This window comes from Rhizophagus irregularis, chromosome 27, assembly GCF_026210795.1.
Source record: "Rhizophagus irregularis chromosome 27, complete sequence".
Classification (NCBI taxonomy): domain Eukaryota; kingdom Fungi; phylum Glomeromycota; class Glomeromycetes; order Glomerales; family Glomeraceae; genus Rhizophagus; species Rhizophagus irregularis.
Window position 1 is genome coordinate 2,230,944 of NC_089455.1, and position 110,823 is coordinate 2,341,766.

Genomic DNA, 110,823 nt, shown 5'->3' on the forward strand with positions numbered 1-110,823 from the left:
CATGAGTTTGTACACCTCGAAATTTGTTAATAGCATTATATAAATTTTTATTACAAATACGATGTTGAGAAAATTCTTTAAGAAGGAGATCATATTGTTGATCAGCTATTAATTGACCATTAAGTGTATAGTGTTCAATTTTATCTAAAATTGATTGTGAAAGACGGAAATTCCTTAGTGCTAATTCTATAGTTTTGGTATCACATTGATGATTATGAATGTTAACAAACTTAGTAAGACGTATTTCTCCTGTTTGCTTTCCACGATAAAAGCTAACATGTCATGGGCAGCCCATTTTACCAGAAGTACTATCATGATGTAAACTAATATTTTCCACCTTTTTTGGTTTATTAACACCAAATTTCCAATATTTAAAAATACGACGCTGAACTATAGATTTATCAATAGTATTAAGGTCTAAACGATATTTACTTACAACAAAACTATGGTGTTTTACATACATGTTAACTCTATCTTGAACCATATTCCAATCATTAAAAGAATCACTAACACGAAATTCTGATGGGTCTGATGAATCAGAATATATATTGTCATCATCATTCGCTAGCTCATCATTTTCAGCAGACAATATTTGTTTCTCTGAGTTTTCGTTAACTTTATTAATGTGAGAAATGAGTGGCTCCATTAAATAATGTTGAATTTCGTCTATATCTAAAAAAAAAAATCCTAATATTAACATTTGAAACATAAAAATAATGGTTAACTTTCTTGGAAATATAACCTACCTTTAGAGAGAAATGTTGTTTTGTTAAGGTCCTTTCATTTACCGTAAGAAGAAAAAAAAGTCTAATTGTCCTGATTTCTAATTAATAATCAAATTAGTTACACGATCAGTATATACACAAATTACATGAACCAGCCACCAGTGAAAATCACCACCAGTTATACATAGTAATTTTCTTATTATAATTGTTTTATTTGCAATATAATTGGAAAATATAATCAATTATTACATTTAAAAAATTAAAATAAAATATTATAACTATTAAATATAATAGGTTGATTATAATTATACTAATTATACTTTTATATTATTACTAATTACATTATATTGTACTATATTAATTTACTATATATCCTATTTTTTCATTAATTATTTGATTTCTTAACTAATAAATTTGTATAAAAATCTGAAATATTCTGAGAAGACCATCCTTTTTTTAAAAGTTGGTATTCAATTATTTCTCTAACTTCTTTTTTACCTTCTTCTCTACCTTCTTCTATAGCAGTTATAATTTCATCATTACGATCTAAAATTGCCATCATAGTATTTTCATAATTTTTAACATCTGCTAAATTCCAATTATATATTTCTAGAATTTTATAAGCTGCTTGAATTTCATTAGGTGCATTTTTTGGAAGTTCATTTTTATTGCCAGCTTCTTTTAATAAATATATCCAATAATCCTCAGGAGTTTTAAGTTGTTTATTACATTTATCAAATTTTGGAAGTTCAATAAATGCATATGAAATATTTGGTAAAAAACATTTATTTGTTTTCTCTTCACAATTGGAATAATAGCTAATATATTTAATTTCTTTAGGAAAAATTTTATGATTTAAAATAGTTAATAGAATTTTTGGTTTTAGTTCTAAATAATCTACATTTTGAAGTTGATTAGAATAAGTACTATGTGAAATATAATGCTCCAACCTCTGAATAAATATGCTGAATCTTTTGTTTTGCATTTCAACAATATATCTATATCCACTTTTATCATAGCAAGAAACATTTAAAATAGATTTTGTAGAATTTTGAGGTAATAATTTAACTTCTTCAATTATATTATTACCTTTTCGTCTTAATATTGAGTTTAAAAAACTTAATAAAAGTGGTTTATTTTGTTCTATAGCAAAAATCTTTCTGAAAGCTACATCATTATTAGGATTAAAAAAACGTCTATAAACAAACATTAAATTTCTTAATTGATCAAATCTTGTTTTACAAATTTTTTGTTTAGTCAGTGGAAGTATTGCTATTTTGAATATTTTGTTTGAGAGAAAGAATTTTGTTAAAGTATTAAAAACAGACGTACTGCAGTTTAATGAAAAGATTAAATAAAAAAATAAAAAAAAAAGATGAAAAAAAAATTTACTATTTAATATTTAATAATACCTAAAAAGGAAAGTAATTATTATGCATATGATTAAAATATCTTATTTAGGGGTAAGGTAAATATTATTATTAAAGCAATATTAGCTAATATATGTCACAACCTTTATATAATGCTTTATTATACACTTATTTTCATATTTATATAACTGGATTAGATCAAATATACTTACTTTTAATAACAATATTTTCAGGATTTTTAAAATTTTTTTATTTATTTACTTTATAATTTCAGATATAAATGAAGTTTAAATAATGCTTATAAAATAGAATAAAAATAACTACTATATAGTTATTAGAATATTCTTTAAATATATTTAATGAATCAGTTTTTTATATAGTTGTATTTTATAAAATTTTTCTATATAATCATTATATAAAAAACCCTCTTTTTAATTACAGTATAATAATTATATTTTGGGGTTTTTATTAGGGATGTTAACAGTTTATGATTGGATGGTTCGAACCGCAGTTTGATCATAGGACCGGTTTCAGTTCAGTTCAAACGTCAAACCAAACCGAGACCGAACCGATAAACCCCAGGTTTAGTGAACCGGTTTTAGATCGGTTCGATTAACGGTTACGTGTATCTGCACGCGTAACTTTTTACAATAAAAGAATAACGGATTTTACATTCTTACATTTTTTTATATCACCTTGCATTATTACAACTATGTCGGAGTTTTTGAAAACGACGATAATAATTTATCAGATGATTCTTCAAGATTCGATGACGAAAGAATTATAAATAAGAAATTGTCGGCAGATGTTTGGGAGTTTTTTCAAAAAATTCAAGATGAGGAAAGTTGGTTAATTACAAACTATAAGTGTATTTTGTGTGCAAAACTTTATTCACCTGGTAATCCAACATCTACACTTCGACGTCATTTAACTAAAAAACATCCATCACATTATAAAAAACCTGAAACCCGCCAAACTACTTTACGTTTTAAACCTTACTCTCCATCAAAATCTAAACCTATCGCAGATTCTTTGGTTGATTTTGTTGCAACTGATTTGCAACCTTTTACCATTGTTGAAAATCCTGAATTCAAATTATTAATTAATAAATTGAATCCCCACTATATTTTACGCTTGCATGACAAACCTTCCAAAGGAAAAATTCATAGAAAATTATAAAATGAGAAAAAATGTGTTAATTAATGAAGTCTCACAAATTAACTCAAAAATCTCTCTTACTACTGATATTTGGACTTCAGAAATCTCAAAAGATTGTTATCTTGGAGTAATAATGCATTATATTAACAACAATTGGGAATTAAAAAATCTCTTACTTGATTTAATTCCTGTAAATGGTTCTCATACAGCTGGGTTAATTACTAGCAAGCTTTTACAAATTCTTGAAGAGTTTAGTATCAGTAATAATATTCTTGCATTAACTACAGACAATGGAAGCAACATGATAGCATGTGGTAATCAACTAGCAACTGAATTAGATCAGGAGTTTAATAATATGGCTTTTACTCATTACAGATGTGCTGCACATATTATAAATTTAGCAGTAAAAGCAGGAATGAGTCATGTTGGAAATGAAATCAAAAAACTTCGTCAATTTGTTGTTAAAATCAAGAATTCACCATTATTTTTGGATAAATTATCAGAAATTTGTACCCTTAAAAAAGTTAAATTTCTTAAACCAATTTTAGATATAGACATTCGCTGGAATTCCACATATTTTATGATTAATAGACAAATCTTAATGCAGGGTGTTTCAGAATTACTTGCAACAACAAATGTTGAAGAACTTGGAGATTTATTTCCAACAATATCTGAATGGCGACATATTAAGGTATTTTTTATTTTATAAATTATTATTTATTTTATTTTATAATTATATATTTATTAATTATTATTTTTTTTTTACAGGAATTAGCAAAGGTATTAGAACCTATGTATGAAGCAACCAATTTATTATCATCATCAAAAAATCCTACACAAGGTGATATAAGATTGGTTTTTAATGGAATGTTTAAAAAATTGGATCATTATCAAAGAGGAAATCACCATACACAAAAGGCAATAGCATCAGCAATTTGTAATAAATTGAAAGCCTATTGGGACAAATATTTGAATCAATCTTCCATTACTTCTTCAATATTAGATCCACGCTACAAAACCACATTATTTAGTCATAATGATATAACTGAAATTATTAGTAAATTACAAGAATTATATTTGTCATATTTACCCTTAAATAATCAAACCATACCATCAGCACCAGCACGATCATCTCGTGATTATTTTCTTAATTTACTTAATCCAAATAATATTCGTCAAGAAGTATCGCATGATGAATTAGATCGATACTTAAATTCTCCAGTAGATAGTAATACAGGTTCTTTAATTTGGTGGAAAACTTATGAAAAGGATTACCCAGTACTATCTCAAATAGCTAAGGATTATTTAACAATCCAAGCAACGTCGGTTCCATCAGAAAGGGCATTTTCAATTTCGGGATTAACTATTTCAAAAACTAGAAATAGGTTAGATCCTGAAACGGCAAGGGCAATTATATGCATGAAAAATTGGATATCAGAAAAAGAAAGAATGGAAAATTGAATCAATACTTGCAATATGTCTTTTTTTTTCCTTTTTTTTTACATTATGTGAAATTTTGTTGGTAATTTTTTTTCTTATAATAAAAAATTTTTTGACGATATACGATATATTTAAATTCATGATCTGCATTACACAATTTTGTATAAAATACTATAAATATCCGGTCTAAACTTCGGTCTAAACTTCAGTCCAAACTTCGGTTCAAACTCTGGTTCTAAACCTATAACGGTTCGGTTTTGTACTCAAACCACCAGTTTTTGGACCGAAAACCGGATGGACCGAACCGTTAACATCCCTAGTTTTTATTATATAATTATTTTTACTACAGTTCAGTTAAAATGATTTTGAATCAATTAAGTTCATTGTTTACTTATTTTGTATCATTAAAACTTACATAATGGTTTATAATAACGATAATGAACTAATCACATTATGCCATATATATATATATATCAGTCACCATGATAAAGAATATATTAAGAAATCAATTAATTTGACTTATCCCCAGGCCAAAATTTAATAATTGTTGTACCAATATTGTAAACAAATTAATTATTTATAATATATACTTTTAGTATTATATAGAATATTTTGTTTATTAAATATCCGATATCCGCGAGTACTGATTGTATCTCAAATTTACAATATTTTACAAAAATTACAATTGATATTTTTACCCAATGAATAATTTAATTCTAAAATTTCCCACCACTCTAAAAATTTAATTATTTAATAGTTCATGAGGTAATTTATTGGGAACAGGATGACCTTTTAATCGCTCATCAATTAAAAACATTCCTACACAAAATTCATTCCTTGACAATCGACCATCCTCATCATCGTCAAGAAGATTCCTGTAATAAAATTTAAAATTTAATTAAAAGAAATAACCAAAGCAGGAAAAACAATTAATAATCATTACCATATTTTAAATAGTGTCTTGTTATCTAAACGACTTCTTAAATAAATTTCTTTGACAACGGCACCTAATGTGTTTTTTAATAAAATAAATTTCTCAATGATATTTTACGAAATTACTAATTAATATAATATTATAAAAAAGTTACCATCAATATAACCATCATCATCTTTATTTGCATTATATATAATTTCATATCGTTTTTTTACGTCGGACGGAATACCTTTGGATAAATCATTTTCTATACCAACAGTACAGTAATAAACATATTAATTTTTTATATATTCGAAAAAAATTATTTCATTGTTAGTAAAAACTTCTTACCACCGAAAGGGTTATTATGTGATGTAGGTCTACGAGGAATTTTAATATCATTATTTCTTGTAGGCAAAGGTGGCCGCGCTTTAGGAGATATTTGATCATTTATAATGTTATTACTTCGAGATGGTGCTAGCGGTTTCGATGTTGATTTGTTTTGAATTTCATTCATATTCTTGTCAAAAGTTTCACCAACTTTCTTTTTTGCTTGATCGTTAGCAATATTTTGAGCCTCCTTTTCAACTTTGTTAAACAGTGCATTTTGACCAGGAATCTTTTTATTACCATATTTAGAACGATTCAAGTCATCTTCATAATTTGAAATAAAAAAAAATTTAATATTGACTTCATTGAAAATATTAATATATTATAATCTCAATTTACCTTTCAGTTGAGCAATACCAACTGATACACCTTGTTTAGCTGTTTCACCAGCAACATCTTGAACATCCGACCTTGCTTTTGTAGTAGCCTTAGTCAAATAAGAATTTGACTGTAAAAAAAAAAAGCTCTGATCAAAATGGTGTTATATGATAAAAAAGAACAGTCATAACCCAACAAGAATTTATAAATAAGGTGGATTATAATTCACTTACATTATTTGATGACGGTCTAGGAGGAGTTGGTGGAGGCGCATCGTTATTTGAATTCACACTTGAAATTGAAGGTACATTTGATTGCCTTCTTGGTGGTAAAGGAGGTTTCTTATCCGTTGCTTCAAAATTCGTACTTAAAGGCCTAGAAGGTAAAAGTGGAGCCAATTTTCCTGGTTTGGGAGCAATTGGAAGAATATTCGTGGGTTTTAATGGAGTTATTGGTTTTATTGAGTTTTGTGATGGTAAAGGAGTTGATTCTTTAGATTCTTTAGGTTCTTTAGCATTTCGTTCCAACATCGATTTCATTTTAACAACAGAAATTGATGGAGTTGACACTTCATGTTCTTGCTCAACCAAATTGGATCCGACAGATCTTGTTGATGTTTCAGTGTTTGCAGGATAAATTTTTGGTTTTGGTTTTATTATCGGGGGCGCTTTTTGAGGTTTTAAATTATTATTATTATTATTATTTGACTGTTCAAAGATAGCAAATTTAGCAGCCGAAAGTTTTTTTGGTTCAGGAAGTGTCTCAGTTATACCTAAAAAAATAATAATTATAATAATAAAAAAAAAAATGGTAAGAAATAAAGAAAAATTTAAAGGAATTATGTAAAGTACGTATGTATGTATTATTATATGTATGTACAATATGTATGTATATACCAGAATTGTTGACAGGATCATCTGAGGATTTTTTATTAAATGAGGGTGTACTATTTTCAATAACACCATTAGTATCGTTAGATAATTTTCGTGGAGGAAGTTTTGGAGGAGGTTTTAATTGTTTCTATAAAGAATTTCCATTCACAAATTATGATCACTTAAAAATTAAAACAGTAAATAAAGTTAGTATCAATTACATACCTCTTCCACTTCAAAAAATTCGACATAATTATCAGGGAATAAACCACGAATTTTTGAACCTTCTAAAGTACCTTCAAACCAGCCTTTGTCAGTCGATTCAACAACTGTAATAAAAATTTAAGTTGAATAATATATAAATAAAGTAAAAAAATCATTATAATGAACTTACTATCCACAATAATCGCATTCTCTTTAAAAGACAATTCTTGATCATCGTCCGCAGCACAATCAAAGATAGCTCTTGCTTTTAATACCATATTTTTATCAAAAGGGATGTTAAGAAAAGAAGGGAAAGTGTAAAAATTTTAAAATTTAAAAATTGGCAAATTGATCCTTTTTTATGTGGCTCTTTTTTATACCAATTTATTTTTAGTGTTATCTAACGTTTTACGGCATTAGGATGGGAGATAAAATTACCAAATCTAGATACATTTATCTTGGAAGGACTATTTATAAATTCTAACTGAGTTGTTCATTAATTCAATAAATATATAAATATATATAAATTCAAAAAAAAAAATTATCGTAATGAGTGCTTTGCATGGTAATTAATAAGTTAAACAAGTTAAAATTTAATTTAGTATAAATTTTTAGGAGTCTAAAATCTTCCAATAAATATACTTATATATCAACAATATATCGGGTAATTAAGGTATATTAAGATCAAGTCATAAAAATAATGTATTAAAAAAACAAATATATAAGCAGTAACATTATTAATTAATAATTAAAAAAGAGGTAATCCACTAACAGACTCAGACTCCTTTAAAAATAAGTAACACAACTTATTTTTTACGCGTTAGATCCAACCATTAGTTTTAATCGGATAATATCCGACGGAAAGCCACTTTTTTTTTCCCAAATGGATAAATTTGGTAAATTTAATATTTTCCCTCCTTTTCTCTCACAAGAATGATTTTCCAAATGAATAAATTTGGTAAATTTAATAATTTCCTTTTTCTCAAGGTTATACATAATTATTTCTTTCATTTCGATTTAAAATTTACAAATTCTTTCATATTCATATGCGTGTGTGTTATCAGTAAATAATTTTCTGCAAAAGAATCGGAAAATAGATATTTGATTGTAACTTCCGAAGGATTGTGGAGCAAACTTTAAGAAGTATCACTAATTATATATATAACATATTTACATATTCTCTCAGGTAAAAAGTTAAAGAACTTACATAATCGGGTGATACATAATTACATCCTAAAAAACCCGTGGTGAATATGATTCGACAAAAAAACTTTAAATCGCGTTATGTTACGAAGGGTTTAAATGCAAAATATATCGATAAGAAAAAGAAAAGTGGTAAATTGGCGTATTTATAAATATTCACGGAATAATATATGGTACGTTGATTTGACGCCGACTTTTTTTTTCGAACAGAAAATCGCGATTTATTATTAAATTTCATATAATTTTTTGCCAAATTACTAATTAGGGACATAAATATCAAACAATTATTTTTAAACGTATGAGATGATAGATAATCAAACAGATCATATGATATCCATATTGTCTTTACCAAATAAGGAAAATATTCTGACTCTGGAATTTAAAACTCAGAGAAATTTTTAATCAAGTTAGTTAACTTAAGTATGACAATATTCTAGATTATAAGATTATTTTAGATGTCAAAAAAAACCTAATTTCATCAACTGTAAGAATGACTCTGCCATTGCGGTAATTATTGTAATCATTTTTTTTTTCCGCAGTCTAAATCTTTTTTAACGAAGCCAACCCTTTTTACCATGATTCTACCAAAAATAGAATATTCGATTAGACGTAAATTAATAATACGATTAATTGTTGTGAAATGTGGTTTGTGCGTAAAAAAACTATTAATGATAAAGTTATTTCTTCTCTTTCACATTATTCCTTTAATGTACTAAGAATTAATGTACAAAGAATTAGTTTCAAAAAGATCTAGAAGTTTTTTTTTGTGTATGTTATAATATATATAATAATATAATTATGATAAAATATATTTAATATTGTAAATAATAAAAAATACATTTGAAATTTATAAATTATAAATGAAATATTAAAAAAATGTATTTTAATATATTTTAAATATTCTAATTTATCAGATATTTCTTCTTTTTTTGTTTAAGAAACCATTTTTCGATCTTTAATAATGATACCATCTTGTATCTATTAATTTGTTTACACAAGAAACTGGAAATGCCAACGAATTACCAAATAAAGTCAAAAAAAATATCTGCAATTTTTTCTTCCATATTGTTTCTTGTTTGATTCGCATGCTTTTTTCTTTTTTTAAAAAAAAGTTTGGTTCTGGTTCTTTTTTCTTTTTTAAAAAATAAAATAAAAAAAAATTTTTTTTAATATATTCAAAATGATTTTACTTTTTTAAGAAAAAAAATTTTTATGAATAACGGATAATAACAACAATAGATTCTTTAGATTGTTTCTGTGGAATATTTTTTTTTTTTCGAACAAAAAAGAAAAAAAATTCTAAACCCCAAATTTTTTTATTTTAAACTAAAAATGTTAATAAAATAAAAAATTTTTTACGCTATACCATTTGAATCAAGGGGGCTTTCGAGTTATCAGTAGTACCAGAACGGTCACAATGTACTTTTTTTTATATATATTATTATTATTATATTATCTTATTATTATTATTATCAGTTTATTTAATTTATTATTATTATTATTATTATTATTATAATATAAAAAAATTTTTTTTTTTTTTTTTTTACACTTTTTTTTTTTTTTAATCTCTTTATATACCCATTTCTGTTCATTTTTTTATTATTAGGGTTTTTTTTTTTAGTTGGGTCAATCAATTAATTCAAAGTAAACACACTAACTATTGCTTTCTCATTATAATAAAAAAAATTTTTTTTTTTTTTTTCCTAATTATTATATTATTATTATTATCCATGAAAAAAAAATTTTTCGTTGTTCGGTTGACAGATTATAAAAAAAAAAATTAATTTTAATATTTTCATATAAATGGAATCTCAAAATTTCGAATATGCTCGAATGTCACCGACAACGATGACAACTAATCCAAATATTACTCCTTCAACGAATAATAATACTTTAAGTGGTTTAAATCTTACTACTACTACACAACAATCATCTATAAATTCTACATTAGATTCATTGCAAAACCCTACTGCTCCTTTATTACTTATAGACACTTCACATCAACAGTCACAAGTTGTCATAGACACAACAACTACGACTTTACCTGCACAACCTCAATTAACAACCGAAAATACTACTCCTGTGTCTATAAATGATCCTACCGCTCAAGATTTGGCTACTATGCAACATGTTTTAGTTATGAACGCTGTTAACACTGTTACTTCCACTACAAATAATTTAGACACAACTGATTCATCTCAATTATCAATAAATCAAATAAATTCAATAGATCCTAATGTTTCAATACCTCCTTCTTTGATTGATCCTACAAAAGTTATAGATCATCAGGTACTAGTAACTCAACAAGATCAACGACCTCAATTAACTTTAACTGTTCCTACTACTCAAGTTATTATTCCTCCTCCTCCTAATCAAGTTGTGCTTCCTTCAAATCAGGTTATAATCACTAATCCTACTCAAGATCATATATTAAATCAGGCTATATTAGATCAAGTTAATAGAGAAATAATATCTACCATACCAATTCCTGTAACTTCTAATACTTCATTAATAGATTTAAATAGACAACAACAACAATTAGATCAAGCAAATGCTGTAAGTACTTTAGCAAATGCTCAAGCTGTTCAAGCTGCTCAAGTCGTTCAAGCTGCTCAAGTAGCTCAAGCTCAAGCTCAAGCTGCTCAAGTTCAAGCTCAGGTTCAAGCTCAAGTTCAAGCTCTTGAGATGCAAGCTATGATGCAAGTTATGGCCGAACAACAACAAAAACAACCTCAAGATCAACATAATCCTATTAATATGGATGTCCAACCAAATCATATTATTATAGAAAATGGTCCTGCTTCTACTGCTGCTGCTGTTCATGCTCAAGTAGAAGCTCAAGTACAAGCTGCTCAAGTTGCTGTTGCTGTAGCTGCTCAAGCTCAAGCTGAAGCTCAAGTTCAAGCTCAAGTTCAAGCTCAAGTTCAAGCTCAAGCTCAAGCTCAAGTTCAAGCTGCTAAGGCTGAAGCTGCCGCTGCTGCTGTAGCAGTAGCTCAAGCTCAAGCTCAAGCTCAAACTCAAACTCAAACTCAAACTGATTCCGAACATGCTCAAGCTCAAATACAAGCTGCTCAAGCTGCTCAAGTCGCGGCTGAAGTTGCTGTGGCTAAAGCTCAAGCAGATGCTGAGCAAGTTAATGCGCAGGTACAAGCTAAAGCTGTTCAAGCTGCTGCTATGGCCGCTGCCGTTCAACAAGTAGCTAATGCCGCTGTGGCTCAAGCTGCTGCTGCTGGTGCTCAAGCTCAAGTTCAAGTGGCTCAAGCTGCTCAAGTGGCTCAAGTGGCTCAAGTGATGACTAATCCTCAAATTCAATCTAGTTCCGCTGATCCTGAACAACCTTCCGTGGTCGTGATGATTGATAACCCTGGTACGACTAATCAAATTTCCCAAATTTCTACAACTGCTGTACAAGCCGTAGTCAGTAATGGCCCTATTCAACTTGTGGAATCTTTGGCTAATGCTCAAATTGTTGAATCAATGACTAATACTCGATTAGAAGAACAAAATAGGCGTTTACGTATGGAAATCGTAAATAATAATCAATTGGCCGCTGATATATCTAATGCTGCGATAAGCACTCAAGCTGATCCTACTAGCAATATACCGGTTTCTAGCAAATGTCAAACTCCTATAAATAATTTGTTGAGTTCAGCTCCAATTACTCCAGTTACTCCAATTACTCCAGTTACTCCAATAGCTGCTCCAATAGCTGCTCCAACAGCTCCAATAGTTACAATGGCTACAATGGCTTCAATGACTTCAATGACTTCAATGACTTCAATAGCTCCAATTACTCCAATTGTTCCATCCGTTGCCCCTAATTGGAATACTACTAATAGTCCCATAAGCATTAATCCCACAAACATTAATTCCACAAGTATTAATCCCACGACTATTAATCCCACTAGTATTGTGGTTCCAAATGTTACTCCAATACATTTAATTAATGTAGGTGGTGAACATAACACAGTAGTAGTAGATGCAAATCTTTTAAATAATAATAATGCACCACAACAGACACAAACATTAACTTTTGTTAGCGAAAATCCACAATTGGGTATGCAATCATCGCAAAAATCGGTTGTTGAAGTCGTGAAGTCTGAAATGCCTTTACAGCATCAACAATCTCAACAGTCTCAACAGGACCAACAATCACATAAACTTAATAATTCTTTAGATTCAGAAACACAAGATTCACAAATAAATGAACAGGCTTCTGGAAAATTGTCACACCTAAATTTGAGTGAGAAACAATCTGGTTCAAAAGATTCCGAGAAAAAAGATCATAATATTTCTCAAGAGTCAATTGATTTAGCGGCTCAGGAAAATGTTGATGCTATTAAAAATTATAATCAATCTAGAAAAAATTCTACAAATGGTTTATATTATTCTCAACTTATTAACGGAGATAATGATTTGGGTGGAGTTGAATCATCAAAATCTATTGATCCATTAAATTGGTCATCCATTTCTTTTGAAGATATGTCATTAGAGAAACTTTATGCTCAGTTAGCACAATATGAACATCCTAATATGACAAGAGATCAATTAATTGCAAGATTAAAATATTATGAGCAACGTGAAAGGAATCCAAAGAATCGTATTCCTGATTCAAAAGGTCATAATAAACGTGCACGTCCCTCTGATTCAAGAAGATCGAGTATGGATTCTGATGGTAGTGGTGTGTTAATAATATTTTTTTTAATGAAAAAGATTATTGAAATTGAGTGTGTATGGACATATTTGAATATGCATATTAATTAAACCTAATATAACTGTTGCAGTTTCGTCAGCAACTCCGGATGAAATGGAGGACGTGAAAAGAGACTCTAATCGGTCTGAAACTGCAGTGGCTGGTTATTCCACTCAAAGTTCTCCAACAATTTCATCATCAAACGTTAAACAAGAAGGTGAAGAGGATAAAAAGGATATACATAAATGTATGTGGAGAGGATGTACAAAAATACTTATTTCATTAGAATCACTTATTTCACACGTCGGTGAGACACATATTGGTAGTGGAAAAGTAAGTTTTATACTTCAATTAAAATTTATAAGATGTGAAACATTTTATTGATTTTTTTTTTAAAAAAAGAATTAAAAATATATATATTTATAATTATTTTACTCATTTAATATTTATTAAGGCTACATATTCTTGTGATTGGGAAGGATGTACGAGAGGTCAAAAACCGTTCACAAAACGTCACAAAATGTACAACCACTTACGAACACACACTGGAGAAAGACCATTTGTGTGTACAATAAATGGCTGCGGAAAAAGATTTTCAAGACCTGATTCCTTGACAACTCACATAAAGACGCATTCCAATCATCGTCCGTACATATGTCCCTATAAAGGATGTAATAAGGCGTATTATCATTCACGTTCTCTTCGTAAACACGAAAAGACGCATGATGTTAGAGCGCCCCATACGTCTTTACCTCCAGTTCATCCTTCTGGTATCGCCATATCGGCTAATAATGGGATGCATATAAATTTCCAAAATCGTATATTCTCTGCAACTCAACCGCAACCCCCTCCACCACATCAACCACATCAACCTCATCATATTTTCCCACAAAAACCTGCAGGAATTGACTCAACCTCAACAAGTACCTCGCATGATATTAGATCAGTTCCACAACCAATTCATCATTTACCGCCCGTCCATCAATTACATCCTCCGTCACCTGTAGGGTCAACACCGAATAGTACTTTTGCTTATCCCCATCCTCAACATCGTTTAATGCAGCCACCGCCAAATACATTACCTCCGCATAGTTATCATTACCATTCACATCCTCCAGTTCAACCACCACCATTAAATCATCGTCCCGAATTAATTCACCATCCCAGAGTCAATTTTTCCGAAGCTTCGCAGACATCAACTAGTTCAACATCAGCTCACTTTTATCCTCATACGACTCATTCATTCTCACAGCCTCCATCTACTAACATGCCACCACGTTCAAATAATAATAATAATAATCCGTCTGCAAATAATAATTAGAGGCTTGTTGAGTGCAATTCTTTCGGTTTTCGTATTACGGTAAAAATTTTCTCGAAAATTCGTTTCGTGTTTATATATATAAAAATAAGCAGTTTCAATAAAAAAAAGGAGCATGACTCCATAACTTTTCTTTTTTTTTTTCTAATCGAACTATAGATGTTTATAAGATATAATTATCATCTAACATATCATTTTCTTTGTTTTTTTTTCTTTTATCCAGTAAAAAATTTTCAATTACTGATTTGTAAGATTACATTTATTTTTTTCTTTTTTTGTGAGAAAGGTTTAAGGTGAAATTATTTCACCATATAAAAACTATATCTCGCGTTATATATAATATTTCCCCAAAAAATAACCCCACCTTTTGTGTACATAGTTTTTTAAAAAAATTTCCCTATATATTTTTATACACAGTTTTTTTTTTTTTGGATCATGAATTTAATTTTTTTTATTAAAAAAAAAATATTCTGAACTTTTATCAATTAATATATATATATATATATAATAAGGTTGATTTTATTTTGATTACAAAAGATAAATGAGAAATTTATTTGTATATTGAACGAAAAAATATTTCAAGCGATGACTATTTGTGTATTATTCCCTAGAATAATGAAAAAAATTTTTTTTTTTTTTTTTTTAATAATAATTTAGACGGATTTTTAATTAAAAAAAAATGAATAAAAACATTTACTTCGTTTTATATTTAGTAAATATTATATTATACATTTTTTTTAAAAATAAAAAAAGGTTTTATAACAAAACAAATGAATAATTAACAATACTTATTTGCTTTATACACTTTATATACTCTTTCCAATATTTTTAAAATATCTTCCAACATTTTGCTTTGGTGATTTAATTCCACATAGCGTGCAAAGTGTGAATCAGTGACATTTTATTAAACACCAAAATCAATTAACCAAAGAAAAAATATTTTAAAAAAAATAAAGTAGCATGAAAATTTTTTTTTTTAACTTTAATTACAAAGAACATTTTTTTTTCTATTATTATTTCAATTTTCAATTTTATTATTAATGTTTTTTTCCTGATATATTTTTTTTAAAAAAACAAAATGCAAAAATGGTATTATAATAGTAATCGAATACATTATATACTATATATCCGGCAGCGTATTATACATATTAAACAAGGGTGTTGGAGAAACCTTGTATGAAAAAAAGAAACTAAGTATTATTTCAAAAAAAATAAAAAATAAAAAATAAAAATACGGACACCTAAGATTATATAGTATAAAAGTTCATAGTTGTAAAAAAAAAAGAAAATGAATGCAGTTAAATGCAAAAAAAAATGAAGAATGTAATTTCGTAAAAATAAAAAAAATATATATATATAATATATATGAATCTCGTATATATTATATTTTTTTTTATTTTTTTTTTTTAATTAGCTAAATTATTATTTTATTGCTCAGAGACTGGTTGACCAGATGCCTGATCATCCGTATGTGAATGAGAAGGAACAGGGTTGAAATTTCGTTCTTGTTTCTTGTCATCGGCGATTTTTCTGGCCAAAGATTGAACGTCAGCGACTTGTTTTTGTGTGCAGAAAAGATACTCGCAAATCATTTTGCCAGCAGATGTTTCAAGTAAGTTATTAACTCTATCTTGAGCTTGGTCGATAACAAATTTAGCATTATTTAAAACCGAATATTTCTTGTCAATATCGGTTGCGCGGGTAGTTACGGTCTCTGTAACTTTGTAATGTTGATCTAAATTTTTGACTAGAAAAATAAAGAAAAAAAGAAAAGGAAACAAAGAAAAAAAGAAGGTTAGAACAAAATTCATTAGACATTTTGTAATATAAGAAATCGACCAAAATAGTACCAAAATCAAACGTACGATTGGCCTGAATCTGAGCCAAGTACTGTTTAAAGTAGTTGCTAAAACCAAATTTAGAATCAAACTCAATTCCTTTCTCAAGGATTGCGTCTTGTAATGTATATCCAGCAGCTAAAATTTCTGCAAAGATTGCAGCTTTCGGTTTAGATGCTTGTATATCACAATCATCTGAATCATCATTATAAGATTGATCGTCGTCAGCAGGTCTTACTGTAATTTGACTATCACCAATTACAGCATTTGTAAGCATTAGAGCTGTTTTAGCAGCTGTATCGCGCTCAAATGTTACGTAAGCGAGTTGTTTATCGTTGCTCTCTTCTCTATAGAATTGGAAAGGAAGGTAAAGGAGTTATAAAAAAAAATAAGAATTTTGGAGAATTTAAAAAGCTATCATGTAAGTCTAACTTACTTTATGAGTTCAAATTCTTTGATTTTACCACAGAATAAGAAGAAGTCTTTGACTATAGTTGCACAAAAGAATCAATGTTACACTGATTAGTATATATATTTATTTATTTCCCTTCTTTTAACGTTTCCTTCTTTTAACGTACCAGTTTTTTCTGAAGCTTTATCAGAGATGTCGGTTACAATAACTTTCTTGCACATTTTTATTTGTATGAAGTTTTTTATTGGGGAGTTTTTTTTTTTTAAGAAAAAAGAAATGGTTTAATAAAAATTGTACTCTTCAAAAAAACAAATTCTTTTTTTGTTGGAACTTGATATTTTTTTTTTGTGGAGAAAAGGAAAAATAATTTTGGGAAGAAACAAAAAAAATTATTCCTTTTATATACTTTTTAGAAAATTTCTCATGATTTAAAATTTTTTCTATTTGATTGAAAGCGCCACAAGCTAGGAGGCGGGAAAAAAGTGTAATGATTACAAAATTCTATTGTCTTGTCATAAGATAACTGACGTACATTTGTTTGTTGTATATTGTAAAAAAATATACATATATATATAATAAAATGATAAAATGCAATAAAAAAATGAACTCGTGAAAATAGTGTGAAAATGAATGCAAAGAGGTTTTACATATTTAATCTGCGGGGAAATTAAATTTCTCAAATAATATAATTTTTTTTTTATAATTGACATTTGACATTCAAAATATTGTGCATTCATTCTTAGTAAAATATAGTCTTCAACTGAAATATCTCATGCAATCAACCTTTGCATCCATGAATGTACTGTGAAAGTAATTGTGGCAAGCCTATGTGGCAATATTCGGTTACTTTCGATTGTGGCAGTAGCTTTTATTTTATTTGTTTTTCAAGAATAAATTAAAAAGTATATTAAAATTAATTAATTTGAAGTCTTTCGTACGTTCCCACGTTCTCCGATTTAAGTAAAATCTTTTTACCTAATCTTTTACCGGACAATCAGTTGTGTGCATCGAATAAAAATGTATAAAATGTCAAGAGAAACATAAAGTTGACAGCCACAAAATTATTTTTTTGGTGGCGGGACAGTTAACACATGTTTCTCCTTTACTAAAATTTTTTCATTTAATGAACCAATCATTGATGAGAAAAAATGGATTCCCCACGATTTGCATATTATCATATGAAAAATGAGATCGTCACCTGAAAAAAGTGATGGCTACATAATTAATAAAGTTTACACTACACATTAATAAAATAAAATGGACAAAAAAAATACTAAAGCTTTAAAATGAAGAATAATTTACTATTGCGCCCGCGTGTATTTGTGGAGTACTTTGTTACATCAATGCGTGGTATGCGCGTGAGATACACTTCATAAAAATCGTATTAGACATGCTATATGGATCTATTCCCCTTTTTTATGTTATAAGGATACTCATGGGTTACCGTTTTCTAAATAAATTCATGCAAAAAAAAAATGTATACTCGTTCATATCTTTATATCGCATATAAGGGTCTAAATTCATTTATTTGCTTAGATAATATAATCTTTGACATTTTTCACTAATTATGCTATCATTTAAATACAATGCATTTGCAAACCGAATTTCTCGTGAATCCTTCATTTGACAGAAACATTTTTTTTTTTTAGGACGCGTAGTAATAGAAAGTACTAGAAAATTACTGTCATTCACTTGTAATTCATGCATGAATTAAATAAACGTATTTTTATATGTTATGCATATTATAATAATATAAATAAAAAATAAATTCTGGAATGTCCCATAATAATTATAATTATTCCTTTCTCGTGGATACAAAAAAAAATATTTTTTTTGTTCTTATAAACTAAAATATATCTTTGTCTTTCAAGTTAAAATGTAAAGTTGTTACCGATGAGGGATTATGTATGATACATACTTTGTGCTGAAGAATTTCCGCCTATTTTAAAGCCCATCCAAACATGCTCGAGGCCGTTATTGAATTGGAGGACGAATTAATAGCAGGCGCAGACTCTCTACGCGCTGATAATAGAGGGTTATTAACTGATGATATTGGGGGAATAGTTGATTCCGCAGAAATTTCTCTATTTTGTTGTTGAGGATGTGGTAGAAACGCTAATTGGGGTACTTCAATATTATCAGAACTGCCACTAAAATTCATTCGATCTGCATTTAATTTGTTAGGACCTGTTGAAGTTGCATGTAAAATTGTGGTAGTAGGCGGAGCGGAATGTCGTTGCGGAGTTGAAAATACATTGTTATTTTTCGAATTTGATGAAACGTCTAATATTCCGCCTACACCAGGACGCTGTTGTGGTTTTTGGAGAGCAAAAGGAAGTATTGTTCCTGACGATGATGGAGATTGAGCTGAAACCTCATTTACTGTAGTGGTTGTAGTATTTGTCGTAGGTGAAATTGGCAGAACGAGTTGAGATTGTTTAGAAAATGTTGAAGATGTAGGTGAAGTATTATTTTGATGTTCAGATTGTTGGATATTTTCAGAGTTAGATTTAGTCGAAGAAGAATTTTCATTTTGAGATAATGGCGATGCTTCAGCCTGCTTGTTAACTCGTTTCTTTTTAGCAGATTCCTTTAATTTTTCCCATCGATCTTTGTATTTTGCCACAAGTTCTTGCTGTAAGTTGGTAAGGTTATACAATTAATTTAATTTTAAGTCAAATTTGAAATAATAAATAAAATTCACAAATATTTACCTGTTTGTCTCTTTCAGATCTTAATAGCCGATTTTCTTCCTCTAGCTCTTTTATGCGCCTTTGAAGATAAGCATTACCAACTATTATACAACGAATTTTAGAATAAAATTAGATAAATTTTATAAAATTGGGTTATATAAACATTTATTTATTTACCAGTTGAACTTTCAGGAGAAGGTTGCTTTACTATAGATGATGACCGTAATATTTCCTGGCTTGCTTTTATTCGTTTAGCCTATGATAAAAAAATAAACAAAAAATAGCATATTAAAGCGAAGCAAATTAAGAATTCTTATTAAAACAAATATTCATACCTGTTTCTGAACATCATTTTTGAATTGTAAAATACTGCTTTTCAGCATATTGTTCTCTTCTGCAGCCTAGTAAAATGGAATTTTAGTTTTTTTATTACATTTTGAATAAATTAATTAAAATATTCACCTTTTCATAAGTTAACATTCGCTTTGACATATTATCTATTATAGCTTTGAGTTGTTTATTTTCGATAGAATATTCTTCTAAAGATTTTGTATTCGAACTTAGACTGCCCAACGGAGTTTTAGGAGTTGATGCGGATGATGCTGACGAAGATTGCGGAAGCCCCAAAGTTCGTGAACCAGAGTTAGGCCTCTGGTCCTTGGGTATAATATAAAATGATTCCATCATTGCTGCGTTGAGCTCTTCAACTTTAGAATCATCTACTATAATTTAAAAAAACCTCAATATAATTTAGTAAAATGAAACTAAAATTCACCATAAATTATAGTCTGATACCGATAAAAAGCGACTAACCAATATTTTCATTCGCTGTATTATATCGAAATGGTAAAGGAGATTGAATAGTATTCGGATCAAATTTTGTTTGAGAGTCAGCACCGTTAAGAGGCACCGTAGCAAAGGCAACCGGATTAGATATTTTTTGAACCAATCCTTCAACAATATCCCAGAATTTATTGAATGGATCCGAGTCATCATCCTGTTTCGAAAAAAATTAATAATACATAATAACACTTATAGATTTCTTAAATTTATAACCTTACATCTGTCGAATCATTATTTCCTTTTAGCATCATATATGATTCTTCAATCGTCTTTTCTGAATCTGAAGAACCGTCCATCATACTTTGTGTAGTCGATGATGTCATCGTGTTGGTTCTTGATACTCCCATTGATGTAGCAGCTAGATTAAGATAAATTATTAATTGTCGTAATTTCTAAGAATTAATCAAGAAGGAAAAAAAAAAGCTCACAATCAGATAATACTGGATTTCGTCTTGAGCTGGTCAAACTGTTTATCCCAAGGGTATCATTATTGCCGGTTCTCAAATTGTCAGATGATAACCTCTCACATGAATTGGGTGTTACTTGTGAATTTGGACGAGTTGTTTGTTGGGTAGATAATGTTGAACTTTGTTTAGATTGATTTGGTTGTATCCGTTCAGAGTTATTCTTCGCTTGTGAATTACTAGCATTAGACTTTGAACTCGTAGATGAAGATGTTCTTCTAGTACGATGTGATGATTGTGGATTTAATTGTTCTTGTGGCTTTGGGGATTGTTGTGCTTGTTTGGCTACGCGACGTTGTATTTCTTTCCCTTGCCGAGTATGATTGGTATATAGCAATCTCAATGTTCGAATCGCCTAAAAGATGAAATATTTTAGTAATCAAATCTGTTAAAGTTAAATTAAATGATGAGTTACAAAACCTCTGGATCAGACGTATAATTCATCGCCAAAGCAAATTGTTCTAAAAGAAAAATTAATAATTATACGATATTCAACAAAAAAAAAATCGACATTTCAAACATTCGTACCAGCAGCACGAAAATGAGCTTCCATTGCTTTTCCCCACTGCTCTTTCTCTCCTAACTCCTCTGCTGCATTTGCGAAAGCATGTGCCTTTACGAAGATGAAGCCAATGTACCATAAATAAACTTTTTATACTAAAAACAAATATATTTACGATGTTTATATATAGAACACAAACCGCATTAACAGGTGTATTTTCCATATTTTTTTTTTAATCTAGATATATTGAAAATAAAAGAAAAATTGCGTTTTATTCGAAAAATTTATGATAATATTTAAAGTAAAATCTAGTAAAGAGTCGATTACCATTGTGATGTAATGAGTAACGAACGGGATAACAATCCCGAGATCACCGTCTCACCAAACATTATTATGGCATAATTACATTTCAATTATTAATATCCAATCAACTAGTATTTTTAAAATGTAAAATTTTTTTTTTGGAAATTTTATCATGTAAAATTAAAATAATGGAAGATAAAAAAAAAAATAACGATGAAAAAATTACAATCCTAATATACATTACTGGAATTCAAATTACATAATATTCTGCACTTCACAATAAATTATAAATTTGGATCATTTATACATAAATAGTTGGGTTCATCAAAAAAGCCAATACGTAGTTAATTCGTACGTATATATTTGAACTAATGACAGATCCAAAATAAATCCCTTGGATATTTATTCCAAGTGGTTATAATAATTAAATAAGTATCCCTTATAAACTAAAAAACGATACTTGCAAATTTTGCAGATTTCTTAGTTTTCAGCTGATAGTTTTACAAAATTCTCTAGCGTACTCTAGAGAGTTAGGTATAGTAAATTCTAGTATATCTTTCCAATTTTTTTCTCTGACAAATTTTTCTTCCTCAGTTCCCGTTATTTGCATCTCTCCATTTTTAAAATTTTCATCATACTCATTATAATCATCTTGATTTGTTTGCGAATTTTCCATGCCAAACAAGTTATAATCATCATCCAAAATATGACTTTGATTCTTTAATTCATTATCATTATCAAGAATATGTCGTTCAATTTTCATTTGACTGTCATCATCAAGAATGTGTTTAATCTGATTAATTCCATTTGAATTATCATCTAATAAATGGACAGTCTTATTTGTGATATTTATGCTCAATAATGTTGGTAGTGGTTCATCATCAAAACTTATCAGGTCAAACTCTTCTGTAATTTTATTGGCTGCATTATGTGTATTTAATTCGTCCGATACTCGTTGTTCGTATGGTGTTGGAGGCGAAGATGAATGTATCGAAGAGGAAGAGCGTGATAAAGTAGAAAGAGGAGGCGAGGATAAATGTTGCGATGTAGGGAATTCCATAGTAGAATTTTTTAATGATCTTTTGTAAGATTGCGTTAAATATTTATTCATCGCAATCCAATCTAAATGTTTAATAATAACATTATTACCATAGGTTACTCTTGTACCATCGGAATCTTGTTTCGTAGGTACAATACTAATTCTATAATCTTTGTTACTATTTAATAAGAAATGCGTTATATCAGCAAAGTTGAAATAATGAAAAAAAGTAAAAAAACAACAGTCCAAAAACTTACTAGAATCGTCTCTTGTTAATAGTCTGTTCAACCCTAGTAACATTTAAAGTATCTGCAAAATCTTTTACACGAAAAGACATGTCGCTTTCATCTCTATTTACAGAATTTTGTAAATTTTCAATCAAATCTATCAGTTTTTGATCGATTGGTATACGAATTTGTGTTTTTAACAAAAAACGAATATCTGGTGAACATGAACCAGAAATTAAATCTATCAGAATGACGTGACGTAATATTTTTACAACTTTAGTTACCTTCCAAGTTCCTAATTATAAGAAAAGGCCGCGTCAAGAAATGAAAAAAATTTTCAAAAGATAAGCAACATGATAGATAAATTTAAAATACTTTTTTGATGATCCCAATTTAATTTTAATTTCTTGTCTTCACCATCATTAAAATAAATCGTGACGCTCCATTTATCTTTTTCGCTATCTCCAAAACTCTCAGCTTCTTGAAATCCTAGTTCAGCTTGAAGAATCCTTAATCCATCAACAAAAGGTGCATCATGCCGAAAAGAAGTTTTTATACCTTTTGGACCAGCCCTTCTTAATTTACACCATTCTGACAAACTATATGATTTTGGTTTACTTGGTACATTAAAAAACAATTGGCGTCCGAGATATAGAGAAGCCTTTATTTCTATTCCAGAATTGTTCACTGGAAAAAACTCGGATACATTTGATATAATTTTCGCCATACACATAGATAATTGAGAAAAAATACTGAATGGTTGTTGAAGTGTTGGAGCTGATACATTTGGCTCCCATTCAGATAGACTTGTGTCAAGATCTTTCGAGGTTCCATTAGCATCATTTTCATAATTAGAAATCCTTTTTATGTTCCACATAATTGGATTACTATCTTCGGACTTTCTTTCGGATGTCGTTCCACATAAGAAATCATAAATATTCGTGGTAGATGATTCACTATCATCATCAATTACTCTTTCTAATTCATTAAATTCTTCCTTGAAATTCTTACTAGTTTCTAAACCTAAAGCGTTAGAATCTTCATGATCAAACATAATATAAAATAATTCATTTCCTTTTGAATGGCTATTATGATTCTTTAAATCATACTTCCTGAAATGTATTTTTGGTGTAACTCTTGAAGAGATACCTTTATCCGCAGCAGAAAGCATTGCCCGAGAAGTATCAAGGATTATAAAACCTAATTCAAGATATATACTAGGTCTTGGTTTTTTTGCTTCATTGTCGAGAAAAACTTCTATTCTTGATTTTGCAACTTCACATTGACCATATGTCCCATTAATAGTTGCTTCTGTGGCATCATCATTAAGTATTATTCTTGCGCCCGTATTTTCTCTTATTTTTACAATTGGAGGTATATTGAAAAATTTAAACGGATCATTTCATATAATTAATATAATAAAGCAGAAATTTACATTTAACATTAATGCGAAAATTATAAATTAAATGTACAAAAGAAATAATTGAAATTATTTACTCTATTTTTTTTATATTTTTACAATTGTTATCAAATATAAGTCCAGACTTTTCTTCAGGTATTTTAAAAATAATTTTGGTCTTTTGTGACGCAAACATTGTGCTCATATCTTACGTCTGTATAATAGTCGAGAATTTACGATTTTAAATTTTCAAAAAATAGATCAGTCAGCAAAAAAAGCTCGAAAGAACAAAAAATTTAATATCTGGCGATTTTGTAGCATATCTTCTCATTTTGTCACATGTCATATATATATTTTTATGAAGGCTTGTTCTGAATCAAGCTATTTTTACAAGCCTCCGTAAAAAGTGTATTAAAAGGTGGGGCTTAGTGCTTAGTCAATTATAATAACTATTCCGGTATTTTAGACAATATTTCTTGTACAATACATGTTTTTCGTGTTCTTAGTTCAAAAGTTTGAAATTTCTGTAAGAGCGCATTTAGAATAACGTAAGCGAGCGAGTGTCAGAAAATAGGTTATTTTAATTTCGTTAATGGTAATGGATGTGACTATTCTTTCTCCAGTCACAGGGTGAGACAGTCGTACATTTTGGCGGCTTTATATTTAGCAAACAATTTATTTTTACTGTTAACGTAAGATTTGATAATTATTCTTTAGCGTGGGATGAAACTAAGCCGCAAAAGAATTTGTATACTGATATCGATATTCTTATAGAGAATTATACCTCTATTTGAAGCTGATATAATTAAAAACTCGTTTATACCTTCTTTAGACCAAAAAATTAGTTTAACTTCTTATGAATATAACCAATAATTTATATCCTTTGACCCCGGGTTTAATTGAACCGTCAAAAGTGTCGAAAAATCACGTGTCAATAAATGAAAGTCATATGATGATCATCAAGTTGAAATTTTTTTTTTTTTCCTTCTTACCACTATCCATCATCCATCTCGGATAAGATATATTTTCAAATTTATAATCAACGAAATGGTTAAATTTTTAAAACCAGGAAAAGTGGCAATCGTTTTATCAGGCCGATATGCCGGAAAAAAAGTAGTGATTGTTAAAAACCTGGATGAAGGTACTAAAGATCGTCAGTATGGCCATGCCATCGTTGTCGGTATTGAAAGATACCCGCTCAAAGTTACCAGAAAAATGGGACCAAAACGTATTGCTAAAAGATCAAGGATCAAGCCTTTCATCAAGATCATAAACTATAATCATTTGATGCCAACCCGGTATACCTTTGAATTGGAAGATATTAAGCAAACGGTCAACTTGGATTGTTTCAAAGAACCTTCTCAACGTAAGGATGCAAAGAAGGCCGTAAAGAAGCATTTACAAGATAGATACAAAAATGATAAAACTGGAAAAAGCAAATGGTTCTTTACTAAGCTTAGATTTTAATTTGGTGACGAAAAGATTTTGGTGTGTGTTTAAGTGATGGAAATTAGGAGGGAAAGGATTTAGAATATATAAAAGAAGTACGTAATTAAGTTATTTTCTTTGCTATCCTCTTGTAGTATCAATCAATCATTCTTTTTCTTCTTTTATATATTGAGCTTGTGATATTACAATTAAAAAAAATAACATAATATTCTTGTACTTTTTTGTTTTCAATTTAATAGTGTGTTGAGCACGTTAATTGTTATAAAAATTGTTTAACTAACATTGATTAATTGCAGGATTTTATTACTTATGATATCCAAATAATTGTAGGATATTAATTTTATAAAATTCTCTCGAAATTTTGTACAACATTATTATGATAGCTTACTACTGGTTTGATTATTACTTTTAATCTAAAACTAACAAAAGTAAATTATCTATTAAATAATTATTTTTGATTCATTTTATTTCACCGAACTGGAACTTGTTGAATATTCATTCAATCGTGAAAATCAAAAAAAAACCAAATACTCGACAACAAAATTTGATTACTAATCTTTATTACCCCAGACATCACTAGGATCAAATGTGGTAATATCTTGCCATGGTTCATATGTTTGCTCATTTTGCTCCCATCTCCCTTCTAAGTTTTCATTATCTGAATCACCTTCCTTCGAGGTTTCATTTTCCACACGTTCGTCTTCTACATCATGTGTTAATTTAAATTTCTCATATCCATCTTCTAATCCATTTACCCAATCAGGATGCAATAAAAGAGTATTGTTCTTTTGGCCCGACATTAAAGCTCCTTTGCGATTTAATTCGTTTAGTTTAGCTATAACAGCGTCTCGATTCTTCCGATCCAGAGAGGTAATTTTGCTATTATTAGCAATATTTTTTGCCAAAGATTCTTTCTTGATGGCCTTCAAACAATATGATGATATTTCTGTCATAAATTCGCTATCCTGTTGTGGAAGACCTTTCGACTCAAAAAACTCCTTACCAAAATCTTTAAGTATTTTATTAAATGGAACTCCAGGAAGGCGGATCATACTTATTGAAGAAATTTTCTTCTCATTTTGTTCATCAGAATTTGAATCTGTATTTCCAAGTACTTTAATTAATCGCCCATCTTCGATAAACCGACCAATAACATTAAGTGCTGCTTTATGGCGATCATCTGTTTTTGGTTTAGTTTTAAACCAGCGCTGATAATGATTCTCAATGGAGTTTGCTATCGTCTTTGTTCTAGTATTCTTTTGTTAATAAAGAGTTAAATCGTTGTTATATAATCTTAAGAATAAAATGACATAAATTGTAAATGTTTAACATGATTTCCTACCACGCCTTTCGGATGAGACTCCAATATTAATGAATAAATTTCGTCGTCTTCTTCTTTCATACTCATTGGATACCGCTTCTCATAGTTAAGATATTCCTCGTTTATCCTGTCTTTTAAAATACTCTCATAAACTTGAATTCCAGCAAAAGCATCAGAAGATGCATAACGAATTACTTCCAGATCTAATTTAACTGCATCGAAATTCCATTTCAATATCTTTCTAGATTTCTCCAGTACTAATCCAGGATCACCAAACATTCTAGTTAGTTCCCTTAATGACCTTGCTGCATATCCTTTTTGTTGAGCGATTTTTTCAAGATCAACCATTCCTCGCATTTCAAAGCCGTAGGATTTTTTGATCCAATTTGCATCACCTGAAGCATTTACTCCAACTTTCTTAATATCTTGATTTGTTAAAATTTCTTGAAGCAGAGGCGGAAACTTGGTATTATTTATTTTGGTAATTCGAAATACTTGAAATAGAAAACATAATTCTCTCGTGGCTATTTGAATCATTGAAACAACCTGAGGATCCTTTTGTCTGTAGACTGTAGTTTCTGTATCAAAGCCAACGAATCCTGTGTGCCAATCAGGAAATCTTCTGAGAATATCAAGACAACGATCAGCTAATACATTAAATGACAAGTCATTAATATTATACCATTGTATAAATATACTTTTTTTTGGCAATTATCACAGACCTGCAGCTTTAGTAGCTAATTGATACACAGGTGGATTTTCTTGAACTTTTTGTATTTTATTTTTTTCTTTGTCTAAACAATCAATCAGTAAACGTGATGTGGAAGAATATGTTTGTATATTATTATACATTTTTTTTATACTAGAAAGAATTAAATATTGCTGTAAGAAGGGATTGAGAATTAGTTAATTATAAGGTAGTTCGAGACACACTAATTTAAAAGAAATTGGCTAACATTCTTGTTGTACAATAATTTCATCGTACAATGGTGTAACTTTCGAGTGTTTGTGGCAAGATCTGCTAACGGAAAATCAATATCAGTAGGCTACAGAAAATTAGCCAAAAAAAAACATCGTTTAAAAAAAAAAATTTTGAATTTGCATAACGTTCATCAAACGTGACGGCAATATTTTACAGATCTTCAAACTGATTTTCCCTACCAAAATGCACCGGTAATTTGTACATGTGTGGGGAATTTATCTGGTGATACATTAATACGCCATCAAAAACTATCAAATTTGATATTGTTCCGGATCTCTTTTTTTTCCTTTATATTTGCAAACAATCGATAATCTCCTCTCCTATTTTCTGTTTTTCTAATTCCTCCTTTAGCCAATACTCCTTAAAATTTAAGTCATATATTCTCCAACTTAAATATGTCCTTTAACGATTTGGAAAGAGGTACGGGATCTCCTTCCAGCGGTCGAAAAGGAAGTTATTACGGAAGTTCGTCAGTTTCAGGTGGTAAGTATATCGCTACAGCTTTTCCTTTTAAACCTTAATACAAGTTTTAATTTCTCTTTTTCGATGATAACAGAGTTCAAAGAGTTTTATTTGTCCTTATATTTGCCCTGCAAAGAAATGCTACGTTGAAATTATATTGAAATCTAAAGAAAAAACAGTTAAATTGAAAGTTAAAGTTATTTATTATTTCTTTCCATTTATAGAAGATGACATACGATATAAGAACCTAAGCAAAAATATATCCCAACAGGTTTTTAATATTACGAGTAATGTGGCTAATATACAGAGGCTTGTTTCGCATCTGGGAACAACGAAAGATACACCAGAATTGAGAACAAAATTGTAAGTCATGCAAATTCTTACTTTTTATATCTTTTTGAAATAAATTTTATTGGTTTGTGTAACTATCAAGTTATATTAATTTTTTACAGACATACAATAACTGAGAGAACGCGTGAATTAGTAAAGGAGACAAGTGGTAATATTAAACAATTATCTCATTTTCAAAGTACAAGCGGGCAAAATGTAAGTTTATTTTCTTTTGCCGGAAGAATGCTTGATTAAGCTTAATTAATTTGATCATTTCTATTAGCGTAAACTTGAGCAGCAAAAACTCTCTAAGGACTTTCAAAAGACATTAGTAGAATTCCAAAGAGTCCAACGGCTCTCCGCAGAAAAACAACGAGAATATGTTGATAAAGCGAAAGCTCATAATGTCCGAAATGATATTTAGTAAGTGTTCTTAAATGAAAAATTTTTTGATTGGTTGATCATTGGCATTGTTTAATATTTCCTAATTTCTTTTTAGTGAGGAAGATTCCGGTGTTGCTGAAGAACAACCTTTAATTGATGACAGCCAAAGACACAAACTTCAAGTATTGGACAATGAAATTGAGTACAATGAATCTTTGATCGCTGAACGCGAGGGAGAGATCAGAGAAATCGAACAAGGAATTAACGAGTTGAATGAAATATTCAGAGATTTGGGAACTTTGGTAACGGAGCAACAGTCTATGTTAGGTAAGGATATTTAAATAATTTAAATCAAAATTTAGTTTTTTTTTTATTTTATTTTTCATAAATTGCTAAATTAATAAATTTATAATTAAAAGATAATATTGAAAGTAACGTAACAAACATTGCTGTTAATGTCCGAAATGCAACTGATGAATTGACTGTTGCAAGTCGTTATCAGAAGAAAGCTCGTAAGAACATGTGTTGTTTGTTGCTTATTTTTACAATCGTTGGTCTGGTAGTGGTATTGGCTGCCTTGGCTTAACAAAATTATTTAGGATTTCTTTTCGTTTATTAAAAGAAAAGTGAGTGAACATATACATTTATATGAATATCCATTTATTTGTTAATCTCCTTATATCTTGTATCAATATCATTAATAGGAATTTATTTTTTAAAAAGAACTATTTAATTTATCATTCTAATAGTATTCCAATTATTTGAAAATATATTTACCTTTGTTTCAGGGTGTATTGGATAAATACAACATGTATTTTATCATAGAAAGTAAATATGATGTTTTGTATCACTGTAATATTTATAAATTGTTTTAAATTAGTTGTCCTTAGAAATTCATACATGTCTTATTGGTTTATTTATTACCATTCAGTCCATTGTTAAAGTTATAAATTAAAAAAAAAAATTTGTTTATCGAAAGAATGTTTTAGCGAATCTATTTGATTTATTATTGATGTTCCAGAATATATCCTCAGAATTAATATAAATAAAAAAATTTAACATCACACCATTAATTTACGGTTTAGCTTATTTTCGCGTGATGTTTGATATCATGATAATGCATGGTATCATAACTTTCAATTTCATCGTCTGATCATTAATCCAATTATTTGATCATTCCTCATTTACTATTTGATTATTATCTTTGAAAAATCTCCTTCTCCATTCATTTTTCTCATCCTGTTTTATCATAAATTTAATTAAAAATTTCATTCTAAAAACATTTATATATCAATTAAAATAAAATAACAAACCTCATTTTTATATCTCAATAAACCTTTCCATGCTCCAGAAAATTCGTATAAACTCATTAAACCCCCGATACCCAGACATGCACCAACACCTAATTTATGTGAACGTGCTAAATAAATCATTAAAAATAAAAATTTGATTGATTCATTTTAAAAATAATACAATAAGAATGGGAAATTAAACAATAATTAAAACACACCTCTTATTCCAACAGTTAAACCGGTGGCACATCCACCCACAGCTCCATTAATCCAATCGTCGGTTTTTCTAATGTTCGCGGTTACAGTTTCGGTTGCTGTAAAGATACCTCCTAATAAAGCTGTAATAAATAAAATCATATAATCGAAAATTTATTTTACTTATTTAGTTTCTTAAAAAAGGCTTCATTAAGAACTCAAGAACATAAATTGTAAAATAACTTACCAAAACCTGTGATAGTCGAACCATATTTAGTGAAAATAGTAGCACGTGTATTAGAATCAATATAAGAATTTTGCACGGCAGCAATAAGAAGTCCAACACCAGCAAACCCCAAGGATGTTTTCAGGGTGTTTAAAATCAATTCTTTTTCGTGATATACATCGTCCTTATTTGTAGTAGAAGACATTTTATTTAAAGCTAAAAAGAATTTTTTTACATATCAAAAATCGATAAAATTTTAAGGATCTGTATTACCTTCTACATTTATATAGAATAAACGGCACGGTTTTTTCATGCATGTTGCCGCGTACAATGTTTTTTAATTGGCTCTTGCTTAATCTATGATTCTTACATGTTTTCGTCCAATGAATTTGTTTGGTTCTCATACGAAAAATTCTCGTTCTTGGCTATTTATTGATAGTTTATTTTGTTTATTAAAACTTGTATTAACTGGAAACATTCTTAATTTATCTTACTTAATAAAAAGGGTTCTGGCGTTTTTTTCTGTCACGAAACCAAGCCTAATAATTCGAAGGGAGGTGTTGTTACATAATGAAATTAGACAAAAAAAAAGTATATGAAATTTGCAATACAATTCTATCCTCTGCTGATTTAGAGTAAGTAAATATACGAAAAACGTATATAAATTTTTTTGCTGCTCTTATTTAAAGAAATAAAACAAAAATGACAACACACGGAGTTTTTGTATTTAACTCCGAACTTTAGTACAATAACAGAGAAAATAGTCCGACGTCAAGTTGAAGAAGAACTTGGCTTGGAGGACAAGATTCTAGACGGTGATCCTTATAAAAGTATTGTTAAAGAGTTCGTCAATAAAATATTAGTAAGTAAAGTTAATAATGTTTTTTCTTTTTAATATTTTTCAATTATTAACATCATATTATTTATTTAGAATGACTTGCAACAGAAAAGTGATTCTTCATGTTCACCGCCACCACAAGTTAGTCAACCAAAGAAAACCAGAGCCAAAACTACTACTAAATCGACTTCTATAAATAACAAGCCAAAAAAAACTAAGATTAAATCAAAGGACTCTAGCAAGGTTTTGGAAGATGATGATTTGCCATCAAAACCCTTAAATAGCAAAGCTCGAAGTAAGGTATCCAAACAAGAGTCGTCACCAACATCAAAGACTCAAGCTGACAAAGCTCAAAACAAAATATCCAAAACATATGGAGAATCAAAAATAGTATCTTCAAGCTCAAAACCTACCAATCGAGAAGAGGAATCGAGGACGACGGACGATAATAAATCATCATCTAGTTCAAGGCCTGCTAAAAGCAATGCTACGACCAAAAAAACTAGACAATCAAATAAGTTCAAGATAACGGGGTTAAATAAGGAGATACCTTCTGAAGAAGAGTCTGAATCGGGTTTGTCCATAAAAAACACTTCCAAAAGTGTCGATGCTAATAATAAAGAAAAGACCAACGTGTCACGAACTCGAGTTAAAAGAAAGATCAATGCTTCGAGTGATACTGATGATAAGAGCAATGTCAAAAGTGATTCTGTACCTGCTTCAACAACAAAAGGGAGCGATTTAGAAGAGTCTGCGTTGCCACCAGCAAAACGACCTAAGCAGATAAAGATCGATACATCGTCAGATAAGGATGAAGAACCTAGCAGAAAAATGCGCGTCAAAGAGAAGGTGGACAAGGAGGAACAATCTCGTCGAAAAATCGAACCTGTTGAGGATGGAGGGGTGGTGATGGCACTTGAGAATAAAGTTCTCGCTCAAGACTCGGATATGATTGGATCAAAGAGCGGCGATGATGTTGAATCTGATAATACCATCAAAGAAGATGATGATAAAGTGTTAAAAAGGACATCAGAACCAGAAGGAGATGGAGATAATTCCGAGTCGGTAGCCGAAGCTAAACAAGAATTAAATGGCTTGAAAGTTGAGTTAATGTCTACAAAAAGAACATTAGATTTTAAAGATGAGGACGACGACACTGATTTAAGCTCGCTTGAAGATGACAAACCGCGAAACAAGAAACGCAAGACTGAGAAAGCTCTAACTAAACCGGTAAATAATAAGCCGGTAAACGATAAATTAGTAAATGATAAGTCGGTAACGGTAAGTATAAGTACATTCATATACATATTTAATTGAGATTGAATTTTTTATTTTCTATTGCAGACAACTGAAAAGAATGAAAAAAGAATTAAATCTCTTAAAATGTCAATTAATAAGTGCGGAGTGCGTAAAAATTGGTATGTGAAATATTTAATTGATCTCAAAATAACATAATTCCTAATTAATTTGTCTGCTTGTTTAGGTCGAAAGAGCTGGCGGATTGCGACACAGATTCTAAGAAAATCAAAAAATTGAAAAAATTTCTCGAGGATTTAGGAGTTAAAGGTAACTTATCTCAATACTTAATTTTAATAATGTCAGAATTGATCGTTTATAAATTTTTAATAGGGCGTCCAACACTCGAAAAATGTAAAAAGGTAAAAAAGAACCGAGAACTTGAAGCTGAGTTAAGAGCAATGGATGTTGACAACATAATCTCCGATGATGTTAAAGAATCTCGAAAAGCACGTGCTTCTAGAGGCATTTTTAACCCTGTGCGTCGTAAAGCTTCACGCGTTACTCAGTCTTCGCCGGTATGTAGTAAATTACTCCCACTTCAATATTATATCGAGCTCACAATTATTAAAATTTATAGGAGTACGATGATTCCTCCTCAAAAGAAATACAATCAGATTCCGAATAAATAAAGTATGATATTAGGCATGGAAAATCTTTTCATGTTCTTTAATAGTCTTGAGCTTTGCTCAAAAATTGTAAACAAAAGCTTTATATATACTTCTATTGTACCTTATTAAATTTATATATTATACAAGTATTAAATGAAATGTTTTAAAGAAAAAAAGAATGGTAATTAAGGGGTGTTTGAATTTGAAGGTATACCGTGTTTCATTACTCAACTTTCAGTTGATTAATTGCTTTCATCCTATTCCTGTTGGCTAACATGGTAATAGCCATACAAGATATAACAAAGCCTACAAACTTAAAAAAGGCTGAGCGTGATATTTGTCTTTCTTCCTCCGGTGTTCGAAAGGAAGAAAAAATTCTTCGTAAATTTGGAAATGGCATCGTTCGTTTGAATAGTTACTCAAAACTTCACCAAAACGTAAAAAAAAAAGCTAAATATGTTTGATTGGCTCGATATTTTGTGATGACATCACCATTCTGATATAAAATCTCGATTGGTTCAAGCCAAACACGTTCCGTTCTTTCAAAAATAAATAATGAACGATTTTCGAGTTACTAAACCAAAGTTCTTTGCAACAACAAAGAAAGGTCGGCTTTAGTATAAAGTTTATTGAATGTTGAGGTTTTGTTGAAATCGGGTTTTGATCCATGAAATTCTTTTTCAAAAATGATGATACCACTTCTGGAATTCTCGAATTTCACGAATTTTAGCAGTTCTTCATCAAAACATGTTTATTATTATAGTCTTACTTAGAATATCCAGAAAACTTTTGTTGAAATCAACAAAATAATCTGAACCAAATTTTTTATTCATTTTAGGTGAAAATTATGAGCTTCGTGCTGACCTTAACAGTGAATATCGCGATCGTCGGAAAGATGCAATCAAAAAAGTCATAGCGAACATGACCGTTGGGAAGGATGTTTCGGGTTTATTCCCGGAAGTCTTGAAAAATATGCAAACCGAGGATTTGGAACAAAAGAAATTAGTGTATTTGTACTTGATGAATTATGCCAAAACTCAGCCAGAGCTGGTAATTTTAGCGGTTAATACGTTTGTAAAGGTAATTGACATTTAGTAAATTGTATGTTTATATAACCAATTTTTTTTTAAATAAACTAAATTAATATCACGAATATTAACTGATTTATTTTAAGGATACTGATGATATCAATCCATTGATAAGGGCATTAGCTATTCGTACAATGGGATGTATCCGTGTAGAAAAGATAATCGATTATCTCTGTGAGCCCTTAAGGAAATGCCTAAAAGTATATATAATTTATTGTATTATTTATATTTATTTTTTATTTATTTTTTTAAAAGATACAATTCGTAATTGTGTAGGATGATAATCCTTATGTCCGAAAAACTGCTGCGATATGTGTAGCAAAATTATATGATTTAAATCCAGAATTAGCCACTGAAAATGGATTTGTTGCTGTTTTACAAGACATGGTTTCGGACGCGAATCCTATGGTATTTTACTTGTTTAAAAAAAATTATATTATTATATTGTATGTATAAATTATAAAATTTTTCTTAAAAAAAGGTGGTAGCAAACGCCGTAACAGCACTTGCAGAAATAAATGAAGCATCTACAACTAAAGATATTTTTGTTATTAATACACCGACACTTACAAAACTTTTGGTAGCATTAAATGAATGCACAGAGTAAGGCATATAAAATAATTTAGCGATATTGTTATATTGTAGGAGAGGAATTTTCATATCAATTAAAATTGTTAAATTTTTTATTATGGAACAGATGGGGTCGTATAGCAATTTTAACAGCATTGGCAGATTATCGACCTTCGGATTCAAAAGAGGCTGAACATATTGTTGAACGTGTAATTCCACAATTTCAACATGTTAATGGAAGTGTAGTTTTATCCGCAATTAAGGTGATGATTTCAGATTTATTTAGAAAGTTATTTTCTCTAAATAATGAAATTATGAAATTTACGGACAGGATTATATTTCGTTTAGGTTGTAATGATTTATATGAGAATTATCAAAACTGATGAGATGTTACGTCAATTAGTTAGAAAGATGGCACCACCATTAGGTATGTAATATACATTATGTACGTTAGGATAGATATATTATTAAGTATTATTATGTTTTACAAAGAAATTAACATTGATTTTTAGTCACGTTGCTGGCATCTGCACCAGAAGTTCAATACGTTGCACTACGAAACATTAATCTTATTTTGCAAAAACGTTCTGATATTTTACAAAATGAAATAAGAGTTTTCTTTTGTAAATATAATGATCCACCATATGTGAAATTGGAAAAACTTGAAATTATGATCAAACTAGCTAATGATAAAAATGTCGATCAACTTTTATCAGAACTAAAAGAGTAAGTTATTTTAAGTGGCGCGTTCTACGTAATTATCTGCATTATCCAACAATAAAACTGCCAAAATTATTTTTAGATATGCATCCGAAGTTGATGTGGATTTCGTTAGAAAATCTGTTCGTGCAATTGGACAATGTGCAATAAAAATTGATGAAGCGTCTGAAAGATGTATTAATGTTTTATTGGACTTAATAAATACCAAAGTGAATTATGTGGTTCAGGAGGCTATTATTGTTATTAAGGTTTATGTCGACTCTTTACAATTCGTTATTATAATATTAATTTATGAACAGCAATTATTCTCTTTTCTATATATATAGGATATTTTCCGAAAATATCCAAACAATTACGAAGGAATTATTCCTACACTGTGTCAGAATTTAGAAGTTTTAGATGAACCAGAAGCCAAGGCATCACTTATTTGGATCATCGGAGAATATGCTGAGAGAATAGAAAATGCGGACGAATTACTTGTTACGTTTTTAGATACTTTTAGAGATGAAAATTCTCAGGTAATAATTTTAAGTCTAATTAAGAAATATTAAGTTAAAGAGATGTATGGATGGGACGTGGTCTGAAACTTGATTTATCAATATTTACAGGGTTTTTTATTTCTTTTTTTTGTTGACTGGACAGGTTCAATTACAGTTAGTTACTGCGACCGTTAAATTATTTCTTAAAAAGCCACAGGCAACACAAAATATTGTTTGGCGGTTACTACAAATTGCTACTTCAGAATGTGATAATCCAGATATCCGAGATCGTGCATATGTTTACTGGAGATTACTTTCTACAGACCCCCAAGCTGCCAAGGTAAACTTTTTTAAAAAAATTTTAATAAATTAAACCGTGCATTTTTTTTAAATTGTTTCTTTCTTATGTAGGCCGTTGTTTTATCAGACAGACCAGTAATATCTGTACAGGGTAACACTTTGAGTGGTCCACTGCTAGAAGAACTTATTAATAATATTTCGACTCTTGCAAGTGTGTACCATAAACCTCCAGAAACATTCCTTGGAAGAGGAAGATTTGGTGCAGACGCTGTACAACGGCGAGCTATTGAGTATGTTTATTTATTCCATTTTATTTTTTATCTGATCTCTTTTGAGTGCTTAACAAAATTTATTTTCCCTCTATCTTGTAGGGAGCAAGAAGAAGCTTCTCGAGAATCACCTATTCAAGCTCAAGTTAAAACTAATATTGAGAACTTATTGGATCTTGATTTTAACGATAATTCTGCAACGCCAACATCTAATACACCTCCTTCCTCATCTAAATCAACAAACGCTACTGCAAATGTAGATGATTTGTTGGATTTGTTTGGTGGTAGTAACATGAATAATGATCTATCTACTCCACTTCAATCATCCTCATCAAATAATCATCAAAATAATGGATTAACAAATGATTTGGTTAGTTTATTCTAATAAATAAATATTTAAAAGTCACATTTTAATATTGTAATTTAGTCAATAAATTAGATATTAATATTTCCATAAGAAATTATGGAATCGTTTTTATTTGATTACGCATATAGAATATTATTTGATATTATTTTACTACATATTTTGTGCGATCTGGAAAGTAGATTTTAAAATAAAGAATTATAATTATTTAAATTATTTTATTGTTAATATTTGAAATCCTACCAGAGAGGTCGAACTTAATAGATTATGTTTACTACTTTGCTAAACTAATTTAAGAAAAGAGTCTTCATGTTAGTGGGCATATTTACATATAAAATTCCATTATATACTTCACGATAAAGTAAAAATTAACTTACTTCATCTATCTACTTTAAGGCCGCTCCAAACCAATTCTTTAATATACATGGATAGTGTTCTGAGTTCTGACAATCTATGATCAGAATTTCACATTAATAAAAATTTAATATCTACTCAAGTTAACACAATCACAAGAATCGAGCTTAATTTACACCAGAATCCGGAGTAAGAACCGCTCCGGCCTCCGAATGTTAGTATTAGGTTAGGATTTTAGGATTTGGTATTTAGAAATTTTTTTAGTGGATAAATTACCATCCAATCAGAATTTTTGAGATTCATCTAGATCTGCTAGAATAGTAGATAAATTTATATCAAATATTTCGCAGATCGAAAATCGAAACCAACGAAGCTTTTGAGGAAAAAAAGTATGACCCAGCCGCCAACGAAGTACTCCGTTGAATTGCCTGATACTAGAAAGTCTGGCCAAACTGGAATATACAGAAATGCTCTTAACCCGGATAATTTAACTGTTACGATAAGGTTTGTAATACCTTTACTTACCTTTATTATTTGCATTATTCTTAATTTGCAGAGTGGTTTTATCGATTAATTTAATAGAAAAGAAGTAACAACGCTATATGAGAATTTCCAATACTGTATGTAACAATCAATAATGTGCTTTTGTTTAAAAGGTTTATTTAAAGACTAAATCTTTATTTATGTTATTTATTAGCTCTTAACGTTTCGAAAGACAGAAATTGTATTGGTTATCGTTCTTATAATAAATCGACGGGACAATATGGGTCATATTTATGGCAATCTTATAAGCAAATTGCTGAACGCATAGATAATTTTGGATCAGGGCTTTTGTATTTAAATGAAAATGTATGTTCAATCATTTTATGAGCATTCAATTGTATACTTATCGAAAATTTTCCTATAGACGGATAAGAATCTTAAAAATAAGAAGAATCCTAAGAATTTCAAGGATAAGCAATGGACAGTGGGAATTTATGCTAATAATAGACCTGGTACGAATTAATTAATTTTTTGTTTTTATCTTATGTATTGTCACTCACTATTAAACTTATGAAATAATCCAGAATGGTTTATTACTGATCAGGTAATTTAAATTATGTGAAAATTTTTGAAGATCAATATATAACATTGATTTTATCTTATTAGGCCAATTGCGCTTATAATCTTATCACCGTTGCATTGTATGATACTTTGGGACCAGGTAATAAAACAAGAAATGATCAAAAAAATCAATATTCTATTAATTAAATTATTTTATGATACCTTAGAAACTGTGGAATATGTTATAAATCATGCTGAGATTCCAATTGTTGTTACTGGTGCCAATCGAATTCCCGGATTAATTCAATTGGCTCCGAAGGTTCCAAATTTAAAAGTTATTATTTCAATGGATGAGTTAGAAGATGATTCTCCTGTACCTTTTGGGAGTACTACTACCGGAAAAGTATTAAAAGCTTGGGCGGAAGACAAGGGAATTGTATTGTTGAGTTTTAGTGAGGTAGAAAAGCTGGGAAAGCAATATCCCCGAAAGCATAATCCCCCTTCTCCAAAAGATCTCTCTTGTATTTGTTATACTTCTGGTACAACTGGAGTTCCAAAAGGTGTTATGCTTACACACAGGAATTTTGTAGCAGCAATTTCTTCAACATGCCAGCTTTGGGACGGAAATCAAGATGATGTATGTTATTTATATTATTTGATCGTCTTTTATTATTATATTCATTAAAAAGAAAATATTTCTATCAATTACGAAGGTTCTTATATCGTATTTGCCGGTTAGTAATTAATTGCTTTATTAATAATTAAGTTTTTTAAAGAAAAAATTCTTTGGCTAACCTTATTAATTGGAGTTTAATTTAATAGCTGGCTCATATTTTTGGTCGTATATTGGAATCAATGGCAATTTCATTTGGTTGCAGTATCGGATATTACCATGGAGACGTTCTTACGCTTATTGACGATGTTGCCGAACTTAGACCTACATTATTCCCATCGGTTCCAAGATTGCTTACACGTATTCATGCTAAGCTTCAACAAGCTACGGTTAACGCTCCAGGAATTAAGGGAGCATTATCAAGGAGAGCAGTGGCTGCTAAACTTGAAAAATTGGAGACGGGACAAGGATACACACATCCCCTATGGGACCGAATTATATTTAACAAGATTAAACAAATATTAGGGGGTCGTGTACGTGTGATGATAACAGGTTCTGCCCCTTTAGATCCTGAAGTATTGCAATTTTTAAGAATAGCCTTTTCAACCGAAATTGTAGAGGGTATGTTGAAATAAGAATTATATAAGATTTGTATAAAATATAATAGTAACCTATTGTTTCATTAGGTTATGGGCAGACTGAAGGTGTTGCAACTGCGACAGTTGGTCTTCGAGGCGAAAACAAAGCCGGTCATGTTGGAGGGCCACACTTATGGTAGTGTTCTTAATTTGTGTTTATTTACATTACAATAATTATTTAATATTATTACTTTAAATTTTAGTTGTGAAATGAAACTTGTGGATGTACCTGAAATGAATTATTTATCAACTGATAAACCATATCCTCGTGGTGAACTATGTTATCGTGGACCACATTGTTTTATTGGTTATTACAAAGATGAAGAAAAAACAAAAGAAGCCATTGATTCTGAAGGATGGGTTCATACTGGTGATATCGCTTATGTTGATGAGCGTGGTAAGTGGTTTTCACGTGAATTTACTAATCTCATAGTTCATATGTATAATTAATTTTTAATTTATCAAGGCGCATGGACTATAGTTGATCGCAAAAAAAACATATTCAAGCTTTCTCAAGGAGAATATGTTGCCCCTGAAAAAGTAATAACTTTTATAACAATGTTTTTAAATCTATCTGTAAATATTAAATTTGTGTGTTTTTTTTGTAGATCGAAAACGTTTATATTAATTCTCCTTTGATAGTACAAATATATGTACATGGAGATTCTCTTCGTAATTATCTTGTAGCAGTTGTTGTACCAGATCCCGAAACTTTTGTACCTTGGGCCAACGTGTTAGTTAAAAAAAATGTTTCATTGGGAGATGAAAAAGGAATGGAGAGTTTAATTAATGATCCGGAAGTTCGTAAAGAATTTTTAAAAGAAATGGATAAAGTTGGACAAAATGCCAAACTCAGAGGGTAAGTTGATGTTATACTTTATAATTTTTGTTAAATTCGATAATTATTAAATAATTTATTTTTATTTTATTTAATTAGATTTGAATTTGTAAAAGCTATTCATCTTACGAATGTACCATTCTCTGTTGAAAATAATCTTCTCACTCCTACGTATGTATTATTTATTTATGATTGATAAAAAAACTATCTGAGATACTTATTAATTATGAATTTCAGGTTAAAACTTAAACGTCATGAAGCTCGACAAACTTTCCATAAAGTGACTGATAAGTTATATTCCGAGATTGAATCTAGTGTTAAAGCAAAATTGTAAAAGATGATTTTCCATGTCAACTGAAAAGGACATTGATGATTTTTAAGAATATTTATTTTTCTATTATTTATTTATTTGGAGACTTTTGTTATTAAATTTAAATAAACATAATTTCTATTTCATGCAAACCCTAAAGCCTGGTCTTTTTGTTATATAATATTACGTAATTAGTAAATCATTCCAATTTCAATACGCACTCCAAAGTTTCATTTGCGATTTAAGCCGTAAGTACACTTACTTTACATTTTTACATTTTCATTTACAAACTTCGGCGAAAATAATAGCGGTTAGTTTTTTTTTAATGTCATGAATAAAACTTTATGAAATTTTTTTTTATTTTCTGAAAGAACAAGAAATACATATTAATATTTGATACGGTCGACATCTGTGTCAATAAATTGTGCGCTTCGTACTATTAACTAACATTCTTTAGTATAATTTTTTTTTAATATTTTCTCAATTTTCTTGCCATCCAGAGGTCAGATTGAGACAAAATTACTAATCCAATAGTTGTATTGTCATAATGGCAGTATTATAAATTTGGCCAGAATTTATTGCCAAAAAGGATATAAAATGATAATTTATCTTATAATTCCAGCTAGAATTAGATTAGGTTAAATGATCGAAAATTTTACACCCAATTCTCCCATTAATGCTATTAATGTATATTAGAGTGTACTTAATTTCCGTAAATTCCAGTTATTAAAACTTATAATCAAAGAAATACTGTACACAAGGTCATACATATATCAGTATAATACTGTCTGTAATAATAATATTCTGGCTAAACCAATATATAAACCGATTTAAAAATAAATTTAAATTATACTCATGTATGGTACATGGTCAAAATCAACCTAATTTACGGGTCTTTTAAAATGAACCCAGCTAAAAATATAACGCGCTCTTTAATATGTTTCATTATAATAATATCCTACAAATTGTAGTGATTCTAATAAAGATTTATCTGTACCAATCATAATTCAATGATAAAATAAATGCTTTTAGCCTTATTAGACATTAATTTAATAAATCGTTTATTTATTTTGAATCTTATATACTATATGTAGTATCATAAAAAAAAAAGATATCAGATATATATAAGGGAAGAAATTAAAGGGAGATATTTAAAACAGGCTTGTATTTTCAGTCGACTATTTCCCACAACTATGGCAAGTTTTATTAAAAACTCGTTCTAAACATTTAACTTTCCCACATTTAGAGCAATATCTATTAATTCAGATGAGGAAACCAACCTAGGAGGAAATTTTCTACTACTAGAAGAGTGAGTAATTAATCTTTTTAACATTAGTATTGTCTTAAGTCCATTGTATTGATATGTAAAGTGTAAACTTATTTTAGTTAGAAAATATTGAAACAAATTGTTACATTTGATAATAATTTCGAAATAATTTTGGTTTCATTTGAGGCCTCTTTGCTTTAATTAGATGGAATAAGATCCCATATTTGATATTTGATTTGAATTTATAAATGATTGCCATTTGGAGTAAATATACAATTTTAGAGCTTCATTTGTAAAAATTTTTATGGTAAAATATAATAGTCCTTGAAAACAAAGAAAAAATTTGCGCGACTAAACTATACGAAAAAAAGCTTGATTACAGATGATCCAAACGAAAGAATATTTTAATACGGAATTGCGGATTTGTCGGATTTCGGACGGACAAGTTTTTTTTTTATTTAAAGAAAAACAAAAAATTAAAATGATCGCTATAACTTAATTAGAGATTTAGTTACAAATATATCCAAATCAGGCGTTTGATTTAAAAAAGTTTAGTAACACACGCATCTTTTTTTTATTGTTTTATGCGTTACACACAATTTTGTGTGACTTTTGATCGTTTCTATTTGTAACACTACAGAAAGTTGATAAACAAACATTGCAAGATAAATTAATTAAACAAATGGTTTTCCAATAAAAAATCTGTTACCGAAATACCGAAAACGCCAAGTATCACTATTTTACGGAGTTCTATATCCTGATAATTTTCCATATTCCATGAGATAACAATTAAACAGTTTCATGTTTTTTCTCATTTAAATACCAATGAACTGTTATCATAATTTAAGTTATTCAACTTGATATTTGCAAAGATTTTAAGCGTAATGATGTCTAGACTACGACGTGTTAATTTATTTTTTTATGTTATAATTCTCTTGTCGTTCTACGCGATACAAGTTTTATCAAATCCAATAAGTGAGAAACCTACACCGACGCTACAAAAAAGACAAGAAGTCATTACATCTACTACTTTTGTCACGACTACCGATGATGCAAAAGTAGTTACAATCACAACGTATGGACCACAATCAATGAAAACATTTTCACCGTCAAAACCCAAGAACTGTATTGGACTGGTGAAATTTACAAACATTCAACTCGTTATCATGAAAAATACCAAATTAATAAATTTTATTGTCAAAGGAAAAACCTCAATGAATGACTTAAATAGTGCTACTGGTAATCTTTTATAATTTTTTATGTAACTTTTAATCGATTAAAATTTTTAATATTGAAAATATGATATTAAATACGATGCTCTAGTGAAAACATCTATTTATTGGGATAACAAACACACTGCAGAAAGTATTAGTCCATGTCCAATGAATAATACATGTGAAATTCAATACGAACAATCAACCATTATTTTCAACTACACCACTTCGTTGCCTGAAGAATTTTTAGGTATATTATCTTAATCCATATAACTTTTTACGTTTAAGTTTATTTATCGAAATTAACGATTTGTAAATATAGATAGTGAACTTTCGGGACGTAACGCTTATTTGACATTATCCGTAGTAGATGAGAATGGTAAAGTCCTAGGATGTGTTACCACCTCTTGTAACGGTATAGTTACAGATTTGATTCCATATTTATTCAATATTCCGTTAATTTGCGGATCGGTTGCTGCGGTGTTCTGTATTGCGGCGAAAAACCGCAAGAAAGAACATGATGAATGTGAGAAAAAACATGACGAACAACATGACGGACACGACAGTCATGATAGAGATGAAATACATAAAAAACATGACGGACACGACAGTCATGATAGAGATGAAATACATAAAAAACATGACGGACACGACAGTCATGATAGAGATGAGATACATAAAAATCACGAAAATCATTCCACTCAGAGAACTCATCCAAGCTCACAAGGTGAACTAGATCCTGAAAACCCACAAAGTACACCATATTCTGATCCTAATGGAAATTTGCAACCAACCTCACAAAGTACACCATATTCTGATCCCAGCGGGAACTTGCAGCCAACTTCTAGTGGGAATAAGGTATGTACTAAGAATATTATACTGCATGTCTCACATTCTCTAACCGAGATCTTGTTGTCCCATCACATTTTGCATTTATCCATAAAATCCTGTAATTTAAAGTTTCCTACTGGGGCATCGTATGATCCTACAAAATCTACAACTCCAGCACATACACCAATTACACAACATCCACCATCTTCGAATAATCCTCCATCCATATATGATATTATTCGGGTTGCTCAGTTTTTCGTGACTACTGCTCTAATTTCTTTACCTGGTATTCCATATGGTTACCGGGATGTAATATCCAAGCTCGGTTGGGCAATAGGTTTGCCGAGCAATAATGTTTTTAATATCTCATATCTGTCTAATATTGCAGATGAGCAAGTAAGAGGGGGAATATGCCGTATGGTTAATTTCTGTTCAAATTTAATCAAAAGTCCCGTTGCATATAATAGTGACAGCACGTGCGCAGATATTGGTCAGCCCACTCCTTCTTCAAAAGAGACTGGACTTACATCTTTTGGAAAACTATTGGATGCTCCAGATTATAATTTATTTTTCATTGCGTTTATTTCATTCTGTTTCACGTTAGGGGTCGCTCTTGTTATTGTATTGTTAATTTGGTTGTTTGCATGGTCGTGCAAAAAATTGCAGACAAGCTTATGGAAGAAATGGTCCTTCTTGAAAAAAGCAGTGGACAATCTTCACCTTTTGATACTTGGTAAGTCAAGATTTTCTAAACGCTTTACAATGTAGGAATAATAATATAAGCTGACTTATTTTATTCATTTCCATTCAAGGTGGATTCATACGTGCAGTAAGTGTTTAATAATGAATCAATGTTTTCATATTAACTACACAAACTTTTTATAACCATATTTTATTTTCTTACTATCCAGCTGATACTATTTTACTATCCCATAACCCTTTTTGCCTTCTATCAATTGGCGCTTATCAAAGATTGTTGGCTATTTATTTTTCTTGCCGTAATTTGTGTGACATTCTTGTCATTAGGTGCAATGGCCTTTTGCGGTTACAAAATCTTGCGACCATACTTTTTTGAAAATTGGGATGAATATAAAAAACCAACTTATACCATCTTTTATAGCTCGCTCTACTCTCAATATCATGAAGAAGAAGATAAAAGTTCAAATTGCGTTTGGTTCTTTGTTTTTACAACTACTTATGATTTTCTTCGAGCTATTATCATTGGATTGGGTCAACGAAGTGCAATTGCACAAATTATCGGTTTACTTGTCACGGAAGCGATTTTCTTTTTCTTAATAGTAAAATATAAACCGTATAAAAGTCGAATGATACAATGGTTGAAGACAGGTATATCGATTGTACAATTCGTAGTTGTTATTTTATTAATACCATTCTTTGGAAATACACCTCTTGTATATCGAATTGTAATTGATTATATTATGAAGTCGATGCAATTCATTCTTACAATATTGATATTCTCTATTACAATCGTAACTTTGTATATTGTAATCCGAAATCTCATAAATGGAGATAAAGGAAGTAAAAATGATGAAAAAGACGATGATGATGATAAACGCGAGATAATTGGAGATAAAAATTAATTAATTGATTATAAAATATTTGACATTTATCATTAGCGATTGTATTTAATTATATAAATATTTTTATTTTTGTTAATTAATTATGTATAATAAATAAATATATTTATTCTTAAAGAAAATAATTTAAATAGCTTAAATTCATATTCTTGCACACTCATTGGACTCTCTAATACTACATATTAAAATTTATGAATTCTTTGATGATAAATAGAATTCTAGCATAATTTAATACATTCTAAAAGAATATTATTTCTTTTATATTCAGGAATAAAACATTCACAAATACTCTGCAAAATTCATTCACTCTTTTGATAAGATTTATTGCATTTTGATACATGTAACATACAGTCGTTTGAAAATTCTAATTTAAAATTGTCATCGATCAGCAATTACACGAACAATGTCTTAATGCCGGCCAAGATATATTAATCTTGAATTCTTAATATTATTTTATTTATACGAAGTCGTTTAAAGAAACAAGAACCTCTAAACAGGGATCGTCACCAATATCGGCACGACTAATTACGCTGGAGTCATGTTCACATCTCACTAAAAACTTTTAAAATTCAATCAACGGTCAACTCTGTTGACACAACTCATTGATGAATCGTTTATTCTCTTCTCTTCTTTAAACAATTTATGTATCAGTTTTCGTCTTTTAATCTTTTTAATTTTTATCATATGATTTTGGAAGCTTCGTTTCTTTTTATTAGCCTCTGATAGTCTGATATCGATTTACATACGTTTTAAATTTTAAGAATAAAATCTTATTAAGGGAGAAAAATGAGAATCGAGAAATATGAATTTCAACGTGGACGAACGATGGATTATTATTGATTTTAAATTTAATATAAAAATATTTATCGTTTAAATAATTAAAAAAAAATTTAAAATTTTGCGATTACACAATTATATATTCTTGAATCTGTAATAGGAAGCTTTTAAGCAAAGCAAGATAATGTATTTATCTAATATTTTTTTACATTACAAATGAATTTATCTTGTCTAATTCATAGTATAATAATAAATATTCAAAAAAAAAGTCTCGCAAAAAAATTCTTTGGTCGTCATAATTTTAAACTATAACCTATATATATACATATATATAATATCCATAAACTAAATTATATCATCAAAAGTGACAGTAACGTAACAAACAGTCATTCCATATCCATGATTATGTGAATCAACATGAAAGTCTTTTACCCTGATCCCCTTTTCTTTAGCATAAGCATCAATAGCTGCCCTATGCTCATCACTACTGAAATAACAATGTAAAGACATAAATTTAAGTTTGGCATTACAATCCTTTAAGAAATTTTTCAAAGGACCTCCAGAAAAAGCCCATCTGGATAAATCTAAATGTTTAAGGCTTTCTGGAATTAAAGTACCAATTTGAGGTAACATATCATCAACGTGAAACAAATTACTCCAGTAAGCTCCACAAATAACTAAATTTTCAAGTTTTTTACAACATTCTAATAATTTTATTAGCTCCTCAAATCGGTCATCGCTACTTACATTTCCTGAAAATGTAATTAAATTTGGACAATTAATAGCTATGGTTTCAATTATTCCGGGATAATAATGCAATTCTAAATTTAATCTTATTTCTTGAAGATGTACACTTGTATTACGAATCAAACTCGCCAATTCCAAAGATGGCGGATCGATTTCTTCATCTTGATCATCCTCATAAGTATGTATATCATTAATTTCAATTGACTTAAGGCGAGGAAAATTTGCATTCTCCAACGCTCTCATGTGATGACTAGTAAGCTGACATTCCGAAATCTTCAATCTTTCCAAATTTTTACAAGTTGCTAAAGCTTCAAATGCCTCATGATCTCTGGTATAAGCCTTCATCAATTGAACACAAATGAGGTTCTCACTTTGACTTGCGAAGGACCATAAAATTGGTGAAGAATCTTCACCCCCACTGCACCAAGTAAATATTTCTAACCCATTTTGAGCGCTAATAAGACCCGCTAAAGAGTGAGATGCACTACGGTATGTATCCCAAACTACGAGAGAACGAATATTCTTACAGTATGTAGCCATCGTATTAAATATCTCACCTTTATCGAACTCTCCATTTAAAACAAATTCTGTAATATTTGATAAACACTCGGTCGCTCCAGGAAAACAAGGTAAAGAAATGTAATCTCGTGAAGCAATTGATAAATTTCTTGTCCATCCTCGAGTATCCAAAATTAGTTTCTCAAAATTACTGCAATTATTCATTAAATATAAACAAATTTTTTTGGCGATCATTAATTTTTTGCTTTCTGTAGAATTATCAAACGGTATCTCAATGCTCTCTAAATCATTATAATATTCTGGATCACTCCATAATCCATCCATTTCTTCCTCATAATAATCTTCTTGGTCATAGTCATCAAAATCACCATCATCATATTCAATAGGGACATCCTCTGAATCATCATCATCATCATCATCATAATCATCTTGTTCGTCGTCGATAATCGAATTATCCAATTCACGTGATCCCCAATTATCGTCAACGAGTTCCTGAACATTCTCTATAAATACTTCGGATTCTTTAAATGATAATCTCGCCAAATCAATATCAATATCCTCACTTTTAGTTTCAAAAATTTTATTTACAGACACCCATTCTGAAATAGTTTCATACAATTTTTTATAATCAAGCTCTTTCAAGTACGATGCGTAATTGAAGATTGTTGATCGTTTATAAACACATCGTTTAATATTCTGCATTTCAGGAATATCCAGAAAATCATCTGGTAAATATGAAAGATAAATTGGAATTATCTTTTCAAGTGATAATTGCTCTCTACTTTGTGAAAGCGTAAACGGTTTTTTCCAAAGAATTGGAACTGTATTTTTACACCAAGTTCTATTTAATAATAAGATTGAATGTAATGTTTGAATATCATCATCTTCAATAAATGAAAGAATGTATCGAAGACATTCTGTTGGAAGGTATGGAATAGTATTGTCAAGCACCGCTTTAGATGAAGATTCTGAAATTGTTTGATCCATTTAAAGAAATTTTTACAGAAAAAAAGAGAGGAACAAAAATTGTTACATTTATAAGCAAATTTTCACATAAATGTTTCACAAGTTTGCATATGATCAGTGATAGACATGTATTGTGGCGAGTGCAAAAACGAGACTAGTTAGACTAGTTCAAACTTGATTGCCGGGTTATTACATGGCTGATTTCATCGGAAAAATCCACTGATTAGACAATCAGTACAGCTAGTACAGCTTTTCACATGGTTTATACATTTTATTTATTCGCCCTCTTGCGTGATTTTGCAACATGAAATAATATCGATTTATATTATTCTTCAGTATTGTCAATTACGGTCTTCCATCTAAAAGTTATGGAGGAAAATAATCAGTCATACAAATTATACGAGAAGAAAAAAGAGAAAATATTAACAATTCAAGTATAATAACCAATAAAACAATTAGGTTCAAAAGAGTCATTAATATTTTCCAACACATTCTTCTCAAATAGTATAACAATTTATACATATAATTTGTGCGTTATTGACTTCTCGAAGAGAAATGAAAGGAGGATATGGTGACTAAATCGGGTGTGATTGATGCCAACAGAATCCTTCGTTTCATGTGACAACAGAAATTATTGCTCGAGGATTGATCAGCATTAAACAGATATATACAAAGATGCAGCTTATAAGAGGTATATAAACAAATTAGTTGATTTTACATTTACTATTTACTTTTCAAAACTTTTATAAACTTGACTTAATACCAATTTGTTTCAAACGGAATTATTTTAGATTAATATCAGAATATCAAAAATGGGACTTGATAAACATCCAATATTATTTAAATCATTAAGATTATTAACAATTGTAGTTACATTAGCTATTATAGCACTAGGTTAGTTAAGAGAATTCGATGATTTATTGTTCATATTATCTAATTTAATCTTTTCTTTAAAATAGAAATAACAGAGCATAAGAAATTATCATTATTTACGCAAAATTCCGGAATATCAATAGAAGATTATCAAAGTATAAAGTAATATGAAAAATTCGTGCAATTTTGTTGTTTTTTTAGACTGAAACATAAAATAATATAATGGTGATTGATAATAGGTCGAATTTATTTGGTATAAAAATATTTTTTTATATTGTAATAATAATTACAACCATTGTTAAAGGTAAGTACAATTTAAGTTTATTTTTTATCTCAGGTGTTAATATTTACCAATTTTAAATTAAAATATTAGGTATACAATTTTTTAAGTTTAATACTTTATGGAGAGAAGGGCCGTTTGTTAGAGATATTGTATTTGGAATGTTAGTAAAATCATAATATATTTAATTTTTTATTATTCAAATTCTTATTACATAATTTTTCTTACAATAGTGGTTTTTCACTTCTATGGATAGTTGCAGGTATACTCATTTTATTTTCAATTAATTGGCACCTAACTCTTTTCTTATCTTTTTTAATTCCATTCTTCCTAAGGTTTGACAAATATATATACATTCTATTATGCACCGGAAGTAATATGCCCTGGTTATTTTATGTCAAATCTTCAACCGTTTTCATCAAAATCAGAAATTCCATGGGAATTACAACTAAAATGTAAATCATATTTATCAATAACTGCTTTGGCTTGGTTTAATGTTCTGATATTTCTTTTATCTACTATATTGTATTGGAAATTATGGATTGATAAAAGAGATAATCAAATTTTAATTAATGAGTTATTTTAATTTTATATTTAAAATAAATTAATAATTCATATTTAATTATAATATTTACAATATTTCATAATTATTGTAATACCGTTTTTTGAAAAAACTGTTAATATTATTGTTTTTATAAACTGAAAACTGAATGGTAGTTTAATTTTTAATTAATTAGATTATAATAAAGGTAAATAAATATATTTTTATTTAAATTAATTATTAATTCTAAAATATATTATTATAACATTTACTTAAATTACAACTACCAATAAAATTTTATATTATTGGTAAAAATGATTTATTTATAAAATAATTCTAAATAATACAAAATACAAAAAAGTAAAGAACTATACAACTATTCTAATATTATTAATCCATAAACCACTTGTCATACTATTTAAGTATTGCATACACTGTCAAATGATCTATTATGCTAAACAGGTAAACTATATATGTAATAAGTTATTTTAGCCAAGGATTCTGTTATCTTAGCAAGAGTGATTATGGGTTTTTAAATATATAAAATTATATTAGATTTATTTTTTTATTTTTTTTTGCTAATTACAATACATTTACAAATTCATTAAATAAATCAAGTAATTATACAAAAAAAAATTATAAAAAACTATATAACTATTCTAATATATTAACTTGTAAACCATTTGAGTATTTGACATTTCTTTATAAAATTTCACATATTGACTAGTTTTTAAAGTTATATATAAAGTCAAATATTATATGTTAGCTAGAATAGTATTTGAAATTAGTCCTTTTATAAGTTTTAAATGGGTTTGCAATTTCAGTTTTATAAAGGTAATATCCTTATATTTAAAGATAGTTTTTTTCAAATTGAAAAAGAAATGTTAGTTTTTTTGTATATTTCTTTATATATTTTATAATTTTTTCTGTAATTTCTTGTTCTATCAGCTCAAAATCTTGTTTGGTCTCTTTGTATATATTTAAATATGAAAGTGACTCTTTTTTTTTATCAAATAAAATTATAAATACATTAAAAAAATAAAAAACATTTAATAAAATATTAATTAAATTTTAATAATTAATTAAAGGAGTTATCTGCGTGCCACCTGGGGTGGTATTTTGATTTTTGCCACCCCCCTTTTTTTCAAATTTTAATTGGACAAAATTTTCTTATAGTATACATAAAGCATTATAAAAAAAAAACTTTGAAAATGTATTTTTTCATCATTTCACATTATTTATCACTTTAAATTCTTTAATGTCTTAATTGCAAATTTAATACAATTTTATATGATAGATCTTTACAATAAATGTGTTTAAATTAACTCGCATTAACAGTTAAGAAATTCGTAATAAAATCACAGTCATTAGAAATTAAACACAATACTATCTACATGCAAATTCTTTAATTTTTCTAATCAGAATTACTACGTTCTACATTTTTCATCTTAAATAAGTATGACCTTTCTTTTTACATAATTTGCATGATGCTGTGCATCGTCTAATGTTATGATTAGGTGCATAACAATTACTGCATGTCTTTGATCCTTTACCTTGTAAACTGCCACCTTCATGTCCATTATTATCTTGAATAAAAGCATTTGAACCAGTACCTTTACTAGAATTTTTACATGTTTCAACAGAACTTTTAAACCTTTTATTTCGTGGCCTTCCTTTGGATTTAACCATATATGGATTAAGAATTTTTCTTGAATCTGATTCATCAATACTTTCATCCGTATCATACAATTCATCAGTAACCCGATTCAACACATTTAAGACATCAAATCGTCACTTTTCAGTGGCAATTTGTGCAATTTTACAACTCATCCCAAACAAATTGCTATACAAGTGCCGCGCTTGGATTTTCATATTAATGTCATCCATTGAGTCTTCGCCTCTAAGAACATCTAGAATTGTTGATGAATCTATATGTGAAAGATTTCCATTTACATCCATAAATGCGTGCTTTTGAATATTCAGATTACTGGAATTTTCTGAATCATTAAATGCGTTTCCATAAGTTTCTAACTTAAACCATCGCCTTTTAATTAACGAAATGCTAAATTGTGCTTGTTGACTGCGAATCATAACCTGAAAAAAATGGCGGCATACTAATCCACAGTTCAAAATCATTAAACATAAGGCAAATACGTCTCGATCATATAAAAAAGGATCAATCACGAAACGTGAGTTGAGTTTGATTTGGACGTATAAGGTAAGTAACATGCCAAATTTCCAGAATATCTTCCAAATTGACGCCCAAAGAGCTTTGCATATGACGATCCAGATTTTAACGAATATGAAATATACAATAGATGTGTTTTATATAAGGTAAAAGTGGTTTTACTTATTCTGTCAGCCTATATATGCATAGCTAATAATAATAGTTGGTGTGATTCCATTGTTTGCTTCTAAAAGTTGTTCTAAAACCCATGTATAAGACGCTGATATTTCATCGGATAATAATGCTTGTGCAAAAATACGGGTATAGTTTTGATTATGACGCAAACAAAGATGCAAAGAGCCATGTGGTACTTATTTGTTCTTGAAGTGTTATCTGTTACAATAACATTATGATAATACTGATATAACTCCTGTTGATTCGAATCCATCCAAAAAATATGAAATAACCTCCTTTGATTAAGGTTGCTTGCCGAAACCTAGAGGTTTAGGCAAGATGGCGTTTCGCCAAAAAGTGAAATTCTGCCGAAACTATATTAAAGTTATATTAAAAACTGGCGAAACTTTAGAGAAAGGTGAAACTGCTGAAACTTATTATAAATGCCGAAACTGCTGAAACTCTGCCGAAACTATAATAAATCTATAGTAAAATTTTGACGAAACTAATCGTAGGATTTTAAAGAGGTTTAGACAAGCAACCTTACCCTTGATGGATTTTTTTAGCAATAAACATTCTGGGATCTTCTTTTTGCTGATTTTCAAGCATTTCCAATAGCCAAAACGCATCATTGTCTGAATCATTAACTTCACTATGAGAATTATCCTATTTAAAGTATTGAATCGCATTTATTACATCTCTTTCTAGAAATGTTTGCTGTGGAAACTCAGCAATTAAAAGATTCTGAATCATAAAGCTGCCCATTCCAGGTGAATTATTGATATAAAACTTTATTCAATTCATTACTGACTCAGGCAAACTATGATATGATGGTGTGAATATTGCTGTTAAAGTATTAAGATTATGGTTTTTATGCCCTGGTTCAAAAGTAGTTACTCTTGGATTTGAGTCAGTTTTTGGCTAACAAATATTTATATAACATGTACATTCAACGCGAGATGATGTTGTATTTCGTGTTATATCTGGATTATTTCCTTTACCTTACCAGCATGATGGCATTCAAATACCTTTTTATTAACGCTTCCATCGACTCTATGATAAGTATTTTGCAATCTTCAGGAAAAACCTTTTGTTTTGGCATATGTATGTAGAACTTGGTCTACATGCTCCCAATTCTCAAATTTATAGCCAACCTTTAACTCAAGTGCTTGCTCCTTTAGATTGTCACTAGTCTGAAGCTCTTGAAGAACTCTTAAACGGTTTTGTCTTGAGACTATAGATTTTGGTAAAGTGTTTTCCTTATTTAAATTGATGTTATCCATATTTGTTTTAAATGTTACATTGGCAAATGTATCATTCTTGACGTGTTACGTTAATATTTAAAATATTTACACATGTTATATGACGTTATAGTATCACATGCAGTAGAAGTGGCAAAAATCATATTACCACCCCAGGTGGCAAAGCAGGACTTTTTTCTAATTAAAAATTAAAAATTTTTATAAATTATAAAAATTAAAAATTAAGAAATAATGTTTCTTTCGATATTTATTAGTAAAAGTTTTGTATAAACTTAAAAAAATAATAAAAAATAAAAAATTTATTTAATTTTCACTACTGGTGAAATTCGAATTTTAATTACCTCTGGTAATTTTATTAATTTTATATTTTATTTTCACTACTAGCCGTAATTTTCATAATGAATTTACCGGTGATAAAATTCAAATTTTAATCATCACTGGTGATTTTATTAATTTTTAATTTTTGTTTCATCACTGGTGATTTTTACCATAATGTTGTATAACATAATTATTGTACAAGCATATAAATTTTAACTAAATATATATTTACACCCATGCACATCATAAAAAATTTGTACTCTACATATATTAAATAAAGGAGTGATAATTAATGCAGTGATATTTATCCTAACAAATCCTTTATCACAATGGACATAGATTGGGATTTCTTTATGAATTTTTCTGAAAATACCATTTTACCTACAAATTTTTTTATTGAAAGTAATGAAAAAAGTGTGTTAGAAGATATTATTACACCTTCCAAGTCTCCTGAATACTTTTTTAACAAATTAGAAGAAAATGTATTAGAAAACATTATTACACCTCCTAAATCTTCTGAACACTTGTTTAATGAACTAGAAGAAGAACTTACAGAACTATTTGATGGTTTAAATGACAGCTTAAACTGTTTTTCATATCAATATAATCTCTGTATAGGAGATAGTTTTGATGACTAGACATTAGTTGATACATTTTTGCATAATTACTGTTTAAAAAAAGGCTTTGAATACCAGGTTTTTCATAATTAAGGTTGCTTATCTAAACCTCTTCAAAATCCTACGATTAGTTTCGTCAAAATTTTACTATAGATTTATTATAGTTTTGGCAGAGTTTCGGCAGTTTTGGCATTTATAATAAGTTTCAGCAGTTTCACCTTTCTTTAAAGTTTCGCCAGTTTTTTAATATAACTTTAATATAGTTTCAGCAGAATTTTGCTTTTCGGCGAAACGCAATCTTGCCTAAACTCTAGGTTTCGGCAAGCAACCTTATTCATAATGATAAAGATGCAAATAATCGTTTTATTACCTGATGCAAATCATTTTATTATTCTTCTAGTGGTAATAATTATGAAGCTCGTAAGATTATTAATTAAGATTTGCATCATTTACACAATTCTAACAAAAACAATTGTGAATGGCATTATAATTTTCCTTACTAAAGACAGAAAATAGGATAAAATGTACAACATTAGTAGATACACATAATCATGAATTAAATCCTATACAAATAGCACATCTCAATGCTAGATATCGACATTTTAATGATGAGATGATGCAAGATTTAAAGTTTTTTACAGACTGCAAGGTGGCACCCATTATACAGTTAGAAATTTTGAAAAAAAACACCTACAACATGTATTCCATAAACAGGATATTTATAACTTAATATACCGTTTATATAAAAATAAAAATGAAGAAAATTCTGATACAAGTTCGTTACTTAACAATTTTCTTGAAAAAATAATTCAAGATTCAGGTTGGAAGGTATTTATTCAACATTCAGGTAATGAATGTAAAGATCCCAGGCGAAACTGAAATATTTAGTCATTTAACTAAACCGAAATAGTTTAGACATTTAAAATTAAAAGATGAAATGCCAAAATTCAATATTCCATAGTATTTCCATATATTTTTTATAGATTTTCATGGATTTTTAATTATAATAATTACTTATAAAAAAAAATAATAATAAATTTAAATATAATATTTTTTAAAGAAATTTATAAAACTATTATATATATATTATAATTTCATATATTTTTATAATAAAACTATAATTTTATATAATTAAAATTTAAACTTAAAAATTATTACTATATAGTTTAGTTAATAATGAAACTGAAACTGGTTGGTGACAAAACTGAAATTTTTGGTAAAAAGAGTTTAGCCAGGTATCACTAAATGAACATCGTTTGTCTGGTATTTTCTGGATGTCTCCCTTCCAACAGGATTTATACCAACAATTTCATGATGTAGTGTTAAATGATAATATATGTAAAACAAATAAATATAACATGTATTTAAGTGTTTTTATAATTAAAGACAATTATGGAAAGTTTCAAAATGTAGCTAATGCTCTTGTTGAGAATGAAATGGTGTCTACATATACATGGATTTTACAATGTCTTATGAAAGCAACGAACAATACTGTGTTAAAAGCATTTTGGACAGATTCAGAACCAGGATTGATTAATGCAGCTACTTATATATTTCCAATGACATTACATTTTTATTGCCTTTTTCATATTTGGCAAAATATTACCAAACACCTTAAAGTAAAACTGAATACAAAATTTCGTTCATTTAGTAAATCATTTTACTTATGTAGAAATACATTAAGTATAAAGTTATTTAAACAACAGTAGAAATCTATGATGGATGAATTTCCAGAAAGTCATCAATATATGACTAAAGTATTATATCCTAATCGAAGTAGCTGGGTCAAAGCCTATACATCATTTCAATTCAATATAAGTATTCAATCCACACAAAGTGTAGAGTCATTTAATGCAATTATCAAAAAGACATTAAATAGTGCAAGCAATCTTTGTAAAATTGAAAATACTATTGATAAAAGACATGAAGACGAATTTCAGTATTGTAAATTAGCCAACCTTAAAGCTTATCAAATAACAGTTGGTCTTCCACATTTATCATCTCAAATTTTTTCCAGTATTGATATAGTTCTTAATTACTTTTTGACGTCTCTTGTATTATCATAGCAGAAATTTCAAATTTCTCAATCATTCATTTATGAAGGTTATTTGATTACTTTGATATCATCTTTAAATGAGATAATTATCATTTTATTAAAATTAATAGTAACTTCATAATATTTATATAAGTTGCGTTACTAATTAATAGATCGATCATATGATTCGTATCTTCATGTGATTCTTTTTTATATAAATCTTATAGAATTTAGATATTAAAACTGCCAGTGATAATTTTATTGAAGACATTATTGATGAACTACAAATAACTATAAAGTCTCTTTTAAGTGGTATTGAAATTTCAAATATTATTGAAATATGGAAAATAAGATGTATAGGTAGCCTTTCATGTAAATATAATATAGTAATACTTTTGGATGATGAAACCACCTTTGTATTTGTTTGGAAACAATTACAAAAGGTATAATTTGCCAACATTTCTGGAAAGTAATATTATATTCAAATTCAGCAAAGTTCCATATTATCATCATATCTGTTAGATGGTATAAGAACAGTATTTTAACTAATTTAAATATTAATCTTAAAAACTTTCTAATTCTTACAGCAATAGAAACAACTACTGATACTTCAACATTATCTCAAATTACATCATGTACATTTCAAAGTTTACATTATATTCAAAGGTCTGATAATAATGAAATTATTTGTCAAAATACTAATCAACGAAATAGATTTGGAATAGCATTTTCTATAGCAAAAACTGCTGTTAATATTGCATTAGAAACTAATAGTGATCGTGAATTAATTCAATTATTGAAAGATTTTATTGAAGCAAAACGAAAAAAAAATGTAGATAATAATGACAATGTTAATCATGATATAGTAGAAATTAATGGGTCTAATCAAGAAAATGATAATATAGTTCCATTACAAAAAAATTTAATTGAACAAATTACCAGTTCTTGTGTGACTAAAGTTAAAGGGGTTCTATAAAAAAAAAGATTAAGAAGTGCAATGAAAATATCAAAAAAAAGAGTTCTAATGCAAGAAATTGCTGACAAAAGTAACGTTCAGCCTATAAAATAACAGCGTAAATGCTTATTGTGTGGTAAATTTGGTTACTATCAGAAAAAATGCCCAAGGAATAAATAATAGGTATGTTTTTTATTAAAGTTTTATGATTTCAATTACTTTAATTGAAAATTGTAATAACAGAATTTTATAATGGAAAATTAAGTCAATTTCGCAATACTATAATAATTGACATGTAATGAAACTTTTATGAGGCAAAAAACTATATAAAAGACTTGTGTTCGCTGACTGGTGAGTGGAAAGTAGGAGTCTTTTTTTTGTGATTTTTCATGTAATTTGAGTATAAATTTCTTATAATAAAACTTCATCAATTTTAATTATATAATTACAATTAGAAAAGTTATAATCACACCACTTAATTCTAGTCAAAAATTATAATTTTGGCTAAAATTAAAAAACATATTATAAATTTTTTTCAAAAATTTTAATTTAAATAATAAATATATAAAACAAATTTGAGTAAATACTAATCACACTAAAATTTTGAAAACTTGACTAATAAAATCTTTTTTAAAACAAAAAATTATATTTTACTTATAAAATCAAACTTTCCTGTTTTCAAAAATTATCTAAACAACAGCTTTTATAATCTAAGGAAAATTTGCATTATTTTACTTATAAATTTATGATATTTATATGGTGGCTATCACCTATAAATCACACTAATATTATATAATTTCAAATTTTTATAAATTTTAAATTGAATAGTAAAAAGAAAAAACTAAACCAATAAAATGATAGAGCAACATGTATTGAACATTTCTATCAGGTTATTTTATTAATATTATAGGTTAAAGTTGGATGATTTTAATAAGTAGCAATAATAAAAACATAAAATTTCAAACTAGTTTTCATGTAATTTGTATGGATTTTACAAAAATTTTATAGAAATCCACAAAAATTCTATGTAATATGCCAAAAAAAATTTTGCCACTTATGCAGCAATTAATATTTTAACAAAGTACTTTAAAAATAAGTTGCACAATATAAATAAATAAAATTTCAAATTTTGGACTATTGTTATTTATAGGTGACAGCTACCACATTATAATTAAATGGAATAATATTTCAGTCAAAAATTTTGAAAATTCAAAAAATATTTTATATGTGATAATAATCACCACTGGTGATATTTAGCAATTACCTCAAAAAAATGTTTTTTTTTAAATTAAAAAGGTTTTTTTACTATTTTTTACCTAAAGTAAAAAATCTAAACTATATAACTTTTTATAAAAAAAGACATATATTTAAAAAAATACTACTATATATATTATTTAATTAATTTTTATATTATATTCCAAAGTATTATATTAAAAAGTATAATAATTATAATAATTATAGTAATAATTTAATTTTAAAAAATTTCATTTATATATGAATAGATATCAATATTTTTCTTTTAAATTTAAAATTTCAAATTTAATAATAAAATACTAATTAAAAGTAAATAAAAGCAAAATAAGTCTAATTATCTTAACTATCTAATTGTTATTATAAAAACTAATTTTTAGGAAATCATAATATCAAGATTATATTTTACTTTTAATTTTTATAGAATTTAACTTATAATTATAATAATATTTATAAGTTTTTCAAATATATATATCATTTTTTTTCCAATATAAAGTATGAATTACAAACTTTAATTTAAGTTAATTAGTAACATAATAATAAATTAATATACTATATAATAATATAAGTCTAGTAAGCATAATTTGGCCAGCACTATAATTGACCATATATGTCATGTGTTTTATGTGTTTTATAATTTTATTTCATGATTTTGGCTAAATTCATTTTCTTGGCCTAAATTATATTACCACTACCAAAATCAGGTGATTTTTGGCAGACATCCGTCAGAGGAGAGAATTTTAATGTGAATTTTATCCAACAAATCCCCGAAATTTCATGGTCAATTTTGCCACTGGTGATTGTCTCTCATTTGAGTATGAAGAAAAGTTAGACCGATCAAAAACTTCTTATGGTAATAAAATTAAAAATTTTGATATAAATTCACACAGTATTCACACACATCACTCGGATCGATCCGAACTTATCCGGATCATCAAAAGAATCGAATGATATCTCAATCAATTTCCGATCAGAAAGTATTTATATTAAGTAATGCATAAATGTTTCATTTATGCATATTCTTGAAACGAGAAAACAAAAGTTTATAACGAAATCCTTATTAATCTTTGTAGGGAAAGATTTCATTGTATATAACTTTCAAGGTAAAAATAAATAAAATAACAAAATAACCCAATTTTTTATTAAAAAAAAAAAAAATTTTTTTAGTTTATGAAAATTTCTAGATATTGTTCGATTAGTGGCTTTTATGTCTAAGCCAAACGGAACGAACCTTTAATAGTATACCAACCCAAATTAAGCAAAGGGGACTTTTTAAAGCGTTTTATTCAAAGTGATCGAATTTGGTAATTACGTAATCAAGTGTTGATCTATATTTAAAATAGTATTGCATCACTATAAACTAAAAACAATTGAAAAAAAAGTATAAATATATCTTACAACCGAGCTAAAAATCTTTTTATCTTTTCCAAAAATCCAATTTTTATGAAATTTAATAATATGAGATATAATAAAATTTTCACGATATTTCCTATATGTTTAATTTATTTTTTGGTAATTGCAAGTCCAATATCTTTACCTGAATTTGACCTTGAAAATATTGAAAAAGCTGCAACATCAGCTCCAACAACCTCGGCACCTTCCTCCTCATCCTCATCATCACCATCAGCAGCAATAGCAGTATTCACGAATCCATCAAATAGTTCAACGGCGGTAACAGGTCAAATAAAGTTTACTAAAACTTCACAGAATAAAACAAATGTTAGTGGTAAATTAGATTCAGGGATATTTGATAAAGTAGCTGCAAATTATCAATTTAAAATTGTTGATAGATCAAAAATATTAATATATGACTTAACAACCGATGGTTTAAATAAATGGAGTGTTAACTCAACTGGTACTACTCCTTTTCAACATGATTTTGATAAATTACTTATTAGTAAAATTGTTGACCAATTTTTTGAAATAAGTCATCATAAAAAAGGTATCGTTAGTATGACGATAGTAAAATCTATTTAAAGAAAGCAGAGGTTATGGTAACAAAGGGTATATTAACAGTTTAATGTATTTAATGTATTTAATGTTTTTTTTTGTATTTAATATTTATTTCTTCGATAACTCGATAATTGGATATTGTAAATAAATTATTTTAATAAAAAACGTGTATTTTTTTTCCGAGACTCCAAATTAGGAAATTTGATTTCAATTTTTTTTGACAATCATTTTTACTTATTTAGAATTCTATGACAACTCTATTAGGTGCCATGGCTGACCTACAGTCCCCTAAATTTAACGCCAAAGCCTGTGACAAGTATATTAATACAGTATTAATATGTATATCATATAAATTAAAAATAGTAAATGATAAATATAGTAGTCTGCTAGTCGCACGAACACGCCAACATAAAACCCTGCATTTCCAAAATCAAACTCGTTAATCATAGTATTTTTTTTTTTTCTTTATAATGTAATCACGGTGCATACAATCAAAAACTCATACATTTTGACTAATATGGCAATATTCATAATAAATGATTAAAATGATTTGCATTAAATCACATCACGAAAAAAAAATTCTCGTACTGTTGACCGTATTTGACTAATTTTGGCTTTGTGGTGGTAATTTACTCGTGAACTCGATATAAAAATTTCTCATTAAGCCTCGTTATTTAGAAGCTGATGTATTGGAAGTACTAGCGAAGAAATTATAATTGTTTTTCGGCTGTGGCTACGCATTTGCATTTTGCAAAAAGCGATTGCAAACAATATCCAATTTTTTCTATACAAAAATTTCAAGTACTTATTAGCATCATGGAAAGGAGAGCAACAAAAATTACAATAGTTTTACTACACGTAACTGTTAACCATATTTTATCCGAATATCGGCGGATCATGTAGTTAAATGTCGGCAATGGCGTGGTTCACACAGCCACATTAATAACTGAGGTCGAAGATTTCATAATACTGTTTAAAAAAAATTATTCAGAAAATTTTGCTACTGTTGTTATATTCATTTTTTATTGATTCTGCATTACAATTAAATTAATTGAAATTAAGTGTGTAATACAATAAAGTAATTTTGTATCACTTCCATTATATCAAATTTTATAAAATTGAAAATTTTATAAGAAAATATAGTAAAAATTATTTATTTCGCAGAATTCTCTAAATTAGCATCCGTCTTTGTTTATTATACAATACATACTTCAAATAATACTCTTGAATTTTATATTAAGCAAGAATTTTTCAACCTTATTAAAATTTAAATACACATTTAAAAGATATGTAGACAACAAAATAACTTCTTCGATAAGATCAAAGATATTACGATGATGCGGATTTATAAAAGCTTTAATCTTGGGGTAATATTCATCGACATAAGTTCTTGGAAAAGTAATTTACAAGCGTATGGAACATGTACTTGAGAAACCTATAAAAAACAGATAAAATATGAAAATATGATTTTTTTTTTAAAAAAAAAGACACCATATTTTGCGGTTAGTAAGCACCCCCCGAAAATAAACATCACTGGGCAGAATTATGAGGATCTTGGCCGGTATTAGGTGCAAAAAAGGGGTGCTTATATACCGCAAAATACAGTATATTATCATTATTTTTATTTTACTTACCCGAGTGGAATTTTTACAAATTTTACAACTATAAACATTTTTCGAAACTTGTGCTATGCATATTAGACCGCAAATATCACACACGTGAATCCTATAAGCATCCGCAACATCATTAAGTCGTTCCTATAATGAATGAAATATTATTAACCAAAAAAAGAAAATAAAAATTTTACTAATTATTAATAAAATAAAATACCTTTAAGAATAATGCTGCACCATGTGAGATCATACAATCTCGTTCCATTTCACCAAATCTTAATCCTCCTTCACGACTACGTCCTTCAACAGGTTGTCTAGTCATTATATTCACTGGACCTCTTCCGCGGGAGCTATTTTATTTATTCAATTTAATTTAGACAAAATTCACTATTTATTTTATATTTTGATGTCCAAATACTTACTGAATTTTATCTTGAACCATATGCTTTAAACGTTGATAATATGTTGGTCCGATGAAAATTTGTGCAACTAATTTACGTCCAGTATGACCATTATACATAACTTCTAATCCACGATGATGAAATCCCATGGACTTGAGATTTCGAGAAATCGATTCTACAGTAATTTCATTAAAGGCTGTTGCATCCCCTTCGTTACCAGTTAAACCCGATAGCTTTATATTTACAAATCGTATGTTAAAATTGTTAAAATCAGTAAAATCAGGCCAAATTATCATCCCTTTTTTTACTTTTCCTTTTACATACCTTGCCCATTAAACACTCAACCAAATGTCCAATTGTCATACGACTAGGAATAGCGTGTGGATTTATAATAATGTCAGGTGTAATACCATTAGCAGCAAATGGCATATCTTCTTGATGATAAGTGATTCCAATTGTTCCTTTCTGACCATGACGACTCGCGAATTTATCTCCAATTTCTGGAATTCTTGTGTTTCTAACTTTAACCTTTACCATTTTAACTCCATCTTGATTTGTGGTAACAATTACTTGGTCAATAATTCCATTTTCTGTAGATCTCAACGGTGTAGAAACATCTCGATATATATGTGACTCTTTTCGTTGGCCAAGCATTTCAACTTCTGACGAAAGTGTGGTTACTTTTCCTATAAGAATATCATTTCCAGTAACTCTAATTCCACAAGGTACAATTCCATCATTATCAAGTTTCTCATAACTTCCACGCTTTAATCCAACAGTTGTATAAGAATTTGGTTTCATTATTTCTTCCATATTCAAAATACCCTACGTTATTTTTTTGATTAAAAAAAAAAAAAAATTTTTTCTTAAATGAAAATCATCAATAAAATTAAATTAATTAATTGCTATACCTTTTTCTTCTCATAGTCAACATAACTTCTATAAACAAAGCTTCTAAACAATCCTCTATCGACACTACTTTGATTTATAATCAAAGAATCTTCTTGATTATATCCACCATAACACATAATAGCAACAATAGCATTGATTCCTGCGGGTAATTCTCTGAACTGAAGATATTTCATGACTTTTGTGGTTACAAGAGGTTTCTGAGGGTAATACAACACATTGGCCAATACATCCATTCGTAATTGATAATTAGTCGTATAGACTCCCATTGCTTGTTTACCCATAGCAGATTGATAGGTATTTCGAGGTGACTAGTTACAAAGTTATGATAAAATTAAAATTTAATAATTATTATTTTTTTTTTCTTTTACGTGAATTTGATATCAATTATCTTTATTTTACCTGATTATGATCAGGAAATGGAATTAAACTAGCAGAAACACCCAAAATCATACTTGGATGAATTTCACAATGAGTCCACTTATTTGGACAAGTTGGTAAATTAATTAAACGTTCATGAACTGATCTTCTTTTCTTTCTTGGTCTTAAACCTCCAAGTTTACGTAAATTATATAATCTTGACTCATATAATTCTGATGGAGACATACATATCATAGTAGTTTCTTCTTCTTCAGCATCAATATTTTCAATATAATGATTTGCTACTAATTCTTCCCATAAATTATACTTTTTATCTTGTTCAATTTCCTTTTATATGTGATAATAATGAATTATAATTTTGCATGTATATTATACATATATATTTATATATCATATTATGCATATTCTAAAAAAGATGAATTCATTATAACTTACCGATTTTAACTTGAATAAATCATAAGAAGTTAAGGCCAAATGTTGATCGTTCACGACGAATAATGGTCTACACATTCTTCCTGAATCACAATAAAATCTTATTTCATTTACATGGACATCATTAACAATTCCAATATCAGCTGGAAGGGAGTTTCCTTTATTGTCTCGAATTAATCGTATTAAATCTAAAGGTTCATCTGTAATACATGATAAATTTCCATTGACAAAAACTTTGGTTAATTTAGCAATATTATCAAATGTTGTTTCATTGATTTTTTTGCAAATTCCACTATTATTAATGTATTCATTTAATGAATCAGGTGGCATAGATACTGAGACATATGACATCAATGCTAAATTCTTCATTAAGCCGCATGCCTGTCCTTCAGGGGTCTCAGCAGGACATATATATCCCCATTGTGTATTATGAAGTTGACGTGGTTTAGTAATCTTTGCATCACGTCCAAGTGGGGCATTACATCTTCGAAGATGTGATATAGTTGACACATAAGTAAATCTGTTTAAAACTTGTGAAACGCCAGATCTGGACTGTTGGATAAAGAAATAAATTATTTATTATTATTATTATTATTATTATTATTATTTATAGAAAATTTTAACTATTTACCTGCATTGCTTTTTTGGAATCTCCCCAATTACCAGTACCAACTGAATATTTGAACCCATTAGTAATGTGATCTGATTTTATCGCTAAAGGTAATTTGAATACGCGATTACTTAAAATACACTATTCAAGGAAAAATAATTAATGAACATGGTTGATAGAATTATTATATCAAAAAAAAAATTTTTTTTTTATTTATTTACCTTTCTTAAGTACATAATCATTTCATTTACCATTTTCTTATATAAAATACTAAATAATGAAGTCATCAAAGGACCGGCCATATCAAGACGTTTTTTGCCAAAATGATCTCGATCATCAATTTCTCGATATCCAAGAGCAGAATATAAAAGTCTATGTGCAAGATATCCTAAAAAAATTCCTTTATTCGAATTGAAACCTATTCCCTCTCCAATATGAGGCAAAAATTCGGTATGGATAATATTTTTTGCGTACCTATAAATTAATATAATTATTATTATATTTATTTATTTATTTTAAAAATTAAATAAATATATACTCAATTCGTTTTTCACGAGCTGCATTAGCTACTGTTCCTCTGCGTCCAATATAATCTAGCGCAAGCTATAAAGTATTAAATAGAATTAAAGAATTTCAAATAAGTAAAACTTGTGGTAAACATATGTGGTTTTGTTAGTAAAATAAGTAAATATACATTTTGTGATCGAATTGTACATGATTCTTCAATACAAGATAATATAATATTGAACATTTCATTATCATTAGAATCAAAACACATGTAATCAATAACTTCTTCATCATTAAGAATTCCAAGAGCAACAAATAAAACTTTAATTGGAATATCTTTTTTAATAAAAGGTAAATTGACATGTATATATTGTCCAGATTTCTAATTAAAAAGAGATAATAATTATATAAATAAATATTTATATATTGACTTTTAAAAAAAATTATATAAATAAATGTATTACTAACTTCTCCTGCTGAAGTTTTTGTAACCAATTTCAAATTAACAGTTCTAATTTTTGACATATGCGCATTAGTACTACGAAATTCTACACTGTATGAGATAGCTGGTAAAGCATGCTTAAAAACATAAGCATAATTATTAGCCAGTCTTTCTTGAGCTATTAAAACTTTTTCGGAACCGTTAACGACAAAATAACCACCCTAAATATATTTTAAACTAAGTAAAATGTTATACAAATTAAAAAAGAATGATAATTTTTATCGAACCTGATCATATGGACATTCGTGATGATCTTTTAATTCCTCAAAAGTTAAATCAGCTAAAGAACAAAAATTAGAATGTACCATAACGGGGATCTATTTAAATAATAATCATGGTTAATAATAAATATATATATATATTTATAATTTGGATGATAAATTAGTCGACCTTTCCCAAAAATGCTCTTTCATCAATCAAAATTTCTTCACTTTCTTTAAAATCAATATCATTGTAATTAAAGTTATTTACGGTTAATTTGGATACAAAAAGTTTCACGTCTAAAATAAGTGGGGCTGAATACCTATATAAATAATAAAATTTATTGAAATTTTCTTTTAATGACACAATATAATGATTTTTCATGTAAATTAATTATTTTTATTATCAATAAGATAAAAATTAATTGATTACTAACGTTAAGCCCCTTAAGCGAGCTTCATTCGGAAATAATTGTGTTTTAACACCCTCTGATTCGGTAAATTGAGGTTTAGTAAATGATGGATTATCAAATTCGAAACGATATTGAGTCTAACGACAAAATTCGTTAGAAAGTAATTATTTATCAAAAAATCTTTTTTAAAAAAGTAAAAAAAAAAACAAAATTTCTTAAAATCATAAATTATTGAAACAAACAATAGTTTCTTGTTCATCTTCAATATCAGAATTTCTTATCACTTGTATTGGACTTTCAGTTATAACTTCAACAAGACCACGCTCAATAAAATCATCAAAAGAATCCAATTGTTGTCGGATAATACCCTTATTTTTGAAAAATGAAGAAATAACTTCCCAACATTCCTCTTGCGTGAGATCAATTTTATCATCATCATCTTCAAATGCAGAACCATATTCGGTTGCCATAGATTCTATAAAAGAAGTAAAAAGGGTAAATTATATCAAGGTTATATATGGTGTACAATTAAAATTAACATACCGTCAGTTTGATAACCTGAATAAACGTCTGAACATGCATCTTCATTATTTACGAACAAGAGATCTATAAATAATATGATTTATAAGTTTCGCAAATAAAGCACGAAAATATAATTAAAACGATTTAAAAATACCATCGTATTGATATTCGAAAAGTTTATCATTAAGAATTGTTTGTGAATCTAGTGAATCTAGCGAATCTTGTGAATCTTGATTCGTAAAAGTAGAATGGTTTAACATATAGTCAATATAATCCATTTTTATAACGTACAAATTTTGTATATTTTGTATGAATTAAGAAAGAATTGAAAGGATTAAAGAAAGAATTCATTAATTTTTATGTATAAAATGTTTCGATAATATCGTGAGATCATTATAATACAAATAATTACGTAAGACCTCAGCTTATTTTTATGCACTTACGAGTAATCAATTTAAAGATTTGTTAACTTCATTTAGAATTTCTGAATTCGCAGTTTAAACATGTTACTTACTTAAAGCTGTTACTTTAGCCAAATTTATACTACGTTCAAGTTTATTATAAGGATGAACCGATAATGTTTCATGTGACTTCGCTAATAAACATATCGCTTAATATAAATTGTTAAGTGTAAAGTGCGATATAGGTAAATTAGGTAAATTATTGTGGGTTTTATGAAACAATTGAAGTTTTAAATTTCTAATACGGCAACAGCATTTTAAAATATTTTTGTTTCTCAACATAAAATTAATATAGTACTAGGACTTCGTTCTAATTACGGTTCAATAACAAGGTTGAGTTTACTGAGAAAAAAAATATTTCAATTGAATAGATTTATTAAAGAAATTTATTAGTGGATATTAAATTGGTTTATTGAAAGTGCTTGGTTTGAGTATCATTTTCTCTTATTATAATATTAGTAAATCTCGTTTATAATAATCTTTTAATTTATGAAGCTAAGCCATTCAACTTGTCTATTAATATTTTTAGTTGTTAGGAATCGGGTTCGAAACCGGTTCGGTTCTAAAGTAGTTCGCAAATTGCATATTTTGATCATTTTTCCTTCATTGACAATTAATTAAATTTATTGACATCAATTTATTAGGTAAAGTTACTTATTGGAGTAAAGTAATTCGATTCATCTGTATTTAATAATTTCAAAAATTGTTCAAATCGCTTTCGAACTACTAAAAATTATGATGATGGCTAAAATAATTTAATGAGTACTTTATTCAAATAATTTATCGATTATTCACTATAATATATATTCTTTAGATGAGAAGTGTTTCTTGTTATTTTAGCGATTTTGATTGAAGCAATCTAATCATGCAGTAGTTTTCATAATCAAAGTACAGTATCAATATTAGAAGACAAATGGTAAATATTAAAATTCAATATTCTTACCAAAATTTGTAAAAAAATTTTGGTCAAAAATAAATACAGTAACTTCAAGTTAGAGACGTAACAGGTTTATTTTAATAATAGTTGAAGTCTTGATATCGGCATTACTGAGATTCAAATCTTCTAAAGATTTATCTAGTAGTATTCTAACATATAAATTTATTAATTTTTGAAAATGTTGACATACCTTATAACACGATGTGGGTGCCAAGTAAATCATGTGACTCTAATCTTTTTTCCAATCTCCCGATTATTAAAGATCACTTACATGAATATTAATTTAGTTTAATTAAACTTTAGAAATTTCTATTTAAAAAGAATAATATCATGAGAGGAAAACAACAATATTAAGGCATAAACATGAACTATTTTTAAATTTGCCATTTTTCTTGGCAGTATATTTTGCCAAGATCTAATTTATCCGGGTCCTACCGAATTAATAATTTGAAAGTAACTCAATATTCACACGAATTGATTCCATTTTCAGAAAGTGTCGAATTGAATGGATTAAAAAACTTTATTTACTTGGAGACATATTATAGTACTAATAAAAATTTTATAATACAACATTGTTAAAAAACATTAAAACAAAAACATTAAAAATAAATAAATATAAATAAATAAATATATATAATAGAATAGCTAATATTTCCTGCCCACCACATCACACGTAATCATGCTAAATTATGCTTCTTTAATTTCTTCCTCACCAATTACTTTATTACCACGTTTAACAGTAAACTTTTTACCAACAAGAGAATTACATTTGAAATTAGTAAAATCTTTTCTAAATGCTGCAATACCAGGAGGTTTAACAATAAAATTATTGGGGGTGATATCATGATTACCGGCTTTGAAAGTATAGATGTCATCATTAGATGAAGTGAATCCTGTATTAAATTGGACTGTAGCTCTACAAACTTTAGAGCTAAATTGAGTAAATGTTGCTACTCCTTTAATGTCATTTTCATTAAATAATACAGTAGCAACGAATCCAAGTTTCTCTCGTTTTTGAAGGTTAGGATGTGGAATAGAAGAAACGAGCGCAGCGAAAAGGAAAAGGATCAAAATGGCTCTTTTAGTGATCATTATTAATGAATTGTAAAAGGTAAAGAATTTTTTTTTTTAATCGATTAGAAATTGAATTTATCTCCTTTTTATAAGTATTTTTGAATTGGAATAATAGGTAACACTCGGAGTTCTAAAATGTTGTGTTGATGTTATTTTTAAATCAAATCCTATAAAAAGTCAATTTTTTTTACTTTAAATAAACTTCTTAAAATGTATTTTTAAAATATTACTTAGATTTTATTATCTTACGGACCGAATTTTGAAATAAATCTGTTATTTATTAGGAATATTTTTTCCAATAAAGTAAGGTAATGACTTATTTTTTCCTATTCAATAATGGAAAGTAAAAATCATTGGCATCATTTGTTTTGGTAAGACAATGATCATTTCATCTCCTCAATAAAACTTGTTTACTACCTGTTGTACTTACCATAATTTTGGTCGAATGTTTGTATAAATGGTTACATTTTAGTATATGCATGCAGTTTTATCGGTAATTCATTGATAAATATTTTCATGAGCAGGTAATACGTAATCATTTTTTAAACTGATAATATTAAATCATTAGTAATATTGTATAATATTGCCATGGGAATATGTGACGATTGTGACTTGTGTGACTTATATTCCTTTTACCGATATATTAAATATTCTTTAATTTAGATAATCTTTATCTTTTTTTTATCTTTTTTTTCTTTTACAATTCTTTTTTTAGCGATATTGCCAAGTCTACAAAAAGAAGTTATTTGGAATGAACGAGACCGTATAATTGATCGCTAAATACTATTTGTTATAAACACATATTTGTTTAATATAATTTTGCCGGTAATTTACCTTTGAATAATTTGATTTTTAAGGTATGTCATTCAAATATGTGTAATCCGTGTAACTTGTATAAAATTACTGATTTGTTTAGTGACTTTGGCGTCATCTTTCGTAATTACTTAATATATATATATATTAATGCTTATAAGGTTTATTGTATACAAAAAGTACGCAAATCTTTATTTAAAAAAAGTTGTGACGAAAAAGAAATCTTACTTTTGCTTCTATACTCATATATATTTACAGTCAAAAAAATAAATAAAATTAAATAAATAAATAAATAAAAAATTCTCTAATAATCTAAAGATTTCTATTAACAAATTTTACGTCACATCTTTATCCTAATTTAAACGCCCACAATTATTCCTTTGGAAAGAGTCGTTCCCTTATGTTTAACAACAAAACATAAACCTGTAACATCTTTAACGGATGTTAATGAGAAAGGGAAATCACATTGGAAAGGAGAAGCACCTGGTGGGTTAATATGGATTTGGGAAGCAATTTCTTCGGTAAGATCATGGACTTTAGTTTCTTTGTCATCTTCCAAGAAGAATGAATATTCATTGACGTCAGGACTTTCCAAACCAGTATTAAATTGTCCCATAACCCGACATTTGTTTCCAGGAATATTAGTCCAGGTAAATCGTCCAGTGACCTTATCACCGAAATCACAGTAAGCGACGGCTCCAGTTCCAGAGAATCGTTTTTCTAATGGAACCAATGGAGTGGATTGAGTTAATCCTACAAAGATCAAACTAACCAAAGCAAAAATAGCAATAATGAAGGAGGTTTTCGACATTTTGTAAGGTAAATTTGATTGTGTGATTTGAAGTTTATTTAGGTTTTAGAGTGAATTTTTTTCTTTTTTTCTTTTTTTGAAAAGAAAGTTGGAAAAATAGGAACGCAATTTGTTGTTTCTTTTATATTTGTTGAAAGGATATTAATAAACGTAAATAAATTAATACCCGTTAATTGATCAGTAGGCTGTGTTTAGCCTTAACGTTTAAAAAAAAAAATTCGCCACACTTAGATCTTTTGGCTTTGAAATAATAAATTTTTTCTTTTCTTTTCTTTTAATTTAAAATTAATTTTATGATATTTTTATCCCTATAAATGATTTTTAGGCTTTGAAATTTCAATTATTAACCCTTAAAAATTAATTTATCGATAATCTTTTAAAGCCACTCTTTTGATATTATTAATCAAATTATTATTCGTTTAATTGGGTTCATATTTTTTTTTTTTATTCCGGAAAATCAAATTAAGACTTTACCGTTTTTAATCAATTTAAATGAAATATTGAATACGCGTAATTTCAATAAAGTTGATATATATTATTATAATTATTTCATTATAATTATATTGTTATAAATATTTCGCGCTAATAGATTAAAGAATTTATTAAAATCAATTTTTTTTTTTAATGGCTTATAATAACCGAAATACGTTCCGTTTAATAATTTAATTATTTAACAAGCCAATTATGGCTTGTTGACAAAAATATATGATTGAAAAAGATCAATCGAACAAGGGCTTTGTTCAATTGATCCAGACCTAAATAGAAATTAGCCATGAATATCAAAAAAAAGTCAAATATCAAATTAGAAAATAAGCCTTTCCCGTTAATAAAATCGGATGTTTATATGTTGTGGCGTAAAACCTTTTGATCAAATAGAACGAATTTTTCTTTTAATGAGAAAAAGTATAAAAAAAGGCTTAGTATAAACAAATTTTGTGATCTGAAATTGACTAAATAAACTAAATAAGCAATTTAAGCCTCGTGTTGCACAGCCCAACATGTTAACGAATGACTTTAAAAAAAAAAACCAGGTATAATCGTAATCACCCTTCTCTAATGAGTCTTGAGATAAAAAAAACAATTGAAAAGAAAAATATTATTGTATGAATATCACGGTAAATGCGGTTGTGCGCTAACGTACGCGCAAATTAAGTGCAATTGTAAAGATCAGCCCATAACCGTTGCTAGTATAACGAAACATAGCATCAAAAGAAGGCATATTCCTTTTTTTAGAGGCTTTGCTTTACATCATTCGTTCGTCATAGTCATCGATAATTTTTATTTTATTTTTTTTTTCAATCAAGAAAATTAATCTGAATCGAATAAAAATTAATAAAAACAATAAAAATTAAAATACAATAAAACAAATTAATTTCGAATAAAACATTCGTCGTGAAATAAACTAATTTTTTTAGGGACATTTTATTGGGTGTTCCGGTAAACGTATTTTATTATTTACGTTCCCTTAGAAATTGGTGCATTTTCAACCGGGTACGACGGAAACATGTCATGTATAGAGGCCTATGTATGTCTGTATAGTGATCAACGTACGGTATGTATGGTCATTTTTACCATACTGTAGGGTGGGGTGGTGTATACTGTAGGTGATGTATACCGGACGTTGCCATACATTGACCACTATACGTTGGGGTGGTCAGTCAACTAAGTAAATCAAAACTATATGTGGTACCATATAAAAACTTATTATCGAATTTTTTTGTGAAACAAAAATGTCGATCCTTGATTATGTAATAATTAAGGTATCTTTATCGTAAATTGTAGCAATAATATACTAAATAAATATCTAAGCAGTAATATTATATTATCAATGCAATAAAATTAAAAACATTTGTAACAGTAATGTTAACATAATAATTTATTGAAAAGTTCTGAAGCAATCCCAGATCCAAATTGTTGTAATTGAATTTCTTGAAGGGGAATTTTCTTTGTTGCATTTCTCTTTGCTCTTATTTCGTTTAATCCATCTGAATAATTTTCTTTAGCAATTTTATTTGAGGATAATTGAAGTTTTGATTGCTTTAATGATAGTGTCATGTTTGGATGTGGTTTTAAGTCTAATTTGTTAAAAAGACCTTCTACCTGCTGTTGGTGAATTATAATAAAATAAATCCGAGTCTTAACAAAATCATATAAATCTGGAAAATTGTAAATAAATGATTTTTCATCAATACAGAATTGTTCAAACTCTCTGAGAAAATTACTATTTTCTAACAGCAATTCATTTAAACCAAAGTCATTGGTTATTCCATTTTTTAAATCATTTTCTAGTTCTTCTGCATACCACAGCTCTAAATCTGTTGGTGGTTTAATCCAAGGTTTTTCTAAAACCACATGATGAAAACTAGAAGCAAAGGATTTACCATTATCCCCACCAAGATGACAAATAACCAATGGCAGATGAAGCCAAGATAAAAACCATTTTTCAAAATGCTCTAATGCTTTGTTAATTCCTTTTTCTAAATTATCAAAGAATACACCAAATTCTTCACTAGATAAGGCATCCACTGCTCCTGATAGCTCATCAGCAAAAAACATTTCAAAATTCTCAACAAGATTTTGAAGAAATTTACGCCATTCATAAACTTTATCTGGCATTTCATGGGCACGCCGACCAGCAGGTAAAGTAACCAATTGACCATTTTGATAAATTCATAAAGTGTTATCTTTTCCAACTATGAATTGCATTAATGGCTCATAAAAATGTTCAGCAAATTTCACTAAGCATCTAATTTGGATATTTAGTTTTGAATCAAGAAGCCAAAATCGAAAAAGATACCAATCATTAAGATATGATTTTGGTGTATTATTGCGTTCAATTTCTCCAATAAACCAATTGGCAAATTCAGTATGTGCTATATGCCGATCTAGATATTGTTTTGCTGTCCATAATTCATAATTCCAGCGTGATCAAAGTGGTAACTGATATTGGTTATAATGAAATCCTAATAAACTATCATAAAGATCTTTGATTATTTGAGAATTTATATTGAGTGGCTTGTCTTTATCACTTGAATCATAACCATCATGCAACTTCCAAGCCAAATAAAGTAAATTATAAGGATGTGGTTGTCTTGAAAATCCAGTATTACTGGCAAGTTTTCCAAATGCAAATTGCTCAAAGTGATTCATTATAATTTGGATGATATGAAGTCCACATCCAATTCGTAATGAATTCAAGCTTGTTTTTTATTATAAAGAACAACTGCGCCTTTTTTTTCTCCTGACATATATGCCGTATTGTCAGTAACCCATAATACACATTTTTTGAATTCCAATCCACACTCTTGAATATTCTTTATTACAGTTTCTGAAACAGTATCAGCATTGCATTTTGGAATATGTTGTAGTTGGGCAAGTATTGCAACAGGTGATTGATCCTTTTCATTCCAGAATTGATAACAAAGAACGAAATTCTTTGTTTGTCCACGTGTTGATTCATCCACCATTATTCCAAATACTGATGCACTTGCGACTTGACGAATTTGTTCATTAAAATGTATTTCAAGAGATATCTTGATGCAGTATCGTGACTAGATTTTCTTAACTAATAGCAATGGATTCACCCATTAAAAACTCATAAATTAGTCTCATATATTCAACAGTAGAGCGTAATGATGTTTGACCTACTTCCAAAATACTTGTTGCAAGCCAAATTGTGTTTGATGTATATTCTCGGTTATTTATTTTAAAAAGGGATTTGACTTTTTTTTGAAATTCTGCATTAGTAATCTGATTTGAATGTCGAACTAGTGAACGGATTTCAGCAATATGTTTTGATTTCTGACTTTAGAGGTGTTGAGCTTTTGCTCCAAGTGACTGAGTTCGTTTAATAAGTGCTTGATTTTTTTGATTAAGTTTTTTATTTCTCTTTTCTAGTTTTGAATTAGAGTCTTTTAAAAATTGATGAGTAGAGTGATGTTTATAAAAACTCTGATCAAGATAATCACATGCTTTTTGTTGCAAATATGGTGAAATTATGCTTCCTTTATTTGGTCCTTTTGGATATCGCATAATGGAAATAAGATTTCTTGCTGGAGGTATATCTTTCTCAGGTAATTGTTGTATTGTTGAAATTAAATGTGTTCATTGTGGATTTGATACTTCTTTATTGGTAGCCTCCTCTTCATTGGTAGGTAATTCTTCATAAATAGACATCTCCTCATTGACAGCAGACGATTCTTCACTGATAGTTTTTTTATATGTATTTCATTTGCTTTTTTTAGTTGAAATCAGCGTTTATATGATTTATATATCCCCATTTTATCATTAAATTAGATGCATGCACAGCTCTAACTGTTTTGTATCTTGAGAAACAAATTATATAAAAATCATCAATACGACCTGGTAAACAAAGTTACAAAGCTATTTTTTACATTTAATATAAAAATACCTGCTATTTGGTAGGAAAAGTAAACTTTGATGTATAGATGAGATTTTAAATCTAAAATACTAGAAAAATTTACTAGTTATTGCAAAAAAATGCTTCGTAACTTTGTAGGTATAATTCATAAAAACTAATTTTTACCAAAATAATTGAGAAAGAAGTTGTTGTTCGATCTGGGCATCTAAAAAAAGATGAACTAACTTTATATGTGAATTTATATAATATAATGTTGATCAAATTTTTGATCAAAAAAATTTAACTATGATAAAAGTTAAATAGCCATATATAGTTTTGATTTACTTAGTTAACTGACCACCCCAACTATACGTACATACATAGCTCACCGTACGCTACATGTTTTCTATATAATCTTTTCAACCTAGCGGTAATTAATTTTACCATATTCGTTGACGTAATACATAAGCAGCTCTTTTTGTATGACCTTCTTAGATATCATTTATATTACTGTATTATTATCATAGCATGTTCAATTTATCAACCTAATCATATTATATGATAATATCTATTACAATTCTTGATAAACATCACTTTGGTATTTTAAACCAAAGTTAGTTAACTCCAAAATGGTTGAAATGAATACTTTAGCCCCTTAAAGTTAAAATGGTTAAATTGAATGTCAAATAAAATATTTAGAAAATATTTTAGCATATTTTAATCAAGATGAATTGAATTGTAGTAAAATCATATAAATGGCATTAATATTAAGTTATTAACTATACTATTTTTACATAAAGTTTTAACCATTTGTTTATTTTAATTATTACTAGTAATGGAATTAATAGAAGATTTGAAGAAACTTTCAATTTATTATATTATATTTTAGTGTTACATTTTTAATATAATTGATAAAATTAAACATTAAATTAATGATTAAATATAAATGAAAAATTTTCTGTTATTTTAGTATTTATTAATTAGATTTTTTAATATTCTTTGCATACCATTGTTTTATTTCCTTGATGTTCTATCTGATGTTCTAAATTTTTTCTAATTTCATAATATAATTATTTTATTCCTCCATTATTTCAAATGTATTTTTTAAAGTACTCCTAGTTTTCCAATTTTTTCTAAACATATATTTTTTAAATCATTGCATTTATACTGAATAGACATATTTAATAAAATAAATAAGATAAATCTAAAAAGATGTGTTTATATTTGTAATTTTATATTAATAAAATTATAGTTATAATTTGAAATTTTATATTATTTTATAATTGTTATTATGTTATAATATAATGTAATTCAAACTATTTTAACTTTAATTTCCTTTTAAATTAATATTTAACTTTTAATTAAAGATGATATCAGTTTGGTTCAGTCCATAAACTGGCAGTTTAAATAATAAATTGAGCTGACTGTAATTTATTGTTTAGTACAAACTGCAATACAAATCACAGTTGTTAATTTTATAAAATTTTTTACTTAAAATATTGTTAATTTAATAATTTTTATTTAATAATAATTTTACTTTATATAAAGATTAAAATTGACTTAAACTATGGTTTAAATTACAATTTGACAAACCATGATTTAAAATATTTAAACTGCCTAGTATCAGTTTAATTTCAAATTATAGTTAAACCAGTTTTATCTAACTGATTATTAAATAAAAAAAAAACTAATTTTTCTATATTTTATTTTATTTACAATATATATAAATATATAATAATCTATTAATCTTATTAGTAAATAGATCTTTTACATATTTTTACTTTTTAAAAATCCTATAAATTTTATTAATATTAATTTTATTAATATATATATATAATTTTTTAATTTAACAGTAAATTCATTATTGATTTTTTTTTAAAATTTTTTAAATTTATTTTAATAAAAGTCAATATATTATAACTTTAATTTGTAAAAAAAATTTATAAATTTTAAAAATTTAATTAATAAAAATACTATTTTAAATTTATAAAAATTTTAATATAATATTATATTTATATATAGTTTTTTATATTATTAAAGTATAACTATATATTTATTAAAATATCATTTATAATACTAAATACTATATAAAATAATTTATAATTAAAATAATTTATTTGATTTATTTTTATTATAAATTAAAAAGTTATATATTATTTTATATAAAATATAATATATAGTTAATATAAAAATAATGAGAATTTAATAAAAATTTAATTAATTAAAAAATATAGTTTAAATAAAATTTGTGATTTTTTTATTTATATTATTTATATCTTTTTTAATTTTAACCAAAGTTCTAGTTTCATATCTAGATTTGTAATTATTATTTATAATTTTTAAAAAAATAAAAATAAACTTAAAAATATATATAAAAAAAAAATTTGAAAATATTTAGAAATTTTTTTTAAATATAATTTGAACTTTTTATTTAAAATATATTAAAATTATATAATAACATTTATTATATAATATTTTAAAGAATAAGAAGAGTAAAGAAAGTATTAATATATATAATATTATAATATAAAATTTTATATATTATGTAAAGTAAAAGATTAAGACTTATAATAATTAAATATTATATGGCAAATATCATTTTTTGTATTTATCATTTAATTATTATATTTCAATAAAATTTTTAAAAATATAAATTAATTAAGTTTTTAGAAATAATTTTTAAAATTATTATTTTATTTAAAATAAATATATATTTTAAAATATATATTTATTAATCAAATAGGTGATTAATGAATGTAATTGAATTTATTAATAAATTATATTAAATGTATATTAAAAATATAAAATATTATATTTATATTATAAAAAATTTTTAGTTATTATATTATATAATATAATTGTATTATAAATATTTGTTATTATTAATATTATAAATAATTTATTTAGATTTTATACTAATTTCTATTTTTTAAATTTATTTTTTTTTAATATTATAAATTTATAAAATTATATATATTTTTATATACATCTTATTATTGAATTTTTTTTAATATTAATTTGTTATTAATTAATATTATATTATTAGTTTTATTTATTATACTTAAAATTATAAAGAAAAAATTAATTATAAAAATAAAAAAACATTGCATTTTAATAATATTTTTTAAAAAATATATAAAAATAAAAAGTATTTTAATAAGAAGAAATAAAAGTCATTATTTGATTTTTTTTTCTTTTTATATAAAGTATAAAAACAAAAAAATTATTAAATTTAAATAAAAAAAATTTATATAAATGATATATTTTTAAATAAAAAGATTTTTCTAATAATTTTTACAATATCAGATTAAATTTTATTATTATTATTATTAATTTGTTTTTTAATAATTTTTACTTTTTATAACTATTTGTAATTTCTAGTTTTTAATATATTGTATTTTTATTAATAATTAATAGTTTTTTTTTTATATCTCAACTCAACTTGAAATTTGACACAGTTTAACTTGATTTGTGTATTACTTTTATTAAATTATTTATGTAATCTATCACATCCTAATCGATTTTTTTGTTTACAGTAGACCTTTTTATTAATGTTAAATTTATTTTATATAAAGAAATTAATGTTTGCAATTTTTTTGAAAATAGATTTTTAAAAAATTATTTAATTTCTTTAAATATATATTAAATATAAATTACATTTTTTTAAAAAAATTATTTATAAATAAATTTTATAAAAAAAATTTAAAAAATTTTATTATTTTTCATTATTTTTTTACCTCCTATACCTAATTAAGTATTCTGTTACTGCATTGCTCCAGTTTACAGGCATTTTAGATAAAAGAATTATTAATTAAATTTTATAATAAATATCCAAATATATTATTGGTTCATTAATATTTTTATCAAAAAAAAAAATTAAAATTAAATATTTTAATATATATTATTCTTATTATAAATATTTGTTTAAATAGTTGCAAATATTATTTTTTTTTAAAAAAAAAATATTAATTTTAATAATTATAACTTAATTTTTTTTATTAATATTGATTTTTTATTAAACTAGTATATATTAATTGATCAAATATCTGATATAGAATTTTGTAAATATTTTTATTATTTTATTAAAATATAGATTTATAAAGTTGAATTTGTAATTATTTTCTAAAATTTTTAGATAATTTTATTTTAACTTTATAGTTAATTTATAAACTATATCTGATTGATTTGATATCTAATATAGAATTATAATCTATAAATATTTTATATTATTTTATTAAAATATGAATTGGTCTAGTTTGCAATTATTTTTCTAAAAATTTTTTAAATTTTTTAGATATTTTTTAATATTTTAACTTTATAAAATTTTTTAGATATCTTTCAATATTTTAACTTTATGATTAATTTATAAACTATATCTGATTGATCTGTATAAACATTTTATATTATTATTTTTATTTATAAATCTATAAAGTTGAATTCGTTTGTAAATTATTTTTTCTAAAAAAATTTTTTGACCAATACAGAAGTGGTTTAGATAATTTTTTAATATTTTTTTTTATAACTTTATGGTTAAAATGATTAAATTGCTTTAAAAATTAATTTATTTTGATAATATAGAGAATGATCCTGCTAGTTTCATTGTGTTTTTTTATGTTAATAAAATAATTTTATTTAATAAAATAATTTTGATATTTTTAATAATTTTTATAAATTAATTTTATCTAAAAATTTTATCGACTATAAAAAAGGATGTGCCTACATATGTCTACCTATTGTATATATCATGTTTAAAAAGTTTTTGAAAAAAAAAATGCATAGTATTTATATTAAAATGAATTTATTTATCTACTATATCAATAATATACCTTTTTTTCATATTGAAATATATACATAGAATACTATTTAATTCATCACTTACTAAAATGTCTGCATGATTAATTTATTAATGCCTAACTAAGAATCAAAATCGCAACTAAGGTACTGGGCGAAATTTTTATAATAAATTTGTATTATACCGTGAAATAATTGCGCTCAATCTGAATTGTTTTATTGGGAAAACCAAGTCAATAAATACCTTTTTTATTTTCCAATATACCAAACCATCGGCATTGTCTTTTCTTTTGGGAAACACGCTAGCTTTGCATGGAAGTAAACTAAAACCGCACATGTTCGAATGTTTGATAATGCACTCCAAAGTCCAAAATCTAAACAAATCATGACTTAATATAAACCAAGATATATACAATGACTTATTAAGATTAGATACATATACATATTTTTCAATCTAATACCATCACGCAATGAACAAATCGTTAAAAACTCAGGCACATGATTGTATGATTGTGAGCGTCAAAAGGCTAACAATAATAACAAAGTTCACAACAGCAGAACAATATGTAGGTAGTCCAAATTTTTGGCAGTAAATGTAATAAAATAAAATCTCTGTTTTATTTCGTTTTTATTTAGATAAGTATATATATTTACTTACCAGAAAAAAATGTGTTCGTCTAGAACAAATTATATTTTATAAAAATTAAAAAGTATTATACTGTACAATAAAAGGTGTATGTTACAAAATTAATTGAATAAAAAAAAATAATAATAATATTTATAAGAAAGTTATATAAACTACAAAAGGAGGAAAGAAAAAAAAAAATAGGAAATTGTATTGTATTCCATTTTTAATTGTATATATTATATATAAAAAAAAGTAAAAAAAAAAAGTCCGATTTTAAGAATTATGTTGATATCGTGTACTATTGGTAATTTTTGATGCTAGATCTGTTAGATCTGTTACTAGAAGTAACGGAAGTTTGCGATGATCGACGAGAGACTTGGTTTTCTAGAGTTTGCTCATGATAATTTTGCAGTGAAAGATTTCGATCAAAATCTTTCATACTTTGTATTTCGTTTCTCTCGGTCAGCGCGAGGCTATTACCGGGCTCAACTTCTAAAATTTTTTCTAAATCTTTTAGTGCATTACCATAGTCCTGGGTAATGCGGTATATTATAGATCTTTGATATAATGTAGGAACAAAATTTGGTTGGTTTATAAGAGAGATATTTAGGTCCTTAATCGCCTTATCACATTCCCATTGAAGCAAATATATATATGCTCTGGTTGTCAATACATATGCATTATTTGGCGAATCCTGAAGAACCCGTTCCAAATGAATGAAAATTTCATCCACTCCAATGGCTTCACTTAATTCTCCGTAAACTTTTGTTATCTCCTGAAAATATTGAATACTTTGTCGCGGCTTTAAATACAATATTTTCTCACAATCGGCTAAAGAACTAGGATATTGGCGTAATGCTGCATAAACGGCGGCTCTTTCTAAAAGAGCAACCTCATTTGTAGGTTGCTGTAAAAGCACTTTGTCCAAATCAAGAAGTGATTTGTTATTTTGATGGAACTTTCGCAGCACCATTCCTCTGATTCTTAGAGCAATCAAATTTGATGAATCATACTGTAAGATTGTGTTGCAATCCTCGATACAGTCTTTATACCTTCCGAGTTCATAAAAAATTTCTGACCTATAACAAAGAGCATCAATATCTTTCGCATCCAGATTTATCAACCTATCAAAATCCATCAACCCTTCCTCAAATTTGCCCATTCTGAGGTACGCAATACCCCGTTGACGGGTTGCAACAGAATTATTAGGATAACGATCCAAGACTAAATTTAAATCTTTTAAACTATTTTGGTAGTCCCCAAGTTTAAAATGGACCATTCCACGGTATGTTAAACCGTAATAGTTAGTTTTATTCAACCTGAGAGCCTCATTCAGTTCTACTAGAGCTGAATCGTATTTCTTCAGCTTGAAGAATACGTATCCTCTTCTAGACCTAGCAAAATCATGGTGTGGGTTTTGTGCCAATACATACTCCAAATCAATTAATGCTTCATAAAGCATATTTTGTCTACAGTATAACTCTCCCCTTTCGGCTGTTGCAAATAATTTATCATCATCATTTGCTGTTGTACTATTCAACACGTCTTCCAAATCTTTTAATGATTCAGCAAACTTATTAAGTTTACAATATACAGATCCGCGTTGCAATTTGGCGAACGGGAAACTTGGATTAAGTTGGATCGCCTTCGTCAAATCTTCCAGAGATTCCCTATATTTACGAATCTCTCTAAATAGCGAACCTCTGTTCGTCAACACCATAACGTTAAATTTATCATTTTCCACGACGATAGTGAAATCCGCTATCGCTTCTGTGAAGGATCCAATCTTCATAAAAATGTTTCCTCTGAGTTCATATGCTTCAAGATCAGATGAAGCATATGTATAATCTTCATCAATTTTATAGCTCTCAATCCTATTGAGAACGATTGTAATGTCCTGTAAAGCTTGTTCGTAGTTTTTCATATGAAAATGAAGACGAGAACGAAGTTTATATGCCTCTATATTATCATCATCATCTTGAAGACTTTGGAGGGAAAGGGAATTGTTAACATCATACAAAGCTTCACCATATCTCCGCAAATGGGTATAAATTTTTGCACGTTCTAAATAAGCCAGAGGAGCTTTTTCGTTGTTTTGCAACGTTTTATCCAATATTAGTAATGCCTTTTGGGGGTTCTGGGGGTTTTGTTTAAAACATTCCCTCGCGATTATCAAAGGATCTGGTGGATTAGTGGGGGTAATAAGTTGCTCTGTAACTTTTTTCGTTGTTTCATTTGTTTCATTTTGAGATTTATCATTTAGGGACTTTGATTTTTTAATATCGTCAGACATTATGGTATCGGGATTCGATATTTCATATTCAGAAATATTTGTCTGCGACAGGAGCCCTGCCGCAACAAATTTATCAGATAGTGCGTTTAAAGTTGAAGTTTGAGGGAGCAACGTTAACGATTCTTCATTGATAACTGTCCTACAAATAGAACAAATCAAATTTTTTCCTTTTCGGGATCGATAAGATTTGTAAATATTGAAAGCGCCCTTCGAAATGACATGACCACAACTTAGACCATAAAATTGATCAGTTATTTGGAGCATAACTGGACAAAGCATTTCCTGAGCCAATAGTGATAATATTGAAGGACCCGACCGATCAATATCGGTAGTTGTAAAGGCTGGAAAATCATCATCAAGGTTATTAGAGATTCCACAAGATTTCATAAGCTTTTCCCTTGAGACAAGCTTATATTTCACACCATCTACTAAACCAAAAAATTTTGATTTCTTTTGATCTTGAAATTTATTACCACACTCTTTAAGATCTGCATCAACTACAACAAACCAATCCTTTCGACGATGTTGCAAACTCAATAAGATTTCAATGGCTTTGAATCTCACAAAAGTATTTGGTGCATGATTTAAACTTTCCAATGCCAAATAATAACATAAAGAGAGCGTAATTGATCTCGTGGAAGATGCGCAGACACTTTCTGCTAGATCAAGAATTCCAAACCAAAACGTATGGGGGTAGGATAGGGGTTCCATTCCATAAAGTTCCGCAAACAACCTTTTTTTATTGTTCAGGATTTTTGAAAATTCAAAATCATCATCTTTTGAAGGAGTGAGTTCGGAAATGATTTTTTTTATATGGAACCAGAGGAATTCCAAAATCATTCTTTCGCCGAATTTTTTAAGGTTATGATTTCCAGCTTCTTGATATGAGGAATCAAGTGTTTGTTGCAGCATCAGGAGGAGGCGCCAGTCTTTATACCAACTTGAAACTGGAACTTTAAATCCAAATGCATCTCTCATCTTATTCCATGAAGTTAATATACTTGCACTATCAGCGGGGATGGGTGTAAGCACGGCAGGTGCCATACCTAAATAAATACACAAAAAGAATTTGTCATTAAAATCGGTCACATATTATCTTATTATTATTATTGTTGTTATTATTATTATTTTAATTACCTAAAATTCCCTTAAAGAAGTCTTTAAACCTTCGCCATCCTAATTATAAATTACAAAAAAAAAAAAAAAATTAATTTAAAATCAAAATTTTTTATAATATTTATATATAAACTAATTTTCTATTTTAAGTACCTTCTCGAAATCTTGTTTCATCATCACTTAGGCTGTGTAATGTATCCCTTAAATGAATTAAGAGAAAATCAATATTATAATTTCTTTTTATTCCACTAGTTTGCAATTCAACATCGGGTACATTTAAATTTCGTAATGTTCCTCTCCAAGTCTTATTTAATCCTTGTTCCATAACAGTTGATATGTTATTATGGATATTATTGAATTCAACCAACTGTTTATAAAGCTTTTCACGTAATTCTCGGCCTAGCACGGCTGGGCTTTGTATGAAGGCTTCTAATACAGAAGCAAAAGTCCGAAGGTGTAATTCTAGTATGATAGCCGTATCATTAGAAGTGTATGTATAACACTTTGTATCGCAAAGCTTTTCAAGGGCTCTAACTAAACTTCTAACAGTCCATTGATTTGGTTGTTCTGAAGCCAACTTGTTTAGTTTCAGGAGGCTTTTAGGATTGCTAATAAGGTCACCACTTAAAAGCTCATTTATAATATCATCACTTAAAGGAACTTTTAAAGATGAACTCGGTATAGGGGGATTGAATAATCTATCATTTGTAAGCGAGGATTCATTCAAAGTAATATTTTCAGAAAGAGAGCCACTAACGCTTATTTGATGTCGAGGATATGAATTTGGAAGATTATTATACATCACTAAAAAAAACAGTTATTATATTTAAAAAATTAAATAAGAAAGGAAGGAAGGAAGGAAGGAAGAAAAAATAAAATATAATAATTTTCTGCTTATATTAAACTTTTTAAAATGAGAGGAAAAAAAAAGGAATGAATGTTTTATTTATTGTAGAATTTTTGAATGTATGATGGTCACGAATAAAGATAATCTTTATGCATGTCTTATCTCATTGTTTTTTTTCTGTTTTTGAGTTAATCTAAAATTAGGCACCTCATTTGTTGTCATATGCAGGCAAGTTTTCATGTGATTCAAATTTGTGTGGTTCGTTAACCGAAATAGGAAAAAAGATTGAAATACGTTTTTTTTTCGCAATCATAATTGAAAAATCCCAATTCAATTCTTATATTTTTTAATAGAATTTTTCTTTCATTGGTTAGAGTTCATTCTTTTTTAAGAACCCAAAATGGTTTTTCAAAATTAACAATTGTGAATTAATTACAGATTTACAGTTAATTAATTAGTAGATTTCTTTGAACTAAAAAAATCATTAGTTTGACCAGTAATCAATCATATGGAATTTTTGAATAATGGAAGCCCTTTGTTGAGTTTGTCGTTACTCAATGTTCCATCAGGGTAGTCACAATAGGGATAAAATTATTAATATTATTTTGCAAGCTCCATGTGATCAGCCTTTGTGACAGGTTCTAGGTCTTTGGTCAATTTCATTATCTGTGTTAAATCTATCAAATATCAAACATTTCGTAATGTATACTTTTATACTTTTATATTTATGCACCAAATATAATAAAATCGCCGATCTCAATGAAAAGTATGTTGAAATTTTTGAAATATTTTTAGTTCTCAAAAACTAATTTTAGCAAAATGAATACAAAAGATTACTATTATAGGCGTACTTTATGTTTAATTTCTTTAATTTCTTTGATAATATTAAAAAATTAATATTAACTGTTAATATAATAGATACAGCAAGACCTCTATAATTGCACTCTTCATAATTGCACCCACTATGTATACTCTATCTAAATGCACCCTCTGGTCCGGTCCTGAGCTTATATGATCTCTAATTATTTAACCTCTATAAATGCACACCTCTCTAAATGCACTATTTTGAAAGATATGCATATGGTATGGGTCCCAAGGGGTGAGGTCTGACTGTAATATTTTCATATAAGGAAATGTGCAGCAGTTAATGATATAACAGTATGTTTGATCACGTGACGTTAATATATAGATATGCGAAACAGTCAACAGATTCCACACATATTTTAATCTTAATTCTTTCAAATTTATTAGGCGTAATTTTTTCTTTAAATATATGCGTACAAAGATTTTAATGTTTGATATGCACTTTGCTTCTTATTATTATTATAGATTTTTTACGGCATAATTCAAAAGAAATCCGTAAATATTTATTCCTATCACGCCAAATTTCCGATTATACAATTCATTCATTTTACTAAAAAAGCAATTATTTAACAAAATTATATTAGATTCCGGAAAAAACAAGTTGAATACAAGAATGTTCTCTATAAAAAAAAATAAAGGTTTCACAAACCCTTTTATGAAATGGTATTATATAAATCATATATGTAATATATGCACGGCGTATTTCATTGTTTCAATAAAAGAAAAAACTTTTGTAACAAATATTGGCGGACCGAAAACTTAACCGATAAAAGGTTTGATATCGATACAGTTGCAGGAAAAGTGATTATTAAACTTTCATATAAGAAACGTGATTATTTATGATCATGAAGGGATGCCTTAATTATAGTAGATAAAGAAATTATATTATATCACAAGAAAATTTTTATTTACATTTACATATAATTTGATACAGTAATATATAGAATAGAATAGAATAAATCATAAATTGTTCGATAAATTTTTTAAAGTTCTTTTTCTAATAATTTTTCTATTTGATGAAATTTGGCAGGACCAGCAGAAGATACAACCCCATCATGTAAATGATATAATTTCACCCAACCATTAACGTAACTATTGATTCCTTCTAAAGGGAAGATACTAGATTTCATTAAATTTAATGATAATTCAGCAGAATTTCCATCATTATTAATTATTAATCCACTTTGAAAAAGTTGAGATAAATCCCTTCGTAAAGTATTATCAGGATTCAATAAATAAAAATGATAATTTCTTTTATTTAAATCACCAGGTAAATTAGTGAACCTTCCTCTTATAACTGTTTGATGTTGTTTTGTATTAAAATAACATGATGATATATATCCGTTGATTCCTTCCGTTTCGTTATGTTGATTTAAGTTCATCGTATTTGATAAAAGATTTGCGTGAACGCATGTTGGATTTTGATTAAATATATGAAATTCAAACTGTTGAGTAAAATCCACTGGCGCCGAAGAAATTGTCCATAAAAGTGTTGAAAGCAATAAAAGAACTTTGATTATTTTTGTCATAATTTTAATTTTTTAATTTTTAGAGTTTTCTTTCTTTTTTTTTTTTTAATTATTTATTTGATTATTTGATATATTACTTAAAAAATTAAAAAAGTTTTATTGGTTTTTTTTTCGTAACAAGAGAAGAGAGGAAAGAAAAAAAATTTTTTTTTTTTTGTTTTTTTATTATTAATATTTTGACATGAAAAAAGAAAAAACAAGTAAAACGTTTTTAATTTTTTTTTTTAGAAAAACGACTTTTCATTAAATTTATAAATTTTTGAACCGAGCATAAAAGATACAAAGATACAATACAATCACTTGTTTCACACGAGATAAACCCAAAACAAACAAAAAAAAAAATCAGAGAAAAAAAAATTTTTTTTTTTTTTTTGACAACTGATTGGACTTACATTATTTACATTATTCGGGATTATTTCCAATATTTATCCTAAAAATAATTACCCGTCGGTGTTAGAGTTTTTTATCTAAATATAGAAAAAATAATATGGTGCTTTTTCCGAATTCCGACTAACAAAAAAGATAGTAATTGTATATCTCTCTCATGTATTACAAAAGATATTATAGTGAAGTTCTTCTTCGTTACCGAAATACCGAGAGATCAACAAATAAGTAACTTAGTTTGAGTTTGATAGATATCTAAAAGTTACTTAATTTGCCCAAAGTCCAAAAATTTCTTATGATTTACGCGTCGCAGCACTTCAATTACTATTCAATTACTATCTGTTATCTGTTATCGTCATTATCGTCAATTGCATCATTTGCTACGTCATGAAAATTATTTGAATATTTTATATTTACTCAATAAAATTCCAAATATAGAAATGTTAATTTAAATTTTATGCAGATTTAATTATAAAGAATATAAAGAGATAAACATGCGCGTCAATTTTTGTCAATAATACAATAAAATGCATACCAAGAAATCATTATAATTTTATTGATTGAATAAAATTTTTATTATTAATAATAAAATTTTACTATAAATAATGATTTCTAAGAATTATTTTTAGAACTTTAAATACAAGATTCTTATTTAAATTTTTATTATTTCCAAATTTGTGTTTATTTATTAAAATAATCTTATTGTTAAGATAAGAAATATTTTAAATTTTTATATTTAAAAAAGAATATTATAATTATAGTTTAGTGGAATTTAAAAAAAAAAAATATCTAATAATAAAATTTTCGTACAATATAAATACATGATATCAGTTCCTCTTCTTTATTTTTTTCACAAATTTCTTTTCTCTTCTTTGGAGTTCATGGATTTGTCAATTATTATTAGTCCGTATTTTGATTGGTCAATATATATATATATATTTTTTTCTCTTAAATAACGAAAAAAATTATACAATGAGCCAATATATATTATATAATAAGTCGATCAAATTCATATAATGTTATAAAGACCTCATTCAGGATACATGAAACTCTTTGCAATTCTCAAACTTCTCAAACATTGTATCTGTTACTTTTTAAAAAGAGATTGAATTTTTTTTATCATATATTAGATGTAACATACTTTTCATCGAGTTTCATAATAAACTTTCAGGTTTCAAGCCCTTCATTGGATTAGATCACCCGGCTAAAACGGGCCTTATATGCCGAAATATCTAAATATATTGGATTCCTAAACCTTCCATCAAGTCATATGATGATTGATTATTGAGAACTATTAAGTGTTCTAAATAAAGCTATGTAGCTAGCTAGCTCTTTATAATATTTATATCTGCTTTTTAACATAAACGCTGGTCTCTTCCAAATTTTGGAAAGAGACTTCTTTCATGATATTGTTCCCTTATTAAGTTTCTTAACCAGAGATACCAAGATACCAAAGGTATCTGGTCAAGTAAATGTGTATTTTTTTGGAAACATTTGTCTTTAAATAACCTTGTCTTCTAATAGTAAGCTCGAATGTTGTACTTACCTCCACACCGTGATATTTTTACTAAGACCCTTGATGCAGAGTTAAGTCACTGAGATTTTCGTACAACAAATAAATTAAATAAATTGCATAATTTTTGAACTGTTTATTGATTTATTACTACAGGTCTCATAATGTTTAATTAATTGTTTCAAATCAGATCATGTTTCAAATTAGATCATGTTTTTGAACATTTCTCACATGAAAGTTGGAGTTTTTGTGCGAATGGATCAGGAAGAAAACCATACATAATAAATCTTACCTATTTAACAAAGTTCGCGAGATTCATGTTTGGAGTGTCAGTTCACTTAACACCACAACTGGAAATAACGAAAAAGTTGTCAAAAAAAATGTAAGTGAAAAGGATTCCAGGAATAATAAAAGTAGTGATGTTAACAGAGATACAGATGCAAATATTTTAATGTGTGAGTACTGTATTAACAGAGAAGAATCAAGAGAATGCATGTATTTTCGGTGCAATTGCGCCGAATTTGTTTCATGGAGAGCATTGCATGGATCAAGTATCAATTTGTTCCGTACCACATGCATCAAATGTTGGAGAATAATGGACTCGATATAACTCGCGTCGTATTCACCACATTATACTGAAACCTGTTTCACCTACATAGTCGACGAGCCATTTTGCCGAAAGATCGACATAGTATTGACTCATGAAATTTTGCCTTTGATTCATTTTACAGTATTAATAAGAAAGCAAGGAATATTTTCAATGATATAAAATTTTTTGTTTCTAAATTCTAACCGTTCTACTTGAAAAAAAAAATAGAGATGGAGAAGGTAAATTTTCATGTTGGTAAAATGGAAGTCAACAAAATGGCGTCGGTTAATTTCATGCCGGTGAAATGGCTGTTCGTGTAAGTCTGTAATCATCTCGTGTGTCTCACAAAGATTCACCTTTGGTAGTTGACCATTCTTAAACCTGAGTTATGCAAAGAATCAAATAATTATTATCTGGATGAGATTCATTTTCACATTATCCTTGTTGAAATGCTCAAATATGGAACAATTTTCTTGGACCGTTACGGTCGCGCTTTAACTTGGATATGATGTCTGGTGTGTTATGGACGGTTGGGCAATCATTAGAGTAAAAATTACGATTTGGAAATTTTTTTGGAAGAGGCAGCTACAAACCCCTGGAATTATTCTTCTTTAACACTCACTGCATATTGTGATCTGTCACGCAAAAATTATTGCTAAAATAAATTATTAAACTTGTGGTGTTTGCTGATAAATCTTTTACTATTGACATTAAAGCTCAGTGTTCGCATACACAACTGATGTATGCGAAAATTTTATTAATAATTTTTAGTTACATAGTAAAATTGAGCTAGTGAGCGAAATAATATGATGCTATCAAAGAGGGTGGGAGGATTCAGATCTTAGGACATTTAATACGAGTTTATTCTTTACTCTCTCGGGCTTCTTACAAATTTCTATACTAATTGTTTTTTTTCTATCACTATCTGCAATTGCTAGCTACGAGATTTCTATACCCTTTTCTACGAACATGGAATAAACTATATTTACAAAATTTCGCCAATCTAAATCCTATTATTAAATTATATATAAAGTATCAATTTTAGCTAAAATCACCAAGAGATTAAGTAATTTCTGACCTATAGCATAAATTCGGGGTATCAGCAAGTGTATAAAAAAAAATAAGCAATGCAGTATTTCAATTCATACTCACCACCATGATTCGTTTTCACAATATCACCAGTACGTTATTTCGCAAGGTATCACATACAATTTACTGCATCTATTGTATGATGGCCAAAGATTTAATTCGCAGGAATCGATTTTGGAATACGCATCAAAATCGTAATAAAAACTATAACACTACCCATATACAAAGATCAACAAGAGGTCTTCTTTGTTGTAACTTTAAGTATATACGGGAAAGTTCAAGAATAAATTACATGAAATTACTTGTTCCCGGGATACATGATGTCTAACGTTATTGTGCATTTATTTATCAAGTACAGATAGCATATTAAATTACAACTTTCATATAGGACGTGATTTATTTTATCCAAGTGAGACTTTAGGTCTCACTTTTTTTATTCATATATATCTCTATGATATTCTTGATACAATGTATAGTCTTTTCTTTATTGATGTAGTAAATAAATCGCTCATAAGTCATGACACAACCCCTTTTCCAATATCGTATTGCGCATTATCATGATTATTTTGGCAGATTTACATGACCACGTTCCGGTAAATATCTCTTTAAGAGCAGTGAATTACGTGTATTATAAGGCCATTGATTATAAGGGATCGAATCTTTTGGATGCTTGATCAATTAATTTCTTAATCTTTTGTATCCTTTCTGGGACCAGTTTTTCGTCATACATACTTCAAAAAGGAAAAATTCCATAATCTTGGCATATGCATCATTTTTGCTGACCACGATTTACAATGTCCTCAAGTTTTTTTGACTCAGATAGTACTATGAAGCCGTTGCATCTTCAATGCAATTCGATATTTTTGGAAGAGAGCATCAAGCTCTAATCCGCTCAAGAAAGGAGGGCGAGATAGGTTCCTCATTAAGAATTCTGGATACATCTAGTCTGGAATTTGCGATTTTTCTTATTTTTAAGCTCATCAATATCCTGTCTTAATTTTGCTACCTCGGTTTTAAACTCATAATTCTCATTAATCTGTCTCGTCTTTGTGGTGATGTGCCGTCTCAATTTTGCATTCTCGATGCGCTCGGCATTGCGACGATGTCGAAAAAAAAGTAATTTTTTCAGCGACATGAACAACGTGAATGGTGGGATAAATATAAATGCGAGACTTTACCCATGTTACATGATGAAATTTTGGCGACCTCAGGTCGTCCAAATTTCTCAAGAAAAAATGTTTTATTAATACACATGCGAAAATAAATACAAACTCAACCACTTCCTAGTGGTGTACCTAATATAAGTTACTTGACAAAATATATTTATGATAAAAAAAAAATTTTCGTTCGTATTATAATTAATTATTTCAAAAAGTGGCCTGTTAGAAAATTCTCAGGAAGCCTCTCAACTCTTTCCACTATATTACACATATCATAAACGGACTTGTTGAGTAATTCCTCGTTGTAATTTCTGCTTACAGGCGGTTGACTCGATTATGACATGATTACATGAATATATTTTTCGGCTGGCGTGTCAGCAAAGCATTTTGAAATTTTTTTGTTGCAAGGAGTTCAGGCTGGTCTTGGAGTATTTCTTAAGACAACGTCATAATCATCGCGAATTTCACTTTTCAAAGTTTGAGCTTGTCTGCAGGAAAATTATCGAGCTCTGATACCACCTTTTCCGCCTTGATAACTTTTTAAGCTGCTAGTTCCTATCAACAGGAAAAGCGCAGTTTATATACTGTAGTATTTTTCTTTTGTAAACAAAATAGCGCATGTGACAAATATTTTGATTGGCTGATCCAAAAAATTTTCAGTAATGTGACTTTGTACTACTAATCTAAAAATAGTAGATATATCAATATTTTTCACCCAACTTCAGTAATTTCACCTTGAAATATATATTATTCTTTTTATTATAGTTTATTCTATCCTATTTTCTTAATCTTATTGTATTTTATTTTGTTGTAAAAATAAAAATGCATTTTTTATATTAAATATAAAATTTATTTACAACCTGGGAGTAATACTCCTAATAGATCAATCTGATCAGATTGGTAATATGGTATAACCTAAATTAATCATAAAAAAAAATGACTTTTTGTAAATATCTTGTGGTCTAGCAGTCCAATTTTAATAACCTTTTTTTTTTATTTTAATTAGCTTAATATGATTTATAAAACAAAAATAAAATTATTAAAATCCAATCACTAAATCAGATTAGATTACTAAAATCCTAATCTGATCTGAATTTTTAAGAGTACTACCTGGAAGTATAAAGGTGAACTATCAAGTTTTAAATAAGAATAAGACTTTTCCATTTAATATATTATATTTATTACTATTATTAAATTATATAAATAATATGAAAATTTATTGTTAAATTTCTAAAATAATAAATAATTTATTCACTTATTTTAATAAAAAAAAATTAACAATAAATTTTATAAAGTGAAAAGGACTATATCTGATAAGAAATATTTAAATTAAACATTTCTTTATATTTTTTTTTTATAAAAACTACAAGTATTTTTAAAATAAATATTTCTTCACTTTATTTTTTTTCTTGAAAAAACCACAAAAATTTTTTAAAATAATGTAATATAAAATAAATCTGACTAATAAAACTCATTAAGTCATGTTATCAAAATTTTTTTGATAATATTCTTGGAGTAGTTATTATTTGCTAAAAGTCACATGCTAAAATATCTGATATGTATTTTGCAAATTTGGTATATATAAACAAATTGGATGCAAAACATGAATATAGTGATGTACTTTAGCACAATTTCTTTAAATTTGTACTCAAAAACATTACAACTGAACTAAATGATTTCTCCAAACTATTTTTATTAGTTTTAAATTCAAATCACTTTACAATATTAGATTCTTTTTAAAATAATAATAAAAAATAATATTATAATATAGATTACAGCCAATTGGAAATCATATATTCAATAAATAAGATTAATATATATGATAACTTTAATATTTTGATTCTTAAAGTTAAAGTTGACAACTGTTATTTTGATATTATAGTACCTATTACATATATACTAATAGACAAGTTTCTATTATAATTAATATATTCTCAACAAAATGTTAATATATCCTTGCTTAGTTTAAATTTTAATATTAATTACTTAAATTTTAAATATCAATAGTTTTTTTTTATAAAAATAATTCTAATTTCAACTTAATACTTTTTCTTTCATAAAAATATTTTTGCCAAAATATACTTAAAATAGACTTAAAATTTTATTTTATACTTAAAATATATTGAAATAGCTAAAAATTTAAGTATAAGATGAGTGACACATATTACGTCATATTCATTTTACTATGAATTTTACTCCTTCCCCCCTTGTCAGATTTAATAACCAATTAAATTTAATTATACAATTTATATAAATAGTGTAATGTCAGATTTTAATTATCCCCTTCCCCCTTCTAATAATTACGTCATATGTGTCACTTCCCTAATTTAAGTATATAATAATATACTTAAAATATTCTTATTTTAAAATATCCTTAAAATATACTGAAATAGGCAAAATTTAAGTGTAAATTAAATATATTTTAAGTATATATTAAATACAATTTAATTCAAAAAATTTGAAAATTCAATTTTCAGTATATTTTAAATATAAAATAAGAAAATTAAATATATTTTAAATATATTTTAAGTAAAAATTTTTTATAAGGTCAAACTGCAAGAATTTCCCTTTATTTTATCATTTTAGCAATTAAATATTAATTAAATTTCAAATGAAATATGAGCGTATTCAATATATTTTTAATAATTAACAAAAATAATTTTATTGAATTTTTACACTTATTTTTCTATTAAGCCAAAAAGTTCTTAATTATTTATTAAATTCCACTTATATTTATATTTTTTAATATTTTACTAAAGATTAAACCTTCTATTATCCATATCTATATTTATATAAAAATAATATTCTAATAAATCTTGATATATACTAATAATCTTCCATTAATATAATATTTATTTTCCAATTACTATTTACTACTAATATCACTATTAATCTAATAATAACTAATATAAGTATAAATAATTATAAATAACTAAACTAAAAATAAATATTACTATAATAAATAACTTGTATAATGTAATATATTATTCTTCAATTATTTCAGTTAAATATTTATCTATATTTATTTCAATATATTATTTATCTTTTGGATAATTATTATTCTAATCACGTGATTATTCTAATATCTAGGAATAGTAAATGAGTAAGCTAGAGCAAAATTGGAAAGTAAATAAGTGAATATGACTGAATCTATGAGTAATTGAAAATGCAAAATATCTATAATCTCTTTTAAAGGTTAACTTGAAATGTCTTTCAGTTTTTTATCATGAAAATAAAAAAGTGTAAATGAATTCTGTGATTTTTAAAAAGATTCTTTGTGAAATGAATAGTTAAAAAATAAAAAATCTTATTTTTAGTTAACAATACTTCATCAGGATCTCGCTTATTTATAATAAAAATCACTATAGAAAATTGGCCTTTTACTAATAGTTTTTACCTTACTTTTTTTTTAAAATTTTCAGTACATGTTCACTTGGTCTACAAAACCATAAGATAACATCTAATTGATACTGATGATTATTACTGAGTATTTAAAATTTGGATAAAATTTTACGAAAAGTTTTTTTGTCAGTCTTTCCATATAAATTGTTGAATCCTGAAGTATCAATATAACAGAACTTATTTTCCTCACAGATATCTATTTCCTGTGTTGCTGATTTAGGACTACTTAAACCATTGACATTAGCATCACAAAGTAATTGGCAAAATGTTATTTTACTAAGACCTAACGTACTAATAGCAAAAATATTTTTTGGCATTTGTTTAAAGAAAAAAAAATTCGATTTGTAATGCAATGGGAATTATTTTATACCATATTCGATTTACATAATCTCATGTGAATAAAATGTTCTCTTACATGTAAAATCCAAAATTAGAGAATTATTAACAGATTATGATATTAAGTCTGAAGTATCTTATTGCCCATATTTAAAAAGGAAAATTGTAACAATACACTTACTGATCATTTAATTTGGTATACCAAACTCCAAAATTTCCCTTTCCATTCGAAATCTTTTTTTCAGAAAACCTTTAGCCATACTAAATGAACATTCGCTTTCTTCAAATTCTTGAGTATCAGCTAATACATGGGTTAATGTAAATTTACCACTACCAGTGTGACCAACTATAACCAAATTTTTCTTCAAATAATTTCATGTTAGGAGAATATTTAAATGTGTGAGATTTTTCTTTATATTCTTTAAACAGTTAATTTATTGTAAGAACAGTCAAGAAATTCTAATTTAAGACAGTTGCTTATGTCTAAATTAACTAATTTATCACATTATTGGAAAAATCAAGTTTTATAATATTCAGACAAAATTTAAAACTTAATTCCTTAATTGAAGTATTCAAACATTTAAGCTCAATAAGACTATTAACTTTGAATTCAGTTAATTCCATTAATTTCAGACAATTGCATACAGATAAACTCTTAAGTATATAAAGTTCAGATAAAGTTATATTTTTAAGCTGAAAATGATTGATTATTTCCAGATTTGTCATTTAATTCTTTATTAAGATAAAAATAAAATTTATATATATGAAAAATTTAAACTATCCTAATTTTGTAAAGAACTAAACTACCTGTTAATTCATAATGAAATAATTATAAGTGCACTGTCAGTTGGAAACTCTGGCTAGAGGAGTAAACTTTATATAAACAAATTTTTCTTAGAAAGGATCCCCTTCTTTCAATCTATACCTGTAAGTGCTTTAAAGAACTTGTGTTATATAAGGCTTTACTTACTCTTTAAACTAATAGTAAGTATTGGAATTACCTTTAAAAGAAATTTTTTATATTTATAGATGACCAAATATTTTAAAACTGTTATATAGAATATTTTAAGATTTATCTGACCCAATTTTTTGGCTAAATTCTAATTGAAACTAATATATTCTTTAAATACTTTGCTTAAAAAACTTGAAAATTGCCAGTAATTTTCTTTATTAGATGATTACTTCCTTTTTTTCAATTTATTGCTTTATTTTTACTTAATTTTTTAATATTATTATATATAATAAAAAGAAGAATATTTATAATCCTACAAATTTCAGTTTCTTTACATATATCTTCACTCTATCTATAATTGTAAAATTGTTTATTATTACTTTTTTTACTATAAAACTATTATTTTGCAATGCAGTAGCTCAAAAAAATATATAAATACTATTTCTAATTTAGATTAGAATTTCTTATTATAATTGTTATATTAATTTTCCATTTTAGATTTTTCAAATCGTATACAAATTAGTTAATTTATATCATATGCAAAAAATTCTGATTTTTTTTGTAATATATTATATTAGTAAATATACTATATCTGTTATAAATTATGATGCTATCATTTCTATATAGCAATAACTAATTATATATATACTTAGTATCAAGTACTTACATTAGTTTTACATTATTAATAAATATAATAATAAGTAATAATTTACTTGGAAATCCTATTGTATAGAATATATAATAAAATTGCTAAAGGCATTATACATGAAAATACCTTTTTTTTCTATTATACTATTCATTTATTAGATAGTAATTAATATCATTTCTTCAAATAATAGGAATAAAAAGAAAAATCCAGCTAGTATTAAAAATCAGATTATATAACTGTAGTGCAGTTAAAAAAAAAGTATAAAATTTGAATAGTATATCTTAAACTGGTAGACTAAATTCTAGTCAAAATAAATGCTAGTAAAATTATAAAAAATTAGTACAATTTATTTTTCAAAGATTTTATTAATAATACTAGAAGTTTAAAAGGATATTTAATAAATTATCAAAAATATGGATAGATATTATTTATATTTGCTATTAACATTGTGAGTAATATTATAAAACTTTATATCATGCAAAAAGAATCAGATATTTATAAATATTATCTAATAGAGAAGGTAAAGAGCATGGCTATAACTGTTTTGATCCCTAAAAATTCAGAGTAGTATTTAATTTCATGCATGTATTTTTTATTAGAGTATGAACTCAGTTTGTCCAAAATCACATGATTTTTTTTTAAACTTAAACCAATTATATAAAAATTACCATATTTTAAATATTTATAACTTTTTATATTAATATTATTTGAAAATCTAATTAATAATTTAATAGTACTTATCTTGAAAAATAAAGTTACTAATTTATTTTTTGAAATTCTATTTTTAAAAGTATTAAAAAATTTATAAGTATTCCAATTTTATTGTTAAGTATAAACTTTTAATACTATAAATCTATAATTTTAGTAAGAATAAAATAGTTGTAAAATTTAAAAACAAATTTTAAATTTTTTAACTTTAATTAAATTGTTAAATGATATTATTATAAAAATATGCCATTTTTATAGAATGATTAATATTTTTATTCCAGTTTATTATTTTATTATTATATAGATATATAAAGTTTAATGTATTTTTTTTTTATTATTTTACTATTGCTTACTAATAGTACTGTATTTTGGTTTTCTTTTTATATTTTATATAAATGTATGAATTATCAAGTAAATTAATAATAAGAAAAATATGGTTACTAAAAAATGTCAGATAGTAATACAAATTCTGTCTGTTCAAAGGAATGTAACAGTTTTTTATATAAAAAGTATGGTTTTTAGTGTTTTTTATATTTACAATCTTTTAATCTCACCATTTTTACTGGCAAAAACATCAATCTACAAAAATTGGTATGATTCTAATAGGCTGCATATAATTGTATAAATATTATATTAATGAAATCAATAAAATATAAAATAAAATATTAACACTATAAAATCTAATATTATTTATAATAAAATTTAACATGTATCATTACATCTTTTTTAATATTGTTTTCAGATTTTATATCATTCAAAATTTTTTTATATTCTGTTTCCAATTTCTCAAATTTTTTTACTATTGTATTTCTATATAAATCATTTTAAAATCATTATTTCGTGGCATTTCTCATGTATATATATGATATTATTTGATATCGAATGGGTGAATTAAAGTAAGATATGTACTGTACATTTATACCTGGAAAAATATTAGTAAAATTGAGCTGGTACTTGGTATACTATATATATCAGAACAAATTATAAAGATGTTTGTTCAACATAATTAAAACCCATTGGGTTGGATTGATATAAGATTTATATCTTCGTTCATTTCAGATTGTTGCACATCCGAATAAAATTAAGATCGAATTCTGGGATCCACACACGTGAAAATCACGTGCCTCATAATAGGATGGCATCAGAGACCCGGATTTATTCCGATATTAAATCGCAAATTTTTATCACGATAACGAAAAAAATTCCGATTTTATTCCGATAAACAATTACCAATTATAGTAAGAAACATTTGATAATTCTAGCCGGCCTATATCTTAATGCAGGCCAACTTAGGTTGCGCTAGTGACACGACAATAATTTTTAGTCAAAAACTGTATAGATATTGCAAAATTGCAAAATCACATTTTTTAGTTAGACTTCTATCACGATATAGTCAATAAAATATGCAATAATGATTGGCTAGTTGTCACGTGCCGGAATAAAATTGTTAAAAATCATAAAAATTCCGTTTTATTCCATAATACAGCAAAAATTCTGATTTATTCATTTATTATAAAAATGGAATTTTCCCGGGTCTCTGGATGGCATCTTGACTTCCAAGAGTAAGCACGCGATTAAAAAAGATTTTCAGAATATAATATTTCTAACAAAATAAATAAGGGGTGAAGTGTGTCAACAAATTATTGAATGTATAAATAATTTCACAATGTTTCTTTAAAAATAATGCAAGTATGCAATAAAATCAATTATTCAATTCACCCTTTAAGGAAGTAAATCCATTAAAGTTATTAGTATTTATTAGTAAGTACCTTCTTAAAACATAAGAAGTATACTAAAATAATCTGGTTTTTATTATTATAAATAAATAAAAGATTCTAATATTTACGAAATGATTCATTATTCAATGAACAAGTATAGAATTTGATTGATATTTCTAATTGAAACATGTGTAACAAAGATTTGGGGCTTCGAACATTCTAGGAACTCCTTATTTAGCTTATAGGTTTCGAACATAAGTTGTAATACGATATGAATTCGGACCACATCAGAAAAACGTTGCAATGAATGACAAAAAAAGAGAACAATACGTAAAAAATAATAGAACCATCTGACTATTTAGGTTTTCTAATTCCGAGTTAAAAATATATACAATAAATGTGTACTCCTATTGGGTATAATCCACTATTTAGGGCCGCAGTTTCGCAGATCGCCTTCGCCAATTTATTTTATTAAAAAAGCCTTATCAAGTCTACAAATTCTTTTAATTAAAATATTCTGTCTTCATCATTTACAATATTTTTTCTTATTAAAAGTAAAAAACAAAAGAAATGAAAAATTTGAAAAATTCCAAATTATTTTCTATATCAATATTATGTCTACTTCAGATTATAATAAAAGTAAACGCTCAGTTAAGCCCTTCTTATCGTAAATTACATAGCGCGGTTCTCGTTGAAAAAAAACTATATATTTTTGGTGGTTTTAATAGTCCTAATTTAGCTCCTGAAAATGAGGTTAATTATAATAAAAGTCCAGATGACAGATTTTTTTATCTTGATGTTTCAATTTCATTTGATACCTCAAACTTACCGTGGAGATCAGTATCAAATAATGTAGATAATTTACCATTAGGATCATTATCATCAGTAGCTACCGGAGGTGTAGCAGCAAGTATTGGAGGTGTAAATAATGATATGATATTCTTTTTTAATAATGAAAGAGATAATGCAACAAAATCAGATCCTCCAGTTCACTCTTACAATTCACCGAATAATGTATGGAATACACAAATTTTTTCAGGAAACAATCCTATTGGTAGAAATCAAATGAGAATTGTTACTGATTATAATGGAAAAGTATACTTGCTTACTGGGTTTGACTTTACTATTCAAGGAGTAACTCGCTCTAGTGGTCTATTCGTTTGTGATACAATAAATCTGGATTGTGTAATCAAAGATGCTCCTTTTCCTAGGCTTGGTTATGGTGCTACTTTGTTACCAAATGGAATGATAATTTACATAGGTGGAGGAGATAGAAACTATGTTCCTATTCGAGATGGTTTTAGATTAATATATTTATATGATCCAGCTAATGTTGAATGGATTCCAAAAGTCACTACAGGAAAAAAACTTTCTGATGATGTTGGATTTACAACAGTACTTGGATTAAATGGAGATAGAATAATTCTTTATGGAGGTAATAATAATAATGATGACAATAATTTATATGTATTAAATCTTACAAATTATGAGTGGTTTGTACCAAAAGTTAGAGGAAAAGGCCCTCAATATAAACGTGGTGAACATTGTGCTAATGTAATTGGAAAATATATGGTTATAACATTCGGTAAGCGCATTTTTTATTAGTTAAAATTATTTAATTATTATATTTATTTATTTATAATTATCATTTTAGGTTCTAATGGTGTTCTTGATGCTAAATATAAAGAAGATGGTGAAAGTGATGTACTTTTGCTTGATATTAGTGATGATTCAGAATATGTTTGGACAACTTCTTTTGACCCTACTCCATTAAAAATTAATTCCACACCATCAAATTCCTTATCATTAAAACCAGCAACAAACAATACAAGTATTATAGTTGGTTTAACAATTGGATTAATATTATTTATTTGCATATTATCTGGAATTACAATCTTTTATATAAGATATAAAAATTCAAACAAAGCTATCCCAACTCCTGGTAATGTTGTTAAAGATGGAGACATAATAACTATTCCTAGTGATTATGAATTATCTCATGGAAAATATAGAATTTGAGGTAAAATATATATATAATGATTAATGAGAATTATTTTTTTATTTTATTTGAATTTGTAATAATCTTGTAGATCCGCGTTAGTTTTAAATCTGCTTTTATACTTTAATTTAATAAATATACTGTATTATTCGCGATTTGTATAGTTTCTTTTATTTAGACTAGTGATATGCAAGATTGAGTCCGGAATCGACCAATCAAATTTTATTTATCCTGTAACAACGGCTAATAAGAATTTTATTGTACAACCTATTCTTTTTTTTTTTGTTATGCTTAAAAGTTTAGTCCAATAAAATTTTTATAGTATAGTTTCGAAAAAATCGTAAGGAATTTCACTGTTTCGGAATTTCTTTTCCTTTTAAAATATGATTCTTTGTATTAATTGCGAATCAATGTTTAGAATTCACCTTAAAATTATACCCTCCTTGTTTGTTATTTTTAGTATATTTTTTAGTATGCGTTACTAATGATTGTGAACGATGTCAGATATGAACAGTTTAGCCATATAAGTTAAATGAAATTGTCATCTAATTTTTAGCAAACTCGCACAGAAACAGCAGCCACAAACTTCGTTAAATCGCATAAAATTTAAAAAAAAGTTTGATTGTCTATCGTCTGCTTCGTTATTTTTTCTTTGAAAAAAAAAAAAATATGAAAAAGTTCACGTTATTCTTTATAACATTATTATATTTATTTCAAATTATAAATGCCCAGTTAAATCCTAGTTTACGTAAATTATTTAGTGCAGTTCTCGTGGGAGAAAAACTTTACATTTATGGTGGTTTTATGGATAACGAAAATGCAAATGCTCAAAAAACTCCAGATTATAGATTTTTTTATCTTGATGCATCAATTTCATTTGATACTTCAAACTTGCCATGGAGAGCGATACCAGATAATGTAAAAAATTTACCTTTAGGATCATTGTCATCAGTAGCTACCGGAGGTGTGGCAGCAAGTAATGGAGGTGCAAATAATGATTCAATATTTTTTTTTAATAATGAAGTTGCAAAATCGGTCTCTCCAGTTCTCTCTTACAATTCATTAGATAATGTATGGAATACACAAAATTTATCTGGAGTTAAACCTATTGGTAGAAACCAAATGAGAGCTATTACCGATAATAAAGGAAAAGTATATTTGCTTACTGGGTTTGATTTTACCGTTCAAGGAGTAAAACGTACTGATGGATTATTTGTTTGCGATACGATAAATTTAAACTGCGTAATAAAAGATGCTCCTTTGTCTAGACTTGGTTATGGTGTTACTTTATTACCAAATGGAAATTTAGTTTACATTGGCGGAGGGAATAGAAATTATATTCCTGTTTCGGATGGTTTTAAAGTGATATATTTATACGATCCAATTAATGATAAATGGGATTCAAAAGTTACTACTGGAAACATCCCACCTGCAGATGTTGGTATAACAACAGTACTTGGATTAAGTGGGGATAAAATAATTCTTTTTGGAGGTAATAATGGGGATAATAATAATTTATATGTATTAGATACTACAAACTATGAATGGTATGTACCACAAGCTAGAGGAAAAGGTCCTGTATTTAAACGCGGCGAACATTGTGCTAATGTGATTGGAAAATACATGGTTGTTACATTTGGTAAGCGTACTTTTATTAGCAAATTTGTTTATTTTTTTTCTTTTATTTATAAATTTATAATGATTATTTTAGGTTCCAATGGTGTTCTTCAATCTAAATATAGATCAAGTGGTGAAAGTGATGTACTGTTGCTTGATATTAGTAATGATTCAGAATATATTTGGAAGACTTCTTTTGATCCTACTCCATTAACAATTAACTCTACACCATCAAATTCCAAACCAAAAGCAAATAATATAGGTGTTATAGTAGGGCTAACAATTGGAATAATAGTACTTATTAGTATTTTATCAATAAGTACTTTATTTTTTATAAGAAAATATAAAATTTATAAAAATTCAAAACCTATACCTACCCCTGGTAATGTTCTTAATAATGAAGAAATAATGTCAATTCCTAGTGATTATGAACTATCACATAAAAAATTTGAAACATTGAGATAAAAATAAATTATTTTTCTTTTTCTTTTTTCTTTTTACAATTTATCATACCATAAATTTATTGTTATTTAAAAAATAAATTTTATTATGTAATATATTACATTTAAATAGTATAGTAGATATATTTAAATAGTATAGTAGATCATATTTTAATTTATTATTCAAATAGTATAATAAATTATAAATTTAATAAAAATTATTAAAATTATTAATAATTGTAATAAAAAGTTAAAAAATTTCTTTTATAAACTTAATTTATATTTATAAATATGTTTATAGGATTAAATAATAAGCCGTTGGCCAGAATTATCAATTTTTACCGGCACTATATTTTTTTTTAATGCTGGTTGATCGTCATAATTTCAGTCACCGGTGAACATCACCCCGGTGATAGTTAGAAGAATTCAAATAATAATATATAAAATTTCAAAATGTAATAGTCTAATAGATAAATTTCTTAAATTAAATTTAATTTTAAATTTAATTATATATATTGTATTAATATATAATATAAATTATTTTTATATTTATTATTATATTTATTATTTATAATTATAAAATTGTAGGTTTCTAAAATCCTATTCTTAATATTCTTTAATGGTTTTTACTCTGATTATTAATAATAATTTTTTGTTCTGAATAATAGAAGCAATAAAAATGTATATAAATATTTCTCAATTGTTTGGATGATATCAACAAAATCAAATTATATACTTTTTGTCAATTTATTGAGCTTTTTGATCAGACAACCCACTTGATTCATTTTATTTTACTGTTTTAATAAGATTACTAAATATTCAATAACACCGTATTTTATTGAAATTGAGCACCCTCGAAAATAAGCACCCCATAAACTTTTCAAAATTTTTTATGCAAATGTTATATACAGTATATTTCTAATAAAAATAATATCAAAAATAAGCACCACCCAAAATTTTCGTCCAAAAATCTTGCAAAATGGGTGCTTAATTTCGATAAAATACGGTAGTCTACTTGTATATATTTTGAAAAGAACCTGTTAAGTAAGAAAAAGGTGATTATCTGTTATGAATGAGGTACACTTGTCAGTGGTAGCAAGCAGTTGTATGATGATTTGGATGTTCTTGGAATCTTGTATAAAGATGTTTAAAATCCTTATGTGAATACAACAGCTTTCCTCCAAGTTCTTATATATTAATTCGGGTCATAGCATTATTCTTAATTTTTTAGTACCTATGATATATGATGATGTAAATGCAACTTGCAAGTGAAAAGTAAGGTAAAAAAGGGAAAAACAGGTAGAATTTGGATTTGGATTCGTTAATATTAAATTAACAATTTAATTTAATAAAATAAACTAATGTACGTTAAATAATAAAATTAATAATAATAAATATAAATAATTTGTGGGAAGAGAACCGTAACCCGTATTGCACAACTTCTTATTTTAACCCTCTTATTTTGCGGAGATTTCATCCGCACATGCCATAACCGTAATTATATCCAAAATCTTTTTCACGCCTTTATTAACTTTAATATCCTTCGAAATTTTTAAAGCCTTCTTATTAAATTCAATGGAAAACAAAGCTTTCTTAGCCTGAGAAAACCGTCAGTCCGTATTGTTTGTTCCTTATGAACTCTTGTTGTACCTTATCTTTTGTAACACAGTTAAGGTTTTCGACTTCCTGAAATGAAAGATATTTATAGTATCAATATATTTTTAAAATTACATAAATAAAATCATAACGAAACATACTCTTACCTTTATGCATAACATCACCAATTATCTCATACTTACTCTGGTCGCATGTTAATTTCCTTTATTGTTGTGTCTCCTGAAATATGAAGTACCGTGAAGTATGCCGAATATTCATTACACATGGGCTCCCGAGTTTTTTGAATAATCATGAATCATCATAAAAATCATGATTAATCTAAATAATTGTCTAGGTGTAAAATTCTGAGAAATACACTTCAATTTTCGTTTTTGCATCTAACGAATTCAATATTTGAAAGGCTATAAGTAGTTGAGTTTCTATTAACTAAAGTCCTGTAATTTTTTCAACTTGAACAAAATGTCGCCATAAGAAGGTGAAATGCCCATTGTCGTTTTGAATTTCGTGGGTTTGTGGAACAAATAGGTTGTCCTTCAGTTTTAGACTGAGGTATGAAGAAAACGGGCGCTTCAGTTTTCTTTGAGGACCTTGCTTCTTTCACGAGTCTCGTACTGAACCGAATGCATAGTCAATACTACGAATTTTCTTCAGTCATATTGGAGAAAGTCCCGACCGGTAACTTATTCGTTGCGAGGTGTTGAAAAGTTATCTAAACAAAATTATCAAAATTATAAAGGCATCCGTATATGAATCATATTCGGCGTAGCCAGTAACTAGTGTAGAAGTAGTAAGATAGGCGAATAAAAAAAGTAAAAAAAAAGTGGGTATATGTGAAAAAATAATACGTTGCACAGACCACTTTTGTAACACAAATCATTTCACCACTCCGGACTAGCTGTATCGGAAGAAGAAATTGAATTTTGCGTATCAAAGTTCTTTAAAGTATTTTTGGAGGAAAAAATTTTTTTGTAATAAAGTGAGCGCAAGAAAGATTTTTCGTACTTTAACATAAAAACCCTCACTTGCTTATATCGGCTATTTTAATTATGTTTAAAGGGTATTGTTTGCTTATCAGTTTCAGATATTTTTGTATACATGTTTGTCCATGAATGGAAAGTTTCATCTGTTGAAAAATGGAAGTGGCCTCATTATCTTTAAGGGAGAAGAAAGAGAAATTGACGGAAGAGTGTTAATGAACTACCGGCTCGTATCGATTATAACCGTGTAAAAATTTACTTCAATAGATACGTTATTGCCAATTAAATCCATAGTAGGAATTTTGATATTCTATTATAAAGATTTTAGCTTCATACTTTATTCCATACTATTCTAAATCATTGTCAGACACACGATCTTTTTACTATCTCGTTTAAAGGCCTATCATCCAATTTCGTTCTGAGCCATTTTAAAAGGTTTTCTTCTTGGGCCGCATATAAATGGTATTTAATTATGTGCTCATATCCATGTTCCGTCCCGTACTTCTTTTTCGTAATATTCCCTTATTGGCATGTAATAATATTAAATGTTCCTAGTTGTTTTTTTTGTTTATTCCAGCAAATTTCATATGAATCTGTTACATGCCCTCCAATTATTTTGTGCTGGGTTCATTTTCTGTTTTGGAATAAATTGAATTGTAATGTTCGCCGAAATTATCATGCAATTTTATAAAATCCCCGCATCTAACCCAAATCGAAGTATAATCCGGAAATAATATTTCGTGGAGTTTATGCAATTGTTCTTGCATTAATTTGATTCTTTCCTTTCTTTGTCCATTCGGGACTAATAATGTATAAATGTATAACTCAAGTTTTGGGTCTTGATGTTTACCGAACTTCACGTCTCACATGCGCTAGCCACACATTACCTTTAGCTAATTCATAATCAGGATAAATAGACTCATTTTGAAAGTTATTGTATGCTTTCATTTGACTAATAATTCTTTAAATAATGAGAATGTTGGTTAACGGTTTAGAATTGCGGATATTTTTATTTTTCGAAAATCAATATCGATCTGACATATTAAAAGCCTGTTCATTCCGGTCGGTTTTTCATTACCCGCCAAATAATGGGAGGCGGTCAGTAGAAAAGGGGGAAAACTGCCCATTACTAATCACATAATGAACAATCATTGTCTTACTAAGTTTTATCATAGTGGTAATTTCCCCCTTTTCTACTGACTGCCTCCTATATGCTGAGTTGCCGGGGGTTTCAATAAGGAATACTATTAGTACAACACAGTTGAACTAAAAAATATTAGTCTAAAAGTCCAGTCGCGCATGGCATCAACCGACCGGACCTTTATTGGAAATACGCGTGATTCTATTTCTCGTGTTACAAATAAAGAATCCTATTGGGTATTGTTTCATCTAAACAGGTTAATTATCCGGAATGTAAATAAATATAGTACCAAATAAATGCTTAAAAAAGGGAGAGTCATTTGAAAAAAATATTTTTTAGAAAATATTTTTTTCACCTCTAATAAAACGAAAATAAAGAATTCTCGCCTTTATTCTCTAAAAAAATATTTTATCCTTCGCATTCTTCTCTTGTGTTGATAACGGAATAATTGTTTTCTTGTAAATATTATATACTATTATATACTAAATTCATTTTGTGGTATTTTACATTATGAATTAATTTAATTATTAACTTAATATTTTTTTTTGATTTTAGTATAAGACTAAAGATGTTTGCTCCAGTAATATCTCTCATGTATAGTATCTTTCTACAACAAATTAGTACTTATTTTATTTGTACTATTTGTACGTTTATTATAATTTATTATAGTTATTATTATTTAATTGAATGAAATTTTCTCGTCAAGAAAAAAAAATGGGTTTCTTCTTTTTTCAAATCTATATTTTTTCATCTTATTATGTATATTATTATGTATATTATTCATCTTATTATACAACCTATATTCATCATCATTGTATATGTAACACGACACATGATATCTTAAAAGTATTGTTTTTTTTAACTATTATAATTATTGTTGACTATAAATAAATCTTATCAGTCAACAATTATATCAAGTCACCACCCCTTAATTATTGCCGAATGACATTTTTCATTGGATAGACGATTTTAATATTGTTTATATTGTTTGATAAATTTGTTAATTTTGTCCATATTTGGTTAAATTACTAGAATACAAAATACCAGTACCTTAGCCATGTTTTTGATTCACCAAATCATCTATGTAACGATTGTGATGATTGTGATTAAAAATGTATCAACAATCAAAAGGGAATTTACGCGAGGGTTTTTGATGATCGGCAAGTTTATTGATGCCGCAGCTTTGGTAATTTATACCGATTTTTTCGTTCATGCGCATTTCTTATTGGACGAGGTAACACTTAAATACGCAGACGTACATAGCGAATCGAATAATAGATAAATTATTATAAATAAAATGAATAAATGAAAATCGTAGCCAGGACGCAGCAGTTGCAATTAGTTAAAATCTCCACCCAGATTCCAAATTTACTTACAAACTAGTTGTAACCTGTTGCTTCGCACTGTAATGCCGGCTGGAATTATATGATTGTTATATAAATTTCAATTTTTGAATTTGTTTAACGTCACGTAATGAACTGGCCAAAGGAAGTAAGGTTGCACAATTTAGAATTTATTTAAATAGATTTACAATTGAGAATAATTTCACCAGTTTTAATCCAATAGAATAATTATCAAATATATAAGCCAAAGTCTCAAAATTTGAGTAATTTTTCTGTCCAATAGCTTTAATAAAAATTTTCTGCAAGTTATGATAACAATATATTAATAAAAAAAATTCTTTTTTTTTCTTTCTTTTTTTCAAATTAATTTATAAATTATATATACATACCATCCAAATTCAAAATTGCCAATCCCAAATCACAAATTCCAAATTATATTGAATTTTGGCAACATGTATATCTTGTATCCTTCTTTTATAAACAAATAATATCAGATAATATTTCTTTTAATATACTAAAAATATAAGACTAAT

General features: G+C 27.4%; 32 protein-coding genes across 33 annotated transcripts; 12 read left to right on the top strand and 20 right to left on the bottom strand.

Moving 5' to 3' along the window:
- Positions 1 to 1,110: 1,110 nt before the first annotated feature.
- Positions 1,111 to 1,935, bottom strand: OCT59_018361 (uncharacterized protein; the record flags this gene model as incomplete). Its single annotated transcript, XM_025310815.1, has 1 exon — positions 1,111 to 1,935. The coding sequence occupies one exon, from the start codon at positions 1,933 to 1,935 to the stop codon at positions 1,111 to 1,113; it is 825 nt and encodes a 274-aa protein (XP_025178462.1).
- A 3,352-nt stretch (positions 1,936 to 5,287) lies between these two features.
- Positions 5,288 to 7,668, bottom strand: OCT59_018362 (uncharacterized protein; the record flags this gene model as incomplete). The annotated part of the gene is made up of 9 exons (XM_025317350.2): positions 5,288 to 5,568; positions 5,637 to 5,700; positions 5,782 to 5,874; positions 5,958 to 6,260; positions 6,336 to 6,444; positions 6,548 to 7,086; positions 7,211 to 7,334; positions 7,412 to 7,515; positions 7,581 to 7,668. 9 exons carry the CDS (start codon positions 7,666 to 7,668, stop codon positions 5,436 to 5,438), a joined length of 1,557 nt encoding a protein of 518 aa, XP_025178464.2. The 3' UTR covers positions 5,288 to 5,435.
- Positions 7,669 to 15,578: 7,910 nt separating this feature from the next.
- OCT59_018363 (uncharacterized protein) lies at positions 15,579 to 17,225 on the bottom strand. Of its 2 annotated transcripts, none has more exons than XM_025329134.2 (4): positions 17,021 to 17,225; positions 16,879 to 16,930; positions 16,470 to 16,789; positions 15,579 to 16,351 (listed from the first exon to the last, which is right to left on the bottom strand). In XM_025329134.2, exons 1-4 carry the CDS (start codon positions 17,073 to 17,075, stop codon positions 16,032 to 16,034), a joined length of 747 nt encoding a protein of 248 aa, XP_025178467.2. In that variant the 5' UTR covers positions 17,076 to 17,225; the 3' UTR covers positions 15,579 to 16,031. The 2 variants fall into 2 exon arrangements, with proteins under 2 accessions (XP_025178467.2, XP_066004630.1); XM_066148730.1 differs by having other exon boundaries at positions 15,583 to 16,351; positions 16,455 to 16,787.
- A 1,318-nt stretch (positions 17,226 to 18,543) lies between these two features.
- On the bottom strand, positions 18,544 to 21,579 carry OCT59_018364 (uncharacterized protein; the record flags this gene model as incomplete). Its single annotated transcript, XM_025326000.2, has 11 exons — positions 18,544 to 19,489; positions 19,569 to 19,648; positions 19,725 to 19,803; positions 19,883 to 19,948; positions 20,010 to 20,269; positions 20,361 to 20,544; positions 20,609 to 20,748; positions 20,819 to 21,209; positions 21,275 to 21,315; positions 21,383 to 21,467; positions 21,556 to 21,579. 11 exons carry the CDS (start codon positions 21,577 to 21,579, stop codon positions 18,794 to 18,796), a joined length of 2,046 nt encoding a protein of 681 aa, XP_025178468.1. The 3' UTR covers positions 18,544 to 18,793.
- A 219-nt stretch (positions 21,580 to 21,798) lies between these two features.
- OCT59_018365 (uncharacterized protein) lies at positions 21,799 to 24,693 on the bottom strand. Its single transcript, XM_066148731.1, has 4 exons — positions 24,423 to 24,693; positions 23,301 to 24,280; positions 22,956 to 23,220; positions 21,799 to 22,876 (listed from the first exon to the last, which is right to left on the bottom strand). Exons 1-4 carry the CDS (start codon positions 24,527 to 24,529, stop codon positions 22,147 to 22,149), a joined length of 2,082 nt encoding a protein of 693 aa, XP_066004631.1. The 5' UTR covers positions 24,530 to 24,693; the 3' UTR covers positions 21,799 to 22,146.
- Positions 24,694 to 25,278: 585 nt separating this feature from the next.
- On the top strand, positions 25,279 to 26,074 carry OCT59_018366 (60S ribosomal protein eL27). The gene has a single exon (XM_025317354.2). It carries the CDS (start codon positions 25,372 to 25,374, stop codon positions 25,789 to 25,791), a length of 420 nt encoding a protein of 139 aa, XP_025178471.1. The 5' UTR covers positions 25,279 to 25,371; the 3' UTR covers positions 25,792 to 26,074.
- A 2,267-nt stretch (positions 26,075 to 28,341) lies between these two features.
- On the top strand, positions 28,342 to 30,228 carry OCT59_018367 (uncharacterized protein). Its single transcript, XM_066148733.1, has 6 exons — positions 28,342 to 28,556; positions 28,763 to 28,901; positions 28,991 to 29,084; positions 29,152 to 29,291; positions 29,368 to 29,579; positions 29,672 to 30,228. The coding sequence occupies exons 1-6, from the start codon at positions 28,472 to 28,474 to the stop codon at positions 29,836 to 29,838; spliced, it is 837 nt and encodes a 278-aa protein (XP_066004632.1). The 5' UTR covers positions 28,342 to 28,471; the 3' UTR covers positions 29,839 to 30,228.
- Positions 29,896 to 31,215, bottom strand: OCT59_018368 (uncharacterized protein). Its single transcript, XM_025317355.2, has 5 exons — positions 30,987 to 31,215; positions 30,763 to 30,882; positions 30,566 to 30,672; positions 30,320 to 30,491; positions 29,896 to 30,029 (listed from the first exon to the last, which is right to left on the bottom strand). Exons 1-4 carry the CDS (start codon positions 31,168 to 31,170, stop codon positions 30,426 to 30,428), a joined length of 477 nt encoding a protein of 158 aa, XP_025178474.1. The 5' UTR covers positions 31,171 to 31,215; the 3' UTR covers positions 29,896 to 30,029; positions 30,320 to 30,425.
- A 123-nt stretch (positions 31,216 to 31,338) lies between these two features.
- Positions 31,339 to 33,877, top strand: OCT59_018369 (uncharacterized protein). The gene is made up of 7 exons (XM_066148734.1): positions 31,339 to 31,600; positions 31,710 to 31,827; positions 31,897 to 33,084; positions 33,148 to 33,221; positions 33,287 to 33,369; positions 33,433 to 33,617; positions 33,680 to 33,877. The coding sequence occupies exons 1-7, from the start codon at positions 31,536 to 31,538 to the stop codon at positions 33,725 to 33,727; spliced, it is 1,761 nt and encodes a 586-aa protein (XP_066004633.1). The 5' UTR covers positions 31,339 to 31,535; the 3' UTR covers positions 33,728 to 33,877.
- A 369-nt stretch (positions 33,878 to 34,246) lies between these two features.
- On the top strand, positions 34,247 to 37,726 carry OCT59_018370 (uncharacterized protein). Its single transcript, XM_025317357.2, has 13 exons — positions 34,247 to 34,317; positions 34,549 to 34,790; positions 34,885 to 34,998; positions 35,075 to 35,206; positions 35,280 to 35,401; positions 35,496 to 35,631; positions 35,717 to 35,795; positions 35,881 to 36,094; positions 36,171 to 36,336; positions 36,415 to 36,606; positions 36,731 to 36,907; positions 36,979 to 37,157; positions 37,239 to 37,726. The coding sequence occupies exons 1-13, from the start codon at positions 34,266 to 34,268 to the stop codon at positions 37,519 to 37,521; spliced, it is 2,088 nt and encodes a 695-aa protein (XP_025178476.1). The 5' UTR covers positions 34,247 to 34,265; the 3' UTR covers positions 37,522 to 37,726.
- A 483-nt stretch (positions 37,727 to 38,209) lies between these two features.
- Positions 38,210 to 41,453, top strand: OCT59_018371 (uncharacterized protein). The gene is made up of 15 exons (XM_025317358.2): positions 38,210 to 38,358; positions 38,437 to 38,474; positions 38,552 to 38,703; positions 38,762 to 38,849; positions 38,922 to 38,941; positions 39,004 to 39,058; positions 39,126 to 39,535; positions 39,612 to 39,632; positions 39,721 to 40,132; positions 40,198 to 40,285; positions 40,353 to 40,546; positions 40,616 to 40,689; positions 40,758 to 41,008; positions 41,087 to 41,158; positions 41,225 to 41,453. Exons 1-15 carry the CDS (start codon positions 38,246 to 38,248, stop codon positions 41,319 to 41,321), a joined length of 2,085 nt encoding a protein of 694 aa, XP_025178477.1. The 5' UTR covers positions 38,210 to 38,245; the 3' UTR covers positions 41,322 to 41,453.
- Positions 41,454 to 43,448: 1,995 nt separating this feature from the next.
- On the top strand, positions 43,449 to 46,210 carry OCT59_018372 (uncharacterized protein; the record flags this gene model as incomplete). The annotated part of the gene is made up of 6 exons (XM_025317359.2): positions 43,449 to 43,803; positions 43,888 to 44,028; positions 44,101 to 44,636; positions 44,739 to 45,342; positions 45,422 to 45,438; positions 45,521 to 46,210. 6 exons carry the CDS (start codon positions 43,449 to 43,451, stop codon positions 46,208 to 46,210), a joined length of 2,343 nt encoding a protein of 780 aa, XP_025178479.2.
- A 929-nt stretch (positions 46,211 to 47,139) lies between these two features.
- Positions 47,140 to 49,251, bottom strand: OCT59_018373 (uncharacterized protein). The gene has a single exon (XM_025326002.2). It carries the CDS (start codon positions 49,235 to 49,237, stop codon positions 47,330 to 47,332), a length of 1,908 nt encoding a protein of 635 aa, XP_025178480.1. The 5' UTR covers positions 49,238 to 49,251; the 3' UTR covers positions 47,140 to 47,329.
- Positions 49,252 to 50,028: 777 nt separating this feature from the next.
- Positions 50,029 to 50,955, top strand: OCT59_018374 (uncharacterized protein; the record flags this gene model as incomplete). Its single annotated transcript, XM_066148735.1, has 6 exons — positions 50,029 to 50,110; positions 50,176 to 50,251; positions 50,329 to 50,393; positions 50,463 to 50,532; positions 50,603 to 50,631; positions 50,705 to 50,955. 6 exons carry the CDS (start codon positions 50,029 to 50,031, stop codon positions 50,953 to 50,955), a joined length of 573 nt encoding a protein of 190 aa, XP_066004634.1.
- Positions 50,956 to 52,353: 1,398 nt separating this feature from the next.
- Positions 52,354 to 52,599, bottom strand: OCT59_018375 (uncharacterized protein; the record flags this gene model as incomplete). The annotated part of the gene is made up of 1 exon (XM_066148737.1): positions 52,354 to 52,599. One exon carries the CDS (start codon positions 52,597 to 52,599, stop codon positions 52,354 to 52,356), a length of 246 nt encoding a protein of 81 aa, XP_066004635.1.
- Positions 52,600 to 52,701: 102 nt separating this feature from the next.
- OCT59_018376 (uncharacterized protein) lies at positions 52,702 to 53,001 on the bottom strand (the record flags this gene model as incomplete). The annotated part of the gene is made up of 1 exon (XM_066148738.1): positions 52,702 to 53,001. One exon carries the CDS (start codon positions 52,999 to 53,001, stop codon positions 52,702 to 52,704), a length of 300 nt encoding a protein of 99 aa, XP_066004636.1.
- Positions 53,002 to 53,794: 793 nt separating this feature from the next.
- On the bottom strand, positions 53,795 to 54,534 carry OCT59_018377 (uncharacterized protein; the record flags this gene model as incomplete). Its single annotated transcript, XM_066148739.1, has 4 exons — positions 53,795 to 53,917; positions 54,059 to 54,172; positions 54,258 to 54,338; positions 54,406 to 54,534. 4 exons carry the CDS (start codon positions 54,532 to 54,534, stop codon positions 53,795 to 53,797), a joined length of 447 nt encoding a protein of 148 aa, XP_066004637.1.
- A 626-nt stretch (positions 54,535 to 55,160) lies between these two features.
- On the top strand, positions 55,161 to 55,469 carry OCT59_018378 (uncharacterized protein; the record flags this gene model as incomplete). The annotated part of the gene is made up of 1 exon (XM_066148740.1): positions 55,161 to 55,469. One exon carries the CDS (start codon positions 55,161 to 55,163, stop codon positions 55,467 to 55,469), a length of 309 nt encoding a protein of 102 aa, XP_066004638.1.
- A 2,196-nt stretch (positions 55,470 to 57,665) lies between these two features.
- OCT59_018379 (uncharacterized protein) lies at positions 57,666 to 58,459 on the top strand (the record flags this gene model as incomplete). The annotated part of the gene is made up of 2 exons (XM_066148741.1): positions 57,666 to 57,672; positions 58,071 to 58,459. 2 exons carry the CDS (start codon positions 57,666 to 57,668, stop codon positions 58,457 to 58,459), a joined length of 396 nt encoding a protein of 131 aa, XP_066004639.1.
- A 2,688-nt stretch (positions 58,460 to 61,147) lies between these two features.
- On the top strand, positions 61,148 to 61,831 carry OCT59_018380 (uncharacterized protein; the record flags this gene model as incomplete). The annotated part of the gene is made up of 1 exon (XM_025317361.2): positions 61,148 to 61,831. The coding sequence occupies one exon, from the start codon at positions 61,148 to 61,150 to the stop codon at positions 61,664 to 61,666; it is 519 nt and encodes a 172-aa protein (XP_025178484.2). The 3' UTR covers positions 61,667 to 61,831.
- Positions 61,832 to 62,987: 1,156 nt separating this feature from the next.
- Positions 62,988 to 68,410, bottom strand: OCT59_018381 (uncharacterized protein; the record flags this gene model as incomplete). Its single annotated transcript, XM_025309289.2, has 19 exons — positions 62,988 to 63,077; positions 63,277 to 63,399; positions 63,473 to 63,605; positions 63,678 to 63,889; positions 63,981 to 64,481; positions 64,568 to 64,876; positions 64,968 to 65,273; positions 65,382 to 65,930; positions 66,010 to 66,129; positions 66,210 to 66,462; positions 66,527 to 66,591; positions 66,683 to 66,877; positions 66,964 to 67,158; positions 67,225 to 67,314; positions 67,388 to 67,520; positions 67,635 to 67,747; positions 67,853 to 68,085; positions 68,154 to 68,216; positions 68,287 to 68,410. 19 exons carry the CDS (start codon positions 68,408 to 68,410, stop codon positions 62,988 to 62,990), a joined length of 3,807 nt encoding a protein of 1,268 aa, XP_025178485.2.
- A 1,616-nt stretch (positions 68,411 to 70,026) lies between these two features.
- OCT59_018382 (uncharacterized protein) lies at positions 70,027 to 70,656 on the bottom strand. Its single transcript, XM_025317363.2, has one exon. The coding sequence runs from the start codon at positions 70,620 to 70,622 to the stop codon at positions 70,218 to 70,220; it is 405 nt and encodes a 134-aa protein (XP_025178487.1). The 5' UTR covers positions 70,623 to 70,656; the 3' UTR covers positions 70,027 to 70,217.
- A 582-nt stretch (positions 70,657 to 71,238) lies between these two features.
- OCT59_018383 (uncharacterized protein) lies at positions 71,239 to 72,318 on the bottom strand. The gene has a single exon (XM_025317364.2). The coding sequence runs from the start codon at positions 72,226 to 72,228 to the stop codon at positions 71,776 to 71,778; it is 453 nt and encodes a 150-aa protein (XP_025178488.1). The 5' UTR covers positions 72,229 to 72,318; the 3' UTR covers positions 71,239 to 71,775.
- A 1,773-nt stretch (positions 72,319 to 74,091) lies between these two features.
- Positions 74,092 to 74,844, bottom strand: OCT59_018384 (uncharacterized protein; the record flags this gene model as incomplete). The annotated part of the gene is made up of 1 exon (XM_025326003.1): positions 74,092 to 74,844. One exon carries the CDS (start codon positions 74,842 to 74,844, stop codon positions 74,092 to 74,094), a length of 753 nt encoding a protein of 250 aa, XP_025178489.1.
- A 312-nt stretch (positions 74,845 to 75,156) lies between these two features.
- On the bottom strand, positions 75,157 to 75,378 carry OCT59_018385 (uncharacterized protein; the record flags this gene model as incomplete). Its single annotated transcript, XM_066148743.1, has 1 exon — positions 75,157 to 75,378. One exon carries the CDS (start codon positions 75,376 to 75,378, stop codon positions 75,157 to 75,159), a length of 222 nt encoding a protein of 73 aa, XP_066004640.1.
- Positions 75,379 to 75,422: 44 nt separating this feature from the next.
- On the bottom strand, positions 75,423 to 75,695 carry OCT59_018386 (uncharacterized protein; the record flags this gene model as incomplete). Its single annotated transcript, XM_066148744.1, has 1 exon — positions 75,423 to 75,695. The coding sequence occupies one exon, from the start codon at positions 75,693 to 75,695 to the stop codon at positions 75,423 to 75,425; it is 273 nt and encodes a 90-aa protein (XP_066004641.1).
- Positions 75,696 to 76,035: 340 nt separating this feature from the next.
- On the bottom strand, positions 76,036 to 76,260 carry OCT59_018387 (uncharacterized protein; the record flags this gene model as incomplete). The annotated part of the gene is made up of 1 exon (XM_066148745.1): positions 76,036 to 76,260. One exon carries the CDS (start codon positions 76,258 to 76,260, stop codon positions 76,036 to 76,038), a length of 225 nt encoding a protein of 74 aa, XP_066004642.1.
- A 6,045-nt stretch (positions 76,261 to 82,305) lies between these two features.
- Positions 82,306 to 86,218, bottom strand: OCT59_018388 (uncharacterized protein; the record flags this gene model as incomplete). The annotated part of the gene is made up of 3 exons (XM_025333590.2): positions 82,306 to 85,346; positions 85,438 to 85,476; positions 85,570 to 86,218. 3 exons carry the CDS (start codon positions 86,216 to 86,218, stop codon positions 82,306 to 82,308), a joined length of 3,729 nt encoding a protein of 1,242 aa, XP_025178490.1.
- Positions 86,219 to 87,876: 1,658 nt separating this feature from the next.
- On the bottom strand, positions 87,877 to 88,977 carry OCT59_018389 (uncharacterized protein). The gene has a single exon (XM_025317365.2). The coding sequence runs from the start codon at positions 88,654 to 88,656 to the stop codon at positions 88,111 to 88,113; it is 546 nt and encodes a 181-aa protein (XP_025178491.1). The 5' UTR covers positions 88,657 to 88,977; the 3' UTR covers positions 87,877 to 88,110.
- A 7,905-nt stretch (positions 88,978 to 96,882) lies between these two features.
- OCT59_018390 (uncharacterized protein) lies at positions 96,883 to 97,110 on the bottom strand (the record flags this gene model as incomplete). Its single annotated transcript, XM_025326004.2, has 1 exon — positions 96,883 to 97,110. One exon carries the CDS (start codon positions 97,108 to 97,110, stop codon positions 96,883 to 96,885), a length of 228 nt encoding a protein of 75 aa, XP_025178492.2.
- A 4,551-nt stretch (positions 97,111 to 101,661) lies between these two features.
- On the top strand, positions 101,662 to 103,313 carry OCT59_018391 (uncharacterized protein). Its single transcript, XM_025332030.2, has 2 exons — positions 101,662 to 102,741; positions 102,811 to 103,313. The coding sequence occupies exons 1-2, from the start codon at positions 101,727 to 101,729 to the stop codon at positions 103,173 to 103,175; spliced, it is 1,380 nt and encodes a 459-aa protein (XP_025178493.1). The 5' UTR covers positions 101,662 to 101,726; the 3' UTR covers positions 103,176 to 103,313.
- A 511-nt stretch (positions 103,314 to 103,824) lies between these two features.
- On the top strand, positions 103,825 to 105,237 carry OCT59_018392 (uncharacterized protein; the record flags this gene model as incomplete). Its single annotated transcript, XM_025332031.2, has 2 exons — positions 103,825 to 104,794; positions 104,867 to 105,237. 2 exons carry the CDS (start codon positions 103,825 to 103,827, stop codon positions 105,235 to 105,237), a joined length of 1,341 nt encoding a protein of 446 aa, XP_025178494.2.
- Between the last annotated feature and the right edge of the window lie 5,586 nt (positions 105,238 to 110,823).

Excerpts from the sequence above, each read along its gene's own strand:
- OCT59_018363 (XM_025329134.2), bottom strand. The coding sequence starts at position 17,075 with ATGTGCAAGAAAGTTATTGTAACCGACATCTCTGATAAAGCTTCAGAA. Across the intron at positions 16,931-17,020 it reads TAAAGCTTCAGAAAAAACTG|TCAAAGACTTCTTCTTATTC; the intron begins GTACGTTAAAAG and ends GTGCAACTATAG. Across the intron at positions 16,352-16,469 it reads GGCTCAGATTCAGGCCAATC|TCAAAAATTTAGATCAACAT; the intron begins GTACGTTTGATT and ends TTATTTTTCTAG.
- OCT59_018383 (XM_025317364.2), bottom strand. The coding sequence starts at position 72,228 with ATGTCGAAAACCTCCTTCATTATTGCTATTTTTGCTTTGGTTAGTTTG.
- OCT59_018373 (XM_025326002.2), bottom strand. The coding sequence starts at position 49,237 with ATGGATCAAACAATTTCAGAATCTTCATCTAAAGCGGTGCTTGACAAT.
- OCT59_018370 (XM_025317357.2), top strand. The coding sequence starts at position 34,266 with ATGAACGATTTTCGAGTTACTAAACCAAAGTTCTTTGCAACAACAAAG. Across the intron at positions 34,791-34,884 it reads CGGTTAATACGTTTGTAAAG|GATACTGATGATATCAATCC; the intron begins GTAATTGACATT and ends ATTTATTTTAAG. Across the intron at positions 36,095-36,170 it reads CTTTTATCAGAACTAAAAGA|ATATGCATCCGAAGTTGATG; the intron begins GTAAGTTATTTT and ends AATTATTTTTAG.
- OCT59_018368 (XM_025317355.2), bottom strand. The coding sequence starts at position 31,170 with ATGTCTTCTACTACAAATAAGGACGATGTATATCACGAAAAAGAATTG. Across the intron at positions 30,673-30,762 it reads TTTAACTGTTGGAATAAGAG|CACGTTCACATAAATTAGGT; the intron begins GTGTGTTTTAAT and ends TGATTTATTTAG. Across the intron at positions 30,492-30,565 it reads TATTGAGATATAAAAATGAG|GATGAGAAAAATGAATGGAG; the intron begins GTTTGTTATTTT and ends ATGATAAAACAG.
- OCT59_018391 (XM_025332030.2), top strand. The coding sequence starts at position 101,727 with ATGAAAAATTTGAAAAATTCCAAATTATTTTCTATATCAATATTATGT. Across the intron at positions 102,742-102,810 it reads ATATATGGTTATAACATTCG|GTTCTAATGGTGTTCTTGAT; the intron begins GTAAGCGCATTT and ends TTATCATTTTAG.
- OCT59_018382 (XM_025317363.2), bottom strand. The coding sequence starts at position 70,622 with ATGATCACTAAAAGAGCCATTTTGATCCTTTTCCTTTTCGCTGCGCTC.
- OCT59_018389 (XM_025317365.2), bottom strand. The coding sequence starts at position 88,656 with ATGACAAAAATAATCAAAGTTCTTTTATTGCTTTCAACACTTTTATGG.
- OCT59_018367 (XM_066148733.1), top strand. The coding sequence starts at position 28,472 with ATGTCCTTTAACGATTTGGAAAGAGGTACGGGATCTCCTTCCAGCGGT. Across the intron at positions 29,085-29,151 it reads AAAGTACAAGCGGGCAAAAT|CGTAAACTTGAGCAGCAAAA; the intron begins GTAAGTTTATTT and ends CATTTCTATTAG. Across the intron at positions 29,580-29,671 it reads GGAGCAACAGTCTATGTTAG|ATAATATTGAAAGTAACGTA; the intron begins GTAAGGATATTT and ends TATAATTAAAAG.
- OCT59_018371 (XM_025317358.2), top strand. The coding sequence starts at position 38,246 with ATGACCCAGCCGCCAACGAAGTACTCCGTTGAATTGCCTGATACTAGA. Across the intron at positions 40,547-40,615 it reads CGCTTATGTTGATGAGCGTG|GCGCATGGACTATAGTTGAT; the intron begins GTAAGTGGTTTT and ends TAATTTATCAAG. Across the intron at positions 41,009-41,086 it reads CAAAATGCCAAACTCAGAGG|ATTTGAATTTGTAAAAGCTA; the intron begins GTAAGTTGATGT and ends TTATTTAATTAG.
- OCT59_018369 (XM_066148734.1), top strand. The coding sequence starts at position 31,536 with ATGAAATTAGACAAAAAAAAAGTATATGAAATTTGCAATACAATTCTA. Across the intron at positions 31,828-31,896 it reads AGTTCGTCAATAAAATATTA|AATGACTTGCAACAGAAAAG; the intron begins GTAAGTAAAGTT and ends TTATTTATTTAG. Across the intron at positions 33,618-33,679 it reads GCGTTACTCAGTCTTCGCCG|GAGTACGATGATTCCTCCTC; the intron begins GTATGTAGTAAA and ends TAAAATTTATAG.
- OCT59_018366 (XM_025317354.2), top strand. The coding sequence starts at position 25,372 with ATGGTTAAATTTTTAAAACCAGGAAAAGTGGCAATCGTTTTATCAGGC.
- OCT59_018365 (XM_066148731.1), bottom strand. The coding sequence starts at position 24,529 with ATGAGCACAATGTTTGCGTCACAAAAGACCAAAATTATTTTTAAAATA. Across the intron at positions 24,281-24,422 it reads AAAAATATAAAAAAAATAGA|AGAAAATACGGGCGCAAGAA; the intron begins GTAAATAATTTC and ends TGTAAAAATAAG. Across the intron at positions 22,877-22,955 it reads ATTAACAAGAGACGATTCTA|TAACAAAGATTATAGAATTA; the intron begins GTAAGTTTTTGG and ends CTTATTAAATAG.